The sequence below is a fragment of the Eucalyptus grandis genome, chromosome 10, assembly GCF_016545825.1.
Source record: "Eucalyptus grandis isolate ANBG69807.140 chromosome 10, ASM1654582v1, whole genome shotgun sequence".
Lineage (NCBI taxonomy): Eukaryota > Viridiplantae > Streptophyta > Magnoliopsida > Myrtales > Myrtaceae > Eucalyptus > Eucalyptus grandis.
The window spans coordinates 35000368-35128872 of NC_052621.1; the positions used below are offsets into that span (position 1 = coordinate 35000368).

The following is a 128505-nucleotide window of genomic DNA, read 5'->3' on the forward strand; positions in this document are numbered from 1 at the left end:
TCTCTCTCTCCTGGAAATGAAAAAAAATAAATGAATGAAGAACTAAAAACATGAAATTCTTCAGAGTGCCATATGAAACTATTCTTAGTGACCAAGAAGAAATAAAATCCCCTCGCCTTTTTGATTTCAATCATGCCAATGAGCTCGGAAAGGAAAAGAAGCATGGCTTCATTTGTTTCTTGATCTCCTAGTTCTAAATTGTATGCTAATAGACTTGTGTGATTTCATAATGTACAAAAGAAGGAAAAATCATAAATATTTTCTTTGGCTTGAATAGCTCGACAATAACTCAAAAAAGAACAAAAACGTATGGAAAAAACAAATGCTATCCAATAATTTCCTCAAAGTTGAGACTGAGTAATTGAGGATCAAGGTGACACAATGCACGGCGAGGCATCAAAGGAGAAGAGGTAAGGTTGGGCACGAGGAGAGGGCAGTTGTCGAGGTTGAAGTTAGAGGGAGAGCAGCAAGTGATGAGGATGGGGTTGCGAGCAACAGGGATGGCAAGTGAGAGCCTATGCTCAAAGAGAGAAGGCGAGGTGCATATGGACACAAAGGGGTGTTTGTTTGTATTTTTTTTATTTATAAACAAAAATTCTGTTTTTTTGTTCCACAAAAAAAAACATAAACGCAATTTGTTTGCGTTTTGTTCAAAATCTAATTTTTGTTTGGTAAACAAATTTGGAATAAAATAAGGAAAAAAAAAAACTTGTTTATTGTTTTCGGAACAATTTGAGAAACAAATTTTTCACTCTTCTTTATTTTTTTTTCTTTTCTTCTTCTTTTTCTTTGGCCGGTCATCGGCCTCGACCATGATCGCCGACCAGCTGTCGAGGGCCGGTGGACGCCATCGAGGGCCGGCGACCTCGCCGGAGCGTTGTCGGCCCGCCGAGCCACCGTTGGCGACGGTGGCGGGCGAGCTTGACTTAGCCGGGCGAGCAAGCCTTACCATGGCTAGGCGAGGCCGCCGGTCCTCGTCGACCGGTTGTGGGCCATGGCCGAGGCCGACGATCCAAAAGAAGAAAAAAAAAGAAAAAAAAAAAAAAAAGAAAAAAAGGAAAAATAAAAATATTAAAAATATTAAAAAATTAAAAGAAACAAAAAAAGAAAACAAATTTACTAAACGTGTTTCGGTTTTTTTATTCATTTCAAAACAAATTTACCAAATGCATTTTTAAAAAAATTGTTAAACGAAATTTTGTTTTTTTTTTTTTTTTTTGGAACGATTTTTTCATAAACACAAACAAATACACTATAAGATGAAATAGGCCCGCTAATATGCCTAAAGTGCTTGCCATCGAGGGATGACGTTGTGGAGGAGGGTCATTGGGGATGTGACACCTTGTACTTAATCTCTTATATTGTCTCTTTTAGTTGTCAATCGCGTCTCCATTTAGTGTGCGGTCAAAATGGCAATGGCATCCTTATCCGCACGTACCGTCACCTAAGCAGCACCCTCTATTTATTTTGTTTTAATTGAGAAATCAAGTAAATGAATTATTAAAATTAAAAAGAAGAAGAAGAAGACAAGATTAGTCAATAATATCTGATAACTATATATATATTTGATTGAAGACTATAAAATAAGTAAGTAATTGAGATAGAATCTCTTTTTTTAAATATACATATATTAGTTTAGATGGGTGAGTGGTTGGTTTCGCATTTAAAATTGAAAATCGGATCAATACTTATTTGTTCTATTAAATTGAAATTGGGAATCGGATCAAAACTGGTGGAACTGGTGGTTTCAATTCCAATTCAGTCCGATTCCGACGATTCTCACACTTCCTTTACACACCGCTAGAGCGGACTCCATGGAAAATTTACGACTATCGATGGAGACCGACGAGGATAAGTCTTAGTTATCCACATCGTCATCGGTCCGATCCGAACAGTGTTTTGACTAATCGTTCCCGCGCCAAAAAAAAAAGAAGGGAGAAAAAACCGGTCAACGATGTGACGTGACGTCATACTTCAACCTCACTCTCACTCAGAAGCTTGGATCATCGCCTCCCCTGCTCACCTCGAAGCGCCGTCCAGTCCTCCGCCGAGAGCTCTCGCCGGAGCGTTTCTCCGAGCTCCGGCATGGCGGAGAAGAGGTCGAGCATCGATCAGTTCAAGGGCCGAACCAGGCTGCCGACGTTCGCCGCCCCGAGGCGCTACGACCTCCGCCTGAAGCTCGACCTCGTCGCGTGCCGCTTCTCCGGCGTCGTCCGCGTCGCCCTCGCCCTCGCCGAGGCGACGGAGTTCCTCGTCCTGAACGCGCTCGAGCTCGCCATCGGCGACGTCTGCTTCGCCTCCTCGGCCGATCATGTTCGTGGTCGTCGCTCGACATTGGTTTTCCGATCGTTGACTTTTTCCAGGATTTCTTATTTTGGGATTTGTGCTCGTTCTTTTCTTTGGCTATGAGCAGAAGGAGGTTCGTCCCCGCGCCGTCGTGCTGGACGACGAGGATGAGATTCTGGTTCTGGCTTTTGACGAGGCGCTGGGCTGCGGCGAAGGAGCGTTGACCGTTGAGTTCTCCGGGATGCTTAATGCTCAGCTGAAGGGCTTATACAAATGGTTCTTCTCTTCCTCGACTCGTTTCTCATAATTTATTTTAATTTTGTTTTGCCCTGACACAAGGACATATTGAGATAGAAAGGAACCATGCTTGATGATGATGTATCTGATTTTGTCCTGGGAAATAGTTAGACTGAAAAAGTAAAATCTTTCCTTCAATGCGAAATTTTTTGTTATCTTTGCTTCGATGCGAAATTTTTTGTTCCCTTCTATTTTTGGCTTCGATCTTCAGTAGTTTTTCCAACGGTTGTGTCCAATTTTACAGTGCTTATATGGATGGAGGAGAAAAGAAGTATATGGCTGCTACCCAGTTTGAAGCTGTAGATGCCAGGAGGTGTTTCCCCTGCTGGGATGAACCCGCTCTTAAAGTATGTCTGCATCACATGACAATCGACTTTTCTCCCATAAAGCATGATCCTGGACTGTATGAATTTGAAGATCACTGTAAAATTAATTGGCACCGTTCGACCGTGACAGAACTCTCAGGAACTTCCCTATATGATAGTCACCCGTGGCATCGAATTGTCAAATTATTATTTTAATAATGTGGATTGTCGCTTCTTGTTTTCCATGTACAGTATGTAAATTGAAAAGCATGTGTTTCCTTACCATCCTTTTCGATGGTAACTTGTATAAACTTTCTCGAGATCGAGATGTCATAACCTATGCATTTTGAACAGGCTACCTTCCAGATAACGTTGGACGTGCCCCTAGAGTTGACTGCACTATCCAATATGCCAATTCTCCAGGAAAAGCTCAATGGTGATATTAAGACTGTATATTTCGAAGAATCCCCCATGATGTCTACTTATCTGGTGGCTGTTGTAGTTGGTTTATTCGATTCTCTTGAAGAAACCACAGCGGATGGTATGCATAAGTTCCAAAAGCTCCTCTTCCATCTCATTTGCTGATAATAATATTTTCATTTGCTGATGGTGCTTCGATGTTCTCATGCAGGGATTAGGGTTCGTGTATATTGTCCTCCTGGTAAGAGTGACAACGGAAAATTTGCGTTGCACGTTGCTGTGAAGGCTCTTGAGCTATATACTAGGTGAGCATCTAGTCGAACTCTTTTCTTGACATCAGAACAGATAGTACACCTCTGCACTCCTCTTTGAGAATTGAACCAAGTCATAGGGATTGCCTGATTTAAAGCATATGTAATAACAAATTGAGCAGCATGGCTTTCCTTTCCCTCCTTTCGAACAATTTAAAGAAACTCCAGTGATAATTCCCCCCTCATCCTGGGGCCATTCGGTAAGAAATTGTAAATGAGTTTGCATCTGGACATAAGTCCTGTATTTGCTACATAATTGATTGAAGAATGGATCGTTTCTTTCATCTCTTCAACTATTCCTTGCTCGTTCCCTAAAGAAATCATGTAGCTGTTTTCTGGCGGTAATGCTAATCAGATGACCATCTTCCATGGGTGCTACTTAGGTACTTCTCAGTGCCTTATCCCCTCCCTAAGCTAGATATGGTTGCAGTCCCGGAATTTGCCGGTGGGGCAATGGAGAACTATGGTTTGATCATATACCGGGAAAACGAGATGCTTCATGACGAGTTGCAATCCACAGCTGCTAAGAAGCAACGTGTAAGGAATTTTCTCCCCCTGACCTGATTTCTGTTGATTACTCTGTATCATATCCCGCTTGTGAACGATATAACATATAGAAGGGATGGGTACCTCTTTCTCTATACCTGAAATTGTGTTATCATCTCCTCTTTTTAGTCTGAAAATTTGCGTAAACGTGCATAATAAATCCATTAACTGTTGGATCAGGTCACAGTTGTTGCAATGCATGAAGTTGCTCATCAGTGGTTTGGCAATCTGGTTACAATGGAATGGTGGACTCATCTATGGTTGAATGAAGGTTTTGCTACATGGGTAATCTTCACTAAAATCCATTCTACTGGATGAACACTAGAGAACAAAAAGTTAATCTGATTTTTATTATTTCTCTTTAATCTTTTTCAGGTGAGCTATATGGCAACTGACAATTTGTTTCCTGAGTGGAAAGTCTGGACTCAATTTCTCCAACAAACTGCTAGTGGATTGCATACGGACTCACTGGAAAAATCACATCCAATCGAGGTATGAGTTCACTCTCTTTAAAGCATGGTATCAGTCAATTAATTCATGTCGTTGATACCATGTGGGCTGTTTTTTAGGTAGAGATAATCCATGCTCGAGCAATTCTTGAGATATTTGATGCTGTAAGCTATGAGAAAGGATCAGCTGTCATCCAGATGTTGCAAAGCTACCTTGGGGATGCGATATTTCAGGTGATAAATATCTAGATTCTGAATCATAAAACCTGATTCTCCGTAATATATTGTAATTTAGATGTATCATCAGCACTTCTCTGAAAGCTGTGTGGTTGGTTAGGCTACAAAGGATCAAGAAAAAACTCTCTGCCTGTTTAATAGAGTACCCCGACACGTCTTTGTGGTTTCTCTTGCTCCCTTCCACTTTTTCTTTTTCGTTTTTTCTTTTTGGTCTATATGTTACAGGTATAATAGTTCTTCCTTTGTGTCCCATCACGGGGTTATTTGCACTTCTTTTGAGATATATTAGTCTTATATACTTTATATTGTTATAGCACTTGATTTCCTGTAACCCTTTTTCTTGGTCGAAAATTTCCTGTAATCTAAACCTGGCTATTTTCAGTGCCTGAGACCTAATTCAATCAATCTTTTGAGACCTCGGACTACTGCTATCCCACTACTGTAAATAAGAGATTTATATCGAAACATTTAGTACATATCATGGATGATGAATGGTTGGAGTCAAGAGTCATACTTTTCATTATGCGATTCAGTGCAAGTTTCAGTAGATTGCTATACTAGAGGGAGATATTTAGCAGTATTGACTGATTCTTTCTGCGTCTCAAAAACAGAAATCATTGAGTTCATACATGAAAAGATATGCGTGGAAAAATGCAAAGACTGAAGACTTATGGACTGTTCTGACAGAGGAATCTGGTGTTGAAGTGACTAATCTGATGGACACTTGGACCAAGCAAAAAGGATACCCACTCATATCCGTGAACCTAAATGGCCATATATTGAAGTTCGAACAGGTGTTATTGTAATGTTTATACATGCTTTGCCTGTCATTCATAGTAGAAGCTTTTAAATTTTAGGTGCTTGTATCCAGTGAATTCTGAAATTTTTTCATCACTGCAGTCACAATTCGTACTATCTGGATTGGCTGGTGAGGGGCTATGGATTGTTCCCATAACCTTGTGCCTGGGTTCATATGAGAGACAGAAGAAGTTCCTTTTGAAAGCACGATGTGGAGAAATCGACATCTCTGACCTTTTCAATTCTTTTAGCAACAGTTTAGGCTTATCAGAGGAGAATGATCTGGAAAAATTCAAAGAGCACTTTTGGATCAAGATTAATATTTATCAGAGTGGTTTTTATAGGGTCAAATATGATGACAAGCTCGCAGCTCACCTTATCAAAGCAATAGAAAGCAATTACCTCTCCGCAACAGATAAATTTGGTGGGTGCATCCTGCCAAGTTTATGAGATTGCAGCTAGTTTAAACTTATTGTGTAGTTGTGAATTTATGTGTCAAGACTATCAATAGGGCACAGGAAGTTGTAGAGCAAGGATGAAATTCCCTGGCCAGGTCTTGAGAATGAAATGCATAGAAACTATTGACATACTTTTCTCTAGGAAAAAAAGTTCATAGAGAACTATCTTCACTTTTAACAAGACTTCAGTATATCTTCTATTCTATTATGGCCATAGGGCATCTTGTTAATTATCTTACATAGAACAAGTGCAACTTCATTCTCTAGCACTTTAGGTATTATACTGCAGTATAACCAATGAGCTTCTCTATCAGTCATTTCCTTATTGTGAACATCAGCAAGTGTCAAAAATGTAATTACTGTATTGAATAACTTATTTTTAGGGATTATGGATGATACTCATGCCCTTTGCCAGGCTGGCAAACAGTCACTGTCTTCTCTGCTCACCTTGATGGGTGTATACAGAAAAGAAACAGACTATACTGTGGTATCAAATTTAATAGATGTAAGTAGTTCTGCAACAATGCAGCCCTTCACCTTATATGCCATCTAATTTAGAAAGTTGATCACCAGTAAATTGTGCTACAGGTCTGCTACAATATTGTGAAAATATACTACGATGCTTTTCAAGATACGGTGGATAACTTAAGACAACATTTTATCAATATCCTCCTACCCTCTGCTGAGTAAGATGACGTAGTTTCTATTTAATTCACATGAATTGATTTGATAGCTGTATGAAAATTAATTCTCTTGCAAAAATTTAAGAGAATGGTTGTAGTTCCTTGCTTATGTGTTTAAATAGAGTGAAAACAAGCTTCCTCGCTTTTCGTTTTTTTTTTCCTTTTGGAATGTGATTGTGCAATACATGCACGAAAAATTTGTGTTTTGGTACCTTTTACTTTTTCGTTGCAAAAAATGTGAACATTGACATGATGCTTAGCTTTTCTTGCGAAATTAAACTTGTGTTGCTAATAGCTATAAATAATACTTTTCTGTTCTTTCTCGCAGGAGATTAGGCTGGGAATCAGTATCTGGAGAGCCTCATTTAAATGTGCTCTTGAGGGGTGAAATCTTTATGGCTTTGGCTTCATTTGGTGATGAGAAAACTCATGAAGATGCAACCAAACGATTTGAGTCGTTGTTAAAAGATAAAAACACTCTTCTTCTTTCAGCTGATACAAAAAGGGTAAGAACACCGGCGGACATAGGGGGCTGGTCACGGCCCCTTTGTCAGTAGGGTTCGCCATTTTCTTCAATACTAAGTACTAATCAATATTAAAAGAGAATGTGCTCTTATTTTTTTCTTTTTCAAACATATGTCTCACCATCCAGACCTATAATTATTGGTTTACCTTTGATAAGGACAAATACTTAGGGACTCCTCTACAGCTTCTCAATGAGTTTTTAAATTCTCCACAGGCTGCTTATATTGCTGTGATGAGGAAAACTACTGTGGCGAGCAGGAATTATTTCGAGTCCTTGTTGAGCATTTACAGAGAAGCAGATACAGTGCAAGAAAAAGAAAGAATTTTGCGTAAGTTTTCAAGGCTAATGAATTGTCTTAGATGCAATTTCTTTCTTTGTTTTTATATGTTTTTTTTGTTCACACCGTATATGAATTTTAAGTGCTCGTGTGTGGAACTCATGCAGGTCATTTGGCAGCTTCTCCAGACCCAGAAATAGTGAGGAGGTTCTGAACTTTTTAGTGTCAGATGAGGTATTGCATATTTGCCAGCTCTTGTACTGATCGTGACAGTAAAAGTTAAATGAAAGTCAACTTCAATTTTTCTTGAGATTTACTGAGGCTATCTGAGTATCTTTCTAGGTTCGAGATCAAGACATCATTTATGGATTTAGCGGAATAAGCTTAGAAGCACGGGAAGCAGCGTGGAAATGGCTGAAGGTACGGAGTTCTGTTTCTGACCTTAATGCTTTGAGCATACTGTTGAAAATTTTTTATATTCAATTTGATGGCCAGTTGATATTCTGTCAAATATGATGGATGAGAGCGAAATTAAGGAAGCAACTGTCAAGTCCTAAATTTTGTTGCCAATCATATGTTCTGTAGAGCTAAGTAGGGCCAGGTTTGACAAAGCTTATGTGCCTCGGCCCAAAAGGATTTCATTAGTTGTAACTTGTCTGTAAGATCGACTATATGACAACAGCCAAATCAGCGATCGTAATCTTGAGATAGAAGCGGAGCAACGCCAGGTTAATATTTTGATTCTCTGCATTATCAGGACAGTTGATGCATTTGCTAATGAATGCAGGATAATTGGGACTTCATTTTGAACAAATACGGTACTGGTGTGCTGTTCACTGACTTTATAACCAACATTGTTGCTCCGGTAAGCAACTGAATCCATAGGACTGTTGTACTTCACAGAAAAATGCTCTCTACAAGTGCGTATAAGGTTGCAATCCCTTGATAATATTGTTCCGCTCGTCTGCATGCCAAATTGACCCACCTTTCAGAAAGAACAGTATGAATTTAATAATTTCCTGGAATTTTTTAGCTCGAGTGGACATTCCATTGGAGAAATGAGTAATAGCATGCTCTAGGAAGCTGCTCACTGCTGGATGATGTCGATCCAAGCAAACTTTTGAGTTCTTACAAATTGTGTTGTCCGTGACTATATTTCAGTTTTCAAGCAACGAGAAGGCTGATGAAGTGGAAGCATTTTTCGCGAACCGGACAACTCCTGCATTTGCCATGAACTTGAAGCAAAGCATCGAACAAATCCGAATCAAAGCAAGGTGGGTTCAGAACATAAAGCAGGAAGAATCCCTTCCGGAGCTTGTCAAACAGCTAGCAAGCAAGGGATGATCCATCCCAGATTACAGGACCCCAATGAGGTTCGAATTCATGAGAAACTATGAATAATATGAATAATCCGGGAAGGTCAAGCTGCTGGCCTGCCTGCACTTGCTTTTCTTTATAGTGCTGTAGCCCCTCTTATCAGGACAAGGCTCCAAAAAAGGGTCCAACTTGTCTATTCAACCGTGCTGCTCCGATGACGATGCTCGAAAAGGGTCAGAAACATTTGTATGTAGCGACGAAGTGCAGATATGCACGTACATTTCGCTTTGTAATTATTAATTATTACGGAAAATGTATATCGACACACACCTATTTCAAATTCCGTTTATCACCACCATGATCAAGACACTACTGATCGTCATCCTTTAGGAACGGAATTGGGGTCACTGCCTCATTTCTTGAAAATGCAATATTAACCGAGGAGAGGAGAACATATTCACTTATTTTCCTGGTTGGTGTATGGACCTCGACGATCGGGAAATGAACTCGCTGAAGATATATTTTCCTTCTCCACTTCTTCCTTCTTACATACATTACTTCATGCAGCACCTCCTGCATCACTTTATCAGCCTTGCTAAGCCAAAATGGAGCCGCATGTTTGAAATTTTCAATAACAGCACCACCCTCGTCAATAAAGCAAAAACTTTACAATGCTAATGAGTAATGGTACTCTTTAATCCTCAGTTTAGAACCGCGTGGCTAAAGTTCAGAAATTTTTCTTGCATATGTACGACTGTGAATATACCGCACTTGAGAATTAATATTGGTGAGGTTGGATTCTCTCAACCACGAGCACAAAGAACAATGATCTTGAGCTCATCCTCATGAGAGAGAAATTTAAATTGCTTCCAGATGCGAGAACTATTTAATTATATAGAGTACATTCTTTACAACGCACATGCTTCTGATTCTTCCCAATTCTCCCACCCCCAAAGAAAGGGCCCTACATATTGCAGAACTCCTACTATGCACAATTATACAGAGAGATGGGGCCTGTGACCCTCTCCATGTTGCTCAGACTTCTGCCATAGTAACCCAAGATGCAGCCCATTATGAACAATGACATCCAAACTGGAGAACAACAAGGTGATGTAAAGTCTTGAACTCTGGGGCTACAACAATATTACAGCAAGAGCAATTGTCACAGCAACCGTACATATCAGTGCCTGCAAAAAATAACTAAGATAAGGAGAGGAAAAGCAGCAAAAGGAAAAAAAATTCAACTTGCGGATGGAGGCTAGCCCTTCAACTTTATGTAAATTTCTTTCCAAAAAGTGTTGTTGCAAGGAAAAGGATTGAGACATAATATACCTAATGCTATGATTACGAAAGAGTGAAAAATCATGGGTTGAGCAGCATTGATCCTAACATATATATACTGAGAAAAAACCATAATTTTTCACAAAGATGCCTGCTGCTCTTGCAGTATCTTTCTCTAATTTTATTTATTTATTTATTTTTGGTAAGAATCTTTCTCTAATTTTTCTCAAACCATAACTCCACTAAACTTATAAGGAGCGTCAGAGGATTTACTATTGACACTTCAATGAACACAGGATGTTATCTCTCCACTTACAGCTATTGCCGAAGCAGCGAGTCCTGCCCGCTCTCTTGGATCTCTTTGATAATAGTTGCAGAAGTACAGTATTGTTGCAAAGTACCACATTGCAGGAAAAATAAATCCACCTAGGAAACTGCAAAAATGGAGAGGCATGAGAGAGAGAGAGAGAGAGAGAGAGAGAGAGAGAGAGAGAGGGGGAGAGGGAGAGGGAGGGAGGGAGGGAGAGGGGGAAGGAGAGAAGATGGGAGGGAAGGGCAATGCGTACCAAAACCATCCAATTCCCCAGCCAAAATAAGGAAGAGGTTTATCATACATTCCCAACTGGTGATCTTCCACGCCCTTAGCGAGGGCATAGTGGCCTTTTGGCTTGCCTCCTCCATTAGCTAAAAGCTCTACACTCAAAGAAGAATCCCAGAAACTAATCAAAAGAAGAATTCCAGAAACTGATCAAAATTCATCTTGCCACAGGTCGAAATCATGACAATCTTATGTATATTTTCATGTTAGCAAAGAATGTCTGGTACTTGCTTAGATGAAAGCAATTTTTCAGTATGTTTTCATGTTAGTGAAGAATGTCCAGTACTTGCTAAGATGATAGCTATTTCCCAGCCAGTATGCCTGAGGTTCACCATGGACACTAAGAGATGACAATGACAGTAGACAAATGCCACAGAGAAGTCACTAATCTGTATGAACATATTAGGCTAAGCGGTCTTCACAACAATTCCCCCTACTCCCGTCTCTCTCCTCTCCTCTTCCACCGTTATCTTTCTTTTCTCTGACTCTTTATTTCTTTCTCTGGATGTGTGATTGTAATGAGACCTGTCTGCGACTCTCATCAACCTTGTGCTCATATATTTCTACCAGTGAAAAACAGAGCAAGTGAGCTAAAACCCGACAAAAGTACAAATGGATAAAGGAGTACTTTCGTCCATGATTTGACAGATCTGTATAGGAACGAGTTGATATCAAGTCTCCTAGGGGCCAACGTTTTCACCTCCAAGCACCTGCAACATAGGAGAGAAACTCTATGCTTGTTACCACATCCTGCAGAAGGAGAAAAATAATACCATACAACAACTACCAGTGAAGTCTATACGAGCTCCAAGTTTCCGAAATTAAATATCAAACTACATCCAACATAAAAAGAAGAGAAAAGAGAGAGAGAGAGACTAAGTAACATGACAATTTCATGCAAGTCAATATGGTTCTATAAAGAACTCTAAAAGTACAAAGCAGATCGCCACGACATACATGAGACATCTCCCGAAAAACTAAGGTGTCGATACATTATGCACCTAGTGTAATTCATCCTTCATTCTGACCAAAGAAAAAAAAACTTCATCCTTTACAAAATCATCTTAAATGACAGTGTGAAATGGGAAATTGTAATAGATACGTCTGGTACAGATAAGACAGCAGCAGAATCATGTGCAGCCTGATGTTCATTTATGCATTTCCGTAGATTCACCATCCTCTATTCCAGAAACCCCAACAAAGCCAGCGCGATCGCCGAGCATCATTGAATTCTCATAAATTTTCATGCTAATGCACAGACAGATATAAACCCAGAATCCACAACTTATCTCCAATCTTAGCATAACAACTATAATCCGACCAAATCAAGAGGAACTCCGGTACAATGAAGACCCGGCATCGATTTCGACCAGCGTCAAACACCAGAAACGAGCAGAGGCTCTCGAACATTCAACCGGAACACCAATCCGACAGGCACACCGCAAACGATTACCCGCAAGATTGAAAATTTCGGCCAAAAAAACACAACCCATCAAGCAACGAATTCCCCAAACATCGCACGGGATCAAACCGAACTCGAACGGCACCTACCCATCACGGAATCCGAAACCAAGCTCTCACCTTCGGAGGAGAGACCAGAGGACGTGCGGGAAAAGAGCGAAAAGCTCAGCCCTTTCTTGCCTTCGCAAGTACGTAAGGATGGCCCCTCCCTCGTCGTCCCCACCAATCAACCCTGCAATAATGGGATTTGGTGGAAACACTGGAAAGCGTTGAAAGATGAAAACTTTATCTCTCCCCTCGTCTCCCTCCCTCTCTCTCTTTCTCTCTCTCTAGAGGCGAGAGAGGAGGTTTATACTATCTTCAGGGGAGGGAAGGAGACAGGAGAGAGGTTGAGTTCCGGAAGTAATTCATCCATCCATCAATGGCAGCAAATCAAATTTGAGGAGCTAATCCTGCCGCGTCCCTTTAGCTTCTCAGGGCCGGAAAAAGGGGACAACGACACCAAACGGTCTCCTAGCCTTTCTTAAACTTTTGACCAGGGTATAATTTGGTCCATATACTTTTAATTTGTTTAACATGGACTCTAAATTTTAGCATAATGTCATCTTTAATTTTTCAAATTTGTTTATTATAGTCTGTGAATTTTTTGTATGCATTCAATTTAATCACTAAATATTTTAAAATATTCAATTTTGTCGTTTTATTAATGGAAGTTCATACATAACATTAAACATTTTTATATAGCTCGAGAACTAGATTGAACGTAAACCAAAATTTTAAGGGTAACATTTGAATAAATTAAAAGTTTCGAGACGATATTGTACATTTGAATAAAGTTTATATAAACTACAACGAATAAATTAAAAATTTATGGAATGCATTGCATGTTTGGTCCAAGTTTAGGGATTATTTGTGTCACTGTCCGCCAAAAAATTACTTCTTAAATTGTATTCTATTTCATGGGAGTGAATAGCAATTAAAAATCCTTAGTTGTGGTTATTGTACGATATAAGAAATTTTTAAATGCATTATAATACCGAGAAGAAATGATAAAAATCTTATAAATTAGTTAATAGGGAGAGTCACGCGAAACGCTAAAACATTGACCAAAAAAAAAAAAAAACTAAAACATTAACTTTTTTTTTTTTTTAACTAATTGTTAAATTGAAACATTTGAAGCATTTCTTTTTTGTTTAACAAAACTTATAGCATTTAATTAGGCAAGCACGAACCCAGATTAAAAGATTAACGAGTGAACAGTACAAGAGTACTCCCTGTGTTTCTCTTAGAGGCGATCTTAAATATGGGATTTTTTTTTTTGGGGGGGGCGAATCTTAAATATGAGTTTGTTTTCATATTGTCATGTAGATTATGAAGTGACGTTTGATATATCCATCTTGTGACACTCAATTCTATTGGTTCGTGATCTAAATAGCAAAATCACAAATCAAGTGATGTAATTGGTCATCTTCGAAAGGCTGTTAGGTATCAATATATATTAAAATAAGTCAAGATACAATGTTGATTATTGACTTTTTTAGCGTGTCGGTAGACATGATTGTTTGGAAGAATCTTATGGGAAACAACAAAACATCATCGTCAGCTTTTGTGATAGATTAATTTGTTCTAAAAATATCATATATTTAGATAACGAAGTCTAAATCACGATGGGTTCCGTGCTAGATGATAAAATCAACAGACTCTCTCTTAAATCCTATTGGGATGTGCCTATTTTGGCGATCGATCTAAGCCACCTATTTATGGGCATGATAATTCTTGCTAAACAAGCGAAAGTAAAGTTAAAAATGTCAACAATGAAATGAAAGAAAAAAAGAAAAATCTCCATTTAAGTATGTAAATTGAAATACTCCCCACATATAAAAGGCAATTGTATATTTAGGAAGCGAGTTAGATGCAAATTTTGATCCTTCAATTAAGGTACCAAATAGAGCTGGTTGATATAGACTTACAATAATCAAGCGAGTTCAATAAATTATTTGTCGCTTTATTTAAGAGGGTAAAAGTTCATGAGAAAATTAAATATCACGACTGAGTAGATTTGAGCACCTCCGATCTTTAACCAAGATTTATAGCTAATCAAAGAAGTGTACAGGGTTGCACTTTTATTTTTTGTTCATAAACAGATTTTCTTTTTTTTGTTCTCAAGAACAAAAAAAAAGAATAGAAATGCGTTTATTTGCGTTTTTTTTTTTTTCCAAATCTGTTTTTTGTTATCGGGAACAAAATTAGAACAGAAAGAAAGAAAAAAAAAAACTTGTTTCTTGTTTCTAGAACAATTTTTAAGAACAAAATTTTTCTTTCCTTTATTTTCTTCTCTTTTTTTCTTCTTATTTTCTTCTTCTTTTTCTTTGGCCGGTTGCCGGCCTCGGTCATAGCGGTGAACTCATTGGAGTGTCGTAGGCCCCGGCCGAGGTCGAGCGTTGCCCAACCACGGAGCCTCGCGTAGCTAGGCCGGCAGGTCCGAAGAAGAAGAAAAAAAGGAAAATTAAAATTTAAAAATAAAAAAATAAAGAAAAAAAAGGAAAAATAAAATTAAAAAATTAAAAGAAACAAAAAAAGAACACAAATTTACCAAACATATTTCTATTCTTTTTTTTTTATTCTCGGAATAAGTTTATCAAACGCGTTTTTCTGATTAAAAATTGTTCTCCGGAATAGAAATAATTTTTTCTAATTTCTGTTATCTGAAACACTTTTTGAATAGAAACACAAACAAATGCGCCCATAATGTATATATCCATATTTTTTAAAATTAATGTCTGTAAATAAAGATATATATATATTTATTTATTTATCTTTAACCGGGGACCTCGGTGAGAAAAGTTGAACTAGAAAGGGAAATGGTGGCCCATATAAAGAAAAAAAACCGCCATAATTAAATAATAATAATAATAAAAGGAGCAACGCCTCGAGCGGGCGGGAGCTTCGAAAGCACAAAAAGGCCGTCGTCTTCGACTCTTCGTAATCACAAGGACCCAGATACACAGAGAGAGAGAGAGAGAGAGAGAGAGAGAGAGAGAGAGTCTGCAAACTGCGCGTCCCGCGTCGCCGATCGCCGGGAGAATCGCCGCCGGCGAGATATGGGGAACCAGAAGCTGAAGTGGACGAAGGAGGAGGAGGAGGCGCTCCTCGCCGGAATCGCCAAGCACGGCGCCGGCAAGTGGAAGAACATCCTCAAGGACCCCGAATTCGCCCCGCCCTCGTCAATCGCTCCAACATCGACCTCAAGGTCGCTCTCCCTTCTCCCTTCTCCCTTTTATTTTTCTGTGAACTTTCGGTGCTCGGACGCGTGCATTTCCTGGGTTTTTTCTGTCCGGTGCTGATCCTCGACAAGGCGATAGCTTTTTCGACATTTGCGCTCGAGGTTTAAATGCGCGCTTCGGCGACAGAGACTCGTGTTCCTCGTCGCAGTGCAATGCGGGTGATTTTTGGCGTTTCTAGCGCAAGGAGTTTCGCGGTGTGCGGGAAAATTGAAATTCGAATGGCGATCTTCGCTTCCGTGGAAAGTACTTGGCATCGCTCTCCGGCTGTTTTTCGGAAAGTTATCCAGGGCGGAACTAGGGGAAAGGGATGAGTGTCTTTTATTTGAGCAAGAAAAGTTCCTTGATGGGTTTCAGGTTGAATTTCAAAGTTTGTGATGGTGCCGTCGAATCTGATGCAGCTGCGGTGTCGAATGTAGTTTTGGCAGCTTTAATTGAAGTTTGAAGGAGAGAATTGACTGTTGTGTTGATGAAACAGAATTTTAACTCTTCGAAAATACCTAGCACAATTTGGTCAATGGAAAAATTGGGTTATGACATTTTTTTCGGTTTTCATTGCTTCTCGAAATTCTGAAACATGCCGTGCGTTGCGCGGGTCAATTTGAGAATCGATCATTATGTTAAGCCTTGTTTGATGCGCTCGTATTGTTGCACAAAACTATATGTCGCCGTGAGCAAATATTTGATTGTCATGTTGCAGACTCATTTCATTTTTGCATTGTCAATAAGATTTTGATTTTACTCATCTTACCTTTAGATAAGTTGGGGATCTCTGTTGCCATATCAGCTTACTCTGGAGCTGTCGTAGACAACGCCCAATGTGTTGATATATTACTCTATTTATGAATTTATGCATAGCTGGATCAAATCAGCTCTGTCTGAGCTGAAATGCAGTGTGGTTCCTTGTTTTCACATTTTCCTTTGTACAGAGATAACGGCATCCTATAATGAAGTGCGATACCTTGTTTTTCATTTTCTTTTGTACAGACATAATAGCATCCCATAATGAAGTGTGATATCTTGTTTTTCATTTTCTTTTGTACAGACATAATAGCATCCCATAATGAAGTGTGATGCCTTGTTTTTCATTTTCTTTTGTACAGAGAAAGTAGCATCCCATAATTTCAATTTTCTCTTCTTTTCTTTTTTTCTTTGTGAAAACGCATGATGATTACACCTTTTAATCTTCCATATCCAGGACAAGTGGCGTAACTTGAGCGTCGGTACTTCTGGACAAGGTTCTAGAGATAAACAAAGGCTGTCAAAAGTGAAAAGTCTGATGGCCGCTCCTCAGTCCAGTACCGTGCCTCTAAATCCACAAGCTCATGCTGCATCTACTGATGTTGCATTGGTCAATTCTTCAAATAGCTTTCAAGATGGCAAAAATTATTCACTGTGGGTATCTGTGCTCCTTTTCCTTTTCAGTAACGGCAATCTTTTTTACTTCTATCCTTTCTTATCCTTTCTGTTTATACTCCCTTCTCTCTGGCATCTACTTGGGATTTTGTAAACTTGCACATTGGACCACTGCAGGAAGAAAAAGAAAGAAGCTTATGCAGGAATCTCTTAAGTGGGCATTCGTTATTGGTTGAGCATTTGCTAGATGAAAATTTGCTTTACTTCTACCTGATTTTTGTATAGGCCTTTGTTCTTTGTATGGTGTAAGACAATTATCACAAGGAACTGATTCGGCCATCAGTCCGTACCATGTCCCCGACCACACAGTGCATGACACAACAATACAATAGTGTCACACTCTTGAGTCACAGAGTGTACTTCTGTTCTGGGCACTTTGTGGAAGGTAGAAGGACATTCTTTGTGTTGTATGCTCCGATATCAACTCTGTAATGTTGCTGGATTGCTGTTTTTGATTCTTCTATTTAGAATACTTTGCATTCTTATAAGCTTCAAGTTGAGCCCTTTCTTGTCAATTGGAAGTAACAAATTACTTTGCTTCATCTTTCAGGCTTTTCAAGTTTTCATTGATGAATTTTTTGGATATATAGGGACAACACGCTAATCTTTGATGCACTTTCATCCCCGAAAGGTCCCAATGGATCCGACATTGGTGCTATTGTTAGCTTCATTGAGGTAAGTTGAGATCTTTTGTGACAGCATTTTAATTTGTCACTGGGAATGTTTGGAATATTTTTTGGTGATTTTTTTATGCACATTGTAGAAGCCGTGACAAACATCTTTAGTGAAGTTATGTTGATAGGCACATGTGGCTTGCGCGATGTGTGTTACATGTGATCTACAGGCTGCACTTTATCTATATATACTTTGGGTGCGTGTGTGGCTTTTACTGAATGACGAGAGAAGTAGTTATAAGACCGCCAATGCCTCACCACCGCGGATATGCTTTCTTAAGTTGAAGGTGGGATCTTTTGTGTATTTAGGTTTGTCCTAAAGGGATTAAATCAATCTCAAAAGCAACATTTAATGCTAACATTTGCTCTAGCCTTCCACAGGTGATTAATACTCAAATTGTTTTATCAGGAGGAAAGAGATGATGTCAGTTCTTTAGTCGACTCTTGTGTCTGCTTCAATGGTAGTTCTTACTTTCAGGAGGTGGTATAACATTAGTTTACTTGCCAAAAATGCAGCAAAGGCAAGAGGTGCCACCAAATTTTAAAAGATTACTGAGTTCAAAATTGAGAAGGCTTGTTTCTCAAGGCAAACTCGAAAAGGTAAATTTTCTTTTTTCACATTAATGTGAGTTTTATCAAACGGCATGTTATTTGAGATATGAATTGTTGACCTTGACAAGGCTTGGATTTACCGCAAGGGTTGTCTTTAGTATGGATGTTGCGTCCCCCCCCTCCCCTTTCTCCTTGGCTGATATTACCGAATTTTTTGTATGCTTTTACGGAAATGTAGCATCATCCGATTTCCCTTACTGTTATTGCAGGTGGAGAAATATTATAAGATCAGTCGACAAGCTCCTCTAGGAACAAAAACATCTGTCCCAGAGCAGAAGGTAGTTCGGTCCCTGCCATCACAGCAGTTGGCATTGTCAAGTCATGAGACAATGAAAGAGGTGGCAATGGCTGCCGCCTACAACGTTGTTGAAGCAGAGAACAAATCGTTTTTGGCTGCTGAGGCTGTTAAGGAGGCCGAACGAGTCTCAAAAATGGCAGATGATGCGGTTATGACGCTACAGCTAGTACAAGAGATATATGAACAATGTAAGTTCAATCCTCTTACTCTCTAATTGCCCTTGCAGTGCTGAGCTCTGAAAAAATTTCCCGTGGGGTTTTGCTTTGCAGGTTTGCAAGGTGAATTTGTTCTCATGACATAATGCATTCATTGTAACTCCAAAGGATTATACTTGCTGTAATTATCTGACTTGCCTTGCATGTAAATTTTTCCATGTAACATACTTAGGATTTTCTTGCCTCAAGCGCTCTTATTTGGTTGAATATCCGTTAGATCATATATGTTGCTGCTTACGAGTAAATAATTCTTTATTTGTTCTGCTTCAGAAGATTAGTCTTTTCTTGAGATTTTCCTTTGACCTTCAAGGTGTGTGCTAATTACAGCTATTCGTCAATTATTATGAACGACCCTAAGGAAGCTATTTTTCCCACCTGGGGCTAAAGAGAGAATTTAGAATGATAATAGGCTTTTCGGTTTGCAAACTGCAATTGCGGTCCACTGGACTCGAGAATAACTCCATCAAGATGCCTTTAATATGCCATCACAAATTTGTCGAGCTTCATCTTCTTTTGTTAGTCTTTTCTCAATGAAGGACTTGATGCGGTCGAGTTTGATATTTTTTCAGACCTTTACATCTTTATAATTCAGGGTATCGGATGACAGATTTGACGTAGCTTTCGCTAGTCATGTGAGCATGTCAAATTTTTATGATGCAGACATCGGGACCCGCAAGTAACAAACACTCTTTAGGCCTTCCAGCGACGTTTGACAGATTGTGGGTTGTCAATGTCATTCTTTTTGAGCCGATAGATGCCGAATTTTGATTGCGACGGAAAGAATCCGATCGACCACTCCTCTACCCAGATACCTATGCACAGAAATTCGATCACGGATGACCAATTTAAACCCTGCCCTTGTTCTACTGCAAAAAGGGAACTTGAGATGGATGTCACTTTCAATCTATCGATCTTTGTCTCTCACTTTCTGCGCAGATGCCAATCAGGCAAAATAACATATGTACATATATATATATATATAAATGGATGGCATCGTGGTAGTTTCTCCGGTATGATCTATTATTGTAGCCGCTTCCTTTACGAATTGCTTAATTCTTAAGTTATGCTTGTGCTGGGGAACTGGTCAAATCATAATCCTCCTTTTTCGTTAAGCTTCCTCCCGACCACTTGACCTCCAATAGTGTCTAACCTTATCTTTGCTTTTGCCGACGCCTTTCGAATCCTCTAGGGGCTATGTTGAAAAATAGGATCATGATTCTTTTCACGGGGCTTATAGTCAGAAAAAAAAAAAAAAAAAAAAAAGAAGAGAGAGGATAAATTGACCCCAAAAAATTAATAATCTTTCAAAAAAAAAAGTTATGTATCTATCAACGATCTTTCAAAGCAAGTCCAAGCAGACGGTATCTAAAGTCTGGACATTTGCTTCGATGAACATTTGATAGGACAAATGAAGATTTTCCCGAAATTCGAAAGTCTGACTATAATGCCCAAAATCATCGCTGGTTGGATCAAATTATTCTTTTACTGAATAAACGTTATAGCTAATTATACTTGGTCTGAAAAATAAACATAATGAGCAATTCTAATTTATCTATTTTTCGTAATCCAATGCGAACCACAAATTTAGTTATGTCAGTCTAGATCGAGGTTTTTTTTTTTTTTGGATTATTATTGAATAAAAGACATCATTTCTGATGACTGTCATTATCACATCTCTCTTTAGAGTTGTGTCTAGTATACTGTTTATTTTGGGAAAATTAATGATTTAGAAAATATTTTCCTGAAAATGATGGCTTATATGATTTTAAATAAATAATCAAGAAAATATTTTCATTATTGACAATAATTTATATTTAAACAATTTCGCGAATATGAAACATCTTTCATTAATTCATTATTCAAAAAGGTATAGATCGCTTTTTAGGATAATACTTTTCGAATTATTTATCTCTCACGAGATAAATGGAGTTTTTATAAAAAAAGAAGAAGAAGAAAAGAAAAGACATATATTTAAATGAGCAAAATTAAGTGGAGGAGGCGAGAATAATAGACGGAGAAGAAGTGGGTAATAATGGGAGGGACGGGGGAGGGCAAATCCGGAAGAAAGTGAAGCATCCGGAGTAAGGCGAATAGCCAACGCAATCTTGTTTCAAAAATAACCTAAAAGGTTGTCGCACGCGCTTTCCTTGGTTCTCGCCTCCTCTCCCTTCTGCAACATCCTCATCACCATCATTCCTCAGCAAACAACAACAACAGCAAGAAGCTCCTCCACCCCTTCCTCCTTCCTCCTTCTCCAATCTTCAAACTCCGCGGGCTCAGATCCGAGGAGTTTGATTGCAAAAAAACCCCCCCTTTCTCTCTCTCTCTCTCTCTCTCTTCATCTCCACCAGCATCATCGCTCAGGTTCCTTCCCCCCTCTCTCTCTCTCTCTCTCTCTCTCTCTAGAGCCGTCGTAGCTCGCCGCCGCCGCTGCGTCGTCGGTTTTTGGTCGGCGATTTGCGAGATTTTCTTTTTTTTTTTTTTTTGGGGGTGGGTTTAGAGTGGCGTTGGTTGATTCCGTGGCCGGCTTCGGGGAGGCCGCGGCCGGTGGGAGATTGATTTCGGGGATTCGGATCTCGGGAGGAGGCTCTCTCCACGTCTCCCGAGATCGGAATTTCTTGATCTGGATGCCGCCTTTTCTGATTCGGGGAGAAAAGTCGGGGGCCAATTTGAGGTGTTTCGGCATTGGGAATCCTTCCGAGGCCAGTTTCCCGGACGTTCGTGGATTGCCAGGAGATGGGGATTTGGGACGGGGGAGGGGGAGGGGAGGGAGTTTTGGGAGCTGGATGGTCGGTTTTTGGTGGTTGCAGACTGGGGGTGTCTCGATGCGGCGGCGAGTCTTTCCTAGAAGCTGGATTGTGGATGCCGCCTTTTTTTTTTATTTGGGGAGCGAATTTGGGGGAATTTTAACGTGCCTTGGCACTGGGAATCCGTCCGAGGCAAGTTTCCCGGACGTTTGTGGATTACTAGATATGGGGATTTGGGAAAGGGGTGGGGGGTTTTTGGAAGCTGGTAAGTCAGTTTTTGGTGGTTGGAGACTGGGGGTGCGTCGATGCGGCTGGATTGCTGCGTGTCGTTGGGGTCTTTTATTTTATATGGTGGATTAGGACTAGGAAGACTCGACTTCTTGTTGCTACCTTATTCTGTTTTTCATACTAAACTTCGGCCTCTGCGAGGCGGAAGTGTTCCTTGAATGATTTTTTTTTTTTTGGTTCTTTTTTGTGCAGTCATGGCAGGCTTGACACCAGAAGGATCTCAGTTTGATCCCCGTCAGTTTGATTCCAAGATTAATGAGCTGTAAGTTTTCCTCCTGTTCCGTGTCATGCTCCTTTTCGATTGAATGATTCTGAGTTAAAGTGAATTGATTGTTTGCCGTGGTGCGTATATTGTTTGCAGGACAACTGAAGCGCAAGAATTTTTTACTTCTTATGATGAGGTTTACGATAGCTTTGACTCGATGGGTCTGCAGGAAAACCTCCTCAGGGGCATCTATGCTTATGGTACGTCTAGAGAGGATCCCCCCCACTTACAGATTTAGTTGCTACTCTCGAATTTTCCATTAGCTTGCTTAATCGCTCTTTTTGTCGAACAAGTACCTACATTACTTGGTGGTGCGATCATTGAGAACTTTCTGCTAAATTCTGACTGTCTGAGATGTAAAGTTCTGAAAATGTAGTTATTGTATTCTGATTTGCTACCTGACCAGCGTTCATATGTTTCTGTGGCTGTTATATTCAAGTTGATCATGCACTGATTATTCCTCCTGTTATCTTCTTATCAAGGTTTTGAGAAGCCTTCTGCCATTCAACAAAGGGGAATTGTGCCATTTTGTAAGGGTCTTGATGTGATTCAACAGGCTCAATCTGGAACTGGAAAAACTGCAACTTTCTGTTCCGGAATCTTGCAACAACTTGACTATGATGTTGTTCAATGCCAGTCTCTAGTTTTGGCCCCAACTAGGGAATTGGCTCAGCAAATTGAGAAGGTCATGCGAGCATTGGGTGACTATTTGGGTGTGAAGGTTCATGCTTGTGTGGGTGGAACCAGTGTTAGGGAGGATCAGCGTATTCTTCAAAGTGGCGTGCATGTTGTTGTGGGTACCCCTGGCCGTGTTTTCGACATGCTGCGGAGACAGTCACTTCGACCTGATTATATCAAGATGTTCGTGTTAGATGAAGCCGATGAAATGCTTTCACGAGGATTCAAAGATCAGGTTTGCGGTGGTCTAAGATCTTTGTTCTTTTCTAGTTTTCTTGTTTAGAACACTTATAAGAAGCTTGATCTAGATAAATGACTTCTACTAATACATTTGTTGAGGTCCTATCATTTGTGGTTAACATGAATATGGTTCATAAACATTCGTAAAAAGAAAATTGTGAGCAATAACTAATAAACCCCGCCAAGCGAAATGGCGGGCAAAAGCAATCGTCATGGATGTGGACTAGTAGATCAGCAATTGCTATGGCATATATGATGATATAATGGGCTGAACGAATTGCTGTTAATGATGGAGCTGTTTGACAAGTCCTGGCCCCTTTTGTGTGCACTGTTGAAATATGTACTCCATGACGGGTGGTCACGGGGTTACGAGAAATGGATCTGTGCCACCATATTTTACATGTAACATATGTGCACTTATGCATGTATATCTTCTCCCTTTGTACAATTTTGTTTTGACCTACCTGCACATTTTAGGATTATCAAGGGATGCCTTTTCTGGTTCTTTTGTGTGGTTTGGCTCATTAATCTATAGCACTGCACTGTGGTTTACATCATCAAGGTGATTTTACCTGTGACTCACTACTACTGTTCTCTTTTTTCAGATCTACGACATTTTCCAGCTGCTGCCATCAAAGATTCAGGTTGGTGTATTTTCGGCTACAATGCCACCAGAGGCCCTTGAGATCACTAGGAAATTCATGAACAAGCCTGTTAGAATTTTGGTGAAGCGCGAAGAGCTCACCCTCGAGGGTATCAAGCAGTTTCATGTCAATGTCGACAAGGAAGAATGGAAGCTGGAAACGTTGTGCGATCTCTATGAAACCCTGGCCATCACCCAGAGTGTCATTTTTGTCAATACCAGGCGCAAAGTCGACTGGCTGACTGACAAAATGCGAAGCCGAGACCACACTGTCTCTGCTACTCATGGTGACATGGACCAGAATACTCGTGATATAATCATGCGGGAGTTCAGGTCTGGGTCTTCTCGGGTTCTCATCACCACCGATCTCTTGGCTCGTGGAATTGATGTGCAGCAAGTCTCACTTGTTATTAATTATGATCTGCCAACCCAACCGGAGAATTACCTACATCGTATAGGACGTGGTGGACGTTTTGGAAGAAAGGGTGTTGCCATAAACTTTGTGACAAGGGACGATGAGAGGATGCTGTTCGATATACAAAAGTTCTACAATGTGGTCGTCGAGGAGCTACCATCGAATGTGGCTGATCTCCTTTGAAGAGGTTTTTGGTCTCTGTGGCGAGTGAAATTTTTCCATCTCTTAAGCAGTTTTTGTTGCTCTTTTGTTTCAGTAACTTAAGGTACTTTGCTAAGTCTATATGACCATTTAATTGTAACGGAGCCTCAATTGCAACATCCCTGCGGCAAGTGTTGCAGGGAGGTTTGGTTTTGTGCGGTCTTTTTCGTAACGCTGTCGAAAGTCATGTAGTAGGTTGGACCACTTGCGTCTGTTTTGATCCGCCCCTTTCTATATATTTCATATTGCTTGTCACCTTTACTCTCTTCGTTTCGTTCCAGCTCTTTCTTTGGTGTTCTGGCCTTGATTTGGCTTCTCTTGCTAGAGTCGACCCTTCTTTATTAGACTCGACAACCGAAACTAGCTTGAATGGTCAAAGCTATAGGAGGAGCAAAATAATTCGATAGTTTCTCTCTAGTCTGTCCTTCCACACATCAATCATTTGCATTATGCCTAAAGGACAATGATGGGGGGAGTTCAATCCGGTCATTGCCATTTGCTGTTGCCAAGTGCACTAACACGATCCAGGAAAGTAAGTCAATGAGATTAAGTCCAGGGTTCCATCAGAAAATACGCGAGGTTCGTGGATAGTTTTGAGTCGAGGCTGCTGAGTGCTGTGGCAACTGCACCCAGTGCAATTACTTTCCTCCATGGTTTCCACGACCTCCCTAATGACTCATGTCTCACTCCGCACGATGGGCATCTCTTTTTACTAATTAAACAACTGCTAGGTCCTCGCTGGCGCAATTTATTAGTTAGGAGTAAGCTTTTCTACAGTGCTCACGTCTTTGCCATGCGTGCCCTCTTTCTTTGACGTATCATACCCACTGCTTAAGCCATCAGATGCACAAAATATTGACATGAATTAACCTCCATATAATCGCCCATGAACACAAACCCTGAAACCACACGCTGAGCTCTAATCTTCGTTCGCCATGGATATGCGTACCTGTTGTCTTCAGTCGCCTCGATCAAGAACAATGACCAGCTTAGGAGCTGCAGTTTGGTGCTAAAAATGTCGTGTTTGAGCAAACTACAATTTCAATTATGTGCAATCCATAACATCCCAGAAAAAGTACAACAGTCATAATTTTTCGTGAGACATTTCACTTACTAATAGTTTACCTATAGTCAGCAAGTGTAAATCCGGTTTTCACCAGCGAATGACCTTATGATCAGTCAAACCGAATAAATGTAAACAAAACCGACCATCTGGATTGGATTCTTTTGCAGAAGATGCACTCTACCCACTTATTCTGCGGTTGGATGCAAAAGCTCCCAGTAAAACCACAGTCTGAGAAATGCATCTTCCTTCAAGCAGTATATACAGGCTTCGAAAAACTCCAGGCAATGATGACAAGGTAACCGCATAGAATATACAGAGGGCATAGACAGAGAAATGGGGAGTCGCTAATACCGCAATTTCTCATCATTGTTAAAGTGCAAGCTCTCAATACCCTTAAGAGTGGACTCAAGATTCTTCGTGTTTGAGGCACTTTTACTACCAGAAGGACGATTCTGCTCTGATGATCCAATAGGTGAACTTCTCTGGCCACCTGGAAACTTTGGGAGTGCTCCAGGGTTTATATCTGTTGTACGCAGGGTGGAAAGATCGGATTCCTTCCCAGGAACAACCGCTTCACGACTGCTAGAGGCAGCCGCTCTCCTAGATGATCCACTTGACCACAAAAAGTTAGAACTGGATGGCTGCATAGATTCAAGTGACCATCTATTAATCACATGTTTAACATTAAAATCCATAAAAATATCAAGCTTAATACAAATCAGATAAGAAGGTTTACTAACGTAAATTTGACATTATCGTAACATTTGCGGAGGGAAAAAAAAAGAAACCAAAACCAGTGCTTTATAACAAGAATCATAACTCTCGCACAGCCTCGGCATTGTGTACAGGGGATGCGAAAAATAATTCAGTAATATTTTATGCTGCTTGGCAAGAATCTCTCTCTTTGAAGAAAAAGCACAGATAATACTGATGGTAGCTTAAAAAGCAACTATATATATGTTTAATAGAAGCAAAATCATGAACATAAGTATATCAAAGTCACAGTGATCATATACAGAATCCACCACTCTAGAACATTCAAAATGTCCCGACAGCTATGCATACAAGCAAGGATTATCATTAAATGAAACACTATACTACACTGCGCAATATGTCAGGTAAACAGGAAAATCTATAGCTTCACATGAAAACAATCTGCACCAAGCATAAGCCTCTGGAAATCACTCCAATTAGCTGCATCACCTTTTCCAACCAATTGAAAATCATGATGTGCATCATACAAGAAGTTCCAAGTCCATGATAAACACGAGCAAAGTTGCAGTCTAGTAAATCGAACCAAAATTGTAAAATACAGACTTTGAAAGTTAGCATATGCATGACAACAGCACCACATTCCATGTAAACTTAGTTTGGTCGCCGAAACATCTGTTTGAAAACATTGTCTTACAACAATCAAGTCTCTTCAGATCTCCTCATGTGTCACAATCAACTGCATCATGGTCATGAATCCAGCTGTAGGGTGTCACCAACAGACATATTCCATATGGTAGACACTTAAAAACACGAGTGCTCTCCACTCAAAATATTCTGGTGAGTCATGATATGGTGTTGTACCGCATCCCATTTTCACAAGTATATTCTATTCTTTGATATAAGGGCATGTAAGCAAAATAATGAAAGAATGCACAGAAGAAGTTACAAACCATGGCATCTCTAGAGATAGCGTGCTCATTTGCAGCTGGATTCTTTTGTTTAGATAAAATTCCAGATGTCACTATTGGTCCGGAATGCATCCTGCGAGAAGGCTCTGCTGAAGACCAACCAACAGGTCTATTATCTTCACCACCTGCAGCAAAGTACACAAGCTGACAAGCAGCAATCCCAAATACGGCGCATAATTGGCAGACTGCACCTGCCAGCAGGTGTTGTCAGTGGGCATGGAGAACTACCTAATTGCTTATCGGCATTGACAGCAGGGGAAGTTCCGCCGAAACTTGGTCCAGCACCAGAACCCTGCATAAAAATGTCAAAATGGTGTAAAAAACCCCAGTATACTGCCTATTAATACCCCAATAAAACAAAGAAAAGTTGCTTACAAGAGGACGAGGAGCTGCAGTAGCAATCTGTGATTGTTGATATTTCAAAATGGTCCAGTCGAAAACATAATCAAACTGAAAACCTAAAGCACAAAAAGCACTAGATACAAATCACCCAATGATACAGGAAATATTAACTTGTCCCCATTATTTGTTAAACTACATTCAGTGCAATTTAACAAAATGACAAGACTATCAGAAGCAGAGGAAGTTCAAACCTTCACGGATGAAAAGGTCTCGGAAAAGTCTCTTCAAATAAGTATAATCTGGTTTGTCATCGAACCTCAATGACCGACAATAATGGAAGTACGATGCAAATTCTGATGGATAGCCCCGGCATAAGGCCTACAGATGAGCAAATTATCCCCATCAACTCACTGTAGAAATGATACTTCCCTTGTTCTCTGACATTTTTACGAGGGGAGGTTTACCTCAAGACATAACTCTAGATTTCTATGTAAGCAGTAATTTTACCTCAATAGAAGTTGAAACTTTCTTTTCACTGATTTTCTCATACTTCTGTTTCTTCGTTCCTGCTTTAAGTCCCTGCCAGGGAAGGCTGCAGGATGGATAGGGCCATTGCTAAGGAATAATCAAAGAATATGAACAATAAGAAGAGCTATAGGCAGCGATGAGTCCCACCTTCCTCTCAGAAAGTACATTAAGACAAATCCAAGTGATTCTAAATCATCCCTGCGGCTTTGTTCTTCGCACAACATGAAGATACCCAGGATAAAAAGCAGTCAGTACATGCCAAACTAACAAGCATGAGATAGCAGTACAAATGAGTATGCACTAGGCCTACCAATGCCCAGGTGAGTATTCATGCTCGCATATCTCGCAGTTCCCGTCAAATTTTTGTTTTCCCTACAAACCATTTATCACGCATTAGAAGTGGCACTAGCATCAGGTAATTGAGTACAAATATTAATAACTATAATTCCCATCTCCAGAGTTGTTTCACATATACAGGTCCGTATAGGTACCACTAAGTGAAAGTTGGCATCAATATAGGCCTCACAATGGGCCCCAAAATTGTTTCTCTTTTGTTCCCCTCCAGGGGATCTAGCAAGGGGAGAGCCAGGCATTTAATATGAGACATAATCATACAAAATAGATAAGCAATAGGGAGACCCATAAAGCCTCACCAAGCATACATAAGAACCAATTGTAAATGCAAATGCACCTCACCGTGCACGCAGAAAAAGAAAAGAAGAATCAAACTAAACCTTTTTCTAATCTTGAAACAAGGCAACATATATTTTCCAGGACATTCTCTGACTATGCTGCCATAAAAGCCATGCCCATGACTTAAAACAGAAACTGAGTGCAAATGCTTTCTTCCCCTTACTAAAATGTGCGTCTAAATACATGAGATGAGGCTCCTGCACATTTGGGCCTGCATGGGAAGTCAAGTAGGCAGTTTCACCCCTTCACTAAAGAGGTAGTATTCACCCTGGAGCCTGGGATCTATAGGCCAGTATTGCCCTCTAAGTGACCATGGATAGAATAAATAAGATCACACATATGAATTACCAATCATGGTCTTTTTACAGGACAAGCAATCTAACACAATATAAGATGACAGCAATTTCAGGTCCATATTGCTTAGAACAATATTGGCACTTGCACCAGTAAAAAAAAAATAATAGATGAAACACATAGATCCTTAAACTGCACTTTTGGAAATTAAATGAAGCCAACCTGTAGGGAATATGTTGATGGGTTGATGTGTCTCTATACTTCTTTGCTAAACCGAAATCGATTACATAAACCTGCATGCCAGTCATCCATGAGTAACCCAGAAAACACAAATTATCATTGCAAATGAAGAGTACCGATGGCAACCTGATTAGCACGCCTCCCCAAACCCATAAGGAAATTGTCTGGCTTTATATCTCGATGAAGAAATGATTTCGAGTGAACAAATTCAATCCGATTGATCTGAAATGAATAGAGATAACAAAGACACGCAAGGGGATTAATAAAGCACAATAATCACTTCCGCACACTACAGAGAAAACAACTCCACTTACCATCTGATCTGCAAGCATGAGAACAGTCTTGAGAGACAGTTTTCTACTGCAAAAGTTAAACAGATCTTCAAGACTAGGCCCCAGTAAGTCCATCACGAGGACGTTGTAATCTCCTTCAGCACCAAACCATCTCACATTTGGAATGCCAGCTACCACAATCAGACATCAGCAGTTAGGCAACAACCCAGGAGCACACATCACAGAATTAGCATAAAATACCCAGGATGCAGGAGACGTCTTACTTCCTCCTTGAAGAATTTTATACAACTTCGCTTCGTATAACAATTGAGGATGCTTAGTCTTGACAGGTTCCTGAAAAAAAGAAAAAAGGTGCCAACAAGATGCAAATCGTCAGAAGAAACACAGAAAGAAAACAACTTCAGCAACACACGCGGACCGGTTCACGCATCAAGGAATACCAAACGCAAAATTGCTCAGCCAGCTTCTTTGAAAAAGGAAAGGCAAAAAGCCATAAACAGTATTCAATTATCCATCATATAGAAAACGCTTTAACTAAGGTTTGAACCACCATACTGCCCATGTCGACTATCAACTCCTATCGTGAACAAAGTCCTCAACAGCCGGAGAGAACACAATATCAGTTTCACCACACGACCCAAACACGCACAGCAAAAAAAAAAAAAAAAAAAAAAAACAAATTGCGACCATTCCCAAGTTAACTTGCACAGCTCAAATTTCAAAAGAGTACTATCAAACGACTCGAACCGAGCAACCACAAAATCACACCAATTGAAGCAAAAATCGCACAATACCACACAGCGAAAAAGGCAACGCTAGGATGAAGGAACACTCACGAGCTTGATCGCAACTTCCTCGTTCGTCTGCACATGGGTCCCTGCCAAGTCAACGAAATCCCCGAGTCACTAAAACGCCGTCACCGCAAAGAAAGACAACAAGAGATCGAAACGGAGCAAATCCAGAGGAACGCGGAAAACCGCAGCAGCTCGAGGAGAAGCCCCAAAAAAAAAAAAGGAAAAAAAAAAATTCAAAGAGGAGGGAGGAAGGGACCGAGGTAAATCTCGCCGAACGATCCGCTGCCGATCTTGCGGCCGAGCCGGAACTTGTTGCCGACGCGGGGCTCCATGGAGGCGGAGGCGGAGGCGGCGATCGGCGGCCGGGAAACCCTAACGCTGCGTGCGGGAGAGGCGACCGCTGAATGAAATTCTATCTCTCCATCAAAGGCGCCAGGGAAGGGAAGGACAAAGACGCTAGAGAGAGAAAGTGGGTGTGGGTGTCTCTCCCTCCTTTTCAACTTTTTTTTTCTTTTTTTGGGTCTAAAAACGTTGCCATTCATTCTTATCGCTTTCAAACCCCCCTTTCTTTTCAGTTTTTCAAATTTTCTAGAATTTAATTGTTTTTGTAGAATTTAATCAGTTCTACCAATTCAATTTTAAATTTTCTAATTTTGTCGATATACTTTGACTCAAAAATAATTTTGTTAGCGTAGTTCTAAATCTTTGCCCAAAATTTTAGTATAGCTATTTTGGTTAACTACTTATCGATATGACGAGTTCTAAGATAAAGATGCCCATACGCATGAAACGGTCGATGAGAGGATGATTGAACACTACATCAGTGATTCCTGACAACAATTGAGAGAGATAACATTGAAATTTCATGAAAGATTGACAGTTACATTAATAAATTCTAAAAAGTTGAAAATTGAATTGACATATGTATAATTTAGTTTTAAGATTGAATAATTTGCTAGAGCATTCGAAAGCATCTCAAGACGACTCCTTGAAAGCAAAAATCAACTTCTATTTTGTTGAGACATTCAATTGAATATGCTTTGCCAAGAGGGTAGATTCGACCTTTCTTTCAAATGTGAAATCGATGTGAATCGTCCGACATTGTTCAAGAAATTATGCAGCAGATTCAAAAAATGTGCCTGCCTATACAATATGATATCTATTGATTTTTCCCTATCACTTGTGTTTCCTCATCGAACCGGCATCTTCGGTTTTACATGAACCGTGCGTAATGCAGGTAATTCGATCGAGCCGAACCGGAGGATGAACAGTCCGAGGATGCCGATTGCTGCCTGCTTGATCTATGGTCTTTCCTCTCGTCGTGATCTGGGGGATGCTGCTGCATTATTCGTTATGAGGATCGACTGCTTCTTCTGCAGCTTCCCTCTCAAATTCCTGATCTTCGCCTCGACACGGGCCGTGAAGCCGATCTTGGTCTTCTGCCTCGCCTTCGACCGCTCCCGGGTCCACATGTGCCTGTCCTCGACGTCCTTCCTGGAGTACTTGATCTCCTGGATGATGTGGTGGTCCATCGGGAAGAAACACCGCTCGATGGATATGTGGACGAAGTAGAACAGGTTGCAGGTGACCGTGACCACGAGGATGATCCACCAGTAGCTGATCGACGGGCCTAGGACTTCGACGAGGATTTGGTAGACGTTGCCCGTGTACATCGGGGAAAGCATGCCGTAGATGAAGAGGGACAAGTACCAGAAGGCGACGCTGCCCCATATGAAGATGTGCTGGAACCAGGTGAAGTGGCTCATCGAGAGCGCGATCTGGCAGTTCACCACCCAAACTATGCAAGTGAACATGGTGGTCCCCACGACCGCCATGTCGGCAGTCTGCCCTCCTCTGCGGAACGCTTGCTCGGCGAAGAGGAGGACGTTGAACGAGAAGATGATTACCGAAGCAATTAGGCCGTTGAACATCATTCCGAGTATCTTGTACCAGTTGAAGAACAGATTTCTAGGCCCTTGCTGATACAGAGCCGGAAACTAGAAGCGGAGCAATATACGCATTAGCAAAGAGATCTGCATAAAGTCATGGATAACAGCACTAGGAATTTTCATCATGCTTTTTGATAGACGAACCTGTAAGCAGATTTCAGAGGAGACGTCTTGCTCAAACACGCCGAGCGAGATGACAGGAATTGATGTGACAAAGACATTGAAGAGTATCATGTACCAATCGTCATATATGGATTGCCCTGAGAAGCCCGTGACAGCCTCGAAGTAGAAGAAAGTCAAGCCGAATGCAATGTTTTTGTAGAAGAAATAGCATATCTGGACAGATGACAGTTCCAGTCAAAAGATGAAAATAGGAACAGGTGAAACTAACAGCTTCATGCGCCATTGTGCGTGTGGGGTGACTTTCCTTTTGGGTACAAGCACGGTATATTCAGTGGAAGACGAGAGAATGGGCGCGAAAAAGCTCAAGTACCATATTAGTGATCCTCTTGTAGCACCAGTGCCCATGGACCACTAAAAGTCTTTCCAGGAACCGAAACTGGGCGATAGCAAAATCGCTAGCCATGACTGCCTGCAACATTTTTTAGGCCGTAAGTTCAACATAACATCCACAAGGACAGTACCTTCCGAGTGATATCTTGAAGATGGCAACACGACAGGACAAGTTGTGAAGGAGAAACACTGAGGAAAAGCATCTCTCTCTCTCTCTCTCTCACGAATTGAGAAAACAGATTTAGGAATCGAAAAAGTATAATGCAAAAATAGTCACTAACCTGCATACCTTCGACCCCACTAATCCCTACTCCAATATCGGCTTCCTGAATCATTCCAACATCATTGGCACCATCACCAATTGCTAAAGTCGTTTTTCCAGTTCCTTCTTTCACCAACCTTGTCACCTGCCACCAATATTTGAATACTTGAAGTACAGACGGAAACTATTTCGCATGTGATAATCACATCTACCTTATTCTTGAAAATAGAAAAACATGAACAGAAAATTCCAATCATTGGAAAAAGATAGGAAACGTACCAGTGCTTTCTGTTTCGGAGAGACACGACAGCATATGACTGACGCGCAATCAACTGCTAATCTGAGGAACTGATGCTTCATGTCATCTTCTAAAGCATAAGTGAGACTTTTACCATCAATAATCAATGCAAATGCAGCGTGCGGATCCTTTTCAAGCTTGATCATTTGGGAGGCATTGGTAATTTGCATCGAAATGTCTTCCTTCACGGCCTGATGGGTGACAAAAAGCAACGAAGTCTACCCTCGAATGAAAATCATTTTCCTGAAATCAATTTCTCTGACTCTTTCTCAAAGCACAAATACCTTTTTCACATCTGGGTTCGCGTCGGAGTTCATTGCCGATATGCAAATCTGCTTCATCCCCTGCCTCAGCAGACTGCAAGCAAATCTGCATTCCAAAAGAAGTTAAAAACAACCATTCATAATCTTCTGGATGCATAGTTTTCAAATGAAGAATGAAATTAACCACGTAAAAGCTCCGAAAAGGAGTAAACTAAGGAGAGAAGTCTTCTTAATCTTCAACTTACCCGATGTTGATTGCAGTCTCCATCTTATCTCCAGTAAGAACCCAGATCTTAAGGCCTGCTTGGGCAAGCTTATCGATGCACTGAGGTACCTATAAAAATATTTAGAAGGTAAGAATTGAGTTTTGCTGAACTACACCGATCTATTATACTTGTAAATTTCAAGAGGACTCTTCTATTATACCCCTTTCTGTAGTTTGTCCTCTACAGCTGTAGCACCTACGAGAATCAATTCCCTCTCCATCACATCAGATACTTTCTCAAGCATCGCCTCTCGGTTGACCCCGATCGAAGTCTTTGCTTTGACAAACTCATTGTTCCAAGCTGTATATTCAGCCTCGTCGAGTGGTTTATAAGCAAGCGCCAGCGTACGCAACCCGGCCTCTCCATACTCATTCAAGTGTCTCGTAGTACTTTCCTCATATGTTCTTCCATTCTTAGCTAAACGTTCAAAAATGATGCTGCAGAGTTAAGGGTAGGAAGATTAGGGATCAAACGAATGAAATTAATCATAAGCAGAACTAGGTAGCGCCAAATGATCTTGAGAAGAAAACAATGTAAAGACACAAAATAATAGTAGGTCTCAATGCCAAAATTATCCTCTATTTTGAGAAGAAAATGGTGTATCTATCTATGGCTGTGGAGCATTGATCCTCTCTGGTTGAAAAATGTGAAAATGATATTGCCATTGATTAACCAGGTAATATTCCCACATATGCATCAGAAGAAGTGTACCGCAATGAGCCTCACCTGTCAGCGCCTTTGCACATTAGCATAATCTGCTCATGTTCATCCCGCACAATCACCGACATTCGCTTTCTTTTACTAGTGAAGTCCAAGAGATTAAGAATCTTATATTCCTGAAAATATTCCAGCGGTTGGTAACCAAACACTCTATGAATGCAACAGAACTTGGACAAAACCGAGTTGCTAGATATTTCAGCAGAATTTTTACCTTTCAACTGGATTTCCTGAGGAAGGATATCTCTCACGGACAAATACGCTTGATTGAGTTCTTCTGACAAACTCAAACCCGAATTCTCTTGCTGCAACAAGAAATGCTATTTCATCTGGTGACTCAGCTTCATAGGTAATATCGCCAGTCTCTTCATTTACCTCAGGAATCGCTGCATGACAAACTGCTAATATTCGTAAAAACAGTAAGATCATATCTGCATTGGACTCCCTCATCCAGTTCCCCCCCATAAGGCGACTATCCTCAAAGCTAAAGCCCTTGATGCTTGGTTTCGGACCCTGTTCATCCGCCAAAGTAACTACTCTCTCCAATCCGATTTCTGATGCCCCGAGACGACTTGAAGCAACTGATTCTTGCTCCGCGGGATCGATGGCCATCTGCTTAGCAGCGGCAATCTCAACTTCGCTGGATCTCACGCCAAAGGCTGTACCAGCAATGGAACACTTGAGGAAATCCATCTGATTGCAGGTCAATGTTCCCGTCTTATCGGACAGAATCGTATCAACCTGGCCCAATTCCTCATTCAGATTGGACGTCCTCGCTTGAGCAGGAGTTCCGCTCTCCTCATCGTACATGTTGATGTCTTGGTTTATGAATATAGCTTGTAAAAACTTCACCACCTCAATGGACACGTACAGAGAGATGGGTATTAAGTAGCCATACAGCATGAGAGCAGTGACAAAGTGGCAGAACCCTGATGTGGCCGCTTGGGCGGGGTCATAACAAGATTGAGGACTTTGGGGTTCTAAATACCACCAATCCGGCATTTGATACTTTGTCTGTATAAAGAAACCCATTGAACTAATAATGGAGACTGCAAGAAGAGTAGCGAGCAGAACATAAATGATGCGGTCCATCTTCTTCTCAACGCTGCTTCGCTTAGAAGGGGACTTGGTCGAGTTTTGCATGACCTTGCTGTCCTGACCAGCGAAAACTACCACACCATAAATGTAAGCCGTATTCCTCAGCTTTGAGTCCCTAAGAAGGATCTGGCTCGGATCCAAGGGATAGATTTGCCTGTCATACTCCAAATTACCCACGAAAGTGTAAAGACTAGGATTTGGGTCTTCACATCTGATCACTCCAGCAAAATCTTTGAAACTCTCATCACTATCTAAGGGTAAGGTGACCTCCAGCGATCTCTTCACCTTCAAGTTCGTCTCGCCATCTAAATTCATAGTTTCTACATAGCAAAGGCCATCCTCATAACGGACGACAGCAGAAGCAAGTCCGCGGGGAAAAATTTATCCTTCTCCACTTTCACAACATCGCCCACCCGAATCTTTCGCCACTGCTTACGACCAAAGACGCCACCTCCTTTATGAACACTAACCTTGCGGGCATTAACCTTTAAGTCCTGAATAAACCTGCGCCAATCTTCTACGGCCTCCTTGGCCATACTAACCCCGAGAACGAATGCCAGAGGCGCAATCATGCTCGTTGGCGAGAACGGAGAGAACTCAAAGAGAGAGCAGATTGCAGCAACAAGGAAGTATATGTTGGCAACGCGGCGGAATTGCTCGAAAAATGCTTTTGGCAGGAATGTGATGACATTGTACCTGGTTGTGGATATATAATTCGAGGAGTATTTGAGAGGCTGCTTCTTATGCATATGCGATGCATTGCAATGCACACGTCTTGAGTATCCAGGGCCTTGGATAGGGTGCGGTTCATCTCCCTCAACAGTGCTCGGGCGAAGGCATGCAAATGTGTAGAGGTGGCTCCGGCGGATCCTCGCCCTTATCCGACCGCGCGCCATCCTTGGCTACCTCACCTCATTCACACTGCTGTCCAACATGTCTTAACCAAAGCTATCTACACTGATATGAATTGCTCATGTTGCTTCCCACTGTAACGTCCCACTCAGTAACTAAAAGAAAAAATGTGATGAAGAACCTTTGACAGTGTTCTGAAATTCTTCCCTCATGCAGAATCCCAGAACCAGTTCCTTCTTCTTTGGCCTAACAACAAAGTATGATAATTTCGTTAGCGTTGACACGATGGGCATTAAATCGGCTGAGTCATTACCTATGAATTTTGACATATCACATACGGAATCACCAACAACGCTAAAACTTAATCCTTTGAAATTTAAAGAGGAGATCATGTTAGAAAAAGAAATTGGATTTCATATTCTTGCATAGCCAAGATTGATTCTTTTCTCTTTTTACCCCTTCTGTATAAACAACTGGGTTTGGAAAATCCTAGGAAAACTGATTTAACATAGCCAATTACGTACAAGTTTTTGACAGTTTCTTGCCTTAGAAGATAGATTAAAATTTTCATGTCGAGGGCCGAAATCACAAACATTGTCTCGAATTCACCACAGTTCTTCTCCAGAAATACATACACACGCAAAATAAACATTCTGATATTCAAGAAAACCCGGATAGATATCAGAACGGGAAGAATGCAGCCAAACCTGACCTGCAATTGGCGAGACAAGTGCAAACTTTTCATCCAAAAAACAATTCAAACATTTTCCGGATGCCTAGAATAACGAAGAACACGTTAACAAAAGGCTAAAAATAGGAGAAAAATCACCTGAAATCAGGAAGCCGATCCCAGTTAAAAACAAACCCACTTGAGAAATCATATAATTAGAGGGGAGCAACGACAGGAAAAACTCAGCTCATTGCAGATCAATTGCAGGAGAGAGAAGATCAAGAGACAAAGAGTTGGAGATAGAGAGAGGGAGAGAGAAGGTTTTTAAAACGAAAAAACGACAGATGGCTAATCTAAACCATCGACTCCCTACATTTATGTTCTCATCAGCCATCACTCACTCTGTTTCCTAACATGTCAATATTTTCTTTTTTTTGTCCTGTATTTATTTCCTGAAAAGCCAATATTGCAATCTTTGCATACTAAATATGACCTGGCGAACGGCATGAAGAATAATAGCCAGCCAGCCAGCCAGCCAGGTTGAGAAGAGAGGCACCAGCGTTTCTTAACCTCGCCATGCATGATGATACAGAGCTCTCATTTTTTCATGTGGAGAAGACTTTGGTTTACCGATGGACCGAATATCTTCTCACTTATGAGCTCGATATGCATAGCAATGGCAAAGCATGTGATTTGATTCGATGCAAAGTAAAGAACCTTATCAGAACTTGACATGTTGCGAATCCTCTTGGAAGAGAAGGCAAATTCTTTGATTCTTCAACTTCGATGGGGTTACAAGGCCCATGGGTTATGAACTTATTTTCCTAGAAATGTTTAGGCCATCTATCCTCTTGAAGACAGATTCCCCTGTTTTGTTATTTATAGTCCAATGTTTTTATCATCCAACATCTAACATTATATCGTGACACTTATGTGGAGTGATTTAGATTTAAAAGGTCATATCATCTTATGATCATGTGTATGAACTTGCTTGTTATTGAATAAAGCAAAATTCATGTGAACTATTGATAGAATCTTTCGTAGATGGAAAATTATAAATTTGATGCATTGAAGTGTCTTTCATTTTCAAGTAAGGCCTCATTACGGTGAGATCAACCAAATATGAGGAGAAATTGTTGTGAAAAATTATTATGCCTCATTAACAATGGTTAATTTAGTAACGGCTTGAGAAAAAAAAACAAATATATCACTCCTACAAGGTGCACAAGAAATCAAATTATATATAAATTTGGTGATTTCACCAATCGAGTTGTAAGTATCTGACATATCCCGACCCAACGATTTTCTATTAAGTGGTGATGAAAGGTCTAATATGTACAAATCTTCCCCCTTTTTTTTTATACCGAGGATTCAGCTTAACTCACCTTACGAGAACACAGCATCGACTATACTTCGGAAGAGACTAGCCCAACAACCCACCAGTCGAGGTCCCCCGCTTAAGTCACAGAATTGTTCTGGGAGTTGTGGTGGACTCTGGGAGTCGAACCCTAACTTGGCGGTCAAGAGACCAAAGCCTCCACCAGCGCAGCCATGCATGGGTGGGTTACAAATCTTCCCCTTTTACAATCAATTAGATCCGTTAATTCGTACAATTATTTATCCAATTGCAAACATTTATGAAACACTTTCTAAAGACCAAAAAAAAAAATAATAATAACAACAACAACGACAAAGTCTATGGCTCCTACCATAAAGGGTGTATGGCAAATCAAATCATAATAAATTTTTGGCTATTTCACCAATCTAAGTCACGGATATATAATAAATTTATACCCATGAAAGGTTTAATTTGTACAAATCTTCTCAATCTGATCTTTTAGTTGTAGAACTATTTACTCAATTGCAGACATTTCCGAAACACCACTAATATGAGATTTCATACCTAATTTTAGGTTAGAACCTCCACCAGGACCGCCACTTTCTAAAGATAAACAGATCGGATATTTGCCTAAGTAGTAGATAATGCACTTAATCTAGCCTGGCTGCATTTTCATATTCCCCTTTTTGGACTTTAGAGAAAGCACAAACGCATGGTAAGACATCAACAGGAATAGCAACTGAGACTTACGATTTGACAAATGAATCATTCCCTTTTTTATCTTTTGACCAGTTTTCGTATCTAATGGAGGTTGGCGTGGCTTCAACGGAGACGGTGAAGAAAGGACATGATTCTTGCATAATTTCCAACTTGACAGTGGCTCAATCTAGGTGATTTGAATCTCTTCAAGTGATGGGGCACCATATGGTCCATATCTGCCTCACTTTAGCAGGAATATTCAAGTGAGAAGCCCCATCACTTGGGCTCTGTACTTGACTGGACCAGGAGTTTTGACCCGGCTGCTCTCTTTCATTTCGAAACCTTACTGAACCCTGCCATCATACCAGCCGACAGCAATATATCAAATTCCTACGAATGATGACATACCATAATCAATTAGAATGATCATTCATTCAGGATGCAGCTCAGGAATTTACAAGTGAATACAAGAACAATAAACTTAGGAGTTGTGTTAGCCGGTCAACAGACATCTGATTTTGGGCCATCCAGAATTGAATAAAAAGCGCCGTGTGACAACAAGAAATCACAAATCAATATGTAAGATATGCTAAATTAATCAAGTGCATTGACTACCCTGAAAAAGGTTTGATGACTTGAGTCCAATGCTGACTGCAGAGAAGTTTTTCATGTACATGAGAATTTAGACATGATTATCTATATTTAGGCCAGATTCTGTGGATCAGGGGTCAACTTCGTTCTACTTCTGACCAAGGCAATATGTAGTGTCCCATTCAAAGAAGATTAGCACAGGCTTTTCTTTGAAAGAAAGAGGACTTCCATGAAGCACACGTAAGGCAGGCACAAGGATTGCAGCATGCTGAACCATATCATGTACTTGCTAATCTTTTCACAGCATTCAAGATGACGACGAAGCAGCATCACCATCCTTGCCCAAATGATATTTTCATGACGTAGCCCCCGTTTCCATCGAGAAGACAAGCATACGTTAGTCGACGTGATGGATTCTATTCAGTCTATATGTAAATATAGCTTTATCTGGCACGACCACTTATAGCACGAAGAAGCCAAAACACATATGCGCTCTCCATCAACCGAGAAAATCTTCAAGCATCTGAAAAAGAAGCTGAAGTAAGTTGTCCCGAGCATTAGAGAGACCTAACTCAGTAACTCATCTTCCTCCAGACAGAAACTTGACACGACTAATTTCCCCAGTTTTAGGACTAGCCCCCTAACCGCCAATGCAATTCCAACCTGGGAGCAGCCAGTCATCCACGCTCAATCATCACGGCCATATCCTTCGTGGCTGTTCGCAGCAGCGTCAGGTTAAAAGATCGATCCATAAAGTAAAAGAATAAGTAGTCATTTTGTCAAAGATGCCTGCAGCAACCACTTCATGACCAACTTGTGCAACAAGCAAGCCAACCAAAAGTATGGTTTACAAAAAGGAATATGTAGCGTGGTAAATAAAAAGAGGAATACAAAGTTAGATAGATGCATTTTCAGATTTGAGCGCAAACCTCATGAATGAAGAAATTATTTGCAAGGAGCCATAGATAATGCCATTCACCTTCCATGATTTATCAAATTCAAATTTAAAAATATCCAAGTTACCAAGGATTCCACGTAAATGAGAGGATCAAAATACAAACAGTACTTTCTAGTCGATCTATATGATACTTCACAGCTAAAAGCAAACACCGATCAACTTGAATGTTCAATCGCTCTCTTTCTTTCAAAATATCCAAAAGCAGCAGATACCTAGCAGATATCCAGATGGTACTCGACCTACGGGCGACAGATGCTTGGAAGAGTACTCTTGCTGAGTCCATCATTTGTGACTATCCGAATCCTTCTTTGGATGGATCGCCCCAATGATGGCCTCTATCTCTTCTTTTGCGCGCTCAAATACACTCGGCCCCTTGACTTCATCAACTGGTGTGTTCTCGTCAATGTCGTCGCTCGTCCCATGAGTTTCCTTGTGGTGGTGCGGCGATCTGTTGGCATGGACCACCGCCTCGACCTCTTCTTTAGCTCTTTCCAATATGTTTGGAGCCTTGACGTCTTTCCCTTTCATATTAAAGAGGCAAAAACATTGGCAACATATGAAAAACTAATTTATCACATACAAATTTCTCTGGACTTCTCACATTTGTAAGTAGGGTAATGCAATTAACCTGAAACTAAAATTTCCCAAAATCCACTGGAAGGATGAATTCTCTTACACGAGTATATAAACTTTCCTTTTTTCCATTCATTTCCAAGTAGAGTATCTCTACAGCTAAGAAATGACCAAAACCCACGAAAAAAAAAAAGCGATCTTTCTTTTCTTCTCCAGCTAAAAATTGCAAATTTGAAGACTTCATAGAAGCAAGAACCCGTGATTGCATCAAGGCGAACCAAAAGGACATCAATTCCAACATAAAAACGCAACGACCACTGCAAATTCGAAGGAACGAACTCTTCCGCGAGCAAACAACAGAGAATTAAGAAGCTGCAGCCCATAATCGACGCCTCAACGAAGATATTTAACGAATTTTCAAGATTAAAGCAGATGCGACATGACCCAGATGGAGTAAAAACCTGGCGATGAGTCACTGTGATCTGGCTTTGCTGATTCCGCCATTGGAGCTCTGCGAGAGAAAAAGGACCAAACAAGCTGAACCCGACCCTTGCCGTCGCTTCTTTAGGAGGAAGATGGATCTTAGTGGGCTTTGGGCCTCTTAACGGGCCCGATTGTCGGCCCGATTTCTGAAAGCGTTAGGGGCATGATTACTTTGGAAGACGACGACCCGCATGGTGGAGCAGCTTCGATTGACCAAAAAATTTACTGAGGTCGATGCACGTTCTTGATGATAAACAGGGATATGGAACAGAACAGTAATACACAGTAGGACGCGGGCTCTTGCAGGACCGTGACAAAACTGCACATAGGTGCTCAAATCATTGATGCGATGTGGATATTATTTAACTCGATAAGATTGATAATATTTTCAACATCTATTTCTATAATCAAATTCGATTCGACTCAGTCAAAGTTATAGTGTTTTATTATCATATTGATTCGAATTCCTAGCCATTCTCGGTGGAAACTAGGATTGGGTTAGTGTTAGTTTTCTCTGGTTTATCACAGTAATTCCACGCTCTCCGAAGACTAAACATGAGGATGTACTACAGGCTTTCACTGTCACCGCCCTTTCCATTAAATTGCTTCAAAGCTTCTTCTCACCTCACCCCACGAGTCATGGAAACACCACCGCCCCGCCTTCCCACCATCCTTGATGGACAAGGCAGGTCCCATCACCAACTTCCATTTTTTTTCTCCCTCCGAGATTTTCTGCATCGTTGAACGCGACTCCACGGAGGTCAAAAAGGAAAAAGGCGTTTTGACTCTCGACGGCGCTGCGGAAGTTTGTTTGCTGCAGGACCAAACCCTCGAGCGTTTCTCACGGCCCCGGGACGCGGTGGGGGCGTGCAACTTTCGTCCTCAAACCGTGTGGAAAGAAACGCAAGACACAACGCGAAAGAGGGGAAGAAAATGGTCCTCCACTAGGCCTCGACTTAGTCACTTAGAAAGTTTCTAACATCTTGTCTGGTCTTTCCCCACCTTACCTGCTGGAGCTGAGCTGCTCTGAGCTGACCCACCTGTTAGGAGTTGGATAGAATTATGGCAAGAGCGAAAGTGGCCATGGGCTCGTTTGATTCGGTTTTTGGGGAATGCATTTGTCAAAATGTAAATACCTTTGGATGGAGGGTGTTTTCCGAAATGCAAATATCATTTGGTAAAATTTGCATTAAAATACAACTTTAGCCAAAATACCATTTAGTAAAATTTACATTTGTAAATGACTTTTATTAAATTAAAAAAAAAAAAAAAATCTATTTTCTTTTTTGAGGTCCGGCGACGGTCGCCGGGTCAGGCAACCCTTGGCCAGCGATCGCCAGTGCATGCGATCCCTTGGCCGGCAATCATCGGCCTCCGATCGGCTTCTCTCCAGTGGAGATGAACAGTGATGAACAGTGGAAGTTGCATTCCGAAAATGCAACTTCCCAATGGACTTTTCTCCTCCATTCCCCCAAAGGCCTTTCAATCCCCTTGGAAATGCAATTGCATCTCCCCAAAGTTCTCAAAAAAATGAACTAAACACCACAACATTTGGCCAAATCCCTTTAGAACCCAAATGAGCATTCCAAATGCTAAACCAAACAGAGCCCATCTCGTGTTCGGTTCCAATACGCATTCGATTACATATTATTATCGTTGCTGCTAGATATCTTTATGCAGCGTCTGGACGTGGGGAGATCAAAGATGGAGTGTAATGCTGAATGGATACGAGGAATCTCTTTCGAAATGCCTTCTTCGGCGGTGTCGCCATTATGTTACGCGGTTGACTCATTGCTGTCGATGTTTCCATCCGTATGGGTAACAACGATAGCTCCAGCCTAGTGAGCGGTTGCTCTTTGGACAGTGTCGATGATGCAGTCACAATCCCAGCAGTTCTTTTGTCTGAACTTTTTGTTGGAGATCGATGCTCCATTACCAGTTGGATAACGAAGAGGGGATAGGAGGTGTGTTTGTGCTTTCAGTCCAATCAAGTCTTTATTTATTGCCACAGATTGACCAGTATCTAAAGATTAATGGAACAATATGTGAACCCTGCAAGCCAATTTAGTTTGAATCTTTGACTTCATGCAAATGGCTATAATCCGTAGTAATTTGCATGCAGTTGACGAGATTTGTACAAGTGAAAGCCGTATACCGTGCTAGAAGTGCTTTAATGTCATAACCAATTGTGCCCGCCTCACGGGTTGAGATATCTACTATAATATTTGTAGTTTCACACTTGTCAAGATTCAATCAAATCAATTAATCAAATCATTTAAGAGTCTAATCTTCAGCATAGTGGGCAAATAGGCGGCCAAAAGAAAACACCCAGAAAATTTCACCAAGGTAACAGGAATGTCCTCACTTTTCAAAATATCTTGAAAAATCTACAATTTTTATCTTAGGGACAAAATCCTTACTATTAAGTTTTCCATCCATGCAAGAAAATGTTAAACATTATGACGTGGCTAATGGCACTGACGTGAAGAAAAGGCACGTCTAAAAGATGCCAGGCACTTGTTAAGTGTGAACATGATTTTAAGATATATCTAGGAACCTGGGAAGTGGTCAATTTTTAGGTTTCAAGGTATGCAAGGTAGGCTCCAAGTTCTAAATTTTGAAAAACCTATTCCTACCAATAGTTTCATTTTCCACCTGAAACTTAGAACAAGTCTTTATATTTTTCTTGTTCGATACCCTAGCGCAATTCTACCGCATTTCATGACGTCCATGATGAGTGTATAATCTAAAACCACCGGTCTTTAACTATCACTTCCAAAAAGATCCATGACTATTTGTTAAAATTTAATGATTTTCATATATCTAAATATAAGTAATTAATAGATTGTAGAAAATAGTGATTATTAGAGGTAATAATTCACTGCAATCGTTCAATTAAAAACATAAGTAAAACTTGGATTGTCCATGGAACTGACCCTAAATCCTGTGACAAAATAAGTTATAAGTTTCTAGACATGCAAGGTAAATTTTAAATTCTAAAAATAAAGAAGTCTGTTTTAACAAGTAGTTCCGAGTAAAACCTGAAACCATTTTCCCCAAGCACTCTGTTGGCAAAAGTTGTTAGCATAGTTTCCCTGAACTGTCGGTCATTTTTATTTTTTAACTTGGGACTAATATACTTCTAATACGTTTCAGAAGATCATTGCAGCTCTTCTCTTCACTAATTGTATATCTCTAACACGTCTCCACTAACCATGTCATTTGCCACAGGAATTCGCTTGGATAAAAAATTTAATAGCGGATACTTCTATCTCTCGGATAAAAGTTCGCGAGTTATTAGTGAATGTCTGAAAAATCATGGTATTTTCGTCTTACAGGCAAAAGTTGGCTGATCGAATTAGGTTGGCCATTCCTATGGAGAAACCCTTTATTATTGTCTACGGTTAAAAACAAACACTTCATTTTTCCATTTTTTATTTTTGGTGACCCAGGAACTACCATACAGCCGGCAGCTGGCGGTATAAACCCGGGGCGGACTAAGCCACCACCATAGACCCAGCCGCAGGTGAGTCACGCGAATGCGACGCCTCTGGAATTCGAACTCCTCCCATTCGTGAGAGGGAGAGAGCCCGAAAGTCAGCTGCACCACCACAAGCGGTGGTTCATTTTTCCATTATATTTGTAAATGATTCGTCTTAAGTGGAGAGCTTTGGTGGTGGAGTGCTGAGCTAGCTCCCCTCTAAGTATAGTCGGTGATCGACGTTGGGGCCTATCAGGCCCTGTGGCGGCCGTGAGCACTCGTAAGATTGTGTCAGGCCGAATCCAGGATGATATCAAAAAAAAAAAAAAAAGAATATAAAAAGAAAACTCACAACTCATGATTTGGTTTAGGTAAAGTCGATTTTCTGGACAACCATGACTCGATCAAACTAAATTCCAGAGCATCCTTTCTTACCACCCCAACCGAAGTTTCTCGCGGACCTAAACCGAAGCAAATTTCACATTAATCTCTTTTCCTGTTCTACTTCCATTTTCTTGGAAATTTCAAAAGACAAGATTGGAGGAGTTTATTTTCCATGCCCCGAGCTCTAGGTCCTTGTCGGACGCAAAGACAAAACTTAGTGGTCGTTCGAGCTACCTTTCTCTCAAGAACTTACCCTGAATTTGCCCTAAAACCCTAATTACCTGATTTACAAAATCGTTATATATAATAATGACATACGCATTTGATATTTCCGATGTATATATGAGCTACAATGGAGACCTCATCAATGCTTTACATTCTTGTCCCCTTCCCCAGCTAAAGTCAGACCATAAACGAAGTCATTGCGCGTGGTCTAGAAGTTGCATGGGACGATGCTGTTGTCGACGGAGTATATAGACCTCTCCCTAAATTTCATTCATTGAAATTATATTACAAGATTGTCATTAAACGATGAGGTAAACAAGGCTGGCTGGCAAGATGACTGACCTGTTCAAGCACCCAATCGAACGGAACTAATTATAGTAGCGGATAAGTTCTGGATGAAAAAGATAGCGTCCGTACCGTCGTTCATTTTTCGTGATGTTATATAAGGTTTTCATAAATAAGAAAAGGGAACTTTGTATACGTGGAATATGCCGCCACGAAAGGAAATGAAAATTGGAAAAGGAATGGATGAGAGGGAAGACTACACATGGAGAAGAGAAAATTCTGGATGTTGACCGGCGCCTTTGACCAAATCTAACCAAACCTTTGACCGAGCAGATTGGCGGAGATCATGTTTTACGATAAAGAATACTTGTGGAAAAAACTAAAACTTTGAAGCCTTCTTGAAAGGCCATTTTTGGTTAGGAATTATTATATAAGCAAATTTATATATAAAAATCTCTAATTTTCTCTTATTTTATGTTGTCCATCCTCCGAATTTGTAGTTTCGAAGAAGTATGGGTTTTGAAATTAGAAAATGCAAAGCGCCATTACATGAAAATGGGGGATTCTTTTTTTTTTAGTAATTTATCGCTTTTTATTAAGACATTCTCTCGTACTAATCTATGAGTAATTCTAGCATACACCATCGGTGGGAAAATACATTTTCATAAACAGTCTTACTCGGCATTGATTCGATTGTTAGTGAGAGATTCGCGATACAATCTCTCTTTACACTACTAATATATGCTCTAATTTTTGTTAATCCAATGGGTCAATCTTTTTACCCGTCTTTCTCTTCAGTAGATGTTCCACTTCTAGAATTTTCAACATTTGTATTTTCGTAGCTCACAATTTAAGTATATTCCTAAATATGCTCTTACTAAAATCAAATGAATAGCTAATAAAAGGGGTAAATCACGTAAACACACTTACTTTTAAAGGGATAACTTCCACATGTTGATTACTCTATCGATAATCAACTTCCACCGTCGGTGGATTATAATAACGAGAGTTGCTCTCGCCATTTCATAATCGAATTCTCGAATCTTCAAAAAGAGAGACCTAATTATGCAAGCACGTAGCCCGGACTCGAACAAAGGTGTACTATAAGAAGTGAAGAGCACAACCCAATCCCTACGAACCCTTTTTCGTTGCTTGTACATTCATAAATATGCTCCTACTAAATCGAATGAATAGCTAATAAAAGGGATAAACCCCGTAAGCACGGTTACTTTGAGCGGATTTAGCTTCCACACATTGGTTACTCTATCGATAATCAATTTCCACGGTCGGTGGATTATAATAACGAGAGTTGCTCTCGCCATTTTAAAATCAAATTCTCGAATCTTCAAAAAGAGAGACTCGATTATGCAAGCGCGTAGCATGGACTTGAACAAAGGTAAACTATAAGAAGCAAAGAGCACAACCCAATCCCTACGAGCCCTTTTTTGTTGCTTGTGCATTCCTAAGTATGCTTCTACTAAATCAAATGAATAGCTAATAAAAGGAATAAACCCGTCAACACGATTATTTTTAACAGATTTAGCTTCCACGCGTTGGTCACTCTATCGATAATTAACTTCCACGTTGGTAGATTATAATAATGAGAGGTGCTCTCCCCATTTTATAATTGAATTCTCGTGTCTTCAAAAAGAGAGACTTGATTAGGCTTGTGCATAGCGCGGACTCGAACACCAATAAACTATAAGAAACAAAGAACACAACCCATTACCTACTCACCCTTTTTTTGTTGCTTGACCAATTCTTGCCCAAGAAACTCTGAAAGTACTAGAATTACTTGAAATTTCATGTTCAAAACCACGAGTGTACTGGATTGACATGACTAATTTTCCGTGAACATCATGGCTTTGACAAGTGATTTGGGTGTTACATGGTGTGAAGTGTCTACGGAAAAGGAGACTTGAAAAGTATGTTGTAACCATCGATAAGTTATTTCCCACTTGTGTCCCAACTTGCAGTGTTTTTTTCCTCATTGGGTTCCATTTTCTGCAGCAAACCTTTTGTCGATGAGCAATGGTATGCCCAATCAAACCGCAACTGTGACAAATGCCGTCTATCAAATTTAATCAAACGTCATCCACACGTAGATGAGTCGAAAAGTCCGTTAAAAACCATCTTGTGGTAAACCAGTTGTACGAGACGCATCGGTCAATCAAATCTAAAATTTCAAAATTGAAGTTGGTCATTGGTCAACCCCGAATATTCTTAAACATTTGAAGTATACATAAATCTTTTCTTTCACGTCTTAAGAAAATCTTCAAAAGTAAAAACTTTCTCACTTCGGCCCTCTCTCACTTCAACCCTCCAATCCAAATGAGGGACAAGTGACTTACAAGGTCAAGTCTCTTACCGTCGAAAAAATTACAAATAATGCGATGTACCGTAAGATACAGGATGTCACTAGCAATAGATACAAGAAAATTTCATTCTACTTTTGCAAAAAAAGATAAAAATTACAGAGTAGATTCACTGCAATAAAGCCAACGACTCTGCTACTTGAAGTAAATGGCCTTTACCCGCACGGTACGAGGTCATCTCCTAGTGGTAAGCCCCCGTCTAAATGCTGTGTCTTTTGCACGATCAGCGTGGGCTCCACGTTCCTGTGGCTGGCTGCTTGTATAAAAGGGAACCTGGTCGGTTTGGTAGAATTCAAAGACATAGGAACACTGATGTTTTGTTTGGTTGAAAGGAGCTTAGCTTTTTGCCCTTTGAGCCTAGTTGAGGTAAGACTCTCTCTCTCTCTCTCTCTCTCTCTCTCTCTCTCTCTCTCTCCCTCTCTCTTTCCCCCTCTCCCTCTCCCTGGGGACATGGTGTCATTCACTTTCTGGCTATTTTCAGATTGTGTTCATTGTACCTGAGGGTGATTTTTGTAATCCTGTTGCTTCTTGGACTGCTGAGTCATGCAGAAATTATCTGCTTGGCTTTTCAGCTTCTATTCATGGAAGGAATGTTGTGCTTTTTTAATCGTCTCATTTGAGTAATTCTGAGATTCCAAGAACTGCAAAAGTTCAAAGTTTTCTTCTTGCTGCATAAGTTTGATGATAATAGTGGGACATTACAAGACAGAATATTATTCAAATGAAGAGCTAGATCAAATGAGGATGTCTGCACTCCTTCCAGTAGATAAGAACTGAGATTGTTATTACTGATTCAGATTGAATTCCAGATCAAAATGTTCTCTTCAATTATATCAAGGTCGTGACTCTGAATATTTCATCAGATGGCAGCATGGCACTCTGCATCTTTCGTTTATAACAAAATCTCGAATCACTGATCATACTGTTTGATATTTGGAAATGCAGACAGAGCAGAGGTAATAGAAGTAACCTCCTGCTGATCACTACACGAAATACGAAAAGATGGCGTGGAGAAAGATTAGCTGCAAAAGGGTCTTGGATGGAGCTACCAGGTCGGATGATTCCAAGGAGAAGCGCCCTAAGAGGCGTAAGTCTGAGAAATTAGAAGCGAAATACTCCCATGATGAGTGCAAGTTCATCCGCTCGTGTTATTCCAACAAGACAATATCTGAGTCCGAGGATTTGATTTCTCCAACACCGGCCAATGAGCTCAATGAGGCTGCCATCACGCTTCAGAAAGTTTACAAGAGTTACCGAACAAGACGGACCCTTGCGGATGGCGCAATTGTTGTTGAGGAGCTCTGGTAAGGTCTAGTTGATCCCTACTTGCAGTTATGTTCCAAGAGTTTAAACTGTTTTTCTTCTCTGGGTTGTAATGGATTTTGTCATCATGCAAATGTCTCTACTGATGTGTTGCAGGTGGAAATGGTTGGACTTCGCAGAGCTTCGACAAAGCTCCATCTCTTACTACGACACTGAAAAGCCGGAAACTGCTGTCTCAAGGTGGGCAAGGGCAAGGACAAGAGCTGCAAAGGTATTTTTCTTCTTGTTCTTTCCTTTTTGCACACCATTTGAATTCATTCTTATCATTTAATATTTACTTTTCACTGCTGACTTGTTCCCATCTATATATGCTGCCCTTCTTGACCTTATTAGCTAAAATCCCCAATTCCTTTCTCATTCTCATCCTCTCCTCCATGTCGAGGAAATTTTTGATCGCTTTTGTTTCTTTACTAGGGTCAATCTTCTCAACAACAACTGCAGAAAAAAATGCAATTTTTTTCTTCTTTTTGTTGTCCGAGGTGTTCGTGTATGATTCAGATTGGGATTTGCAGGTAGGGAAGGGTCTTTCCAAGGATGAGAAAGCTCAGAAACTAGCCTTAAGACATTGGCTTGAAGCTGTAAGCACCTGTTCTTAATGCCCTAGGGACAATCATGTTCTTTCCCTATTTTTGCGGGCTTTTTCTGACTACGCATATTAACAGAAGTACTACCGCATTGACAATTACTGTCGTGGCAAATTAACCTTTGTTTTTGCAACTAGCGTGAGGACAGTAATGATCAGCTGACCTGAGTGGAACTAGTTCTTTTGAGAGAAGAATTTTTCCAAGATGAGAACGGAGAACCATGTTAATCAATACAAACAGTTTTTTTGACTAATTTCCCTGCTTTCCGTACCATTGTCTCCCCCTGATGTCATCAACCACCAATGAAAACTTCTTAAACCCTCTGAATTTGATTTCAAAGGTCTTTGAATGTCTCTTGTGGGGCTGATCTGACATCAATCAAGTAAGGCGATTGGATTAATTAACCTTTGAACTTTTCTCATCTTCTGCAGATTGACCCGTTGCATCGTTACGGACACAATCTGCAGTTCTACTACAATGTCTGGTTTGCAAGTGAGAGCTCACAACCTTTCTTTTACTGGTAAATCCTTGATAAACAACAAACTTACGGCATGGCATACCAGGATCTGCTTCTAACTTCGCATCTGCAAAATTTGAAGGTTGGACATCGGAGATGGAAAAGAACTGAATCTCGAAAAGTGCTCAAGGAACGCTCTTAAGCATCAGCGCATCAAATATCTTGGACCTGTAAGTACAGCAGAGTAAGAAATCAAATTGCTTTGACCAGAGAAGCTCCGTTTTCCGTAACGGAGTTAACAAATAGGCTGCTAAGGCATGATATTATGGCCAAACCAATGCTCGTCTTTGACACTCCATTGTCTTATATGGGTTCATGCTTTGTCTTTGTCGCAGAAACAGAGGAAAGCTTTTGAAGTGGTCATAGAGAAGGGAAAGCTTTTGTATGGGCAAAGCGGCGTGCCTCTCAACACGGTGGAGGGATCGAAATGGATCTTTGTCCTAAGCACGTCGAGGAAATTGTACGTGGGGCAGAAGAAAAAAGGCCAATTTCAGCACTCCAGTTTCTTGGCGGGAGGAGCCGCCACCGCAGCTGGAAGATTGGTCGCACATGACGGCATCCTCAAGGTACCCTCAACTTTGACAGACACCTATATATGCCCGCACCAGCAGCTTCGATCTAAAGAAAATGTATCGGTCGTGACCATTGATGTTCCTTATCATCTCTCATTCGCTCATATTGCAGGCGATATGGCCTTACAGTGGTCACTACCACCCAACAGAAGAGAATTTCATGGAGTTCATCAGCTATCTTCGAGAACACAATGTGGACTTGACCAATGTCGAGGTGAATTCCTGACGTCTTGGGCATGAATTAAGAAGCTTTTTATTGAGCTAAACCATTTCTTCCCTAGTTTCAAACTCACATCCATTCTTGTATGCCACAGCGATGTGCAGCGGACGATGAAATTCCGCCGAAACTTACTCTTGAGGTACTGTCCGAATCCCCTGGAGACCGCAAGGACAGACCAACTGCAAGTTATGCAATCTCCAGCATATCCAACGAGGCTGTCGACAGAACCGAGGCCGAGGAAGATAAACCGGCCTGTAAGTCGGGGAAGCCGCCGGGGCAGAAATGGAGCACGGGAGTGGGCCCGCGAATCGGGTTAATGAGAGAGTACCCGTCGAGCCTCCAGTTCCAGGCGCTCGAGCAAGTGAAGCTATCCCCGAGGAGCTGCGGCACCAACGGTTTCTTAACCTGTAACGGTCCTATCCCGTCGCCACGGCCCAGTCCTGGGATCCACCTCTCGCCTCGGATCGCCCACATGGGGCGAGCCGGCCCCTAGTGTACATTATTCGCCACATACACTCCCCCATCTCGACGGATCAGCCCATTTTGACGCGTTCCGGTCCCGGGAAAATTCATTGCAGAGACGACATACTTAGGCCTGACATAGGTCCCCAAATGGTACAGAATAACACGTTGTAGATCATCACCACACAAGCCGACACGGTTCTTTATTTGTTCATTTGTATCATTTCTAAGATCTCACTTCCCGCCACACAGGCGTTGCCATTGTCTACAGAAATTTCCATTGGATTTTGCGTCGGTCAAATATTCTATTTTCCAAACTGCTTCGCGCGATGTTTTTCCAACAACGATAACTTGGGGTGTGGGGAAAATCCGAGGACAACGGGTCGTCGAGGAGGAAATGTCGTACTAATCTAGTAAATTTGCATGCATGGGAACAACTCCGCCAATCAAACTCAGTCAAATGTCATCTACGTGTAGGCAGGTCGAGCTATTCCCTAGTCTCGTTTCGTCGTCTCCCCGCATCGTTGAGGAAGACTGGCTATAAAGGGAGTTCCCCTGACGCTTTGATCACTTGCTTTGTCTCTTTTTCTTGGTCATAATTCAAAGTTGGTAGCACGCCCACGATGACCGTCGTGCCGTGGATCTCTCGTCGCAATTATCCTTGATGTACCCTGAATTGAAATTTTAGGGAAGATGTAAAGCTGAAAATGAAATTTGCAAACATAAGTAGGTAAGGTCATATTTCAATGAAAAACATCCGGCACTCTCCTTTGTCACAAACAAGCAATGCATCAAATACGTCGATAAGTCATATGTCCTCTCGACAAGGTAAGAAGAATGCCACTGCATACGCAACGGGCACATGCATATACCGGCAGTTTTTGAAGTACGGAAAGGTTAGTTAACAGGACGACTCATGTGAAGCTTGGTGGCTCACATACTCGTAGTCTTAAGTGATTAAAAATTTAAAAGTTCATCTCCTTCAATGCTATGTACTCCTTCGGAAAGTAGGAACAGTCCGATTCCTTCGCAAACAGGATCCGACAAGGCATTGCCACTTTTTTCCGGTCAATGCATTCAATTTCTTCCGCCAGATTCTAATTAGTGATGTCGATCATTACGCAGAGAGCATCTGCTTGTCCCACAAGGGTGATGATGCAATTGTACTGATACGAAAGGACCGTGTTCATCATGTCTTTGGAACAAAGGAAATGACATCATGAGCAGACCTGGATTGGAAAAGTTCAGCTCCCGCCATGAAAGAAGGGTAAAGCAGGCATGCCCTAGATAGATTACTCAATACTCAAAGTAGACAGATCAATCATTCAAGTGTCAAGAACCAGAATGCAAAAATACCAATTTTCCTTCCGCTAAAGTGAAGAAAGAAAGCAACAGGAAAAGCGACAACAAAACAATCTTGGAAAAACAGAGGGTCTGTATTCTGAACCCCTGTGCTCAAGTTCGGCCATTGTCAAAAAGAAACTGCAAACCCCCACACAAAACCTACCAATAATTAGATGGCGAACAATAACTTAGAGAAACACGTATCGAAAAAATTAAGCATATCTTAAATCAATGGAGAACTAGTCTAGCATTACAATCTCGGATGTATACATGATTGCATGTTCGCTGAATTCGGCAAATCCTTATTGCTCTCTTCGAAGCAAAGATAAAATCCAGTCCGATGTAGCAGCTGTGGCGTCTTCCTGGTCCTTTAAAGAAAGCGATAGAGGCGTGACCGCAACCTGTCATATTGGAGAGACAATGAATTAGAAGAAGGTGGACATTTGAGGTGAGACATCCCAGCAACCAAAAAAGTACTTCATTGTCAGCGGTCTCGTTACAAGCATATTCACTTAGTCTCCGGCTTAAAAAGGACTTTGATCTTTCCATAGCATCCTATTGTATATAGTGGCAAGAGCTTCTAATAGTCATATTCCTGACATTTGTGCAACAGGGGTGTCTGCTTATGAATGAGTGTCCTATTATGGATCAACTATGAAAATTGAGGTATGACATAATTATTGCACCGGAATTAGATCATGACATCAAAAAACTATAGCATCCAAGCAAGTTCAGGGATGATCAGCAGAGTTCCAACCATCCAAAGTCTATCAGAAAAGAAGATAACCCAATGGAGAACAGAATCAATCAAAATTTCTCGATAGATGCACAATTCCCAAATAGAGGCACACAAGATTGCAAGGGTGTGCCAAAATTAATCCACGTCTTTTCCAGGTAGCCACCAAGATAAAATTATCCACTTGATTCCTCCATGCAGAAAGTGGTCACTTATTTCAAGTTTAAAATAGAACATCTGATTTGTCATAACTACATGATCCTCCGAATTTTTATTGGCTTACCACCAAAATTTTACAGCAGCGATTCTTGATAGTCAGTTCTAGAACTCCTACCTTCTCAACTCCATCCATTAACCAAGTTGTGATTAACAGATTGCTATAAGCCACCTATAATATCTTTTTAACCATAGACAAGAGTAATTAATCCATATCAATGAAGAAGTAAATCCAAGGATAGGTTTCTTTCCCATTGATTAGGTGTGAAAGAATCGTGCACAGCCATGCTGGGACTTCAGTTAAATATTTCATTTGTGCAATTTGAAGATCTCAAAGAAAGGAGGCACAATAGATAAACTTACAAATCCATTCTCCAGAGCGCTGATATCCAATTCTTCATCTGCATCGCCCTGCTCTCTGTGCATGAACTGTGTATTCGCACAAATACCAACAATCAACATACATTTCATGTACAGAAAACTATTTAACAGGAAGTTAATCAGTTCGAAATGTCGGACAGCCAAGCTACCCAGATTAACAGGATCCTTTTAGAAAACCTTCCAATTCAGCCGTGAAAACACTGACTGACTATATACATTGTAGCAAGACACAGAAAAAGATGCTGTAACCAATGGAGACCAGATAGCAAATGCAATTATCGAGATATAGTTTTTCATGATTGCAAAATCTGCTAGGTGTTTATGAATTACTTTTAGCAACAACATAAGTTATTAACTTCTCCTTACCTCTAATCTGAAGAACTTCTTCACTCGGTTTGTGTCAGGTTTCCCAGCAGCACCAACTGATTCTATCTCAACAAGACTTTTCCTCTGTGTGGTTAAACGCCGAGCTGCACCCTGAGAGGAGTAATGGATGTCACAAGAGGTGAATCAAATGGCCACAGCCTAATTGCCCACACAATCAACACATAGGCAGTGCTCCTCAATTTAAGGTACTCACAGCAGCAGATGCATCTCGACTGAGCTGCGCAAGTTGGAGACCAAGGCTTTGTTGATTGGACATAAAATGCCCAGAAGATGGATGCCTATTAGCTGAAACAGCTTGCCAGTTCAGAGTTGATCTCCATAAACTTTGCTTCGTAACTTTGAAACCCTGTCAATCAAGTATAAGTAGCATATAAACAGACAACCAATGCAAAAAAATATTTTGAAGAAGAGTCAGTGTTGTCTTCCATGTTCAACAAGGCATTGAATGCCAAAGAAACATGCAAAAGCATGATTACTTTCATGATTACTTTTTCCTACAGCGTATTAGGAAATTCATAGACTAAAAAGTTATGCAGCTATACAGGGAATTCTTATTGCTTCACTAAAAATGAACGCTCAAGATGAAAGCACAAGCTCAAAAGCATCAATATCTGAATCAGATCATACTATTAACAAATGCTGAAGATTAAATACTATACTGAGCTCCCAAAAACTGGAAGCCATGCACAAATTTGATTGACCATCAACAACGACGAGGTGCCCCTGCCACGATTACTAAGAATTGCAGATCAACTGAGATCGATGTCCAAGAGAGAATTGAAGAACATAATATAGTAACACAATCGTTTGCCCTCAACATAAAGAAGATCTTCAGCTAAATAAATATTTTCGCTGGTACTTTTCAGCGAATTATTATCAGTAAATAAATGTTTTCTTTTCAACTCAGAGAGACATTTCAGGTCTAGAAATCCCTCTGCAGTAAGGTTTCCACACTGCGCATATGAGCAATCAGGTGTTGCCATGTACCAGCATGCCAGGGAAATTTGGGCAGATGCAAAGTCATAAATAGGAGTAGAAAGAAAAGAAAATGATGTTCTGCTTCTGCCAACTATGCATTTTATGAGGTGATTAAAGTGCACGAAAAGCTAATCACCAGATGAAGTGACTTCCTAAAATCAACTCATGCCAACAAAAGGTGAGAAGAGATAACATATTGCAACATTCATTAGATAACTCTGACCATCCGAATGTTTCAGGCCTACGAATGCCACCTAACCTACAGAGGGGTGATTAAAGTATAAAATCCTTCAACAAAACAAGGATCAATCGCTGTGCATGCATTCAGCCATTGCTGGAATTTGTGAATTATTAAAGTAGAAAAACATGGAATTATCCAGAGGAACCGATGTGCACAAGTCATAGCCAACAAATGTCATCTCATACACAGTTCTATACGCACAAGATAGGATAACAAAAAACCATGCATATACTAGTCCCAGCACATTTCAGGGAACTTCAGAACACAAACCTTATTGTTCAAAGGAGATATTGGAACTCCAATATTCAACGAGCAACTTTTTGGAAAAGTTCCCTTTTCGATATCTCTGATAGTTGCATTTATTAACGGTAAGCAGACAGCGACTGCGTCCTTAAAATCACTTTCTTGACTCTCATCCTTTTTCCTATAAACATTGAATCTTTAGGAAAAACTTATAAAGAAGAAGAAGAAAAAGAAGAAGACAATATGTTCAAATAGTACAAAGGGTGGTAGCTTACCAGTTCAGCGATATGGACAAAGATGGTATACCGCAAATTAATGCTTCTCTAGCTCCAGCAATGACACCAGAGTAAAACCTGCCAGAGTCTCAATTCAGACTTTTCACAGTGAAACGACTCATTGTTTTCTGAAAGTCTACAGCATAGTTATGCTTCATCAATTCAGAAAATACAAGCATATTATGCTTACATTTGATTGCCACAGCTTGAACCTCTATTGATTCCGCTAATAACCTGAATATGAAGAAAATATTAAAACTTCAAACAGGTCCAATATTAAAACCAAAGGACAGAATTACACTAGCAGCATCAGACACTAACCAATAAAGGCTTCGACCATGAAAAAAGTGCTCCAGATAATGCTAATGAGACACAATCCACAGGAGTCCCTGCCCAAAAGTAAAATGCCAAAGGAATACGGCTATAAGCAAGCAGTTTCAACTTCACCACGTTACTCGCATATGGTACAAGCAAAATTTACAGATCTGATTTCAATAAATAGCATTCGTACTTTGGTTCGAAAATACTCAGACCTGGATGTGGCCACAATTATAACTTTTGAACATATTTTAAGCACTTCATAGATTCAGATTCCCTAAAGCAAAAGCAACATAAATCATCGAAAGTCATGAGCACGAGTAGCAGCCCCACCCGAAACTTCGTAAGCCACGGCGCCATTTATTTCGGCAGATGTCACAGCCACCGTTTCTCTAAGAGTCACAGAATGACCGGAGGCCGATTTGTCCCTAAACAATGCCAAAATGAAACATTTAAACAATCACTAATAGAAACTGAAAGCAACGTACCAAGCATCCTCCCAGAGCCAAAATCAATACAAGAGAGATGAACAGAAAAAGGAAGAAGCAAATGTCGCCGCTCAATTGAATAAGGGGGACAAGTGCAAAGAAAACTGAGGAAAATTGACATAATGAGGAGCGAAAAAAACGTCATTTTTAATAACCACTGCGCTGATTGAAATCAGCGTCGCAAGCATAGTGGTAGGTAACGTCATGATAGAACGGCCGAACAACCAGAATCTCGGTACTCGATCGCAGCAGAAGACAAAAATATTCCAAGCAGAGACGATACGGCCGAATAATTCCGGCAACGATAGAAACCGAAGCAAGCTTAATCGAAATGCGAAACATCACACGCCAATCCAAATAGAAGACCAGCATCGACGAAAGAAGGACGAGCGACGAAGCCGAGAGAAATTCCAAACGGCGAGCGAGAGAGCGAGCGAGCGAGAGAGGGAGACTCACGATTGAGGAACGCAGACGTGGACATTGCAGAGGCCTTCGCGGACGAGCGCTTCGACGAGGCAGGCGAGGCCGGGGGACTCGATTCCGTCGCTGTTGGTGACGAGGACGATCGGCTTCGAGCAATCGTCGGCGCCGGCGCCGCCGGGGGCGGAGTCCGAGGTGGAAGGCTCGATCGGCTCCGCGGGACCGCCGCCGTCCTCCTCCTTGCGGCGGGCGAGGACCTGCTGGAGGTTGGAGACCAGGCCCGGGGGTAGCTGGTTATCCTTAACGGACGCCATGGCAATGAAATGCAGATTCAGATTCTAAGCAGTAGAGAGAGAGAGAGAGAGAGAGAGAGAGATGGAAGAAATAGCAATGAAATTCTAGAGAGAGAGAGAGGGGAAAAGGAGCGAGCTTGATGTAAGAGAGAAGAAGAAGGAGGATGAGGAGATTGATGATGGACCGATTCTAACGGCGTCATACAGGAAGAGAGAGAAAGCGAGGAAAGCCTACGACTGTAGAGAGAGAAAAAGTCCAATGGCTCGGGTTTAGAGAGAGAGTGTGGGGTCGCAGTGACAGCGCCCCCCTTTTTTTGCTCGCAGGTCCCTCAGCTCCTGTGCAAAATGCAATTCGGCCTCTCTCCTCCTTATTAAAGTGATTTAGTCATTGAACTTCCATTAGCAACAAAATTAAAAAAAAAAAAAAAAGTTTCCATGCTCTTCTCTTCTTTTTTTGGGTCAATCCATACTCTCCTTTAGCTAACCTTTAATTTGGTCGCCGAATTTTAGTATCGTTCAGCCTAGTTCTTATAGGCTTTTAATTAAATCAGTTTAGTCCTTCATCGAATGTCAAAACTCTTTACTAATGATCGGGATTCATGTCAACGATTGTGGGCCAACAATCAAGTTAAATTGGTGTGCTAAATATCAATTGGACTAGATTGACTATGATAGTTGTATTGGTTTAACTTTAATTCACGCAATGCAAATATTAAACTAAATTAATTAAGAATTCAAAATTAAAGTTGAACAGAGAGCATAGCGACTACTTTTTGGCATTGCTGTAAACTTTTCTTCAAAAGTATGGTGAAATTTTACTGGTGGATGGTATCAAAAGTTGCCCATCGAAGCTCTTAAATTGTTCTCTTTACGTAAATTTAAGGCCTCCTAGCATGGAGATTGTGTACTTTTGTAATGTGAGATTTTCTATCCATCCAAACAAACCATTGGAGTGTAATGCGAAGAGCCATCAAAGTACCTAAAACCTCTAGTGCAAAATCCCATAAATTACAACTCCAATGGAGGACTATCGAGGACACCGACACTAAAAAGGAAGAGGATTAATTGCAAATATCAACTCAACCCTCCATAAATAAAAATGAAATCCTTTTGGATTCTTAAATCAACCCGAGGTCTTATTGCCTAAGTAACATCAAACCATGAATTCATGGGCCACTCATTTTAAAGACCTGATAAATGGTCCGATTCGCGTGACATAATACCTGACTATAACGTCTTTTGTCCAGCAACAATCACCCTGATTTAAAAAGAAATAAATCAAATTCAATCGAGAGAAAGCGATTCCTCTTTCAGAAAATTAATTCATTAGGTACAAATGGGTGGGTAAAAACATTAATGGCGTAATACATCGGAACGTGCTACTCTCGATGTTAAAAGAAAAAAAGCCATTTGTTTAAGCGAGGGAGGGATTCTCTGTTTAAAGAAGACGCATGTCCTCTCGCAGCGCGTGAGCCGTACGATTCCGGTGGCCCCCACCGTGCACGTGACCGGTTCTCTTGCCCGGATATCGCCTGGCAGCTCGTCCTGTAATTCCCGGCGTAATTACGATTGTGGGCCGCGTCGTCTTCGTCCCTTGCTAACCTGACGAGGCGGTGATGGCGAAAGAAAAGCTCCTCCGGGGAGGCGGATCGGGCGTCGAGACACGTGGCGGGCCGTTACTGGTCGCCGAGGGGTTGCCCCCCCCGTGACTTTTGTCTCAGGGGAGGAAGGAAACGCGGTTTTTTGTTTTTTTGTTTTTTTGGTTGTTTTCAACTGCTGTCGCGGCCCACTAGATTTACTTCCCGGCCGTTGGATCGGATCGGATCGGATCGGACTTCGACGTCAAAGGGATGGGCCCCGCCACGGCCTCGCCTTTTATGGGGGAAAGGTCTGGGAATCCATTTATGCTTTATACGAATTTTGCTCAAAAGCTTAATTCGCTCCCACTTTAGATAATATAATATAATATAATATGACTATTTTCAAATCAAATTGAAAATTCTCGCGCCGGTGGAGAGATTCACGCCCTGCTCCATTTATTTAGCAAAAAATATATAATTTTTAAAACATTTTACTTAAAATAACTAATCGATAAAATATATTTTCATTATCAATAACAAAATATTTATCATTCATTCATTTTTTATAAACAATATAAATGGTTATTTTTTGAAAACACATTTTTAAATCATTTGGACTTCAGTACATCCTCGAATTGCTTAGTCTAAACTTTGGGACATGAAATTTAGATATATTGGGGCATTAAGGGGATCTCTCGGGGCAGGGTAGAGTCCACCGCGACTTCTTCGGGAATTTGTTTGAGTAACTGGTAGGCCGGTATAGTAACCGTTCGGGCAAGTGAAGGTAGGAGAGGGAGGTGAAAGCCCTCCTACTAGGCTAATATATACTTTGCATAGTATCTCTCAACCGACTTATCGATTTAGTGTCCCGGATTGAAAGATGCCATGCAATTTTTTTTGCTGAACGATTATATTAGATGTAGTAATTGGGTTCGATTTTTTTCTATTTTTGTCTTTTTTATCTTTTTCATGCATGCAAAGCAAAATCATGAACAAGATGGCTGGATACAGATGAGATGTGGGTCTGGCTCTGGAGGGATTGAGTAATGTAACAGTGCTCTCCAATTATTCATTTACTCCTTTTATGGTGTGGCCGGCCCAATGCGTCTGACCAAAAGGTGCACCCTTCACGTTCTCTTCCGGATTGGATTTGGGTTTGCATGCAGATTTATTCCCACAACGTGGACTCCACAACTGTAGATTGGTTTCAACTGTTGAAATTGAAAAGGATTCTTCCTCAGACTTGATACCCCTTAAAAAAAAGCAAATATCCAAACCAAAATGTCGGCCACCGGGAAAATAAGATTGTTAGTAAATTTAAGGCATTGAATTCGTATGGCGCGCCTGATAGAAAATGCATGCACACAGGCTTGTTGCTCAATGGTTGAATCGATTCCACGAGGTCAGATGTCAAATGGAGGCGAGCTGCTAGTGTGCAAGATCCTTTTGGTTGCCCCGTCGCTGTTGAGAGTTGGAACTATCTAATAATCATGGGCAATTTGTGATGAGGAGGGATTGGCCGATAGAGAGCTTTTGAACTTCAAATGAATTTAGACTTATTTAGGATGGAATGAATATATTTAAAGTCTTAAAACTCGTCATGAAAATTGAATTGAGTGTTAAAACTTTCAAAAAATATATCAAGTTCTAAAATATGTTAAATTAGTACAATTATGTCATTCCATTGAACGCACTTTTTGCAAGTTTTCAAGACTCGATCGTATCGTAACAAATTTTAGAATTTAATTTAATTTTTTCAAAGTTTTAGACCTCTAATGCATTATATTTTGTCAAGTTTTAAATTTTACAATGCACTTGTCCATTAAGGAATCAATCCACGATAAAAAGCAATGCAAAAAGAGTAAAAAATGAAAGGGAAAATAATCCTTATGAATAGAGGTGAGCATGTCGAATTGTCCAAATTGGGAAACTGAATTGGACTAGCCGATTTGGTCTTGTTTTTAGAGGTATCAATATAGTTTTTGATTCCATGAAAGTTGAACTAGTGATTTTCAGTCTAGTTTTCTTCCTTAGACTAGATTGACGGATCAAACCGACTCTTTTTTAAAAATATATTTAATTTCTTAAAAATAGCAATAAATCATAAAAAATTATTATTTTATTTCTTAAACACACACACATAAATTAAATTTAAACTAAAATCTTAATGGAATAAAAAAAGTGACCGGTTTAGTAAGACCAGAACCTAACAGTCCAATCTAATTCCTGATTCCACTTTGAAATCGAATTAAATTGGGAATCGATCTTCCTTACTTTTGGATGTGAATCATAGAAGCATGATAGATCCGCTTGAGGAGATAAAAGTGGATTTGGGATTCGACATTTCCACCCGATTGCGGAATTATAGCTAGACTGCATAGTTAATTCCTCTACTGCGTGCGTGATCTCTCTCTTTTTCACGTGATTGCCGATGCGTCGGTCGCGTTGTCGTTGACTCTTTTGCATTCGTCTTGTCTTGATCCGCTTGTCATTGCGATACTCTCGCGGGTCACGAAGACCACGATGTTCGGGAAATGATTACGGGGTTCGACGCAGTGGATATAAGTAAAGCCGCTAAAAATGTTGGGTCGTCGTCGTCTGAATTGGGGATGAGTGTCGTGCATTTCAATGATGATCTAATCTGGGTGATTTCAACGAAATAATAAACAGAAAGTCAAGGACATCTTCTTCTTTTCTTTTTCTTTTCTTTTTTCCAATGGACGTGAGGGTTAATGCCAGATTCATGAGTTTTCTCTATAATTAGATATATTTATCATTCGAAATGGGGGGGAAAATATGAGACTAAGTTCGACTAGATTCTTGGGTTGAATTTACCGATACCTGTATCCTCTTGGGAGAAATCAGGAAAATTGTTTTGAAAGTGCTAAATTTATTATACTCTTATTAATTTAGTCATAAATTTATCGATAAATAAGTCTTACGTTTTGTCACCTAATTCCATCAAGTCAATTTTGATCATAAATCATTGATGTAGATGGTAGGAATCATACATGGCACGATAAATACCGATGTGGATAATTTTAGTAATATTTTAATATTTTTCGCATTTTCTTTTCCCCCATCAAGCCTCGTCGATGATTGGCAGAAGCTTGGCCAAACCTAGGCTAGCAAGGGCCACCCTCATTGGATTGGCTAAGGGTGAGGGTCACTCTTTCCTGCATAGTGGAGGGCAATCCATGCTCGCCCAAAAAGGGTGGCTCTTGCTTAGGCCAGGCCATCGACGAGACTCGACAGTGGCTCAAAGAAGGAAATGAAAGAAGAAAAGAAAATAACCCCCCCAAAAAAAAAAAAGGAGAAAGGGAAATAAGAAAAAGAAAATGAGAAGAAAATGAAAATAACAAATAAAAAATATTAAAATATTATTAAAAATTATTAATGTCGGCACTATTGTGTAAGATGGTTGTGTCCATTTCAATGATTTCAATCAAAATTGATCGAGATAAACTTATTTGACAAATGTGATAAGGTTTATGAATCGATAATAATGCAATAGATTTAAAACTTTTTGGACAACTTTTCTAGAATGAATCAATCCAAGCCTTGCCCTTGCCCAAGCTCCATATTTGCATCCATTATGAGATGCATATCATTTGTATAGGTTGTTTTCATAGGTGTATTAGTGGGAACTAGATAGATCACGTGTGAAGTTTGTTGTTCCTAAAATTTTAATTTATTCAATATGGTCAATGAATATTAGCCTATAAGCAATGTCGTCCTTGCAATTTTTTATCTATTTAAAGTGGCCATTAAATTTTTGATAGATATTCAATCTAGTTCCCAATCTATATAAAAAACTTCTATGTTATCCTCATATTGATTCAAGTTTAGGAACACATTGAACATTTCATATAAACCGTAGATTAAATTGAACATTTAAAAAGTTAAAATGTCATATTAAACAAAATTAAAGTGCACTAATAATATTGCGCATTGAATTAAAACTGACGGACCGCATTAAATAAATTAAAAGTTTAAAGATGATATTGTACAGTGGGTCAAACTTCGTGGGACATCTATGTCATTTTTCTCGACAAAAATGAAAAAGCAACTCTTCTTATCCTCTTTCCAATTAATATTTTCGTTTTTCTTCGAAATTATGAATACGCAAAAATGGCAGTCAAGTCACGATGCGTCATTTTATCAACTTATTTCGACACTTTTGGAAAGGTCTAGCATAATGACGTGGATTAAGAATCTTTCAATTTCCTTTTTCCCTTCTCCGTCTCTTTATCTTTCTTTTCAATAATTCCCAATTATATATATATATATATATTATATTTTGGTCGAGTCTGTAAAAAGCAACTCCTTTTTTTCCTCTTTCCAATTAATATCCTTATTTTTCTTCGAAATTATAAACACTCAACAATGGCAGTTAAATCATGATGCGTAATTTTTCCAAATTCGGTCTTCCATTCCACTTATTCTGACACTTTTTGGAAAGGTCCGGCACAGTGACGTGGGCTAAGAATCTTTCAATTTCCTTTTTCGCTTCCCCCTGTATTTTTTCTTTCCTTTCATTAATTCCCAACTATACACATATATTATATATTCCTATATAAATTTGTTGTCGTGTAATTATATAAAATATTTATCCTTTTTTCCCCCTTTTTCTCTTTTCCCGGTCATAATTATTATTTTCGTCCAACCAAAAACTGAAGAATAATAGCAACTGACAGCAGCCGCAGCTCGCGCTTCGCACTGCATTGGCGCGACCGCTGATTTAGGGTTTCGAACAGTCGGAAAAATCCAATCGAGCGCTCCCCCAGCAACCTGCGCGAGAGCCTCTGCCCTCGAGTCGCCAGCTCTCGCCCTGCACGCGTCGAGGAGGGGAGGATCGGCGGCGAGGATCGTCACCGGCCGGCGAGCCCGCGGCGGCGGCGGAGATGGAGGAGTACGGAGGCCAGAGCCAGTACGAGGAGGACAACCCGTTCGCCTTCGACGGCGGCGAGGAGGTCTACGAGTACCATCAACAGCAGCAACAGCAGCAGCAGCAGCAGCAGCAGCTGCAGCAGACGGAGCGGCGATATTCGGGGCGCGACGTGGACTCGTTCGGAGGCGGCGGCGGCGGCGGCGACGGCGGCGAAGAAACGGACCGGAGGCGTCCGGCGGAGCACCGTGACTCTTCTTCGAGGTTAGCTTGCTCGGGTCTTGGGAGTTGACTGGTTAAGATTTTTTGCAGAGTTTTGGAGGAGTTGGGGGAATTTCGAAGCTGCTGCGGCGCGCTTGGGTTTTTGTTGATTCCTTTTCCTTAGAATCTGTGCGCGCGAACTTGAGCTATTAGAATTCGACCGAAAAATAGAAAAGAAAGAATTTTGAGCTATTAGAAGATGACGCCGATATTGCCGAGTGAAGAATAATTCTGGCCATTTTTTTTTTTAAATTTTTTTTTTTGCCGCCTTCTTGTGATAGGAAACTCTTTGTTGGAGGCATTTCCTGGGAGACTACCGAAGGTATGTCAAGCGTTTCATCACTGAATTTCTCATGGATTAATTTGAACGTGGAGTTTATACTTGGAAGTTCTCTTGTCGATTAGAATAAATTGGGGATTAAACTGTCTAATGCTAAGTGTTGCGAACCCAGCTAGTGCATAAGTAGCGTAATTCACATTACTTGCCGGCCATCAATACGTATTAAGAAGTTTGAATTCTTCTGTCTCAGGGGAATGCCTAGAAGTCCCTTGAAGTGGATAATAGGAAGTACCCAAATCATCTATGGTCCTCAGTGTAGATTTCAATTTGTGCTTGCGCACTGTCCCATCCAGAGTAGCGAATCTTGATGATTTTTCTTGGCTGCTCTCAGAGACCCTTGTTTCCCTACGCATCTCACCAACTTCTCAACACTTAGTTTTGACAATTGGCACAACCCCTGTCTGTGTATTCTTGTCCTATGATTGAATTCAACTAGTTATTGCTTGAATTTACTGTCATTTTTCCATTTGATTGTGATGCTAAAGAGATCTTCTACTCATCTATTTGGATAGTTTCCTGTCTTCTGTTCTCATTGAATGCATTCTTCTGGTTTCACTGAATGCATTCTTCTGGCTTCAGCACCACTCCTCAAACATGGCATGCACACGTCAGTAATAACTTATAATTGCAAGTGTTAGTAGTTGTGCACCTAAACATGTTTTAGGATTGAAACATGGGTTTTAGGTGCATGAGGAGTGGATGCAGCGTAGAACAGGATATTTAATCATGAAAAACATAAACTTGCTTCTAGTATTACCAATTTGTAATGTTGACCATGCCATCTGTTTGAATATAGATAAGTACCGATACACTGTTCAACCTTGTAGCATTTTGTGTATTTTTTGTTTTTTTTTTTCCAGACAGATTCACTAGTTATTTTAGCAAGTATGGAGAAATTGCTGACTCTGTGATTATGACGGACAAGTATTCTGGAAGGCCTCGAGGTTTTGGATTTGTCACATTTGCTGATTCAGTAGTTGCCGATAAGGTTTTGGAGGAATGCCACGTCATAGACGGTAGAGAGGTAATATCCTCTATCAGAGTCAATTTATTTACTGTGCAAAAGAGCTTCCTTGTCATGCTAGAACTTTCTTGGATGTTGTATCATGTCAGGTAGAAGTGAAGAGGACGATCCCCCGGGAGGATATGGAAGGAAAATCAGCATTAAAGACAAAAAAGATCTTTGTCGGTGGACTCCCAGCATTCCTGAGTGAAGGTGGCATATCCCCCATTTCATTTTGTCTCTCTGAGGCATGGGAATTTATTAGTTGACACCATGCTTTACTGTGCAGATGAGTTGAAGGAGTATTTCTCTTTCTATGGTAGTGTTGTTGAGCATCAAATAATGCTAGACCACACGACTGGACGGTCTAGAGGCTTTGGGTTTGTCACATTTGGCGAAGAAGATGCAGTTGAAAGGATAATATCAGAAGGCAAAGTGCATGAACTTGGAGGGAAACAGGTGAGTTATAATTCCTAACCAGTGGGGAACTTCATCAGAGATGAGCAGCTTCTAACATAGCACTGACCATAATGTTTAGGTGGAAATTAAGAAGGCCGAACCAAAAAGGGGAGGTAGTGACTACAGCGGAAGCCATTCCAAATTCAGAGGCAGTTTCAACAGTAGTGCGGGTGGTTACGCTAAAGAATATCATCCAGGAGATGGGTTTGGTGGGAAAGTAAACAGAAATTTTGGTGGGGGTTATGGAGGTTTTGACGGTTATGGAGGCTATGGAAGTTATATTGGAAGCTACGGTGGAAGCTCAGCTGCATTTTATGGTGGATATGGTTATGGCTACAGTTTTGGGGGCCCAATGTATGGTGGCGGCACTTATGGAGGCAGCAGCAGCTATGGTGCCCCCAGTGGTTATGTCACGAGCGGTTTTTATGCTGGTAATAGAGGCTATGGAAGAGGTGGTGGTGGCGGTGGCGGTGGCGGCGGCGGCGGCACCGGCGGAACGGCGGTATCCATGGCAGTGGTAAGGGATATGGCTATAATTCCGCAGCAAATGGGGCTGCAATGGCCGAACGGTACCATCCTTATGGGAGATGAGATTTTTATTGGCTTGAGTAGTGTCAATGCACACGGAACGGAAGGACGTTTGTCCCTCACGGTTAAGGCTTGTTACTTGATTAACACCTCTCCTGTGCATAATAATAGCATAGCCGATAGAAAGGGCACCTTGTAATTATCAGACAGATTGAGATGTGTTGTTTAATCTATGATTGGGGATGAATATGAGCCTGTTTATTTGGACATTCTTGACCTTCTGCTGTATCAGTGGTTGAATCACCTGGGTTGATAGTTATTACATAGGTGATGCTGTTATTGTTCTTTTAGAGGGTGATTACGGGAAAAACATTCTTTCGGCTTTTCAATCGAAAAACAGATCTTGCCTCAACAAAAGTGGCATGATCTCTGATGCGTTTGTCCTTTTTCCAACAAAAATTAAATGCATTATCCTTAGACGGATTCTGTGTTAAGAGTGGTTATACCAAATTTCATCGATGGACAGCACAATAACTGTGGAGGCAACATTGTCTTGAAAAACAGAAAATAAAAAAAAAAAAAAATCTTGAAGAAGCAAGGTTCGTCAAAATTGCAAGTATCTTTTGCTGGATGCAAACTTTTATTAGCTGTACTGTACGGAGTAATGAAGCTGTAAACAAGCGCAGGTACAAGTGTCTGAACGATCGAGCACTTTTACGGTACCACAAGGTTGGGATGTGTCATAGTAAATAAGTAGAAAAGGTCGTAAAATTGATTTACGATTGTGAAAAAAGTGAGAGAAAGGAGCACTAATGTACCTATGGAATTCCTTGCATTTAAAACTGGTGGCATCTTATAGTTGCACGTCTCAATAAAACATAAATGCTAATTTATACAGTTTCGACGAGGACATTGGTGAATTTAAGTCGTTTTTTCTTTACCGTCGAAAAAAGACAAACAATGCTGAACTCTCTTCGGGCATATCGATATCATATGTCCGTGTCATTTCGAGTTAAGTCAGAAGAGGACTTTGTCTCTTTCATTATTTTTTAACTCTATTACATGCTGTCAGAACTAACAAGACAAATATTTCTGTATACGTTTACCCATATAATATGCTAGTAAAAATATGATTATGTAAACGATATGGGAATAAGACGTAAAGAAGGGTGGCTTGCACGAAATGAAAACCTTGATTTCTTGAAAAAGCAAACTTGTGTGCAGGTTTATCCCTCCTCTCCATATTATATATAATCTATAGTACATTAGTAAATGTATTATAGCACCATAATCACCAAATCCTGCGACAACTGTCTTGGCCCTTTCGGACATGGCCGTGAAGGTCACTTTCTCATTGTGGGCGGTAGGTGTTAGACAACCAAGATCAAAATGTACTGGGAATATAGCACTGAAAAAGTTTAAATTTTGGCTGCAATGACACTTATATTTAAAAGAACAATTTCGTATCACAAAAATCCTTGTATTTACATCAGTGGCTCAAAAATACCTTCCAACGCAATTTTATCCCATTAAAAATCCTACATGGCAACTTGCATGGACAATAATAGACAAATGGAGTTGACATGGATCTCGAGGAAAATTCCACCGAAAAGCCTAAACTTTATTCAGTATGATACCAATATCCTAAATTTTTTTTCATATCATCAACACCCTAAAGTTGTACTATCCCTAAGAGACTTGGGAAAGTTCCATCAAAAAGCCTAAACTTTACTTAGTATAATACTAATATCTCAATTTTTTTTTCATATCATCAACACCCTAAACTTGTGCTGATGACCCAAAATCTATCACAATTTCATCCGACGTGGTGGCTTGCGTGGACAGTAGCAGTTTCAAACATATTTAACAAAGAATCTGACGTAGCTTTATAGTCAAGTTCAATATTTATTCATTGGTGGGCTCGACAAGCATGGGATTTGTATGTTTCGTGATCCAGTGCAACTCATATTTCAGGGTAACTACTTGTCAGGGTTTAAATTTCTTAAAAAAAAATTGGACCTCCATGATAACAAGTCGTCTTTTTGGCAACTTTTAGAGTTCCGGAAGCAACATGGTTCATGTAGCAACGGCGCCTCGGACGAGACTAAAGCCAGGGTGACCACTTGTTAGGGTTTTAATGATCCGAAAAAAGGTTTTAGCATGACTGTAAGTAAAATTTAAGCCTTTTGTTAGTATATTCGCAAACATATGCAAAATTTTATTTTTAAAGAGTGATGTTTTCCTCCAATCTGGCTATGGGAATCTAAACGTTGGATTACAAACACGAACATCAATCACACTAACGTTCGCTGCATGTAGACAATGTCTATAAAATATAACCACTATTAAAACAATGGGTATTAGAAGTTTTTTTCTTTTTTCTTTTTTCAAAAAATAGCATTATTAAATTAATTACAAACATGACATTTTCAATAGGTTATATTCAATTGAGATTTTCAACAAAGTATCATTTACATAATACATGCTCATCGATTGAACAAGACTCGCCATGGTTATAAATAGGACTCATCATACTCTAATCGTTCAACTATATTTCAAGACTATATTTCTTCATTTGATTAATCGGGTACAAGTTACGAACCTTATTTATACACAAAATTGACAAAATATAAATGTAATTAATCTCACATAATTCAATGCATGTGACAGGATCACAAAAGATTTTCCGAATTTTTTCTCGATAGAGTAATGCAAAGACACACTGCGTTTCATTTGATCTCAACCCATATTAGACCGTAGTTCAACGTTAGCAATCGCCAATGCCATCCTCGTGAAAACGACACTTTTTTTTTTTTTTTTTTTGAAAAGGTCTCGTCAAAAAATGCTTTCCATCCACTTAATTAAGCATAATAAATGCAATCGAACCGTAGGTATAACACGAGAGACAATCCGTACCTCAATAAATGCAAAACTCCTTAGAATCGATGGTTTCATAGTATTATTCTCGAGCTTATCAATCAACCAAAAAATTATTTCTTAATTTATAAAAAAGAAACGGACGAAGCCACCGCCACGCGCCCACGCGCGCTCTCTCTCTCTCTCTCTCTCGCTCTCATCATCAACATCGTTTTTTTTTCCCTCCTCTGCCCCGCAAAAACTTTCCCTCCTTTTCCTAGGGTTTCTCTCCAATTTCTCTCCCCTCCTCCTCCTCCTCCTCCGCTTCCCCCGCCCGCCGGCCGATCGAGCAGCGCGCCTCATCATGAGCAAGGATTCCGACGCTGCCGGAGGCTTCGACCTGTCCGAGCTCCGCTCCGATCTCCCCGCCGCCGCCGCCGGTGACTACTCCTCTCGACCTCCTCCTCCTCCTCCTTTTTCTCCCCTCATTTCCCGCGCGCGATGTTCGCGAGCCGATCGGACGGAAGAAACGCGCGCGCATCCGACCGGGACGGCGGCCTTCGATTGCCTCCTCGGTCGGTGAATTTCGCGGCGTCCTGCGAATCGGGACCGCCCCGCCGTACCGAAATGGCTGGCGAGAGTTTACCTGTTCTTCTTCTTCTTTTTTTTTTTTTTTTTTGCGTGGCTGCTTGTCCTTGGGTTCGGCCTTCCTCTGTTTTGCGCTTCGCGTGTCCTGGCAGCCTTATAAGTCCGATTCGAGCGCGGGCTGAGCGTGTCCTCCTGGGTGTATTATCTGCTGTTGCGTGTTTTAATCGTATCCAGCCTCGTCGTGTTATGTTCTCAGACGGATTACGTTGGGAAGTTCTAGGTTTTATTGAATTTAGCTTTGATGGAACATGGAAGGCTAGAATGATCAGTGATGGAACAGTTCTGCTCTTTTCTTTATCCAAAATAACTTCTTTTTGGGTTGTGCATCTCTGAATTGGATTTTTATGTTTGACCGGTCTTTTTTGGTGATTGCTTCGTCAATGTATTGGCGAAACTGACTTGCGTTTTGCATGTGCTTTAGTTGAATGTGGTCTTTTTTTTTTTTTTTTTTTTTGGTGCACACACACTTAATGAGCAATTGCTTGAAATCCTATTTATTCCTTCCTCTTTTTGGCGTTTGTAGCTCTAAGCGCAGAAGATCGCAAGGGTCTCGTCAATGCACTCAAGGTAAGTTGTTGTGGAACTTTTTCCTGAAGTAATTTGTCGGTTGCGAGTTGGAATCTCTGGGCAGCATGTAAAAAGACGCCTTCTTTTCAAAAGGTGATGAGTTAGTTGATGGTCCTCATGTAACTTCGTGTACTTGCTCAGGGAATTAATTGCTATGTAGCTTCCCAACGGAACAGACGTTGTTGCATAAGAACATGAGTTTTGTTGTGTTTTACAGAGTTTCAATTGCATTATTTTGCCTGCGGCTGTTCCTTTTAGTTACAGTTTTCCTTTTTTTATTATAATTTCTACAGAACAAGTTGCAGAGCTTGGCTGGGCAGCATTCAGATGTGCTAGAGAGTCTTCCCCCTAATGTTAGGAAGCGCGTGGAGGCTCTAAAAGAAATTCAGGTTTCTTGTACTTGGATGTGTTTTAAATACCACATAATTCATGGTCATTCCATTTTTATACAGTCGTGTAGGTTTCATGGCAATATATGCCTATTCGTATACGCATGCATGTGAGTTGATTTTGGCTAATGCCAGTTGAACAGTTGCATGCGTTGTTTCGTTGACTGTCTTATTTGGCTGGTATAGAGGAGGAGCTCTTTACTTGCATGTCCCCAGTTAATTTTTTGTTCAATGGAATATGTTGATTTGCATTAAAGTTATCGCAGTAACTGCTAGAACTAGGAAGTGTGTAATTCCTGAGGATACGTGTGTGTTCTTATTTCTGATAAGGACACACACATTTTCCTTTTGTCTATTCAAGCCCCTGGCAATACCCTTAACCAGGTTGATAGTGGTCAAGCCGACCATATACCCCAATCCCAAGAATGTGTATTCATGTCAAGAAATTTACAGTTTCCCATAACATGTAGAAAGGAAGTTTTTGACGCTGGTGACTGGTGATTTTCAGAGCCATCATGATGAGATGGAGGCTAAATTTTTTGAGGAGAGGGCAGCATTGGAAGCTAAATACCAGAAGTTGTACGAACCCCTATATACAAAGGTCTGCATTATTTGTTCTCACTTGTGATATTCCATGACAAAGATGAAGCTTGTGGCACATAGTGATGGAAATGTTTATCTGAATGGTGGTATTGCAATCCATTCTTCTAGATGTTTAGACTTCTCTGGTGTCTGCTAATACACTTTTGTTTTTTGGCACTTAGAGATATGAAATTGTCAACGGAATTGTTGAAGTTGATGGAGTAGTAAAGGAAGCTTCTGCAGTGGAAGAAGAGGACAAATCCGCTGAAGGTGGTCTCTATGAGGGTATCTGTTGTTGTCCTGAACTTTTCTCAGAGTGTTCTTTTTCCTTATTGAAATTTTAATGCAGAGAAAGGTGTGCCAAACTTCTGGCTCACTGCAATGAAGACCAATGAAATTCTGGCAGAAGAGGTAGTGAATGCAGAACCATCCTTTTGTTCTCTCTGGTAGAACTAATCGTGGCTGATTATTTTCTATTTCTTTGCTTAGATCTCTGATCGGGATGAGGGGGCTCTGAAGTATTTAAAAGATATTAAGTGTTCTAAGATCGATAAACCTAAGGGCTTTAAGCTTGAGTTCTTCTTTGATGCTAACCCATACTTCAAGAACTCGGTGCTTACGAAAACATATCACATGATCGATGATGATGATGAACCTATTCTTGAGAAAGCTATTGGGTAAGTTGCTTTACTCGTATATTTTGTTTAGGCAGCTTTGGTTCCCATAGCTCATGCTTTGTGGTGCAACTCTCAGGACGGAGATTGAGTGGTATCCAGGGAAATGCTTGACCGAGAAGCTGCTGAAGAAGAAGCCGCGAAAGGGTTCAAAAAACGCCAAACCCATTACCAAAATTGAAAAATGTGAAAGCTTCTTTAATTTTTTCAATCCTCCAGAGATTCCAGATGATGATGAAGATGATGAATTAGATGAAGATGCGGTATGATGTCGCTAGTAGTGTTGCAATGAATTACGCTTTGTTCTAGTGGAGTCTTTTAATCTCTTTATATTGGTTTCAAACAGGCAGAGGAATTGCAGAATTTAATGGAACAGGATTATGACATGGGGTAAGTCAATGATCTCTTCTTTCTTGATTAAGGTTGACCCTCCATCATTGATTTTCAATAGGATTTTCTTGGCCTGCGTGTTACCATTTCCCTGACTTGTCGAGCAAAGAGAATTTTACTTGAGGTAGTTTTAAAGCGGGATGTAGTCTTTGGGACTATTGGAGGGAGCAAAGTAGTCAGCAGGTTTTAGTGTCTTGGCTTGAGTTCTCTCCAAAAGGTGGGTTTCAGATCATCACTAACCCAGAGCCATCTCTTGTTTGTCCTGTAAGCTACTTATTAATTTCTAGAGACTAATGCTATAGTCAAAAGGCGGTGTATTTGTTGATGTTTGTGTTGGGTAATTTCCTGTGTAATAAACATGGCAATACTGTGGTTATCTGTGTGAGGAGTTGCCTGCTTTTTGAGGAAAGCATATGTTACCACTGGGACAACTTGATTTAAAGCCTTGACTGTTGTTCTCTTGCACAATTCAAGCTATTATTCATAATGCAGCTCCACCATCCGCGATAAGATAATTCCTCATGCTGTGTCGTGGTTTACGGGCGAGGCTGCTCAAGATGATGATATCGGTGACATAGTCGGCGAAGAAGACGAAGAGGGTGAGGAAGACGAAGATGATGAAGGGGAAGATGACGAGGAGGATGAGGAAGATGATGAGGACGATGAGGAAGATGATGAAGAAGAGGAGCAAAGCAAGAGCAAGAAGAAGGTAATAACTGTTTTGACTTGAATTTCTACACTTGTGATTGGTGGGTTTTTCGTGGTGGAGATACTAATTAATTTATTATTGGTGATTTTGTGGTAGCAGTCATCAGCTGGATCCAAGGTGAGATGAATGCGTCACCAATCTTTTCTCGAATGAAATGTTGAGAAGATACAGTGTTGGATAATTAGCTTGGCTAAATTTGAACCTCCCATCCTTATCTGAACTGCAGAAGAGTGGCCGAGCACAGGTGGTGGGAGGACAGAGCAAGGCGAGCGCCCTCCTGAGTGCAAGCAGCAGTAGCATTTGTTCTTTTGTCCTGCCGTGGTCGATTCTTCCAAACTGAGCATGGAGCTCTAGGGCCCGTGCGATACTGTCTATCTGCCTTGTGTATGGTTTTTCTTTGACAATACACTCTCGCCCTCTGTTGTTAATTACATATTTGTTCTGCAAATGCACCGATCACTTTTCCTTATACTTTTTTCCATCGAGTAAGGGCGATTATGTTCGTGGTCTGATGTAAATGATCGATTGATTAGAAATCATTGCTTCTGAAAGAAGAGCGGCGTCACTGATTGAAGCGAGAGAACTCGGCAATTTTCTAGTCCGACCAGGATTTATTCATTCTGGCCCCTTGAATATTATCTCCCCTACATCCCCCAGTTTGTAGGATCCATAGATCCGATGCCAATTCAGACAGAGCGCACGGGAGGGAAGATTTCAGGGTCCACATCCACCGTCCGCATCACTAGTCTCTTGTGGTTCACATGTCCTGTTACTATAATTCTTTCCTGCCTTGATTTTCAACCATGCAAGGATTTGCCCAATCACCCACGAAAGGAATCAAGAAATCAACATCATGGAAAAGAAAATTAATTAATTCCTTTTTCTAAGCCATAAAAAAAGAAAAATGGTCTCTTTAGCCGCAGTCTGTTATCGTGAGTTTTACCCGTGCACGGCATCCGTGCGCCGCCTCAATTAGCTGCTGCCTCGATTAGCCGAGCACCGGTAAGCAATTAGGACTCTGTCCATGTAAAAAGCTAATCAAGCATTGGCCAAACTGCTAATTTGACATAACCTCGGCATCACCTAACTTCTTGTCGAGAGAAAGAGCGAGAGAGAGAGAGAGACAAGATCAGACCATCCGCTGATTTCTTTGATCAGGAGTTTAGAAAGTAGGGCCGGAATCGTTTCTTATAAGGGCCTAAGGCAGCGAAAGGATGTGGACTCGGAAAGCAAGAGAAGAGAGGGGAGATTACAAGAAGTATTGCTGTCCCTTTCATGGCCAGGCAAGAAATATTAAACAAAAACTGCTTAATGCATGACTAAATCTAGAGAGAGAGAGAGAGAGAGAGAGAGAGAAGAGTCTGTACACTTAAGAATGCCTTGCTTCGTACGTATCTCCCACTCATGAGCTTTGACCCATCGAATGAAATAGCTTCATTTTCAAGTGGGTCACACCCCAGAGTGCTTCAGAACACTCGCAGTCTTGTGAATTTGCTTAAAAAGTAAGACGACCACAGGCGTTAGAAGAAGGAAATCTGCCGCCTCTTATGACAACGAGACCATTGGCCACGGCAGGATTAGAAAATTCTCTCCTCCTTCCCTTCTTTAGAGGGAATTATGCCAATGCACCACCATACGATTTGAGAAGCATGCTACCTTCACCAAATCGGACGGAATCAAATTTCTTATTTCAAGTGGGTGATGGGTCTAGGATCCCATCTTGCAAATGCTTCGAGATGACGGGTCGGGATTTAGTTGGTGAGTCTCGTGACATTTTGAATCGGACAAATCATATCGCTAAAGTGTAATCATATCTTTAATTTAATCTAAGAAAAAAATCTTTGGTTCTTTCAAGTAAAACAATTCTTTTGACTGATGTACGTCATACTGTATACGAATAGGAAGTGCATCCTTTTTCCTCCCTAAATCGTCACCAGGCAAAATACAAATTAGAGATAGAATGTGATGAAAACGGCATTGTATCCGAACCATCACCTTGAAAAAAGAGGTGCCCTAGTGAGGTTACATGACTCGTTTTCAGAGGGTGTCGGATCGACGTTAGCGCATCCTTTTTCCTCCCGAAATTGATTCTAAGTAACATATAAAGTACAGACAAAAATGAGATAGAATGGCATTGTATTTGAACCAACTATTATATGCATCAACCACCGGCCTTGGTGGCTCCGCTGGATAAGACCTTGAACCTTGGGGGAAAGGTGTAAGGGTCGAAACCCAGTGGAAGCATCGGCGTCTCAAGCGTGATGTCGGAGTGGTGGGTCCTCCGCTAGCATCACCCGGGGTTTACTCTGGCGGCTATGTCCGCCGTAAGGTGACGAACGACGGGGTTCCCCGGATTACAAAAAAAAAAAAAAAACTATTATATGCACCTGATACGTTTGCATACACGCTCACAAGCACGTCATATCGATTATTAAAAGTTGCTGAGTCCGACCGAATTCAACCATTGAAACATTTGAGGAGCATGCATGGAGATACATGCAACTATTTATCGAGGAGAAAGGGTGTCAACACGAAAGGCCTAATTACTTAAAAAAATCACCACTATTAGATCTAGTCTTAATTCTATCATGAACTTTTTTTGTTTTGAAAAAAATCATAAACATTATATTAAGTTGTAAATTTGTTTCGAACTTTCTTTTGTCTTAAAAAAAAATTCCAAATTCTAGGTTCAGTCTCAACTATCTCGAATTTTATTTTATCTAAAAAAAAATAACCAACTTTTAATATATTTTTAAATCTATCATCATGATCCACTCCCAAGTTGATGTGACATTTCCAAATCGATAACAAATTCACATTAACAAGGCGACATGTAAAATTTTCTCCAAAATGAAATTGCTCTAGGATATGCAAATTATGGATGATTAGTAGTGATTTTTGGATGGAGGGCTAATGAGGGTAAAAATTTGATGATTTTTCTCTTAGACAAAAAAAAAAAATGTTTGAAATTGCACTGGACCTAAATTTGGGGTTTTCTTTTAGACAAAGAAAGTGCGGGACATCACCCACCCGTGGGCAGTGTAGTTGGTTGAAATTTCTCTTCCAGCGAAAGAGGTTAAGGGTTCGAAATCTTGCGTTGTTAGCGATTAAAGCGGGAGTCCCGGCGGTGGGTTGCTGGGCCAGTTTCCCTCGAGATATAATTGCTATTAGACCTCCACCACGGAGGCTCATGAGACCCCAAGTCGGCGTAAGCTGACAAAGGTAAGCTCCAGCAGATCCTCGGTCACAAAAAAAAAAAATACTGGATTGGTTTGGACTAGACCTAAAGTTTAGGATAAAATTAAGATTAGATGTAAAGTTGAGATTTTTTAGGATAAATGACAAAGTGATCTTTGAATTTTGATTCGATGTACGACTTAATCCAAACAAGGCATTAATTATTTTTGTACAATCCGAGGAACATTGCACGCCAATGCACGCTAAGCTAAAATTCAGAAATTATATTAAATAAATTTAATGTTTGAAAATCATATTATACATTAGGTCAAAGTTATTATAGTCCTGTTGAAATGGCAAGCGCAAGCAGGACGAGACGAGTCTCATGATTGAGCTTTGCTTTCGAAAACAATGTTGGCTTCCTCCTTTTCCCTAATAAGTCCAAAAGGTGTCAAAAAAAGATGGCCGGCTCTCTCGTTATGCATGGCGACGGACGAGGCGTGGCCAATGGCGGGGCGCCGCGTGGCCATCGTTAGGTCAAGTACGAGTCCTTCGCCCACGGGTCGCTTTCGTGGTGGGTTGGGGAAGCACCGCCCTGCGTCGGGTGAGATGCCGTCGTCATGCGTTTGTAAGGGAGGGGAGACGATGGTAAGCAATCCGTGCCGTTGGTGGATGACGAAAGAACATAAATTCTTTCTCAATTTTCACGAAAATTAAAATGAAATTCCTTAACGTGCCGACTGAACAACCCATCCTATCACAACAAATCTCAAATTGAAAAAAAAGCCAAAAAATAATATTTTGACTACCCAAAATTCCAATTGATATACTTAACTGTCGAATTGTTGAATTGGGCGATATATGACAAATGATGAGTGTGTATAGTATCAATTCAAAATTTATTATAATATATCAATTGGGAATTTTTTTTTTTTGTTTTTTGCTGGAGGAATTGGCTTGCGTCGTAAACCAGCAGGGTCTTATCAATTGGGAATTGTTTATAATATATCAATTGGGAATTGTTGACAGCCGCTCCACCTTCGGGAGTGACGAGGCTTTATCCAAATGAGTCACCGCAAACACAGATGGTATCGGTGGGAATTGTTGATGGGTATATTAGTTTGAAATTTTGCGGTGGAATTAACTCAACAACCAATCAAAGGAATGTTACTGTTTTGGATGCATTGGTTACCCACGTATTCATTATCTCAAGAATCTTATTTGTATCGAACGAAACATGTTTTAACAACCGCCCGGTATATTCCCGGAGGAGGAAAAGTCGAGGCGGGAAATTTAGGTGGGCGATGTTAAGGGGGGGGCGGGCGCGGAGTACGAAGCGGAGCGGCTCATCATGTGATTCTGTCGTACCACTTTCATATCATTTCCAATCCTGGGGAGCCCCCACCACCTTTCCCCTCATCCCACCACCCGTGATCCCTCCCTCCCTCTTTGCATCGCTATGGCACGAACAGAGAGAATCACCAACCAACCCCCCTCTCTGTCAAAAATTTTGTAAAAAAAAAAAAAAATCATTCCTTTTGCTCCCCCTCTCTCTCTCTCTCTCTTCTTTCCCTCTGTCAAAAAGCTTTCACCAAAACTGGCTTTCCCTAATTGCTTGCTGGTGCGGATCGTACCCTTCCCGATTTCCAGGAATCTCTCTTCACCTCCACCTTTTGTTGACTCTCCCCCCCTCTTCATCATTCGGAAAGTGATTAACCCATCACATGGCATCGAAGCCGGGCACTTATATCGAACGGACTCGATGGGATTAGAACGGACGAGTGAAAACTCAAACCTCGAAACGAGTACATGCTGTTTTAGCTTGTAAAGATTGTGTCTTATCGCAATATGTCCGACCTAGTAGATCAAGGACTTGAGTCCATTGTCGGTGTATTCACTTCTGTTTTGTCCATCCATATAGGAAAACAAGTTAGTCCTACAAAATCTCGTTATGTATTGCAAAATCGATCCCGATACTCACAAAAGTTTGTTTATCAGCCGTTAAAGTAATACGTGGTTTTAGTGAAATTGAAGTTGCACCTTGTTCTATTTTTATAAAAAAAGGAAAGATTGAATGTTTTATTTTTTGACCCGTGAAAAGTTTGAACTAGTTTGCTAAGTTATATTATGTCTATCAATGTCATATCGTCCTATAATCTTGACGCGTGGTGGATGTTATTAACTTGTTTTTTCTGCAAAGACGTGGTCACAAAAAGTCGTGACACGTTGCCTCCCGGTTAGAAAGAAAGAAACAATCAACGGGAGAAAACTAGGGTTCTTGATTGCGACAAGATCATTCTCTAGTAGTGAAGTTCTACAAAAGAGTCCAAATTTGGAATTTTCATAACATTCGTGACATCCAATTCCTTTTATGCAACCCTAATCTCGTCTCGAGGCGCTGCCTAGGCCTGTGAGAAGTCAAGACGTACCCGAGTCTTTTGCAAAATCTCTTAGGCCGGAGCACGTGTAGAGATTTCGCTCCTATCATTTATTTCCACCGGAGTCATGCAAATTTTAGGTCAATCCCAGTATTTTAATCGGCTGATCAGCCTGTGATTTTTCCATGTAATTAGTGTGTGACATGTACAGCGAGATCTTGACTAGGGTTTCAGCCCTTCTTGTCACGATCTCGCGTATCTTGTCATGCTCATGCATGATTGGGTTTTCCTTCTCGACCTTCGACGAGAGGAGTGCAAATTTCTTGCGCATTCTCGAAGTTCTTGTCTGAAATCCTATCTTTGACCCGAAATAACCTCTTGACCAGAACGAGAAGAAAGGCTAAAAACAGCGAAGCGAATCAATAATTTTCTTTTCTTCGAGTTCGTATCATGTAAATGGGTTTATATAAAAATGCGAGTTATATATATATATATATATATATATATATATGTAGATGAGGACTGAGCTATATCCCAAGAATGAGCAGAGCCTATGAATAAAGTGGCGAGAGTGGGGCTTTCAGTTCTGTGGACTGCCTACAACTTTGCATGGTTGGTCGAAGACACAGGCCTACCCAGTCACGCGCATCGCCAACTTCTGCATAATGTCATAAGAAATCAATAAATACAAAAAGAATGGTCATCGCATGTCTTCATCCGATGCAAACCCTAACCCCAGCACCACGCATACACTCTTCACACACACACACACACACACACACACACACACACACACACACACAATGTGGATGCTTATTTCCCTAACGTTGACCATCTTTTCATAGCTTAGATGCACCAAATTCAGCCTCCCAAATAAGGGTACTAAATACTTGGAAGAGATTACCATAAGCAATGTGTCGGAGTTAGATTATAATGTCGTGAGGATATTGATCGAGAAAAGTTATTTGGGCCGTTGAAGTGATGATATTGATCGATCATCAATGACAATTTTTGTGTTTAGAAACAATATGATTTACCGATAGTGAAAAGTCATGTGATTTGCGAATAGTCATCTCGATGACATCTCGAGAATTGTTTATTACTTGTAATGATCGCCAACTAAGGATCTATAGACATCAGCTTGTTGCTTACCTATGAAAATGTGAAATTCCTTAAAACGGGAAAGTATCACATGCATGTCTCATCCATGTTTCACCCGATCGAAAAACCCTAAATTGCTGAGGAACATTACTTGGGTAGATATATAAAATAATAATGAAAAAAACTATTAGGGAATCTCACACGTGGGTAGCTTCAACACCTATTTGGAATAAGTCCAAGCTACTTTCTTTTGGAATCATGAGGACGTCAATGAAGATTTAGCACCAAACATTTCTACTTTGCAACATGTGAGTCGGATGAGCTTTGAGACAACCTAATTCTAAATGCATTCATATGTAATTCTCACTTCTCACCCACAATAAAGTCCGTGTATAGATCATTTACATCGACAAAGATGGTAAAATCAACTGTCCTCCAAATACTTCGAACTATTGGAGAACACGATCATCTAATCAACTGTATCGATTCTTTGAATTTGGGAACATTGAGAACTTGATCCGTGTCATGCACTTTATAACACCAAACACCGTTCTTCAATCTTTGAACCAACTCACAAGTTACTTACAGAACGAAGCTAGTTATAATAAGATCGCATTTGATCGAGTGAGCCGTGGAAGCTCAAAAATCCACCATTCAAAATAATAAATTTGCAGATAATCTTAGTAGATTCAACATATCTCTTATTTATACGATCAATAGAGAGCACGAAGAGGGTCGTTGGTGCGATTGCTCCGCACGCACGATTGTCCAGACCACCGCATATTTTACAAACGACTTTCACCCACTTTGTCTTTAGCACCAAAAACAAGTTTTAGTGCCTTGTATATAAAGGATTGTAAACACTGTAGAATCATGGGTTGCTTTCCAACCCTTAATTTATTATCATTATTCTTAATCCCTTTTTCTTTTAGATTAATTTCCTCGTCTTTCGATCAATTAATGCTGTTCTTTTTTAGACCCTTTCTTTCGAAACCCATCTTCCAAATTTTTTAATGCCAAGGATGAGCTGGAGGGAGAGAGCATATGGAAATTCGGGTCTACCCAGATCCCATTTCATAAAGTAATAAATCATTGAAGAATAAAACAAGAAGATGACAAAAGTTTTAGTGATTCTTTAATTAATCACTATTTTATCCCTCTCCTATTTTTGCGAGGGAACACGGGCTCATCGGAAACCTGAGCGAACAGAGAGACAATGCAGCTCCACACCAACTAATTACGTTTCTTTATTTCATGCAGCATATAAAATCTCTCACTGGAGACAAGTGTATGCGTGTACCAAATTGTTAATTATTGCTAAGATATAATTAACCAGAATGGTCCCCAAAACCCTAATCTCATTTCGTCTTGATGACTTTTGAAGCAATAAATTCTTTTGTTTCTAGAACTAAAAATTCATCGAAATATTTTCTCGTGTATCCGGTTTCAAAGATTTGGCTAACTATCGGATTTAGTCATCAAATTCATTTTCAAAGTCGCAAAGATAAGATGAAGAGTTTTTTTTTTTTGTGACTCAGGAACCCCGTATAACCGGCAATCAGCGAGTAAACTTGGGGGACACGTAAGCGGGATGACTCATCACAGACCCCAAGCAACCGTGACGAGATTTGAACTCTTCCCCTTCGTGAGGCGGAGAGAGCCCAAACCATCGCGGCCACCAAGGCGGTGGTGATAAGATGAAGAGTTAATACAATGAAAAACCCATAACCGGTACACCCACGATAAATTAACCTATCGAAAACTCTAAATTGATACATTTACAATAAATTTATCCTCTATTAGTTTTCGTTAAATTAGATTAATATCACGAAAAATTACAAATTGATACATCTATGACAAACGAAAGATAAAATATAAATTGGTACATTCGTTAATTGCCATGAGTCATCAAATTTAGTAATTTGACGTTAAAATTTAATGAAACTAATGTAAGATAAATTTATCACATGTATATCAATTTGTAGTTTTTTGTGATATTAATCCGGATGATTATTCACAGCTGACAAGTCAATCAGCAGCCATGTTTCAAGCCCTAAAAGTCAATGAAACTGTATCAGCACCGCGTGTGAAGACCGGTGTGTGTACTTTTGAACGCAGAGATACCATGACGAGGTCAAGGTCTTTGTCTTTCTGGGACGCAATATATTGACAAAGAATTGAAGCAAACGTATGGCGGATCGTATCGGCATCTTATTCTTGTATCTTTCTATTTTCTGGCGTGTTCAAGAAGCATTTTAGTCTCCTTGGAAGACGCAAAAATTGATGTTTTTTTTTTTTTTTTTTTTTTCATTTATTCCTGTCGCATTTAAACAGATTTATAACAGGAGCATGAAAATTGCCATGTTTTTTTCCTCAGCTCGGTACTTTTTCACGAACATGTGGCTGGATGGGCAAGTGAAAATCATGAAATGGGCGACTAAGGCGACGCGTCATTAAATAGTGGGAATATGTAGTTTAGCTAGGTCGTTAAGACCTTGATTCTCATTAATCACTATTCATGACACACCATGCAATAATGCTTGACAGAAATTCCAGCCGCGTTCCAATAGAAAAGGGAAAACGATAGCGAAATGAGAGATAACGAAGGAAACGACCTGAGATACTCGCAAAAAAAGTGAATGTATTAAAAAGGGGTGGCATGGCTTATATTTCAAACCCAAGTGAAGCTAGTTGAGCTCGATTGATATGGCAATCATGTCGCCATAAGTGCATAAAGCTGTGAAAAGCTGACTAAACCCATGATTTCAAGTATACACAAAACCTTCCCTTCCTTTCTCTCTTATTAAAATGAAATGATAAAATAAACAATGTGAATGATCATATTAACACTTAATAAATCAATCAAAAATCAATCAAATGCAACTTTTGATGAATATCTAGGCATTTCTTTGTGAATCAAATTATACAAATCGATCTTCCTATCTGGGCATAATTGCATGGAGTTTAGAGTCACCTTCATCCGATGGAGCTTCCTTTTTATTACTTACTTTATGAGGGAAGAAAAGGTGCACTAGATGGATGCACAAAAAAGTTCTCACCAGAATTTTTTTTTTAACACCTATTGAAAAAGAATAGAGGCAAAGTATGTGCGATACTATTAAACAAAGTAAAAGATTTGCTTGCTCTCTCTCTCTCTCTCTCTCTCTCTCTCTCTCTCGGGAGGGTGGAGAGGAAGAGAACAAAGGAAAAGACAGAAAGTGCAACGTCAGTTCTTCAAGCTGTAGGGTTCCTTTGGGTTCTGTGGCATTTTCATTGAGAGGTATCCTCTCTCTCCTCCACATCTCTCTCTCTCTCTCTCTCTCTCTCTCTCTCTCTCTCTTGTGTGAGCTCAGGAAGAAACTTGGGTCTTTGGGTCTTATACTTATAGTATACTTTTTTGTTCACATCTGTGTATGGCTATGGTTGGATTTTCTTGGTATTAGCAAGAGCATGTGTTTATTGAGTCATGGAGGAGAGAAAAAGTAGCTAATGAACCAGAGGTAGCTCTTTTGTTCTTGTTCAGTTCCAGTTCTCTCTCTCTCTCTCTCTCTCTCTCTCCCTCCCCATCTACTCCTTTTGTTTCTTCTTATTTTTGTGCTGAAAAACAAAAGATTGTCTCTTAGGTTGATGCCAAACAAAGAGAGAAGGAAAAAGTCCATCGCAGATGTGAGCTTCTGTGTATGTATTATCGTCTGAGAATCAAGAGAGCATACCATAGCCAGCCTTGCTTGCACTTAAATCGAAAAAAGAATGTTATGTCATTATTTGTTTTCTTCCCTTTCGCTAACTCCATCTTCATTCTTTAGTACAAGCTAGCTTTTACTGCATGTAGAGACTGGAAAAGACCTGGAATTAATCAGTTTTTTTTCAGAATCTCATATATACCTCGTTTTTTGCTTTTCCTTTCATTATGGAAAAAGAAGCAACGCCATAACCATCATCACCATCCATGACCGAGAGCAGTGAAACCTCAGGGTTTCAAGAATCACTGCATGCCTGAGAGAAGAAGATGATGAAGGGCTTGATATTTCAGCAAAAGCCACAACAATCAGGTGTTGAAGACAACATGTCCAATTTGACTTCGGCTGCTTCTGGCGACGCCACCAGTGCTTCTTCAGGCAACAGACCCACTGAATTATCTGGTCCTATCAATAATTATTCTCATCAACAATATAACTTTGCTCCACCTCAACCTTCAACAACTCAGATCACTCCCCAGCCTCCTCTGAAGAAAAAGAGAAACCTGCCCGGCAACCCAGGTAAAACTTGAATCGAAATTCTCACTTCTTTTTGTAATATTTTCTCAATTATTGCTCTCCTTCGGTTTTATTTTCTTATCTTGGGGCCGTACACTTGTGCTGATGCTATTTTCTTGGCGTGTGAATCAGACCCAGATTCAGAAGTGATAGCTCTATCTCCCAAGACTCTGATGGCCACAAACAGGTTTGTCTGTGAGATCTGCAACAAAGGGTTTCAGAGAGATCAGAACCTACAGCTCCACAGAAGAGGGCACAACCTCCCATGGAAGCTCAAGCAGAGAGCAAACAAGGAGGTCATTAGGAAGAAGGTGTACGTGTGCCCTGAGCCGAGCTGTGTTCACCATGACCCGTCAAGGGCTCTTGGGGACTTGACTGGGATCAAGAAGCACTTTTGTAGAAAACATGGTGAGAAGAAGTGGAAGTGTGAGAAATGCTCAAAGAGGTATGCGGTTCAATCAGATTGGAAGGCTCACTCCAAGATCTGTGGCACTAGAGAGTACAGATGTGACTGTGGAACTCTTTTCTCAAGGTAAATATATCAAACCCAAAACCAAAATCATTATCTTTTTCGCGAATGAGAGAAATTTTGTACGTTCTCCCTTCGGGACCTCCATTAATGCGCAGTGGTCAATGCTATATGCATCCTTCACTTATGCTGATTTGGAAAGGAAAGGAATTGAATAGCCCCAAAATTCCATCTGCTGAGACCCATCTCATTTTTTTGTCTGATGCATTAAATTGGACAGATTTTGTACATTCCCTTGAACTAACACAGACAGAGAGAGGGGATTGGTGATCTGTGTGGGGAAATTTTTAATGCACCAGCTTGCGGGTGGACTCTGGACTATCTGTTTGTTAGCTCCTATAATAGAAGTGGGAAAGCGTGAAGGAAAAAGTAGTGGTTTATACAGGAAGCAAAAGGAGGAAGAAAGGTTGGGGGGGGGGGGGGGGTGGTGGATAGAGAGAGAGAGAGAGAGATAAAGTCAAATGCATACGATACTTCTTCATTCTCTTCCTCCTCCTCCTCCTCGCCACACCACGAGCACTTTTTGGCTAGTTCTGGTTTTGTTTTTCTCGTAAAAATTGTTTCTTTTCTTAATCAAATTTGTCTTGGGTGTTTTTTTTTTCCACAGGAGGGACAGCTTCATAACCCACAGAGCCTTCTGTGATGCATTGGCAGAGGAAAGTGCAAGGGCCATACCCAACCCACTCCTCCTCTCCTCAGCTCCACAAAACATGAGCTTGCCACCTCAATTCATCAACACCCAAAACATCCCATTCACTCTCAAGAAAGAAGAGCCACAACACCACCAGCACCAGCACCAGCAACAACAAATCAGTAGTTTTGGGCTGAGGCAAGACCAAATCCCACCATGGCTGGCTTGTCCACCACCTCCACCCATTGACCTCTCCTCCTCGTCCTCATCAATCTTCTCCACAAGGCTAGACCAAGAATTCGCCCAAAGCTATGAACACCACCGCTCAACTCAGCAGAACCCAAACCCTAGCCCTAACAACCCTAGCCTTGGCCCCAGCTACCCCCAAGCAACACCCTCACCTTCCCCAAACATGTCTGCAACTGCGCTCCTCCAAAAAGCGGCCCAGATGGGTGCAACCATGAGCAAGAGCAACGCTAGCTTCTCATCCCCGCTCAGCGGGGCTCACCAGCAGAAGCAGCAGCAACAAGAAGAACCGGCTCACTTGTATATTACATCCTCTACTCCTGATCAACAGCATCCTGGTAGAAACAATAACATCAATAGCAGCGGCAGTGGGAGTGGTGGCTTTAGGCTGAGTTTGTCCTCACACGAAGAGATGGCAAGTGCTGGGTTTCACCATCACCAGCATATGCAGGGATTGGTGGCTCCATTTGGGAGCAACAGAGCCATACAAGACATGCTGATGACTCCTGGTGGAGGTGGGTTTGAGGGAGCTTCCTCCTTTGAGGATCCTTTTGGTGGGATTCTCAGCAGCTCTTCCAAGAAAGATAGTGACGACATTAACAATGACAGTAGTAATAACCAGCACGAGGCTTTGAAAGCCGCCACCCAAGGTGGCCTCCTTGCCCGGCGGCAAGATGTCGGCGGCGGCGGGAACAACGAAGAGTTGACAAGAGATTTCTTGGGTCTGAGGCCACTATCTCACAGTGACATTTTGAGTATCGCCGGTCTTGGGAACTGCATGAGCACCACTTCTTCTCAAACTCAAGTGCCCCAAAAACCATGGCAAGCTTAGGCTCTATACAGAGAGGAAGATTTTCTAAATACATCAGCTTCTTCTTTTTCTTTTGGGTCTTCCTTTTCCTTTTTTTATGTTCTTTCATACTATATGCTAAATTTTGTCGTTCATCACCATCATCATCTTCAGTCTCTTGCTACCAAATCTTCTTCCCAAAGGGAAGGAACAAAAACTCAAGATCCCTTATATATAAACTCATCTCATAGATGGTCGTGATATTATATAACATGTCATTTATTTTTAGTCTGTGGTGGTCTGTAATTCTTGTTTTTACAATCTTGTCATATAATAACGCAGCATGGACGGGAAACCCTAGGTTCTTTGTATCAACAGAAAGCGACGTTACAAGATAATGACTTATGCAGGGGCCTGGGAAGTTTGGTGCTTTCCTCTTTATTCTTTTTAATGCTATTCTTTGTGTAATAAAGTTGTCATGCTTCCACCAAATTTTATGCATGGCACATGATCAAACATATATTTGGGGTCCGGTCCTTTATCATGTGCAAGGCTTCAAAAGACGAAGATTGATTGCATCTTTTTTTTTGGGGACCAGATGGGAGATTGGCCGTTGACTTTTCACTCTAGACAGTGATTTCTGTCCCAACATATATGCTTCACTTCCTGATAATTCTCGTAAAAAACTCTCGTCTAAGGGTTAGGCTAAGCTAAACGTACTAAAGTCGGTACACTGAACCGATATATTAAGTTTTGTGATAGATTGTAGATGGGTATATAACTGCGCCGTCGGTTATATTTAAACCTAAAAATAAATAAATTATGGCATCCTTTAATTTGCCTCGGCATTACTCTTTTCGAATAAATTATCTAAGTTGTCAATGAAAGGCGGTGGCCTTTAGCATCCCATCATTGCAAAAAACCATCATCACAAGCTTTTCAATTCTGGTGTGGGAATGATTAGGTTAGAAAGGGAACCGACTCGTTTCGACGTCGATAATTGCTGCAGAAACAAGAAGTTCTTCAATGGCCATATGGAGCTTCCATTTATAGGCAGAATCGAGTTTTGATGCAAACCACTCACGACCCTCGATTTTCAATCTTATCTCCATTGACGTTTTCGGGTGGTCCAATGCTAAAGTGGGCCGACCGCACTAAGCCGTGGCCAGCTTTCGATAGCACTTATATAAAAGAAAAAAGAACCGTCCTTTCTCTATGATGGGACGATCCAGTGATATGAAAATTACGTGATGGTTTGAAAACTATAGTGAGATTTAATAATGCTGATAACGCACGAAATTCGACTGCCCAATTGTGTCGAGCTGAGTTGCTTCTAATTGGTGGCCTTTCTATTGCGCTTCGAACTTCGTTTGATAGATTCGGTGATCGGCCGATTGCGTTCAAACATATTTATGCGTGTCTCACTACATGTCACATTTGTTATGGTGCTTCTACATATCCGCCGAGTGTGTACGGGTAGAGTGCCATAGAGAAAACGCATTAGTTCTTCGTGCCGAGTAGTAATTTTAAATATCGTGCCAAGATGGATCTACAAAATCATTATAGTAAGAGATGTGATGGACCATAGACTAATAGATGTTTACAGAGCAATAAGACATGCCCTGAAAATCAATTAGGGTTTTGTGATGAATTCTTTCTAAATATTAATCTTAGCTTACTCAGCATGATTTGTGTTCAAATTTATATATAGGCAATGGCTCCCTAGCACGCTCGTAAAGCTGTATCTAGGTGCATGCATGTAATGTCCATTGCCACGCGTACGAAAATCGAACATATATAAAGTAGTACAGTGGGGGAATATACGTAATGGGTAAGCATGCATATCCCATTAAAACAATCGATTAATCTGTATGGATCTGGGCTTTGAATATACGGAATTATTCGACTTTATCACCAAAGAAAAATAATAATGAAAAGGGGTTGGGTATATACCGGTCGAGAGCGGGGGAGAATAGCATTGGATTCTCTGAGAGGGGGAAAAGATGCAAATTTACAAAATGGGCAAGCTGCAAAGATAGAGATGCTGTTGATATAATTTATTTATTTTTTCAATTTCTGTCGAAAAAGAAGATAATAGAAATTTATTTAATACAAAAAGGAAGGACCACGAAAAGACGAGATGCTGTTTGACCCCCCGACGTGGTGTGCAAAAGAGACAGTGGGATTCAATCCCGAGAAGAAGCAGAGATTGGTCTCTCTCCTCTCCTCTCCCTCCCTTGGTCATCGCCATTTTTCTCCATCTTTTTCCTCGCCTCCCCTGTCCATTTCCCATGATTTCACCCTGATCTCATCGACCCCTCTTGCTCCCTTCAAGTCAATGTCAAGTCAAACCACAAGTAGGAACAATGTAAAGCTCATAGGCCGCGCGTTTCGGTTCCCCGTCTCGTCATGGATATAGAGCGATACTCAATCATTGAACCGTGTGAAGTCCAAATGGGTGTCCTCCGTTCCTGTTTCCCAAGCATAATCAGCAAGTGCCTTCGTGAATTATTATGGTTCAAAGGCGCTGGTAATTTCGAGACGATGGTGGGGGCAGGCGGGGAGAAAAGGACGGATGATGATGGGACTTTCTCGGTCGGGAAAGTTGCTGCATCTTTTGCATGAGGGCAGGAATATATCAGTGGCCCTCTCTTTTCTTGAGATTTCCACCCTCCCACACCATGTGTGTACCACCCTCTCTCGTGATTTACCTGAGGACTTTCGAGGGCTTTCGACATATTGCTATACAGAAAGCGAAAAAAACACCGAAAAGGACTTCTTGGAGAGAATCCTGCCTCTGCATGCACGCCGTTGACGCTGGCCACATGACAGGTCTAGTGCGGCAGTGGAGATCCAAGCTGGACTCCATGGTGTCGTCAAGCCTGATCCTTCTGGTGCTGTGAGAGTGACTTGGAGGCGAACTTGCCGCAGTTGGCAGTGCGCGATGTACTGCGTGGAGACGTATGGGGGAATGAGCCTCGGTGTGGATGGCTTTGGTGCTGCCCTAGTATACCAAAGCACGCCTTTATCTGTTGGTTTGCATTGCATGACAGGCTTGCTGCTAAGGACAGATCGATCAGAATGGCATCTGCAAGTCTCTCCTATTTTGTTGTATGTGCAATGTGGGGCTGGAAGACAGACACTTGTGTTTGTGGTTGTTTCTGCTTCTAAAGGGAAATCGTTTCCATGCCTGTATCTCAAGCTCTCATCCAACTGGAATCCGTGTCGCTTTTGGATAATAAAAATCTCACTATCAGACAATCCTGCCGATGATGCAAGCACTCTCTTCCTACTTGCCGCTAGTTGAGAAACCTAAAAAAGATTTGAAATGATTGAAGTTAGCAACCACAACTCGGTAGGTAATACGCTTCTTTTTTAAGTAAATCAAATACCCACTATATATATAAAGCAATATTGGAAACTCAATAATCCAAACCAAGGATATAATCTACGTACCAAATAAAATATGAATCATTAATTTCAACAAAACTTTATACCTATCAACAATACTCATTCAATCAATAATCAAACCAAACATCAATGGTCCTATGTATAAAGCAATATTGGAAACTCAATAATCCAAACTAAGGATATAATATACGTACCAAATAAAATATGAATTATTAATTTCAACAAGGCTTTATACCTATCAACAATACTCATTCAATCAATAATCAAACCAAACATCAATGGTTCATTCTATTGACCTATCTATATCAAACAACACATCAATGTCCATTCCATTGAGCAATTTAATACTCAATATCCAACTATGGTTATGCTTAAAGCACTATGGCAAAGGCAACTAAGATTCACCCCTTCACTAGGTCTTTACTTTTACTAGCCAATGGCTTGATCCCAAAAAATTGCAATTTTTATAAGCTTTATATTTTGAGGATAGTGTGTATACCCACAAGCCCTTCAATGGGTTTATTATAAAGTGACAGTGAGCGTCAAACTAATAACTCTTCTTTCGACAACCCATAAATCAAATACGAAATTTATCTCAAAACTCAAGTTCACTAACCAAATCATATAGCCTTTTATGATTCACTTCATTAAATTGAGTACATTTCATAAACTAGATCCGTAAATCAATAAGCTCTAATAATTCTTTCGATAAAACGTTTTGCTAACCATTCACGGTAAATCGGATCAAGTTATATTCAAAAAATACTTTGCTATTTCAAATTGACAAAAGGGTAATTACCCGTCTTTATCCAATAAATATGCTCTAGACATCACTTTTTGTTCTTTCATTTCAAAGAAGTATCAAACCATGTGATGCATTTTTCATAACTCACAACATATTCAATTACTTTGTTTTTAAAAAATGAGTTCACAAAATCAAAAAAGAGATAAGCATCACTCAATTGAGGTTGCAAAACCAAACAATTAAAGTTTCCTGAGTCAAGTAACTCGAAATCCTATGGATTAAATGCTGAAACGATATAAAAAAAATCAAGTAAGTAACTACCTTAACTTAGACTCGACTGAACTAATCTCAGTCGGAGACCAAAAGACTCCTATTTGCCGACGAAAACTCACCCCTAGCAAAACTTTATTGTTGCCGCTGATTCAGGTAGTTTGTGCACCAAATTTGGTCATGCCAATTTTTTTGCCGGACTCCGATTCAAGTGAGCTAATTGGAAAGCTGTTTTGAAGTACTAAAAGACCCTAACCTTACAGTTGACCCAAAAGATGGCCGTAGATGGGCAAAACCCATCGCTAAAAACAATAATTTGCTACTAGGTCCAACGTCGTAGATGAAACTTTAGAAATTCATTCTGATTAAATCATAATTCCAAAATACCCTAACCTATCAATACCATATAATTTTACAGTTTAAATAAGGTCTAGAATGAACCCAACAAACTAAAACGTACAATGATCTGAATTGATAGCTCAACTACGAAATTTCCTCCGATTAGATAAATGAAGGGTTCAAATTCTTCTCGGACACTATGAAGCAAAGTTAATATAGGTTTTGAAGTTAGGTTCACCAATTGAAACATATAACTTTTAATGGTTCAATTCATCAGATTGAGTACGTCTTATATGCCAACTTCGTAAATCAATAACCTTTAGTAATTCTTTTTATAAAAATATTTTGCAAACCATTCACAAGTAATTAGGTTTAAGCTATCTTAGTATTATGATTGGAAGCGCACGATCATAATTGTAATATAGTCATATAATGAATCATGTCTCGGGTGGATGAAAGTTAATTATTCCATGGTGTTAGAAAGGTTAATTTTGAAATAATGTTATCAATGATCTTTACTCGATGTGCTAATTAGAATATGAAAATTGTACACGAATCTTCACTTGGAGATGTGATATTCTTAGGCTATAAACGTAATTGAAATGAGAGCAATGTTGAAAGACTAATTAGTGGCTAGTGATTCAAGTTGTGATGACTATAAAAGATGCAATATATTTTAATTTGATACATATCTTTCATATGAGATTTGAAGTGTTAACGAGTGATAACGAATAATAATCATTCTCCATGCTAATCCACTAGAGTATTCTCCTAAATCCCTATACATTTTAATACCCTCGAAGGAATTGAGAATCTCATGGTAAGAGTTTCGTGCAATATTTTCTTTTTCAACACATTAGCAAATCACGAAAACTCAAGAACCCATCCATGTGGACACCGAAATCTAATTGTCGCCCAAGCTTCTATGTATTCATTGATTTTCCTCATCCGAGAATCTTCATTCTGTTTAGACTTGATTTTTAGTTGATTGTACTAGAAGATAGCTAGTTGAACACCAAGAACCAAAACCTTTGGGTCCAATTTCCTCATTCTCAAAAATAGACGTTTGAGTAGTGAGTGAAGTTACCATTTTTCCAAAAGATTTATGACTTAGGGTGCTGTAGGGATTAACGGATCCCCAAAAACCGGATTCGACACTAAATCGAACCCCTAAAACGAATGCGGAAGACAAGCCTCGGGAAAATCACGTATCACCGATCCTAAAGCACACCACGGATTCGAGCGTACCTTGTTAGCCACAGATTAAACACCGACGCCGACGTGAGGAAGAGAATTTGGCCCTGTTCGGTCCGATGACGCCAAATCGTGGTTGAAGGGAAGAAAAACGTTGCCAGAGCCTTACTATTTTCCTTTTTGGGAGAGAGAGAGAGAGAGAGAGAGAGAGAGGAGAGGAAGACGTACGTACGTTCTTATTTTCAAAAGGTGCGTTCTCCCTCTCTCTCATCCCTTTTATACGTCCCTCCATCCACGGGCCCTAATCCTGTGGGCCGGGCTTTTAGGCCCAACATGGGCGGACGGGCCTTAAGCCCATCATTAATAAAACCATAATCTCCCACTCGCACATGGTGGGCTGAACAGGATTATCTTTACCTCTCTTCAACATTCATACCGGTGAATAATCCGTGCGACCAGCATACTTTGAGAGCCCGTTGCTATACATCTATTAGGAATATATAGCAGCTCATAGTGGGCGTCACAATCTGAGTAGATTTAGTATGCAGTACCTTAGATCGATCGATCACATTTATATCTCTCTTGATCTCTTTCAAACAATGATATATATATATATATATATATATATATATATATATATATCGTATTCACAATTATAATTATCCCAAAGACAGTCATAATTGGTCGACCAGTGAATACAAAAGTACAATGCGATTCTCCAAAATCGATCTTCCTCTTTCCTTCAAACTCTCAATTTCAGTTCAGCTTGCTTTTCTAGAAATGTCCTATTAGATCGAATCAACTAATGACCATTGGTAACATCCTAAGATAACAAACACTAAATAGAAACCTTGAGAATAAGTAAAAGTCATGAGAGCACTAAAATTGATGAACTCTTTTCCTCAAGAGTCTCACACGACATAAAAGTTGAGATCAAAACTTTTGCCACTCTTATTGATCGTTTCATGCATACGTAGTATGAAATACGTATTACGGTATTAACTCATTTCTCATGAAGCGTATGTCTACACCTTCAATATTGTACAGATGATAGTTCAGACATACCCACTAATTTGAGTTCACGTATCTACTCATTAACAAAAATTCATCAGAACTCACATCTGGCATCATAGACAGATAAAGTAAAATATGTGGGTTATTTTACTTTCGGACATAGTAAGTATTATGTCATCATCTTAACACTCAGTTAAGACGACATACGTATTTTAAGCTTGAGCTCTCGATTATCACCTAGATAATAAGCTTAAAAACAGTCTCATCTCTATTTATCACACAGTAAATAGAGACGATTACCCGTGTGAGTGGGCTAATCTTTTATCTGTCCGACATACTTTCTCAACTTAAAGTAATGCACTGAGCATTAAGATGCATAAAGATCAAATAAAGATTCATAGGCATTAATAATGAAAAAAACAAAAGTTCATAAATGTGAACAACTTAGGGAAATTACAATCCAAAGACATCGACTCTATGCAATCCTAGAGATTTTACATGACCACAAAACACATCTCTAGGTATTGGCTTTGTTATAGGATCTGCTACCATTCTATGCGTAGATATGTACCGTAAGTTCACGTCCTTTCGTGCAACCATATTTTTGACAAAGTTATATTTGGTATCTATATGTTTGGTCTTGCCATGATATTTTGGATCTTTGGTGTACGTTATAGCTGCTTGGCTATCACAGTTAACTAATAATGGATTTGCAGCTTTTTCAATAACACCTAAATGATCCAAAAATCTCTTAAGTCAAACTCCTTCTTGTACTGCTGCTGATAATGCCACGAACTCAGCTTCCATCGTGGATAAGGCTATACACGTTTGCTTCTTACTACTCCATGATATGGTGCCATTGTTCAGTAAGAAAGCAAATCCTGAGGTAGATTTTCTTTCATCTAAATCTCCTCCCCAATCAGCATCTAAATAACCTTCAAGTCGCAGATCCTTTCCTTGGTAATTCAACTTGTAATCAGCAGTTTCCTTCAGATACCTCAGTATTCTCTTAACGGCTTTCCAATGTGCTGGATCTAGATTGGATTGGTATCTACTTACCATTCCAACTGCAAAACATATGTCGGGTCTTGTACACATCATAGCGTACATCAAGCTCCCAACAACACTAGCATAAGGAACATGTTTCATTTGTTCCTTCTTTTTGTGGAGTCCTGGACACGTCTATGGCTCAATCCTTCACCTTTTGCAATATGAGTGTCTATGGGTTTACAATCTTGCATACGAAATCGTTCAAGAACCTTGTTTATATATGTTTCTTGCGAAAGAGATAACGATCTCTTGAAATCTTAACTCCAAGAATGTATGCAACCTCACCCATATCTTTCATCTCAAAGTTGGAAGACAACCAACTCTTGACAGTATGAACAAACTCCATATTACTTCCGGCAATTAGTATATCATCAACATATAATGATATGATCACAAATTGATCATTGGATCTTTTGATATATACACAATGATCCTCATCAATCATTGTAAAATTATATGCCATTACGGCATTATGAAAACGTATATACCATTGTCTCGATGACTGCTTAAGGCTATATATCGATCTCATAAGTCGACATACCTTTTCTTCTTGACCTTTTACTATGAAACCAGCAGGTTGTTCCATATATATTTCTTCCTCTAATTCTCCATTGAGGAAAGCAGTCTTTACATCCATTTGATGTAACTCAAGATCCATACCAGCCACTATTGCCAAAATAATGCGAATCGAGGTAAATCTCACTACAGGAGAAAACGTATCTTCATAATCAATTCATTCCTATTGATTATATCCTTTCGCCACAAGGCGAGCCTTATGCCTTTTTATCGAGTCATTAACCTTTCGCTTTATTTTGAGAACCCATTTGTTCCCAATAGCTCTGCGTCCTTTTGGAAGATCAACCAGTTTTCAGACTTGGTTTGATTTCATTGACTCCATTTCCTCTTCCATTGCATGAATCCATTTTTCCTTACTAGGGCAATTCATAGCCTCATTAATATTTCTTGGCTCATCCTCATCTTGTGGAGCAATCATAAAAGTTTCCCCTTCAATGTCAAAACGTCGACGGGAAATACTTTGGCGACTTGTTCGCCGTATGGGAGATTGTATACTTTGCACATCATTCCCCATTATGCTCCCACTTGGATTAGATCATGATGGCATCATCTCATCATGTGGTTGCAATTGAGAATGAGTTGAATTCACTTCATCACTTTTCATATTACTTTCACTTGGACGAACTCCACTAATATCATTATCTTGATCCAAGGTCTCAAATAGGGAGTAATTTTTCCCTAATTCGCCCTTCTTAGGAAATTCATCCTCTAAGAATGTGACATCTCGTGATTCAAATTCAGTTATACTCCCACTTTCCTGCTCACCTATGAACACATACCCTTTCGAGTGTTCCGAGTATCTTATGAAAATACTCTTCTTTCCTTTGGAACCCAATTTCCCAAACTTGTGAGATGACTCAAGTGTATAGGCAGCACAACCCCATGGCTTAAGAAAACTTAAGTCTGGTTTTCTACCTGTTCATAACTCATATGGAGTGGAAATAACTGATTTGGAAGGCACCCGGTTAAGTATATAGGCAGCAGTTAACAACGCATCACTCCAAAAAGTAATAGGTAAGTTAGCATGCGCCATCATGGACCTAACCATTTCCAAGTAGGGTTCTCGTTTCTTCTCTCCGCAGCACCATTTTGTTGAGGAGTATACGGAATAGACAACTGTCTTTCTATTCATTTTTCATCACATAATTTTCTGAACTCATCGATAAATATTCTCAACCTTGATCGGATTTTATTGTTTTTATTTTCTTGTCTAATTGATTTTCTACCAGGTTCATAAACCTTTTGAAACAACTTATTGCTTCAGATTTATGAGAAATCAAATAGACATAACCAAATCGAGTATAATCATCTATAAAAGTGATGAAATAAACAGCCCCATGCCCTTCTTCTCACATTCATTGGACCACAGACATCAAAATGGATTAAATGCAGATGAAATTTAGCTCTTTTACATTTTCCAAATGGTTTCCTTGTCGTTTTCCATTCTAGGCAATGCTTACATATGAGCAAATCGACTTTTTCAATGTTGCCCAACAAGCCCTCTTTGGCTAGTCTATTCATATGTTGTTGGCCAATGTGACCAAGTCTAGCATGTCATACATTCACATCATTATCATATGTATTAGGAGACGTGAGAAGGGAATAACAAACATTTGCATTAATATAGTAAATATCTAATATAATGAAACCATCCAGAAAATAACCACAACTATAGTAATTTGTATCCAAAAATAAATCCACACCTCTATTATAGAAGTTCATATTAAAACCTAGTTTAACCAACACTAAAACAGACACCAAATTCCGACGAATCTCCGGAGCATACAATACATCATGTAGGAACAGAGTGCATCCACCACGCATGTTCGGTTGGCGGTGTGCCAATTCGTCACTTCAGCTCGGAGTTGTTTCCCACATAGATCCACTTAGTTCCGGTTGGTACTCGTTGGAATTCCACGAAGGATCCTCTATCCTTCGCTACATGGTCTGCCGCTCCCGAATCTACATCCACAAAGGATTAGACTAGTCAAGAATACAGAACTTGACACAAAAGCAAAGTTCTGAAAAGTACAAGGGGTGTATACTTCTTTGGCTCACGACATCGCGAGCATAGTGACCATTCTTGTCAGCTTGTAGCATTTCACCCTTGCAAGCTTCTTCATGCGAGGACGCTTTCCTCTTTCATGTTGGTTAAACTTGGGTTTCTTCCCTGAAGGACCTGCTTCCTTGCCTTTCCCTTTATCAAATCAGTTAGGGCATTTGCGCTTGGAGCTCGAAGCTCTATGTGAGCTAGAACTAGCATGATAGAGTTCAGCATCCAGCTTAGCCGCCAAGAGGCGGTCCTCTTCCAGCTCAAGATGGCGCACTGTGTGACAACCAGGATCTCATATACCTTGATTTCATTCAATAATTATTTATACTTCATGAATTATATGAAATGAATAAATAGATTCCAATCAAGCGAGGACATAAGGAATTGAGTTACTCGGCTCTATTTGTTATAAACTTGGTTCCTTCATTTACACGTGGGGAAGATGAGATTGAGAGGGGAATCTCTACAAAAACACCATATACTACAAACACTAACTATTCCGCCTCTCATTTGTTATGTACATGTTGTTAAACAACTAAAACCAAAAATCCTCCCACACGTTCGGCACCTCTCTACATCTCCTACTCGCAGACTACCACCCCCCGGCCCATCATCATACAGCTGCAAGGGTCCCACCAACCGTCCATCAACCCGAGCGTAAAGGGCCACGAAGACCATGTAAGCCGGTCCCGTAGGCTCCCCTGTGTCTATTGTCAAACACGAGGTGCATTTGACAAACACAACTTCCGGGAAATGGTGGTCCTGGAAGTCCTCTTGCCGCCAAACAAAGTCGGCGGGGGAGCCGTAGAGGATGGTCGTCATGGCAGCAGCGGGGTAGGCGGTGCAGTCGACATCTTCTACTATAAAGAAACAACAAATTAACAAGTGTGAGTTTTTAAAATAAAAACTCAGCAAGTGAGCGGTTAGTCCTAACTTGGATTGGCAAAAAAAAAAAAAAAACAGTGCAAATAAGTAAACAAAACATCAAGTTATTGACTCCACAGAAACCCAGCTACAACCATCACCCTGGGGAGACGACACTCCACCCCGAACCCCTCGCACCCAACCTGGCATCACGAGGTCCCCCGAGAAGCTGTTCAACTCTTCTCGAGACACTCCGGAGAGAACACCATTACTTCTTTCCATCCCTCTCCAGGCATCCCGACACCCGGGGTCTCACATTAGCTCAATAGCCAATCATACATTCATAGTTCCCCTTGTTACAGCACCAACAATCTCAGCCAAATAAGGATCCAATACAAAAGACAACCACTAACACATATACTCAGATCAAGAAATCTATGAACAAAAGGAGCAGTATTATTTGCAGACATAAAAAGTACATCAATCCTTATCAGAATATTACGAAATTTTGACACGTTATTGATAAGATCTAAAGGAACAAATCTCAAGAAGAACTCTAAGTCAGATTCCATAGGCACAGAGGGTAAAACTTCAATTTTCTTCCTACCCAACATTCTGTAAAATTCCAGATTTCACATTTTTGTAGGAAAATTATTTCGAGGGTCATACTTTGTTCGTTTTCTCTGAATTTTGAATATGTTATTCATGAAGATGTGCTCTAAAACTTTCATCAAGGGTTCGAAATCAAATTGTGGTCAGATAATTACAGAAAATTAAAACGTCGACTGAGGTCACACTGATTTTCACAAACACAGGTCATTAGTTCACAAAACTCCTCCTATCATTATGCTCTCTGTCCATACACACGGTACACCTTACCACAGCATGATTATCGCCAAGATTCCTCATGGTCAGAATCTCAAATTCATTTGGTTTTACTTGCAAGTTCAAAAATCCAGCACTCACACTTCATGAAATTCGGAATCCAGCACATGCACCTTATCCACAACCAGATTTTCTTGATCTAACACCCTCCTACATATCAAAGACTCCACATACAGCTCAAGAGAAATTTTGAAGCTACACTCCCAACTTCCAGATTTTCAAAGATTGGTTTGTGCAAAGATTTATAATTTTGGAAGGTACCAAAAAGTATTTTCTTTTCCTTTTTAAATCATTGATAAGGGTGCCTCGGTAAGTAAAATTTCGGCAAGGGTCGGGAGGTTTTTCCAAATCAGTTTATAGTCAGATTTTGTTCAAAAGACAATAACAATTTCAAAAACTCCTGTGGTAAACCGAGATATCAACCCGACCTTCCCCTGGTTTGGACAGCTTGATACACAATTCGAAAATATTGAAAGCATCGTGAAATTTTTAAGACACTTGAAGCTAGTACCATAGTAAATAAAGTTTCAGAACACAAGTCAGGAGGTTTTTCCTTTCCAAATCCAAAACAATGGCTGAATTCTCCAAGATTTCTTAGTTGCCAAAATCTGTTTTGGTTAAAATTCAAAGAAATCAAACACATGCCTGAGAAATCCAACCATTTCATCTATCCTTCAACTTCACAACAATCTCGTTGCTCAATAATCCGTCACTCAACATCAAAATCCAATCACCCAGCCTATCAATACATTTTCTAAGACAGCAACAAGTATTAGAACAGGGATGGAGAGCGCACGCACAGATGATTTCCTCTGTTTTACCCATCAAACCGCAACCGGTTTTCACCATCCACCAATCTCAACCATGAACATGGCTTTTCTATTCATCCCTTGCATCCCCCAATCGCAGCTAACTAACCCTAACCCCACATGCAACACCCAGCGAGCCAAATCGGGGACGGAAGACCACGAAACAGCCCACTTGCCTGGATACTTCGCCGATGGGAAGGGAAAGGAGACGTCGGACGCTAAGCTTCACAGCCGGCGTCGAATCCTTGATCAGAACCGAGCAGCAACGATCTGCTACTTGATGATGGCGCTGGTCGTGAGGGGCTGAGATGGGTGGGTTCGGTGGAGACGAACAAAAGCGAGAGGAAAAGAAAGGAAGGTGTCTCGGTAGAGAAGACGCGGATGGGTTTGTTCGCTTGAGAGAGAGAGAGAGAAAGATGCGTGTAATTCCCCCTCTTTTCTTCAACACACGGATGCTACGTGGGTAGAGCAAACAAGCGCTTCGAATTTTCTTTTCTGTTTTTTTTTTTTGATTTATTTTTCTAGGTTATTACTATTCTATTTATTATTTACATATATACCTATACATATATATATATATATATATATGTATATGTATAAAATCTTTAATATGCTCAATCTACTACTATTGAAATTTTTTTTTTGGGCGTCACAAATTCTTCCCCTCTTAGGAAATTCCGTCCTCGAAATTATATACTAACTAAATAAATGTGGGTATCGTTGACGAATTTCTTCTTCTCTTTCCCATGTCGCTTCTTCAAGGCCATGATGTCGCCATAACACTTTAACTAATGGAATCACTTTTGTCCTTAACACTTGCTCTCTTCGTCTCAAAATTTGCACCGGTTCTTCTGTATAATTCACGTTTTGATCCACCTCAATGGTCTCATAGTCCAATACATGAGTAGGGTCGGGATGATATTTTCTTAGCATGGAAACATGAAACACGTCATGTATGCCTGCTAACTTTGGGGGTAATGCTAACCTATAGGCTACTTCCCCAATCCTATCAAGTATTTCAAACGGTCCAATAAAACGAGGACTCAATTTGCCCTTTCTACCAAATCTCGACACGCCTTTAACCGGTGGGACTTTGAGAAAAACTTTATCTCCCACAACAAATTCCAAAGGTCTTCTGCGTTTGTCTGCATAGCTTTTCTGCGTCGACTTTGGGCAGTCCTTAGTCGCTCCCTAATAGTTTTCACAGCATCTACGTGACTTGGACTAATTCCGGCCCGCTTAATCTTCGCCGCCTACCTCATTCCAGCATACCGGAGTTCTACAAGCTCTCCCATACAAAGGCCTCAAATGGGGCAACTCCAATACTTTGTTGAAAACTATTATACGCAAATTCCGCCAAAGGTAATTTTTCATCCCAGTTTCCTTTAAAATCCAACACACATGGGCTCTTAGCATGTCTTCCAAAATTTGGATTACCCTTTCGATTGTCCGTCGCTCCGAGGATGAAAGGTTGTACTAAACCGGAGCTTAGTTCCTAAAGCAACTTGTAAGCTCTGCCAAAGTTTTGAGGTAAATCTTGGGTCTCGATCAGAAGTGATAGTCACGGGAACACCGTGTAGATGGACAATTTGTCTCACATATATTTCTGCGTACTTATCAATCGAATAATCTGTTCGAACTGCTATAAAGTGAGCAGATTTGGTCAAACAATCCACTACTACCCATATCGAATCATATCCAGTAGAGGTCCTTGGGAGTCCCTGCACAAAGTCCATAGTAACATGCTCCCATTTCCATTTCGGGAATATCTAGGGGTTTCAATAGTCCAAAGCAGGCTTTTGATGTTCAGCTTTCACTTGTTGACAAGTCGACATTGAGAAACAAATCTAGCGATGTCATTTTTCATACCATTCCACCAGTAGTGTTGCCTCAAATTTCGGTACATTTTTGTACCTCCGGGATGGATGCTATAAGCACTCTTATGTGCCTCTGACAATATCTCCCTCCTAAGTTCCTTATCTTTTGGCACACAAAGACGTCCTCGATATCTCGACAATTCCGTCTTCGATAACCGAAATCCCTCCTTACTTCCACTTTGCACTTCATCCCGAATTTTTAGGTCTCGGGTCCGACTGTTGTAGGATTTGTATTCTTTGAATCACCCGCGGTTCGATTCTCAACATTGCTAATACACCTGAAAGATGATCTACCTCTAATCTAAATTCGGAGTTGGCAACAGTCTCTAAAAGATTCCATTCTTTCACCCTTAAATGTGTCATACTCGCAGCTGACTTACGACTAAGGGCATCTGCTACCTTATTAGCTTTCCCTGGATGGTACACTATCTCACAATCATAATCCTTAAATAACTCCATCCATCTTCTTTGCCTCATATTTAGCTCCTTTTGCGAAAATAAATATTTCAAACTTTTATGGTCGGTGTAAATTTCAAATTTCTCCCCATATAAATAATGTCTCCAGATTTTTAATGCGAGGATAATCGCAGCCAACTCTAAATCATGGGTAGGATAGTTCTTTTCATAAGGTTTCAGTTGTCTCGATGCATAAGCTATGACCTTTCCATGTTGCATCAAGACACAACCGAGTCCTTGGTGGGAAGCATCACTATACACCGTGAATCCACCAGATCCCGAAGGTAGAGTTAAAATCGGTGCCGAAGTCAATCTTCTTTTAAGTTCCTGAAAACTTTGTTCACACTTATCATTCCATTCAAATTTCACACTCTTCTTAGTTAAGTGGGTTAAGGGACTTGCAAGTCGTGCGAATCCTTCTATAAACCTTCGATAATACCCTGCAAGCCCTAAGAAACTCCGAATCTCCGTCGGTGTAGTGGGTCTTGGCCATTCAACTACGGTCTCAATCTTCACTGGGTCCACTGTTAATCCTTTTTCCGACACCACATGACCCAAAAATGCTACTTGGTCTAACCAGAATTCACATTTACTAAATTTGGCATATAATTTGTTTTCTCTAAGGGTCTGTAGTACGATTCGTAGGTGTTCCTTGTGCTCTTCTGACCCTTTTGAATATACCAAAATGTCATCTATAAAAACAATCACAAATTGATCTAGATAAGATATAAATATCCTATTCATTAGATCCATGAAAGCAGCAGTGCATTGGTCGGACCAAAGGGCATAACTAGAAATTCATAATGCCCATACCGAGTCCTAAAAGCTGTTTTGGGGACGTCTTCCTCTCTAACTCTTAATTGATGGTATCCAGACCTCAAATCAATTTTTGAAAAGACCGAACTACCAGCTAGTTGATCAAATAGATCATCAATCCTTGGTAGAGGGTATTTATTCTTAACTGTAACTTGGTTCAATTTCCTATAATCAATGCAAAGATGCATTGATCCATCATTCTTTTTCACAAACAGGACTGGTGCCCCCCATGGAGATACACTCGGTCTTATAAATCCTTTATCCAATAATTCTTGCAGCTGGATTTTTAGTTCCTTCAATTCTGTCAAAGACATCCGATATGGAGCTTTTGATACAGGTACCGTCCCTGGAAGTATTTCAATAGCAAACTCAACCTCTCTATCTGGGGGTAATCCAGGGAGTTCTTTCCGAAATACATCAGGAAATTCACGTACTACACTAATTTCCTCTAGTTTCGCCTCTTCCTTTTCTTGATCCTTAACCATTGCTAAATATCCTTGACATCCCCCATCTAAGAGTCTATGTGCTTCCATTGCCGAAATAAAAGTCATAGAGTGAGTCAGTTTGTTTCCCAGGAACTCATAATGAGGTTCGTCAGAGGGGTTAAACTGAATCCTTTTTCTATAACAATCTACAATGGCTCGTTGCTTACTAAGCCAGTCCATGCCTATAATGGTGTCATAGTCATACATACCTATTTCTACCAAATCGATAGAATGTGTCCTTCCCCCTATTGAGATTTCACAATTTTCACAAACTAATGTAGACAATACTTCATCCCTTAATGGTGTGGAAACATAGAGAGGTGTTACAAGAGGTGTCACTTCTAGATTATGTAATCGCCTATATCTTTCAGCAATGAAGGAATGAGTCGCGCCCGGATCAAATAATGCATAAGCCTTTTGATCATTCAAGGAAATCGTACCTGTGATAACAGTCTCGGAAGCTTCCGCTTCCTCCTGAGTCATTGCATACACTTTTCCTTTTGCTGGCGGTCTTTGCGTCTTTCCAGGTGGAAGTGTTCCCCTCGGGCGTGGCAGCATATGATTCAACTGATTATTGTTGGCTTGTTGTCTCCCTTGGGGACATTCTCTTTTGAAATGACCCTCCTGTCCACACTTATAACATCTCAAGGAATCGAGGCAAGGCCCTAGTCCATGTCGCTGGTTACATCGTGGACATAGGTTGTTCTGAAATATAGTCCGATTCACGTATTGTCCTTTACTTGTCCCTCCAGAACTTCCATAAGCGGGCCTCTTCTTGGAACTCCAAGGTGTATCCCGAGATGGAAAAGGTCGCTTGCCGCTACGCACATCCCTTGTGGCTCCTTGCAGCCCCGATCTGACCTTTTCCTTATCCTCCATCTCTTCTCTAATAAGTTCTTGCTCGACCCACTAGGCTCGAGCATACCCTTCATTATAGTCCCTTATATCCAAAGGCACTAACTGCTTCCTAATATTAGTCCTTAGACCATTCAGAAACCTCTTTGCTTTATCCTCGGGATCCTCAATCAACTTAGGAGCATATCTAGAAAGTTCTGAAAATTTTGCCTCATATTGATCCACAGTTAGTCCCCCTTGACTCAATTAGACAAACTCAGTTATCTTTCGATCCTTCGCACACTCAGAAAAATGTTTCTTGTAGAAAGCTTTCACGAACTCATCCCATACCATTTCCGTACCTGCTGGAAATATGGTATTCTTTGATGCTCTCCACCAATATATGGCGTTTCCCTCCAACTGATATTCAGTAAGTGTCATCTTGTCTTGGTCATTGCAACCAAGCAATTTGAAAATTCTTTCCATACTATCAATCCACTGCTCCGCATCCTCAGGACGTCCTATTCCCGAGAATTTTGGTGGTTTTAATTTTAGGAACCGCTCTACCGGGCCCCCGGGTGCGATGCTCCGCCGTAAGTGGCTGTTGGGGTGGCAGCAGAGGTGGTTGTTGCGATGGAATTTGGGCTTGTCTTTCCACCAAATTCCCCAAAGATACCAAAGCTTGCAACACATCCTCCATCCTCGGCCCTGTCCCTGATGCAGCCGCCCCTGACTCAGTCGCTTCTCTCCTCGATGGAGATGAGCTCCTTGATCGCACCATCTTTTCCTAACTTTCTGCACATTACCCACATTAGGGGTTAGAGATTTATGCTATTAACTAAAAGTAACGTAATATTCTCACGTTACTCAAACCGCACAGTCATAAGACTAACTGCTCAAAGCAATAATTGTCCCTATTTACACGGACAATCATGTCTAAAAACTTAAGTACACTAGTGTTCATCTAAAATCCTAAACCTTATCACTCCAACTAAAAACCAAGCTCTGATACCACTCAATGTGACAACCAGGATCTCATATACCTTGATTTCATTCAATAATTATTTATACTTCATGAATTATATGAAATGAATAAATAGATTCCAATCAAGCGAGGACATAAGGAACTGAGTTACTCGGCTCTATTTGTTATAAACTTGGTTCCTTCATTTACACGTGGGGAAGATGAGATTGAGAGGGGAATCTCTACAAAAAAACACCATATACTACAAACACTAACTATTCCGCCTCTCATTTGTTATGTACATGTTGTTAAACAACTAAAACCAAAAATCCTCCCACACGTTCGGCACCTCTCTACATCTCCTACTCGCAGACTACCACCCTGCCCCGGCCCATCATCATACAGCTGCAAGGGTCCCACCAACCGTCCATCAACCCGAGCGTAAAGGGCCACGAAGACCATGTAAGCCGGTCCCGTAGGCTCCTCGTGTCTATTGTCAAACACGAGGTGCATTTGACAAACACAACTTCCGGGAAATGGTGGTCCGGGAAGTCCTCTTGCCGCCAAACAAAGTCGGCGGGGAGCCGTAGAGGATGGTCGTCATGGCAGCAGCGGGGTAGGCGGTGCAATCGACATCTTCTACTATAAAGAAACAACAAATTAACAAGTGTGAGTTTTTAAAATAAAACTCAGCAAGTGAGCGGTTAGTCCTAACTTGGATTGGCAAAAAAAAAAAAAAAAAAAAAAAACAGTGCAAATAAGTAAACAAAACATCAAGTTATTGACTCCACAGAAACCCAGCTACAACCATCACCCAGGGGGAGACGACACTCCACCCCGAACCCCCTCGCACCCAACCTGGCATCACGAGGTCCCCCGAGAAGCTGTTCAACTCTTCTCAGACCTCTGAGAGAACACCATTACTTCTTTCCATCCTCTCCAGGCATCCCGACACCCGGGGTCTCACATTAGCTCAATAGCCAATCATACATTCATAGTTCCCCCTTGTTACAGCACCAACAATCTCAGCCAAATAAGGATCCAATACAAAAGACAACCACTAACACATATACTCAGATCAAGAAATCTATGAACAAAAGGAGCAGTATTATTTGCAGACATAAAAAGTACATCAATCCTTATCAGAATATTACGAAATTTTGACACGTTATTGATAAGATCTAAAGGAACAAATCTCAAGAAGAACTCTAAGTCAGATTCCATAGGCACAGAGGGTAAAACTTCAATTTTCTTCCTACCCAACATTCTGTAAAATTCCAGATTTCACATTTTTGTAGGAAAATTATTTCGAGGGTCATACTTTGTTCGTTTTTCTCTGAATTTTGAATATGTTATTCATGAAGATGTGCTCTAAAACTTTCATCAAGGGTTCGAAATCAAATTGTGGTCAGATAATTACAGAAAATTAAAACGTCGACTGAGGTCACACTGATTTTCACAAACACAGGTCATTAGTTCACAAAACTCCTCCTATCATTATGCTCTCTGTCCATACACACGGTACACCTTACCACAGCATGATTATCGCCAAGATTCCTCATGGTCAGAATCTCAAATTCATTTGGTTTTACTTGCAAGTTCAAAAATCCAGCACTCACACTTCATGAAATTCGGAATCCAGCACATGCACCTTATCCACAACCAGATTTTCTTGATCTAACACCCTCCTACATATCAAAGACTCCACATACAGCTCAAGAGAAATTTTGAAGCTACACTCCCAACTTCCAGATTTTCAAAGATTGGTTTGTGCAAAGATTTATAATTTTGGAAGGTACCAAAAGTATTTTCTTTTCCTTTTTAAATCATTGATAAGGGTGCCTCGGTAAGTAAAATTTCGGCAAGGGTCGGGAGGTTTTTCCAAATCAGTTTATAGTCAGATTTTGTTCAAAAGACAATAACAATTTCAAAAACTCCTGTGGTAAACCGAGATATCAACCCGACCTTCCCTGGTTTGGACAGCTTGATACACAATTCGAAAATATTGAAAGCATCGTGAAATTTTTAAGACACTTGAAGCTAGTACCATAGTAAATAAAGTTTCAGAACACAAGTCAGGAGGTTTTTCCTTTCCAAATCCAAAACAATGGCTGAATTCTCCAAGATTTCTTAGTTGCCAAAATCTGTTTTGGTTAAAATTCAAAGAAATCAAACACATGCCTGAGAAATCCAACCATTTCATCTATCCTTCAACTTCACAACAATCTCAGTTGCTCAATAATCCGTCACTCAACATCAAAATCCAATCACCCAGCCTATCAATACATTTTCTAAGACAGCAACAGATTAGAACAGGGATGGAGAGCGCACGCACAGATGATTTCCTCTGTTTTACCCATCAAACCGCAACCGGTTTTCACCATCCACCAATCTCAACCATGAACATGGCTTTTCTATTCATCCCTTGCATCCCCCAATCGCAGCTAACTAACCCTAACCCCACATGCAACACCCAAGCGAGCCAAATCAGGGACGGAAGACCACGAAACAGCCCACTTGCCTGGATACTTCGCCGATGGGAAGGGAAAGGAGACGTCGGACGCTAAGCTTCACAGCCGGCGTCGAATCCTTGATCGAACCGAGCAACAACGATCCGCTACTTGATGATGGCGCTGGTCGTGAGGGGCCGAGATGGGTGGGTTCGGTGGAGACGAACAAAAGCGAGAGGAAAAGAAAGGAAGGTGTCTCGGTAGAGAAGACGCGGATGGGTTTGTTCGCTTGAGAGAGAGAGAGAAAAGATGCGTGTAATTCCCCCTCTTTTCTTCAACACACTGGATGCTACGTGGGTAGAGCAAACAAGCGCTTCGAATTTTCTTTTCTTTTTTTTTTTTTGATTTATTTTTCTAGGTTATTACTATTCTATTTATTATTTACATATATACCTATATATATATATATATATATATATATATGTATATGTATATGTATAAAATCTTTAATATGCTCAATCTACTACTATTGAAATTTTTGGGCGTCACACACTGCATCCTCAAAAGTTTTGATATTTTCATTATGGGTCAGGTACACCTTCATATGCTCCCAACTCGAGGTAAGGAACGGATCACCTGTTTGCACTTGCTGCTCATCGCTGAGGACATGGCCAGCATCTTTCAGCTCATTTATCATGTTTGACATCTTTCTAAGATGTTGCTTCATGGTCTGACCATGAGGCTTCTTATATGAGTCAAACCTAATAGTGAGCTGTCTCAGTCTGGTCACCGAAGTATGACTAAATCTTGCTGCCAATGACTCCCACATTTCTTTGGCATTGTCAAAACGCCTAAACTCTCGCATGATGTCATTTTCCATACTGCTCAGCAACGTGATGCGAGTAAGAGAGTTCTTTCTTTTCCATGTAGCAAAAGCTTCCTTATCTCTCTTGTGCTGTGCAATGTTTCATTCTTCAGGTTCTACCATGGTCAAGTTAAGAGCTTCAAGTGCCTCTTGCTCTTCCAGCACATATTGGATTTTCATGTGCCATATCTCATAGTTGTCACCATTAAGCTTTTCACCTTTGTTCAGCTCAGCAACTATGCTCTTTGTGGCTGAAGCCATTGATCTGAACACATCAGACATATATGCACGAATTAGTTAATGCCTATCATTTATGCATCCTTTTTTTACGACCCATCATATTAATAAACAATTTCAAGTAAGGTTTCAGAATCAAAAGGTCACTAAATTTCCAATCATCCTCCAAAAATCCTAACTTAAAACTATCATTAATATAATTGTCTTATACAAAATAAATTCTATGAAGTTACAAAAACTTCTATAATTACCCACAGTAACCAGCAATAACAGAAAGCAAATAATAATTGGCATCCAATAAAACAATAATGCTTTCACATAATACAACTAACATATCGGTTGCTACATCAACAACTATCAGGTAGTAAACATTACATAAGATATCCATAAAGCACACTAAACTAAGATCAGCCAATACATCTAACACCAAGTCAGCACACGAACTGGGAAATATCCTCTTTTGTTCAATTTCTTGATCTTTTCTCTTGTAACAATTCTATAATAATCATCTACAAAATCCATCATAATTTTCTTATATGAAGCAGCTCTGTTGACATCTCGTATGCGATTCAACACTCCTTGCCATTCAGGTGAAAGGGTGTTCATGAAAAATCGCACTATCTCTAACTGTGGCATAGGACGACCATTCCATATGACCTTTTGAATTTTCCTGTTGACTTCAAGGACGTGATCAATTAAGTCACCACTCTTCCATTGATGATCAGTAAGCTCAGCTATCAGCTTAGAAAGCCTTTCCTTTTGTTCATCGGTAATTGCGCGAATAGGTGTGTGCAACCTGAGGGGAGGCATAGTTCCTGCAACAAATGCAGAACTGTTCCTGCAACAAATGCAGAATAAATAAGGGATCACATATAATCCACATAGACTTAATTGAAAAAGAAACACATTCTTTTTCTCTCTTTTTTTTCCCGGTCAACGGTCGTCGGTCAACGGTCAATGGTTAAGTCGTCGGACCGGTCGGACCGGTTGGGCCGGTCGGACGAACCGACCGCACGTGTTGCGCGCATGTGCGGGATGACATCATGTAGACGTTGCCGGCACGTGCCGCACGCGTGCCAGGCGTCCGCGGGTCGGGTCGGGTCGGGTCGGGTCGCCAGCCGGTGACTACTTGGCCAACCGTCGTCGGCGCTGACGTCATCGATGAGGTCAGCAGGCGTCGGTTCGCCGCTGGCGTCGCGCACGTGCCGGTTCGCCGACCGGCGTATGGCGCCCATGTGCAGTGGCTTCTGGCCACTCGTGTGGGCGCGTGCGACGTCGCCAGGCGGCGCATGACATGTCGTCGAACTTGTCTCAACGAGCCCTTTCACCCTATGCTTTCAGAAATTGATTTTGACTTACAGAAACTCGAAAAAATGGACGAACAGTGCTCGAGTGTTGGGATTTTGTGCCCCGATCCATGTCGGCCGATTATATTCGCAAAAATTCAATCAAAAAACATGAAAGGGGTCGGGAAAACATGAACTCGAGCTCTGATACCAATGTTGGGATTAACGGATCCCCAAAAACTGGATTCAACATTAAATCGAACCCCTAAAACGAATGCGGAAGACAAGCCCAGGAAAATCACGTATCATCGATCCTAAAGCACACCACGGATTCGAGCGTACCTTGTTAGCCATAGATTAAACACCGACGCCGACGTGAGGAAGAGAATTTGGCCCTATTCGGTTTAATGACGCCAAATCGTGGTTGAAGGGAAGAAAAACGTTGCCGAAGCCTTACTGTTTTCCTTTTTGGGAGAGAGAGAGAGAGAGATGGGAGAGGGAGATGTACGTACGTTCTTATTTCCAAAAGGTGCGTTCTCCCTCTCTCTCATCCCTTTTATATGTCCCTCCATCCACGGGCCCTATTCCTGTGGGCCGGGCTTTTAGGTCCAACATGGGTGGACGGGCCTTAAACCCATAATTAATAAAACCATCAGGTGCATTTAGAATCTGCTTTGGAAATGGGATTTGGGTGTCCAAAGCCCATTTAGCCAAATATTGAGTATTTGGTAAAAATTTTGAAACTTATATTGAGGAAATGTTAGCCTTTGAAAGGCTGAAAGCTCAAGGTGTCATGGGCCTTAGCATTTTCAGAAGTCCCCCATGGTTTACTGTTCATCTTCTTCTTTGTTCGCATGGCATGATTGTGCATTGTTGGTTAGTGACGGGCTAGAGAAAGGCCGGTGAGGTTGCGGTTATCTTGGCGATCATCGCTAGCTAGTCGCGGGACCTCGGCAAGTCACGGCAACTAATCGCGAGTCCCATCGCAGTGACCTAGATTGACCTTGCAGCGATCCAGATCTAGGTCACTAGTGGTCGCACGAATAGGCAGCCCTCGTCGAGGTCGCGTGACCCAAATTTGTGTAGTGGCCACGTGACTTGTGAGCATTCACCGTGTCCTCATTGTGAACCAAATTTAGGTTGCTACTACCTCCATGAAGGGTTGCCTTAGGTCGCGCAACTAGGCGGCCCTCACCGAGGGTCACTCGACCCAAACGGCCCTTGTCGGTTATCTTTGGGGCTACTTGAGGTTTTGCAACCTCAAATGTTAGCTGCTGGCGACAGATTTCAATTGTTGGCGGTGCTTGCCCTTATCAATCAATTTTTTTTATTTTTCTTTTGACGAATTTTTTTTTTAATCACAAAAGTTCTTTGTAAATTCTTACAAAAAAAAAAGTTCTTTGTAAATACAATCTCTTCAAAACACTATTTTGCTCAAAGATTCTTCACAATGGATTTTCAAATTATAATTTGACAAACACAATTTACATTTTGGAAAACTCAATTAATTTAAAATCCTTTACATTTTCCCAAAGGCTTTTCCCAAAAGTCTAACTAAACGCACCTTAATGGCCTCTACTACAGTATTTGCGTTGCTTAGATGGTAATTAATAAACAAATCATAATTTTTCAGAAGCTCTATTCATCTCCTCCGCCTCATATTTAGTTCTTTCTAACTAAAAGTGCACTTCAGCCTATTTTGATCTATAAAGACGTCCCACAAGCCTTATATACAATGCATTCTTAAGGAAAAAATGAGCACCATCGAATCAATTAAGTTGAATTAAATTGACTAGGCTACTATGAAGGTTTTCGAGTAAGGCTAAGAGTCTATTTGATAATCATCATTTTTTTTTTTTTTCTTTTGTTCCCCTCATAATAGAAAAAGAATAGAATCCCGTTTAGTAATGTGAAGAATAAAAAATGACTAGGGAGTAGATTTCAAACAGAAACGAAAAATAAAAAAATATACTTTTTTTCCTTGGAACAAAAATAGAAAAAAACTATTTTTGAAATAAATTATTCCCAAAAACATAAATATTACTAAATACACGCTTGTTAGTCAATGTAAATTATTCTTATTATTGACAATTATTTATATCCAAACATTTTTATGAGTGGTGAAAATAGTTTCAATTCGTTCATTTTTGCAAGCGATCCGATATAACCGATCATGTTTAAGAAGAAATTTTCCAAACCATCTAATTTTTCCACGAAACAAAACGCAGCCTAACCAAATAAAATTATTCGCTATTCATCTACTCCGTTGAATGCGGCGGACCAAATTTTCTCGAGCTTTAACGGTTCGGATGGACCGAAAGTAAACGGGGTCGACCATAATTACTAAAATTACGATCGGACCACAAAATGTCGGAACCAGAACCAGCACTTCTTGTCCGAGCATGCCAGTTCGCACTGCCACCAGCAACGCTCTCCCTCTTCACCGCGCAGCGCCGGCCGCCTCCAGAGCCGCCGCGATGGCGAGGAAGCGCGGCCTCCGCGCCACCACCGTCGTCTTCTTCGGCCTCCTCTCCCTCGCCGCCTTCGGGGCCTTCGTCCCGGCCCTCGCCCCTCTCCCTTCCCTCTCCTCTCCCCACCCTTCGCTCCCCAGGAAGGTACAATTTCGCTGCTTCGAAATTGCGTAGTTTTTGGGACTTAGTCGTCGTGCCTGATCTGTTCGAGCCGCCATCGGCGGATTCGATCGGTTCGAGCTGCCTTCGATGGATTCGATCGTTTGTTAGTGTCGCGTGTTCAGCGTTCGGCGCGTGATCGACCGTCTGGAGTGACTTAAACTGTCCGTTTTAGTCGCTTTTGTTTTTGTTGTGTCGGCTTTTCTGCGTTTGGAATTCAAGGCAATGCCGACTTTTAATGCTGCTGATCAGTGTGTCGGCTGTAGAAATTTACTTGTCATCGGACCGTAATGTAGCTGTTCGTTCTGTTTCATCGATGCTAGCATACGTTGATAGTTTCTGCTTTCGAGTATTTGACTTATTTTAAGAGGACTTTCGCTTGTCGGAGCTGCCTTAAGCTGCACGTTCCTGCTTCTTTGTGTCCGCTTTTCTAGATCATGTTCACCAATTGAAAAAAGCGATTTTTCAATGTGATTGCAGTTTAATCTTTGGTTTATTCTGCTCCTTCATAATGTACATCTTACTTTCGTTGAGACTAGTTGCCTTTGATTGTAAATCGCTGTTGTTGCGTGGTTGAAGTTTGGTTGTGTTACTTCTGTACCTGAGTCTGATTGCAATTTACTTTAATCAGTCCAGTAGTCGGAAATTTGAGATCAACAGTGACAAGTTCTGGAAAGATGGCTCTCCCTTTCAGATAATTGGTGGTGATGTTCACTATTTCCGGGTGCTTCCGGAGGTATTTTCTTTTCTTTCCTTTAGTTTTTCTTCTTACTCATGTGGTTAGATTGCAATGGTTTTTTGTGACAATTGTTATATATGCTTTTTGTACAAATACTGACAAATAGTGCTCCTTTCTATGCGGAGATGCACCTTTTTAAGAAGTGAAACTGTGTTATATTAGCCATATCTGAAGCAATATTACTGCATGCAGTAGTGCATCTAATTTAGGCTAGAAGGGGAACTTTGAACTCGAGATTGTTTTAGAAGATGACTTTCTGCTCCATCAGGAAGCAATAAAAACTAGAGCTCCATGACCTGACAAATTCAGGGAGCCCCTCACTGAAGGACTTGTTTACATCTTAATATAATTCAGCATCTTATTTCAATGCTGACTAGATGGATTCTTTGTTTGAAGCAACATTGCCCACTTTCATTTAACAAATTGATTACACTTGGGAATTTATGGCAAATGCAGTATTGGGAAGACAGATTGTTGAGAGCAAAAGCCCTGGGTTTGAACACTATCCAGACATATGTTCCTTGGAATCTGCATGAACCGAAACCAGGCGAGACAGTCTTTGAGGGAATTGCAGATATAATATCTTTTCTCAACTTGTGCAAGAAGCTTGATCTCTTGGTTATGCTTCGAGTAGGCCCTTATATATGTGCAGGTGAGGGCCAGAATCTTCTTATAGGTGCTTTAAAACTCGTTAATCTACATTGAAGTGTTTGCTGCCCTTCTCTTGACTCTGAAGTGGACATTGGATTGACGTGGCCTTATTAAGCCATGGCATGCTTTCAGCATATTTAACCCATAACTGTCATTCCATTTTGGACCTTGGCGATCAGTGTCTCTTTTGTTACAAGAGTAGGTCATGAGTTATACCTATTTGATTTCGTGCACAAGTAAATGGAGGTAACATTTTAGCAAAAAAAATCGTGGAAGTAGGACACTGTCTTTTTTTCTCTTCTTGTTTCTGTGGAGCTGTGAAGAGTTTCAATTGCTAACCTTAGACAGTTTATTTGGACATAACAGGATTTTGTCTGTTCTAAGTCCAGTGAGATATAAAATGTGACATCTCTAATTCATGGTGAACTTGTAGACCTTTGTTCATTTGATTTTCAAAATACATCATTTGGGACTGTCTCGACTGGTGAATTCTCAGTTGTTTCCTTTTATGGATGAGATGAACTTTATGTCTCTGCGTAGGGCTGACTTGCATCTGTGTTTTCTATTTTTTTGCGGCCAAAAAATATGTGGTGCATATTTCCTCGAATAATTCATCTACTGAATCTGTTCTACTATGTAGGACTCTTACGGATTAAACATCATTTGCATGATTGAGTCTGAGACTGCGCTACCCATTGTGTAAATTATGTCATCCTCATTTCCATGTCTTGTTTCTTTTATCCTCATCACTTCTATTATTTTTTATTTTTTGCTCTTTGATAGGACATTTGTGCAAATGGCAGATCTAGTTATTCCTTTGGGTCTGTGCTATTCCTTTATTTCTATGTCATATACATGCATTGAATAGCTTGTGTCTCATGTTCTCCACTAAATTAGGGCAATACTCTTAGCTGCTGTCCTCATACTCTCAACGAAGTAATACTTGACTTTTAGCACTTAATTAAGCATACCTTGTTGGCTAACAGGTATTTCTGTGCAATTCCAGTCTTAAGTGTTGGAAATGCTCTAAGACCATGACTTCATGCATTCTTTTAGCTTGCACAATAAATTTAGGTAGCACGTGTGCTTTAATCTCCTATTCTTTGTGAAGAGTCAATTCTAGAGAGCATAGTTGGTTCAACAGAGCAAAGGTGGTTTCTGACTCATTCTTTAATTTTTATGTGCTTGTTGTTAGAAAAGCATGATTATTAATATATACATACTCTGGATTCCAAATGCTCCTGTTTTCTGACTTCCTTACCATAGCAGCTTTGCATGTTAAATTTGTAATGGAGATTGCTAAGTCTCATCCATTGTAATTCAATATATGGCTCATCTTCGGATATGTTGTCATGTTCGAAGTCTCTTTCTATGCAAGAACAAGCAAGTATGACCCTCTTTTTATTGGCAATAGGAGATGATTACATTCATTGAAAAAAGTAAATTTTAGACTTCCAATTGGAGCGGCGGAATACAATTCTTCGAAATAAACATGATTTCTTAACACTGCTTGCTGTTGCAATAGGGGCGCTAGTGTTTCCTTAGACGCATTAATTAGCAATATCTGCGATATGATGGCATTCCAATTTTCCTTGCTTCCCCATTTATATGGTGAAATAACCCTGATGGGTACATATTGATGCAGAGTGGGATTTTGGGGGCTTCCCTTACTGGCTACTTGCCATAAAACCAGCGCTTACGTTAAGATCATCTGATCCTGCATTTGTCAAGTTGGTATGTGTTCCTACTCTATTTGTCAATAATCAAGAATTGTTGTGCTTCATGATACTGGATCATTGTGGGATTGCATAATTGTTCTAGAAAAGCTCTTTGATGTGTTTTGGATTCCTAAGGAGATTATGGTCATTTTCAGGCTCCATTTGACTGATAGATATATCTCTGCATTTGGCTTTCCTGTTTTGTCATGTTCAGAGACGTAAGAAACATGGCTAGCTTAGCTTCCACTTTTATAGATATAAGAAAGATGGATTGCTTTTCTTACTTCTTTTTGTGTGTTGATGCTCTCATATTTTTTTCTCTTAAGAAATTTTTCGGTGCCATATTTTGATGGTACCCAAGCTTTTCAACATCCATCTTAGTCCAGAGAATTCCTAAATTTTTCTCATCTATATAGGTGCTCGCTTTAAATACGGACAAATTGTCTCACCCTTTGCATACTGTTAATGGCCAGCCTATGTGAATCAAGGCTCTTCCAAAAGGAGCTATTAATCTGTGCTGATGAATCGTGTTTTGGAATGTTCCCATTTGTTTCTTTAGATGGAACATCATTTAGTATCTTGTTTAGTTATACTAAGAAATTCAAAGTTTGGGAGTAATTCTCAAACTGTAATAAAATGGATTAGAGAGGTCTTAAGCACAAAAAAGCAAGTTGCTGGGACTCTCTTGCACACTGCATGGATTTGGAAGCATTTGTAACTACAAAATATAAGGACCACCCTCTTTAAGGTCCTAAATCACTTGCTGCATGCAATTAGAATGTCAATTGAAAAATAGTAATCAGATGGAAGCCTCATGAAAATCGAGTAAAATTTCAGCTGATGCCGCATCACTTTTGGAGTGGAAAATTTGTTGGAATTTGCTTGCTTTTCATGTCTATGAGGGAAACTTTGTACCTGTCAGTATTATAAGTTGAAATCTTGCTGTGGATGCAATTATGGGTGAAGCAAGGGTGCTATATTGTGGTATCAAAGTGGGAGGAGGAAACTGGAATAGGCCGAAATGGGTAATAAGTAGTGCCTAGCAACCTATAAGTGGATTATTTAGCCATGACGATGTTTCTCCAAAAATGTTCATTTTGGATGAGCTGAGAGGAGGGCTGCTGACCCAGGGGTTGGTTGAGTGGTTGATCGATTGGTTTGGATGTGATAGATTTCGTTTTGTGTTCAAATCACAATGTTTCCACTTACAGTAACTTAGTGGTCATGCTCCTGCCCTGTGGGTGGTCTTATATGAATGAACGTGGATCCAGTGGTTTGTGTGCGTCCATAAGGGTTAATCACACTGAAAGGTTTGGATGTCCCGTGTTATTTAAAAAGAAAAAAAAAGTGGAGAGCTAATGAATGACGTAATTGACAGATATAATAACGTGGTGACCGATTAGAATGTAGACTTGGAGGCTGTACATGTGACTCTTTTCTGGAAAAGAATCATTTCATTCAGTAGTATTGGAGGGAGTTAGGATACAGGATGGGCATGTGGAATATAATGAATTGAAGTTCTAATAGTTTCATAGGTCCTACTTGTGGTGAAGAATTAAAATAGAAATTAGAAGGTGAGAGTCATTATTTGTTTGGTTGGCCTATAAACTCTGGAATGGTAAGGACTTTTTGGTGTAAACATATTTTCATTGGTTTTCTTGAATGTTCTATCATATCTCAGTCAAAATGCACTGCAAACCACATTTTTAACCGCATACCTATTCTCAAGTGATTATTGGTAAATTTCGAGTTCTCACAGGTTGAACAGTGGTGGAGCATCCTACTTCCGAAGGTTTCTTCTCTTCTTTATGCAAATGGTGGCCCTATAATAATGGTTCAGGTATAATATAAAATAGTGTTCTTGTTTGCTTTTGCTAACTACTATGTTAGGTTTCTTCTTAGGAAATACAAGATTGCCAGTGTTGGAGTGACTAGAATTGCTTCTTGGCTTGGAATTTGGGGCATTTACTTATTCTGAAAAGAAGTAGAGTCATTAGTGAAACCAAAATACTTGAACAAACCAACGAAGTAATCCCATCTCCATTTTTACTTTTAACTGAGGAGAACACTTTTTCTTTTTGTTTAAAAGTTACTTATAATGATTGTCTTGGGGTCACATTGTCCTTCCGCCATCAGTAGATTCATTAAGATATCTAAACTCACTTCTTTTTTTCCTTGCCGATGCCTGTCTGTATGACTGTTAGCACACGTGCAAAGGACTGCAGCAGTTCTGATGCATTTCAAAATTTCTTTGAACTTGAAAGGCTGTACTATATGTTTTCACTGTTCTGTTTATTTGAGTATGAACATCATGGCTGGATCTTGTGAGCATGATATTTCTCCAATTTTCCATTGTACTTTTGATGCTTTGGAGCATTATGTGGTTTATGAGAGAAATTTGTGTTGAATTTGTTGTCAAGAATATCTGGTCTGAAGATGTTAGACACACGTAGTCTCAGGACTATACTTACTTCTGAAGCATTTTGGCTTTTCATATATAATAACTCCTGTTCTTTTAGGTGGGTTATTGACTCGGTAATAAATGATTGTTTTGACAGATTGAAAATGAATATGGCTCATATGGAGACGATAAAACTTATCTTCGTCACCTTGTGAAATTGGCTCGGGGATACCTAGGCAATGAAGTAATCCTGTGAGAAGCTCTATATTTGGCAAATTCAATTTCACTGTAGGATTAGATGTATGGTCAACCTCATTATTTTGGCAAAGTGATAGGAATTGTGGATGTATCTGTGAAGAAATCTAGTTTTTCTTATATCACCTAAAACTTGCGTCTTGCGTTCATAGAATATGGAAGACGCTAGGTGTGACATTATTTTATTCTCTCATCCTCCAGAATTCTTATTCTCATGCTGCAGGTACACTACGGATGGAGGTTCTAAGGAAACTCTTCAGAAAGGAACAGTTGGAGGAGAAGATGTTTTCTCAGGTGAATTCATTGTTCATGTGTGTTTTGTGGATTTAGAGAGGCATTGGACTTCCCAGTTTTGTGTAGTTTCCTTGTGTTCATTGCCTTTAGGATATGTTTATCAATAGTTGTTCCTATTGATGCTCCCTAGCATTTAGGCTACTATTCAGTTTCCATCCTTCACGTCTTTTTGAGCAACTTTTTAAATCCAAGTACCATACAATCTTCTCACCTCAATTTTCTGATATTAGCTGTGGATTTTGATACTGGTGCTGAGGCTTGGCCTATATTCAACTTGCAAAAGCAGTTCAATGCCCCAGGAAAATCACCACCTCTTGCGGCGTGGGTATCTTATTATATCTAAGTACAAATCTTCAAATTAGTCTAAGTGATAGTTCTGGATCACTGGTTCAATTGTTAATATTTCCTTGTTTCAGGGAGTTTTACACTGGTTGGCTCACACACTGGGGCGAGAAGCTTGCTCAGACAGATGCTGAATTTACTGCGGCTGCACTGGAAAAGATTTTATCAAGAAATGGGTCTGCCGTGCTCTATGTATGCCAATATTATTTTGTCTTCCTTCATATTTGAAGATCGCAAATAACTGTCGTCATTTCATCTCTTTGAGCTTCTAGATGGCACATGGTGGAACAAATTTTGGGTTCTACAATGGAGCAAACACTGGCGGGAGCGAGTCCGAGTATAAGCCTGACCTTACTTCTTATGACTATGTGAGGAAGAATTTATCTTTTTATTTTTTGTCATCTGACACAGCCAATGGTTCCTGTTGTAAGCGTAAAAGTGATTATCTTCTTTCAGGATGCACCTATTAAAGAATCTGGTGATGTGGACAATCCAAAATATAAAGGTAACATACTTAGGGCTATACTCTCTTGAAGCTTTTCCTTATCATATTACCCTAGGAACTGCTTCTGTTTTTGAGCCAATGTTTTTCCATGCTCCAAAAGTGACTGTAGAAGGTTTGAATGTTGAGATGCTGCTCATGTAGTGTTATCCTGCATATTTGAAGTCATGATATTCATCTAAAGAACAGTAGTCGTGGTGGAAATCTGCATTGAGAAATAGGTCTGGTATGGTTGTAGCGTTTGTCATGATCTTTGGCTCCTTGATACAGCTACTACGATATGGAGTAAGTGGTGCATGCGGATGGTTTTAAGAATTATGCAAAGAGATTAACTTGTTGTCTCCGGCCTTTTCAGTGTAGAGCTCATTAATCATTCTTTCTCCCTTTCTCTTTGTTAGAGTATAAGGGTAAAATAGTCTTTAGGAGCCTTAGGGTTTATTTTATGTATATATATAGAACATTACTGAATAGGAAATTGCACTTTTCTCTCACACTCTTGATATATAAACTGCGATCAAACTATGATTGGGAATTTGGGATGGCCTCTACTTGTTTAATTTTTTCTCTTTTTATATCTTGCGGCTCACGCTCCTTTTTTTAGCGGGAAACACCTGAAGCTTTAAAAATGTTCAAATGTTCATTATTTTTATAAATGTTAACAACAATAAATTTTGGCAGGAAAGCAAAAAGTACTTTTTGCTTCTAAAATGTTTAAAAGAATGCGTGTTCTGTACTTGTGATTGTAAAACATCATGTGCAAAATTTCATTCTGGATTTGTTTCAGCTATTAGGCAGGTTGTCGAGCAGTATTCTATAGTGCCTCTTCCTTCAGTACCTTACAACAATGCAAAGACAAGCTATGGAAGGATTCAGCTACAAAGAACCTCTTTTCTTTTTGATTTACTAAATGTTCTAGGTCCTCATGATGTTGTCGAATCTGAAAGCCCCTTGTCGATGGAGTTAGTTGGCCAGGTTCGTATATATTACGTAGATTTGGCGGTTATTGTGAGCTATTGAAATTTAAAGGTTTGCTTAATAATGAAAGTAGCTAAATATGCCTTTTCTGTTCAGATGTTTGGATTCTTAATATACGCAACTAAATTTGCTTCAACGGACAATGGGAGTATGCTTACCATACCCAAGGTAACCTTTTGCAATATATGTTGAAAGCATGGGGGAAACAATATCTTGGTTCAAATGCATTATTAGACTCTGTAGAACATTTATCTTGTAAGTGATCTCTTTTTGGCCTCTGAGCTTCGCTAGATACAATTGACCATCTCTTCATCTTATGTTTTTATCTTATGGTTTACTGATAGAAGAGAAGATGTTTGATAGATGTCCATTGACAATATGTGATGTTCTCTCACTACCCCAGCTTCAATATGCAATATTGCAATGTCACCCCTGTTCCAATATTGTAGGCTCCCCTTAATCATGGGGTTTAAGAGAGAATCCAAATAAATATTGTGCCGAGTGATATACATTCTTTGAGATAAAAGAAGACACATAATTTCTGAAAATTGCAGGTGCATGATAGAGGTCAGGTGTTCGTGTCATGTGCTTCGCGAAAGGACAGACCGTTATATGCTGGTGCTATTGAAAGATGGTCAAATAAACCACTTCATCTTCCAGTTACCAAATGTGCATCAAGAATCAACTTATATGTCTTGGTATGTGATTTTAGCTCCTCTTTGGTATGCTGTTACTGCTGGTATATCTCATCAAATTCCTCAAGCAAATACAATCTATTTTTGTCAAATAATGCTTTGTCTTCTGTGAGGTGAGATTTTTGCAGTGGCTTGTAAGATGCGCTTTGCATGTCAATGTGATCGTTAAGCTTTGAGTGCAAAAATCTTTTGCAGTAGTTGGCAGCGTACTTGAAATTTTAGATGGCACTGCATTGGTTTCTGGTTAATCCAAGTCCCCCATGGTTTATTCTCATTACTTTGTTTGAATCGACTGTAGAGAAAGAATTAATCTGAGGCTAAATGCTTGAAATGCATTTTAAATTGTACACAAAGTTTATCATAGCTTGACCCCTTCAGAAAATAGGTCATCCAACATTTTATACACATGCAAATATGCTTGTTTTAGGCAGAGTACCATGTACATGTATTCAAAAGAACGTCACTTAGTTGTTCAGGGACACCATTGTAGCTGCACGTAACATTTGTATTTGATCCTACTTGCTTCACTTTGAAGATTCAACCTCTTCCATGCACTAAACGTCTGCTGGGTATTACCTTGTTCAGGAGTAGTAGTTGAGATTGGTGGTTTCAATGAACATGGTAATTTAACTTATTGAAGCAAGACCACAGTGACATGAAGTTCTAAGTATTTCTTTTGTTTCGCTTTTCAATGAGTTCTGCTGTAATAGGTGCAGTGTATTGGAAATATTCTTGTTCACCTTCATTCCAAAACTAATGCAGTTGTTATGCTTATAGGTTGAGAACATGGGTCGAGTAAATTATGGATCCTACATGTTTGACATGAAGGTAATTATATTTATGAAAATTGAGATGATGTTTGTTATGTTTGCCCCTTGTTGGCATGGTTGAACATGATTTGAAACAAAGTCAGTTTGTTTTAATGCTCAAGCGTAGATCTAGAATTAGTCAAGATATAGATACGTACTTTGAGTATACTTGAAACTTCAAAGTGATAAAATTGTTGCTGAAGGTTTTTAATTCAATCTTTGCAATTATCTTATACATTGTATATGAAATATTGGAGAGCTATAGTACTCAAATTGAATATCCAACTTGGTAATATGTGGAACATTGTTCAATGTGCTGAACCACTCCTGTAGATTCTCAGTCAGTTTTGTCAATGCTAATTATTGCTTAACATTTTTAGATAGGAACAACTTCTTTGCGGGCTTCGCAATTTCAGTAAACTTCCTCCATTTCCTAAAAATAAGGCATGTTTCTACTACCTTCTATATAGGGCATCTGTGGAGTGTGCCAACAATTGCAATAATTGTTGGAGATACTTCAATAAATATATTTGCAACTACACTTTTACGGAATGTCATCAAACTCTGACAGCCCCTAGATTTTACCTTCCTGGTCTCTTTTTCTGGTGTTTGTGGTTATAAGATTCTTAATAAGGATGATAATTGTGTTCCAACATCTGCCATATGGCTCGCATGATTCTCTCTGGAGATCCTCATCAAAGCTTCCGCATGACAGCTAACTGCACACTTGCTTTTGATGAAACGTACTTGATTTCATTAGAATGTGTTACTTCATTCACACATGGAACACTTCTTGTCCTTTCCTTTATGCTTTTATGAAAGGTTCATCTCTCTCTGTCCGTCTTTGTCTTGACAGGGTATTCTCTCTTCTGTTTACCTAAATGGAAGAGTTCTGCTTGGGTGGAAAATGTTCTCAATTCCTTTGCACAACCTGAATGAGGCAACCACAATCAATTCTGTTGTTCAGGTCAGACATTCAGGAATCATGAGAGTTCTATCCAACAGAAGTATCAATAAATCTGGTATGTTCTTGTAAAATCTTCGAAGCACTGTCATGCCTGTTCTATCAACTTCATGGTTATTTGCACCTTTTATTTGTGGTTTTCACTTTTAAGACCATGTTTCATTGCATTTTACATCATTCTACTGATCTAATATCAACAAACATCTTTGGTTCTGTTTCTTTTCTGTAGATGGTGAAACAAGAGAACCTGCCTTTTATGCTGGCAGTTTCCATGTCAATGAAGTTGCCCAAATTAAAGACACATTCATTTCTTTCCAAGGATGGGGTAAAGGAGTTGCATATGTTAATGACTTCAATATAGGAAGATTTTGGCCGGTAAAGAGATCTTTTCTCTTTATTCTCAGTTCGATTGAACCTTGCCGAACATGTTCTTCCCTATCTCCTGTAGTACTCATATTCACATAAATTCTTCCTGCAGTCTTTTGGTCCGCAATGTAACCTTTATGTTCCCGCACCTGTCCTTCGAGTTGGGGTAAATTCACTGGTATGACATCCTTCTCAATTTCATGGCACCTTGTGTAGTGCCATTTGTATTTAACTTTAATGTCTCAGAAATTACGAAGTCATCACTGCTGAAACACACATAGCAAGATACTTGTATTATGGAAAACCCTATCAACTGAACTCCCCTAGGTCCTTTTTGTGTTCCTTTTTTAAATCACTCCACTTGAAGCTTTGCTGAAGGTTTTGAAAAGTGAGCATGCAATAAATTTGAATGAGAAAAAAAAATTTGTCCGTGTTAGGCCTTTGATCCATAAAAGCTTGGGAGTTCACAAAAGTCGAATCTTCTTTTGCGTTGAATGCTATGATTATTGTTAGCAGTTAAATGATCTCTCTCTCTCTCTCTCTCATATGAAGAACTATTCTGCTACCTTTGGGCAGGTTGTTCTCGAGTTAGAATCCCCAAAGCCTGATCTTGCCTTGCACTCGGTTGATGAGCCAGACTTCTCTTGTGGTAAATCCAAATCGAGCGTGCATCATCTTTAATCTGCAACTGCATTGACTGCAGTTTCTCGAGACATGGGAATATCAGAAGATTAGAGCTTCATAGTTGAAATTATCATGTTGTGCCAAAATTGGTAAAATGCTCCTATTGTTGACCATTACCAATTCACCACTGAAGTCCGTTCACGGCATAAACCCCGCAAGAGGAGTGATGTTTACGATGGAGAGGACTTGGTCTTGGAATGAAGAGGAAGCACTTTCCAAAGGCGGGAAAAAGTTGCTGCAGCTAATTGACTTATAACTTAGACTAAAAGCAGTGAAGTTCGATTGCTCAACACAGATTGCATCTGCTCTATCCACGTCTGAACGAAATTTGGCAAACACATTCAACAGTTTCTTTAAGAAGAAGCAGAGGATGGAGACTTTGCCATCCCAGTTCTTTTTTTGGGCTGTAAACCATTTGAATGTACAATGCCCAACATTTGTGACGGTCTTGAGGTTGGGTATTTACCTTATAAAATGTGCTCAAAGTTTGCTTTTGACTCATTCATGCAGACCATTCGCTCTTCGTTTAGGTCATTTCTGTTGAATTTGCACGTGCTCGACACGGCTAGTCGGAGTCGGAGAAAAGTTGATCCTGGACTTAGAAATGGTATTTTGGCATGACGTGGTGGACCACATTCTCCCTGCTCGCAGATATATGTACTCGGGATGGTGACTGCACTACAGGCTTGAACGACTTGATTGACAGCTTCAGCATTTTAGACACGCAACAGGACTGTCGATATAAGATATAAAGAGAACTTTGGACTGATCTCTTCCTGCAGAACCGGAACCAATTTTCACCCCAAAAAATGAAATCTTTGCATAGGTTCGTTAGATGATCCAAACGTCAATACCCAAAAAGACCAGATGATGCTAGATCGGCCACCCTTCTGAAATTACCTTTACATGTCCTTGATGCCATGCACGTTCCTCCAACGTCAAAGAATAAAAAAGAATCGCTTTCTATTTCAATAACCTATTTGGAGTACAAGTCAGAACAAATCTTATTTCCAGACTTTTCTCACCATCTTAGTACAAATTTGGCTCGATCCTGGACAAGACCAGCTTTTCTAACAGCTCACATGAGAAACCCCAAAAACGGAAGAAAAGGGAAAACCTCAATGGTGAGTATAATTATCCTACAAACATCTCCTCCCGGCTGCAGAAGCCTAAAAAGGCTTCAGGATTGGCGGGGAGCATCTTTCTGATCCTGCTTAGAGCTCACAGCTGCAGTTGCGGCAGCCGTCACTGCAGCTGCAGCCGCCCCCAACTTTACACCACCTGCGGCCTTCATAACGCCACCTATTTTCGCAAATGCGGCTAACCCCCCAACAAGGATAGCCCTCAATGCAACTGTGGGTTTAACTGCCATGTCTTGGTGCACCTGTCATTTCCAACGTTATTGCATACAAGCGAGAAGTACAAGTACAAATTAAAGAACAATTTCATTTTAGAAAAAGACCGAAGTGTATGATAACACTAGTAAAAAGAACAATTTCAAAAGATAATGAGCCTATGATAACAATAGTAAATTGTGCATTTCCGAAACTGAGAAGAGAACAGGTCCATGATAACAGTGGCACGCTTGCAAAAATAAATATGCAATTACTCCTAAAATCGAGGCATAGAAGTTGCTGGGCCTGAAATACTCATAACTTAAGACCCTCAAGAGCAATGTTTCGTGGTCTACAATCCTAGAATCACCTTTTTTAATCAATTTTGAAATCACACGATCCACATATTAAATCAGTTCTCTTAAGCTGTAAGCGGCACTCCCTACGAACCTCAGTCTATTATTTTAACCAATTTGCTTCTCAAAGAGTCGACATCACTGTTCTTGTGTCACTAAGCAAAACAGATCAATCATGGCGAGTCCATTAAAATGGCAAATCACTGCCCTATATAATAAGAGAGACCTTCAAATCCTAAGCCCACAGTGCACAGAAGACTATAAATCCCTCTCAATTTTGGACACCGACTGTGTTATGACTGCTTGTAAGTAGGCAAAAACAAGTACTTCGATCCTGTCCTTTATTTCTTTTTAAAGCAGGCAACTTAACCATCAGCAACTCCTACTCCGCTAATCCCAGGGTCACTCCCCATTTCATTCGCATAGTCAGGTATAGAGGGGCTTAAATTAAGTTCTATGCAATACAGAGTAGCTTGCACTGCATAAATTGCCAATAATGTAATGAACTAGAGATCACATGAAAGAAAGAGGGGCAATGCTAGGAAGTTTGGCAGTCAACTTGAGGTGAAGAGCACTAGGCATGCCTTATGATCCCAAGAGGAGAGATTTAAGGCAAGTATTATTCCATTTCAAGTTCCCTGTAGCATGTGCTGAAACTTAAATGGTTGAACTAGAAGAGGATCTATTGATGTAAAAGAGCACAACTACGAACCTTCCAGATTTCTAATACCCAGAATCATCCAAGGCAACGCAAGATAACGACTATTAAGATTCACATCGCCCGCACCTTCACAAACCATATCCGAAAAACAACAAACTAAAAAGCATCGTCTTTTTCATAATTTTTCCCAAAGTAGTCTCACCCCATTTACCAGATAGAAACAAAATGTACCAATTCCAACATTTTCAACTCCATCGACACGATCTCCTCCACGATTTTAACTAATTCCATCTCCAAATGCAGTACCAATCACCACTTTCCTCGACAAAGCTCGCGATACCGTTCCTTTTCCCTATCTCCCACCCTAATCCACAGCCCAAGAAAATGCAAATAACAATTTAACCCAGCCAAAAGCAAGACGAATCCGTGCACATTGCCCTACGAATCTCAAATAGACATCCCGGTTCCGATCTCGCGACCGAACCATTTCGCCTCCAACCAACGGGAAACACCGAAAACCAAAACTTGTCAAGTCGCCGACCCCGCGAACTGGCTATCGCCATCGCCGAATCGAAGGCGCTACGCAGAAGCAATCCGGGCTAAACCGAAGCGGACGAGAGAGGCGAGATCAAACCTGACGTCTCGAGAAGAAGAAGAAGAAGAATTCGAAGTCGGTAAGAGTGGATTCGACGCAGAGCGAAAGCAGGGGCTGCTTGTGGTTTCCGCCTCTGTTACATTCATCCCCCGATTTTCGGCCCCTTTTTTTTATCCGTTTTTACTCTGTCATTAATTTTTTTATTATTATTATGTATTTTCGATTTTCGATTTTCGATTTTTGACTTTTGGGGTGTCCGTAGGTTTGTGATTCTCGGCATATCCGATTTTCGAAACGTGGCAAATTTCTCAAATTGCTCCTGAGCGCAGGGACACGCCCAACGCGTATTTCGATTTTTCTTTTTAAAGGTACATAGAAACTGAGAATGCTCTCCAAAGCATCTCTAGCTAAAACCATTATGGGTGCGTTTGGTTCGACATTTAGTTCTCGTTCTCAAAGCGGTGGAGAAAATTCAAAGGTGTTTACCAGGCTTTCGGGTGAAAGCCAACCATTGATGATAAGTTGCTCGCATTTTAAGTACCCTGTGAAGGATGGCCCCGCTAAAAGTTAAAAAGATAATAATATAAATGGTCTTTGAATTTTTAATTTTTAATTTAATGCGTAATGTAATCCTTTAA

The 128505-nt window shown here is 40.3% G+C and overlaps 14 protein-coding genes across 20 annotated transcripts; 8 read left to right on the plus strand and 6 right to left on the minus strand.

Moving 5' to 3' along the window:
* Positions 1 to 2030: 2030 nt before the first annotated feature.
* Positions 2031 to 9253, plus strand: LOC104423004 (aminopeptidase M1-like). The gene is given in 20 exon segments (XM_010035458.3): positions 2031 to 2313; positions 2414 to 2562; positions 2828 to 2930; positions 3243 to 3429; positions 3520 to 3613; positions 4003 to 4156; positions 4346 to 4450; positions 4541 to 4657; positions 4735 to 4848; positions 5463 to 5645; positions 5752 to 6073; positions 6491 to 6612; positions 6696 to 6793; positions 7119 to 7296; positions 7530 to 7644; positions 7761 to 7793; positions 7796 to 7827; positions 7936 to 8013; positions 8381 to 8458; positions 8755 to 9253. Coding segments are annotated over 20 exon segments (2673 nt in total). The 5' UTR covers positions 2031 to 2085; the 3' UTR covers positions 8938 to 9253.
* A 488-nt stretch (positions 9254 to 9741) lies between these two features.
* Positions 9742 to 12716, minus strand: LOC104423005. 2 transcript variants are annotated; one of them, XM_039303747.1, is made up of 5 exons: positions 12341 to 12716; positions 11418 to 11499; positions 10758 to 10884; positions 10508 to 10625; positions 9742 to 10097 (listed from the first exon to the last, which is right to left on the minus strand). In XM_039303747.1, exons 2-5 carry the CDS (start codon positions 11425 to 11427, stop codon positions 10044 to 10046), a joined length of 309 nt encoding a protein of 102 aa, XP_039159681.1. In that variant the 5' UTR covers positions 11428 to 11499; positions 12341 to 12716; the 3' UTR covers positions 9742 to 10043. The 2 variants fall into 2 exon arrangements, with proteins under 2 accessions (XP_039159681.1, XP_039159680.1); XM_039303746.1 differs by having other exon boundaries at positions 12371 to 12715.
* A 2529-nt stretch (positions 12717 to 15245) lies between these two features.
* On the plus strand, positions 15246 to 18967 carry LOC120289006 (telomere repeat-binding factor 4-like). The gene is given in 7 exon segments (XM_039303406.1): positions 15246 to 15463; positions 15466 to 15500; positions 16730 to 16926; positions 17538 to 17622; positions 18138 to 18221; positions 18443 to 18719; positions 18801 to 18967. Coding segments are annotated over 7 exon segments (822 nt in total). The 5' UTR covers positions 15246 to 15351; the 3' UTR covers positions 18833 to 18967.
* A 1891-nt stretch (positions 18968 to 20858) lies between these two features.
* Positions 20859 to 24484, plus strand: LOC104423007 (eukaryotic initiation factor 4A-2). The gene is made up of 5 exons (XM_010035462.3): positions 20859 to 21110; positions 21974 to 22043; positions 22143 to 22246; positions 22529 to 22959; positions 23570 to 24484. Exons 2-5 carry the CDS (start codon positions 21976 to 21978, stop codon positions 24203 to 24205), a joined length of 1239 nt encoding a protein of 412 aa, XP_010033764.1. The 5' UTR covers positions 20859 to 21110; positions 21974 to 21975; the 3' UTR covers positions 24206 to 24484.
* Positions 24485 to 25246: 762 nt separating this feature from the next.
* Positions 25247 to 30640, minus strand: LOC104423008 (casein kinase 1-like protein 2). Its single transcript, XM_010035463.3, has 14 exons — positions 30412 to 30640; positions 30198 to 30238; positions 29625 to 29694; positions 29383 to 29531; positions 29195 to 29290; positions 29051 to 29121; positions 28152 to 28213; positions 27989 to 28052; positions 27821 to 27905; positions 27565 to 27691; positions 27347 to 27429; positions 27200 to 27263; positions 26954 to 27096; positions 25247 to 25930 (listed from the first exon to the last, which is right to left on the minus strand). Exons 1-14 carry the CDS (start codon positions 30485 to 30487, stop codon positions 25634 to 25636), a joined length of 1428 nt encoding a protein of 475 aa, XP_010033765.2. The 5' UTR covers positions 30488 to 30640; the 3' UTR covers positions 25247 to 25633.
* Positions 30641 to 31194: 554 nt separating this feature from the next.
* Positions 31195 to 37687, minus strand: LOC104423009 (probable phospholipid-transporting ATPase 4). The gene is given in 13 exon segments (XM_039303957.1): positions 31195 to 32152; positions 32249 to 32440; positions 32598 to 32696; positions 32899 to 33024; positions 33159 to 33368; positions 33462 to 33546; positions 33686 to 33774; positions 33867 to 34143; positions 34433 to 34542; position 34576; positions 34638 to 35868; positions 35871 to 36619; positions 37537 to 37687. Coding segments are annotated over 12 exon segments (3663 nt in total). The 5' UTR covers positions 36418 to 36619; positions 37537 to 37687; the 3' UTR covers positions 31195 to 31456.
* Positions 37688 to 40634: 2947 nt separating this feature from the next.
* LOC104423010 lies at positions 40635 to 41808 on the minus strand. The gene is made up of 2 exons (XM_010035465.3): positions 41665 to 41808; positions 40635 to 41151 (listed from the first exon to the last, which is right to left on the minus strand). Exons 1-2 carry the CDS (start codon positions 41705 to 41707, stop codon positions 40913 to 40915), a joined length of 282 nt encoding a protein of 93 aa, XP_010033767.2. The 5' UTR covers positions 41708 to 41808; the 3' UTR covers positions 40635 to 40912.
* Positions 41809 to 49389: 7581 nt separating this feature from the next.
* On the plus strand, positions 49390 to 52300 carry LOC104423011 (IQ domain-containing protein IQM4-like). The gene is made up of 8 exons (XM_010035466.3): positions 49390 to 49740; positions 49856 to 49970; positions 50272 to 50337; positions 50775 to 50863; positions 50943 to 51030; positions 51196 to 51426; positions 51545 to 51646; positions 51747 to 52300. Exons 1-8 carry the CDS (start codon positions 49439 to 49441, stop codon positions 52143 to 52145), a joined length of 1392 nt encoding a protein of 463 aa, XP_010033768.1. The 5' UTR covers positions 49390 to 49438; the 3' UTR covers positions 52146 to 52300.
* A 1114-nt stretch (positions 52301 to 53414) lies between these two features.
* Positions 53415 to 58658, minus strand: LOC104423012 (5'-nucleotidase SurE). The gene is made up of 10 exons (XM_010035467.3): positions 58178 to 58658; positions 57567 to 57661; positions 57237 to 57304; positions 57106 to 57149; positions 56916 to 56993; positions 56668 to 56821; positions 55372 to 55524; positions 55158 to 55268; positions 54774 to 54839; positions 53415 to 53859 (listed from the first exon to the last, which is right to left on the minus strand). The coding sequence occupies exons 1-10, from the start codon at positions 58453 to 58455 to the stop codon at positions 53761 to 53763; spliced, it is 1146 nt and encodes a 381-aa protein (XP_010033769.1). The 5' UTR covers positions 58456 to 58658; the 3' UTR covers positions 53415 to 53760.
* A 6049-nt stretch (positions 58659 to 64707) lies between these two features.
* On the plus strand, positions 64708 to 67837 carry LOC104423013 (heterogeneous nuclear ribonucleoprotein 1). Its single transcript, XM_010035469.3, has 6 exons — positions 64708 to 65166; positions 65445 to 65485; positions 66364 to 66527; positions 66617 to 66719; positions 66796 to 66965; positions 67045 to 67837. Exons 1-6 carry the CDS (start codon positions 64919 to 64921, stop codon positions 67690 to 67692), a joined length of 1374 nt encoding a protein of 457 aa, XP_010033771.2. The 5' UTR covers positions 64708 to 64918; the 3' UTR covers positions 67693 to 67837.
* A 2750-nt stretch (positions 67838 to 70587) lies between these two features.
* LOC104423014 (nucleosome assembly protein 1;4) lies at positions 70588 to 74859 on the plus strand. The gene is given in 13 exon segments (XM_010035470.3): positions 70588 to 70789; positions 71521 to 71564; positions 71858 to 71953; positions 72462 to 72554; positions 72718 to 72805; positions 72885 to 72946; positions 73025 to 73212; positions 73289 to 73472; positions 73556 to 73599; positions 74092 to 74308; positions 74408 to 74425; positions 74535 to 74559; positions 74562 to 74859. Coding segments are annotated over 13 exon segments (1179 nt in total). The 5' UTR covers positions 70588 to 70713; the 3' UTR covers positions 74606 to 74859.
* Positions 74860 to 84093: 9234 nt separating this feature from the next.
* On the plus strand, positions 84094 to 87707 carry LOC108955807 (protein indeterminate-domain 7-like). 6 transcript variants are annotated; one of them, XM_018864355.2, is made up of 5 exons: positions 84262 to 84464; positions 84588 to 84642; positions 84885 to 85223; positions 85353 to 85752; positions 86357 to 87707. In XM_018864355.2, the coding sequence occupies exons 3-5, from the start codon at positions 84974 to 84976 to the stop codon at positions 87456 to 87458; spliced, it is 1752 nt and encodes a 583-aa protein (XP_018719900.2). In that variant the 5' UTR covers positions 84262 to 84464; positions 84588 to 84642; positions 84885 to 84973; the 3' UTR covers positions 87459 to 87707. The 6 variants fall into 6 exon arrangements, with proteins under 6 accessions (XP_018719902.2, XP_018719900.2, XP_018719903.2 ...); XM_018864358.2 differs by having other exon boundaries at positions 84588 to 84630; XM_018864357.2 differs by lacking the exons at positions 84262 to 84464; positions 84588 to 84642 and adding an exon at positions 84094 to 84244.
* A 25570-nt stretch (positions 87708 to 113277) lies between these two features.
* LOC104424130 (beta-galactosidase 17) lies at positions 113278 to 125422 on the plus strand. The gene is made up of 19 exons (XM_018864186.2): positions 113278 to 113511; positions 114158 to 114262; positions 114722 to 114917; positions 116562 to 116650; positions 118394 to 118474; positions 119193 to 119287; positions 119514 to 119584; positions 119815 to 119905; positions 120001 to 120118; positions 120199 to 120294; positions 120383 to 120431; positions 121213 to 121400; positions 121500 to 121571; positions 121958 to 122101; positions 122876 to 122926; positions 123764 to 123929; positions 124101 to 124246; positions 124350 to 124415; positions 124814 to 125422. The coding sequence occupies exons 1-19, from the start codon at positions 113299 to 113301 to the stop codon at positions 124916 to 124918; spliced, it is 2142 nt and encodes a 713-aa protein (XP_018719731.2). The 5' UTR covers positions 113278 to 113298; the 3' UTR covers positions 124919 to 125422.
* A 442-nt stretch (positions 125423 to 125864) lies between these two features.
* Positions 125865 to 128041, minus strand: LOC104423015. The gene is made up of 2 exons (XM_010035471.3): positions 127907 to 128041; positions 125865 to 126305 (listed from the first exon to the last, which is right to left on the minus strand). Exon 2 carries the CDS (start codon positions 126291 to 126293, stop codon positions 126102 to 126104), a length of 192 nt encoding a protein of 63 aa, XP_010033773.2. The 5' UTR covers positions 126294 to 126305; positions 127907 to 128041; the 3' UTR covers positions 125865 to 126101.
* Positions 128042 to 128505: the final 464 nt, after the last annotated feature.

What these genes read in the sequence shown, in the direction of transcription:
- LOC104423008 (XM_010035463.3), bottom strand. Translation starts at nt 30,487, where the DNA reads ATGGAGCCCCGCGTCGGCAACAAGTTCCGGCTCGGCCGCAAGATCGGC. An exon ending in TGGGGAGGCGTGCTAATCAG is followed by an intron (nt 29,122 to 29,194) that starts GTTGCCATCGGT and finishes ACTGGCATGCAG; the next exon opens with GTTTATGTAATCGATTTCGG. An exon ending in AGACCTTTTCATCCGTGAAG is followed by an intron (nt 27,430 to 27,564) that starts GTTTGAACTTCC and finishes TTTGTGCTTTAG; the next exon opens with GTTTTCAGTTTGATTATGTT.
- LOC108955807 (XM_018864357.2), top strand. Translation starts at nt 84,974, where the DNA reads ATGATGAAGGGCTTGATATTTCAGCAAAAGCCACAACAATCAGGTGTT. An exon ending in AAACCTGCCCGGCAACCCAG is followed by an intron (nt 85,224 to 85,352) that starts GTAAAACTTGAA and finishes CGTGTGAATCAG; the next exon opens with ACCCAGATTCAGAAGTGATA. An exon ending in TGTGGAACTCTTTTCTCAAG is followed by an intron (nt 85,753 to 86,356) that starts GTAAATATATCA and finishes TTTTTTCCACAG; the next exon opens with GAGGGACAGCTTCATAACCC.
- LOC104423013 (XM_010035469.3), top strand. Translation starts at nt 64,919, where the DNA reads ATGGAGGAGTACGGAGGCCAGAGCCAGTACGAGGAGGACAACCCGTTC. An exon ending in TTCCTGGGAGACTACCGAAG is followed by an intron (nt 65,486 to 66,363) that starts GTATGTCAAGCG and finishes TTTTTTTTCCAG; the next exon opens with ACAGATTCACTAGTTATTTT. An exon ending in ACGTCATAGACGGTAGAGAG is followed by an intron (nt 66,528 to 66,616) that starts GTAATATCCTCT and finishes GTATCATGTCAG; the next exon opens with GTAGAAGTGAAGAGGACGAT.
- LOC104423007 (XM_010035462.3), top strand. Translation starts at nt 21,976, where the DNA reads ATGGCAGGCTTGACACCAGAAGGATCTCAGTTTGATCCCCGTCAGTTT. An exon ending in GATTCCAAGATTAATGAGCT is followed by an intron (nt 22,044 to 22,142) that starts GTAAGTTTTCCT and finishes TATTGTTTGCAG; the next exon opens with GACAACTGAAGCGCAAGAAT. An exon ending in CAGGGGCATCTATGCTTATG is followed by an intron (nt 22,247 to 22,528) that starts GTACGTCTAGAG and finishes CTTCTTATCAAG; the next exon opens with GTTTTGAGAAGCCTTCTGCC.
- LOC104423015 (XM_010035471.3), bottom strand. Translation starts at nt 126,293, where the DNA reads ATGGCAGTTAAACCCACAGTTGCATTGAGGGCTATCCTTGTTGGGGGG.
- LOC104423005 (XM_039303747.1), bottom strand. An exon ending in TGGGGAATTGGATGGTTTTG is followed by an intron (nt 10,626 to 10,757) that starts GTACGCATTGCC and finishes CCATTTTTGCAG; the next exon opens with TTTCCTAGGTGGATTTATTT. An exon ending in TCGCTGCTTCGGCAATAGCT is followed by an intron (nt 10,098 to 10,507) that starts GTAAGTGGAGAG and finishes TATTTTTTGCAG; the next exon opens with GCACTGATATGTACGGTTGC.
- LOC104423011 (XM_010035466.3), top strand. Translation starts at nt 49,439, where the DNA reads ATGGCGTGGAGAAAGATTAGCTGCAAAAGGGTCTTGGATGGAGCTACC. An exon ending in TAAGACATTGGCTTGAAGCT is followed by an intron (nt 50,338 to 50,774) that starts GTAAGCACCTGT and finishes CATCTTCTGCAG; the next exon opens with ATTGACCCGTTGCATCGTTA. An exon ending in TGGACTTGACCAATGTCGAG is followed by an intron (nt 51,647 to 51,746) that starts GTGAATTCCTGA and finishes TGTATGCCACAG; the next exon opens with CGATGTGCAGCGGACGATGA.
- LOC104423012 (XM_010035467.3), bottom strand. Translation starts at nt 58,455, where the DNA reads ATGGCGTCCGTTAAGGATAACCAGCTACCCCCGGGCCTGGTCTCCAAC. An exon ending in TCAAGCTGTGGCAATCAAAT is followed by an intron (nt 56,994 to 57,105) that starts GTAAGCATAATA and finishes AGACTCTGGCAG; the next exon opens with GTTTTACTCTGGTGTCATTG. An exon ending in GCGCTCTGGAGAATGGATTT is followed by an intron (nt 53,860 to 54,773) that starts GTAAGTTTATCT and finishes CCAATATGACAG; the next exon opens with GTTGCGGTCACGCCTCTATC.
- LOC104424130 (XM_018864186.2), top strand. Translation starts at nt 113,299, where the DNA reads ATGCCAGTTCGCACTGCCACCAGCAACGCTCTCCCTCTTCACCGCGCA. An exon ending in GCCCTATAATAATGGTTCAG is followed by an intron (nt 118,475 to 119,192) that starts GTATAATATAAA and finishes TTGTTTTGACAG; the next exon opens with ATTGAAAATGAATATGGCTC. An exon ending in CAGAAGTATCAATAAATCTG is followed by an intron (nt 123,930 to 124,100) that starts GTATGTTCTTGT and finishes TCTTTTCTGTAG; the next exon opens with ATGGTGAAACAAGAGAACCT.
- LOC104423010 (XM_010035465.3), bottom strand. Translation starts at nt 41,707, where the DNA reads ATGGCGGAATCAGCAAAGCCAGATCACAGTGACTCATCGCCAG. An exon ending in TCACAGTGACTCATCGCCAG is followed by an intron (nt 41,152 to 41,664) that starts GTTTTTACTCCA and finishes TTAATATGAAAG; the next exon opens with GGAAAGACGTCAAGGCTCCA.